Raw genomic sequence first — 121,896 nt, 5'->3', positions numbered from 1 at the left:
CACGTAGTTCGTTAACAGAATAACAGAATATAGTTTTTATTGGGAATTTAGGCCGCGTAAGAGGAGGAAACAAAATCAGTTCACGTCATTCTTCCTCAGCGTCATCTGACACCAAGTCGCCGGTTTTCAAAACGAATCAACTCCGCCCAACTTGACCACGTGTCATTTTCATCAGCTGTCTGATTGGCCACCCGGCCCTGCCCCTCAAGCAAACCCCGCCCCTCTCCGCACCGTGGTGGGAAGACCTGTCGGCTCGAGACCTGGATCTGCCGGACTGGACATGACTCCTCGGAACCGTAAGCACTTTTGCTTTCTCTTATTTGTCGCCCTTGTTAGTTGACGACATGCCCGCGATTAAGGGAGAGAACGCGAAGCGTTAGATTTTCCCAAGCGCTTCTGCCGAATGTTCGTGTTGTTGCTCCACGTTTACTGTGTTCTTTTACCCTGGGTGCAGTTGTTGACTCGTAAAAGACTCGTGGAACTTGTTGAAACTTTGGAATGTTGCGTTTGCTCACTGAATATTACTGACACTGCTGGTACAGAGTGGAAATGAAACGACGATGTGATTCTGTAGAAGAAGCTAGTCAACATGAATGTTGATCTGAGCTGTCATTATAGTGTATTGTTGCTACTGTAATGTTGTCCAAGCTCCACTGGCCACGTTTACATGAGTAATAAATATGGGCGGTTGCATCTTGGTTGACAGGAACCCTGCGGTGGATATTTAAATCTGTTGTAGACACAGTGTAGGTTTTTATTCATAAGGATGTTTTGGCATAATAATGCCCTGTTATGAGTCTAACCACTAATATAGTTCTGTCTGTCACAGTTTTCATCTCCACATTTAGTTATTTTACCAAGCACGGATGTGTCTGTCCTGTTCATAAACACGAGGAAATATTATCTGTCTAATGGTTGTAGTTTATAAGCAGACAGCTTAGCTGGAAAAGGTTTTAATCACCTTATTATATTCCTAACTTGTTGATGGCTTTTTCACGTGTGAAACTAGACATAGCTTTTGTGAAAGCTGGTAAAAAAAGAAAAAGAAATTGTCATAGCTATATTTGATTGACAGACATATAAATGTTCAAAAACATGTATTATACACTTAAATGGAAATATTGTTTCAAAATATGTGTAAATATTACAAGTCTTGGCCTCATTTTATTGTTTAAAATGATAAAATTTGTTTCAGGAATCTTCTTTGGACTGTAAGCCTAACTTATATACTTATACTTTTATATTACTCTTTACTCTATTTTATTGTTCCGATATAATTCAGCTGAATGCGGCTATACGATTAAAAACAACACAGTATTTTTACCAAAAAAATGCATCACCAGGAGTAGTATTTCAACCCATTTTATTTACAGACATTCAAAACCTTCCCTGAAAGCAAGAGGATAAATTAGAATAAATGGAATATTAGACAGAAATAGCCCTCACTTTATTCCTGCTATTGCAAGTAGGACTGAAAGATATATTGTTGTCGTATCAACATTGAGGTATGAACATTCAAGATATTGATGAAATCAACAATCTGGAAGCTGTGGCAGTGACAGACATCAGTTATGCGTTTGCCATTCAATAAGCAGCTAAGAACAACCAACCACTGTCGTTTCCTGCTTGCCACTGATTAATAGCTAAACACATCCAACTTTAGACATCCTGTTCTGTCACAATGCCTTCATTAAAAAAAAAACAAAACAGGGTTTTCGTTAAATGGCTGTCATATAGCATCATATGGAGATATCTTGCATGAATATTGAGATATGAGATTTTGTCCATATTGTTCAGGCCTTAGTGCCATTAATGGCAAGTGCAAATTAATGCAAAACCAAAAAATGGGACACGTGCAGCTGCACAATTAGAGAACATAACATGTGCAGGAATCAAACAATTCAGTCCTGTATTTAAAAGGATTGAGAATATGGCTAGTAAGGTTCATGATAGCCTGCTGAACACAAGCTCCAGCTTGAGCACCCTTTTGCTGGCTTCCTCTGGCGAGGATGCCCAGTGTTGTAAGGCAGAAATGCCTTGGGATTCAAACATACCGTACACGATTGATCATGTGTTTCCTCATTCCTCAGATTAAAAGCCTTTCAGTAAATTTCAAACTGATTGAAAGTTTGAAACTTACAGTAAGTTTTGTTCCCGTCAACAGCGTCAGACATCCCATCAATAACAGCGCTCTTCCATGTCGCATCGACCAATCAAATGCAAGCGTACCAACTCACGAGATGTAGGTAACCACGATATTTTGCCTGAAAACAAGCTAAAACAACCACTCATGTAGAGTATATAATAGAAAATGTGTGTCTATGGAAACAACCACAGACACAGAGTCATAACATTTTTTTCCAAGTTGACTTGAAACTTTTAGGGAAAAGGTGTCTCAGAGTTCACAGAAGTTGTGATTCACCACAACTTTTATGGAGGCCAATTTCCTCCATAACTCATTGGTGGAGCTATTATGCTAGCAGGCATGTTGTTGCTACTGAGGCCCTTTCTGTCAGAACTGGCTTTAAACTCATCTGACAGCGGTTCATTTGTTTGGCTCAAGCGCACCAGTTTGGCTGCCCCATGTAAATAATTCAGCTAAAGCTGCCCATTTCCCTATCCCCGGCTCAACGCTGTCCTTTCCTTGGATCACTTTCCACACGTGCCGAGCAAACAATTCAGTCTATAGAAGCTATCCTGCAACACTACAGTGTGTGTTCTTTCAGGAGTCTGTTCCCGCCAAACCAGAGACGTCCACTCACCCAGTTGCTTGACCAAATATTTATAAAGAGATGTCTGGGTGATGATATGCAGCAGACATGAGTCACTGAGCTGTATCTCTGCGTCACTCTCTCCCATGCATACAGCACCTACTTGAAAGCTGGTAAACACATATCACTTAGTGATAGCTGCTTCGCCAAGTCGCTGCTTTCAACATCTAATGTGTATACATATGGCCTACTTCCTCAAAATGACAAAAACTGAATGTGGCAATTTCTAACTGCTGCTGCGTGTATAAATACCTTGTATAATTTCCGTTATGGAGAGAGGAAATTGAGTATATTATGCTTATTCTCCATTGCTTGTATCCATAGCAACATGTCCCGGGGCAACAACACAAAGTGTCTCTTGTCTTGGAAGAAATAGGACAGACGCTGTCATCAGTGAAGAATTCCAAATTCTTCTCTTTGAATTGAGCTGTAGACTCTCTTGTAGCTCAAATTTGGATAGGTGTTGCTTCTGATTTTTGGAGCTCTAATGGGAAATAAGACAGCAACCATTTTTTTGTACATCCGTCCTTAGCCAACACCAGCAGAACAATGCAGACTTCTACTCTTCCACCAACTTCGCTGTGTTGACTTGTGATGTGTGTTCGTCTTCAAAAACAATACAAAACAGGCATTGATGTTTGGTTGCTGACCTACTCTGAATACACATGCACATGCATAAATATCTTTGTCATCCTTCAGTAGGGCTGTAAGAACATATCTATATTGTATCAATATTTTTGTTGAGTTATCACAATACTTCATTGTGTGATACTGTCATGATTTTTTTTAAGTTGGCTATATCAATATATAATGCATAAATAGTTGGATATATTGCTACATTTGTGACATGTTTAATACTAAGGGGGCGATGTTAAGTGAAAGTCTAACTGGAATGGCGTCGTAACAATAAACTTGTTTTCATGCGCATCATATTGTACTGCGTTATCTGATTCAACCCTTTAAACTGATGGCTGTAATTACAATATCTTGTTGAAACAGTATTGCGATCTATCGTATCACCACTCCTGTATCGGGATACGTATTGTATCGCAAGATACCTGCCAATACACGGTCATACTCTTCAGCTTACTTATTGCTGTCTTTCCATGTGTTACCATTAGAAAGAGATGATAATTTATCGTACATGATTTACCACTAAAAACAATCCCCACGATGAGATTTTAACATCTCGTAATAAATTTGTTCAACACTAGCTCAACATACTTACAACATTGGACTTTGTTGAAACTTGTTCCATTTCCATATTGGCTTACACAACTATATCTGGAGGACTTTGGTTCAGGATCGGTGTTTTAAATGTTTTTTTTCAGGACAAGAAACTCTCATTAATGACATTAGTAGATACCAAGTGTTGGTTTTGTTAGATTGAGCGGTTCGAACCAGTTTTTAGACACACTTGTCGTATCAGGAATATCAACACATGCTGGGTTTCCTGCAGCTGCGCTGCCCTGGCAAAAACCGTTACCTACCTCGACCACATTCTCCACCCCAAAAAAAAGTCAAAAACATTTACTATTATGTGTCAGACTCTTAAACCTTAAACACAGTCGAAGATGTGGGTCAATTTTTTGATGTCATTTTTCTGATGGCATCGTATTTAAGCCGTGGCTCTGTGCTGTGCTGGTTTACATGTCGCGTAAACCCTGACAAATAAACTATACAAATGAAGTGTGAGTAATGTGAAATAGATAATTGAACAGATCAAGCGTACAATGTAAACTCCACTCATCACTTGTTAAATATCTGACTGTTGCCCTATAACCTGACACACCGCTCCTCTTTTCCTCAAATGAACACGTGGTCTGCAGTTGTGCTATGAGCTGCTCTTTGACAGCAGAACTCGGTTGCTCATCCAAAACAATAAACTCCATTCGCAGCAGTTTTGTCTGTGGTTCGCTGTGGTTAGTGTTTGCTCCACCACCCTCTTGGTAGCTTTGAGGCCGATTGTCATGTCAAATTCATGATGTTTTAGCGCTGAGACTGACTTCATGGGTGCACATGTTGTGACTTCAAGCTCAGCCGCCGTTTTCCTTGACTGAGAAGTATTGCCAAATTCCCAAAATCATGGCTGGCAGGCTCACTGTCTGCTGCTGCAGCAGGTAGGCGTCTCTGAAGTATCACAAGTAGTGTGATTTACCAAGGAAATGCCCTTCACTGTTTTGTCATTGTTACATCGTAGAAGAATAAAAAGAATAAATATTGATCGGCCGATCTTGATAAATGCCCATATCGGCGCCAATTGATAGGTGCATCCTTACTTTAAACTGAGATAGTCTATGATCAATTGTCTGGATGCTTCCTGCTAAACTGTTTACATGAGTCATCTTCCTATTTGAAGGCAAGGCTCACATGCACTAAGATCAACCAGCATCAACTTCAAGAGTGAGTCTGAACACTGAAACCAGAGAGGTCACAACCCCCCCAAAAAACTACTAAGGTCAGCTTAAGTGCGGCAAGCAACTTTGAAGCGGATGTTTTCACTCAGATTTGTGTGTTAAAATATTTGCCACACACTGGTGTCGTTTTTTTTTTTATCCTAGAATTATGTCAGCTTATCAGTGGCGCAGAGAGATTACCCTCCAAAGACGTGAAGATCCTGGTGGTCCTTCTGTGAAGACCTTTTATACATCCGTTCATGATGAGTGCAGTTACACAACTCAGAGCACTGTTGCTGTGATGGAGCAGGAAAGCATTCAGGCAGGAGGATTGGCTCAAGAGTCAACATGAGTGTGTTTGTTATGCCATCACAGGGATTCCAGGGCAAAATACTCCGACTGCTTGAAATGTCTGTCTTGAAAGAGATGTTCAGGCATTTAATACTTCATGTCTGCATGCCACATGACAATAACAACGATCACCCCGCGAATTGACCTTTGTAGATCGTGCAATAAGTCATGAATGGGCCACAGTCAAATTCTTCTAGAAACAAAACTTATTTGCCATTTAAGAAACCACCACTCAGTAGAGTAAAAGGCATGTGTAGCTAGCACTCAAGCTAAAGCTAAAGCTAACTCTAGGGGAAGCAAAGAGCCAGTCAGCAGTAGTGACGTGTAAATGAGGTTTCATGACACAGTATTGAAGGGTTGGTGAGGTTTCATGAAACAGTGTCCTTATTTTCAGAGGCCACCAGATGGCACTGTCTGCTATAAAATGTTACATTGAGGACATTATTTTTTCTGGACAAATTGGGACATTGTTTTATCAACCTTGCAATGCTGTTTCATGATACCTCATCTTCACAGGCCTAGTCAGTGGCTTGCTATGCGTTCCAATGACCATTGAAAGTGAATGCTTGGCTTTGCATGGAATAGATGGGGAAAAAGATTTTTGAAAAAAAAAGAAGAAATTCAAACTTTGGCATGGTAAAATACTCTATTCACCAGACCTCTAGAGGCCCCCAGGTTGGTTAGCCTAACAGATTTTCTATGGGAAACCCAGTTGTCCCTTAAAGAAACTCCCATTTCACATTGTTGGTCGCAATATTTTCACGAATTACTTGAGAGTGCACCTTAGAAAAGTAGGGGGTCATCTTCGATGTTAAGGTACTTTCAAACCAAATGTGACTTGGGCACATGTTGCGCAACTGGCACCAGAATTGTTGTTGGTCTCCAAAGCGACTTTTCCTGCCTCATAAGTGGCATTTAGAAAGTAGCTCAATCTGATGGAGGATTTAAACTCCACCTTCTCTGGGTGCATCAGGTCCTTCAGAGGTGCTCTCAGCTCGCTCCCACTTTGAACCGTGACGTTTGTTACTTGTACTCAGCCACTTGCTTTTGCTGAATCGTGTTTGGACTGTGAACACACCTCTCAAGTGCATGAACTATTCAATAGGTTTATCATTATTAGCTACTGAAAGCCTTGGTTCTTAACCAGTTCACTTTATCATAACCTTGTTATAAAATGTGTTGTACAATGTTCTGACTGTTGAACACACAAACCCTGCCAACACTATATGACTTTTTATCCCATAACATTTTTCATTGAAATTTATGAGTTTCCCCCTTCAATGATTGACTCATGTTGCACAAGCTCAAGGTGAAACGCCACACTTGGTCTCATGACTGCGCGCAACTGTTGTAATCGCTGCGCGAGATAAGTGAAGTGCTGCCGTGTTTTGAGACTTTATCAGTCTCATTCACAGATTGGAAATCTCACGCAGCCTGTCCCGGAAAGCTGTCAGACTAATGCTCAGCTCTTAAGCCGGTGAAGTGACCAACAATTTAATCTCCACATATGTCAAATAGTGCTGCTATCGAGGGATTTTTTTTTCACCATTTCCTGCGTTTTGAACAGCTCAAGCTTTTGGGTGATGAGATTAAGGAGATGAACCAGGTTCACGATTTCCTGTGATGCTGACTTAATCATATCTAAATACTAAGATTATGAACTAAAAAAATCAACTCTGCAAGTCTTCCTTTCCGGAGCTCAAGCGGCTTATATTCATTTTCCACCCTCTAGTTATTGGCAAATCCATGATATTATTATAATCTATCCTTTGCCTTACATCTCAAATTGGTGATATGGATAACAACAATTCTGTAAGATTAAATTATTATTCAACAAGTGTTGTCCGTCCTTACCGTACTCCTATGTTTTGCAAATATTATATATATGGCAGTGTCTTAAATCATTCCATTATTTGTGATCCTGCAGTTTGTTTGTTCACGGTTGCCCACTTCTATACAGACTGGTGTAAATATGAATTCTTCATGTGTTAGGACTTGTTTACAACATAATCATAGTGAATATTTAGTAAGTTGATAATGCTGTCTGACTCTCAGGGATATAGCTGATAATACTACTACTACGACTACTTGTATAACTAAAAATGATCCAATTTCACCTCATATTTCCTGAGATAGAGGTGGGCGATATGATGACATTAAATCATGACAATTAGAAAGTGTTGAGGAGCAACCAAGGTGAGGAGATCACATGGATTCGCTGGCATTCTTTCTATATATTGTATAGCTCCAGTGTGTTTTGAAGATCGCGGCGATTCTCTTCCTCACAGCGAAGAAGCCGCTCACATGCAACTTTCAGCTGTTTTTAAACCGATGCGCCTCTAACTTGACCACACACTTTCACCACAGAACGATGGAGGGAGTGATCCTTGTCGGACCTGCGACACCAAAGACTGTCTACACCGCAGAGCTAACAGAGCTAACAGAGCTAACAGCTAACGCGACGTCTCACTTCAAAACTTTAGTTTTTAGTTTGCTCAGTGGCTTAAAAGTTGGCGAACTAAATGCACAGCAAAATAAATGTTCACCAAAATGTGAAGTGAGAAAGAATAATTATTTGAATGAAGCAAGTTCAGGATTTGTCTGTAAACTGAAAACTACAATAAAATCATGCAAAAGAGAAGTGATAAAATCGAAACATTATTTAAAGCAAGTAAATAAATAAATAAATCCTGATATATTTTGCCATATCGCCCACCCTCAAATCTTGACACATTTGAAACAAATACATTTTCTGCAATTTGTTTCTGCAAATAGCCTGGCAAAATAACAACCGAGTGTCAGTAGCTACAGTTTTTCATGAATGCATAGGGATTTTCTATAGGACTTTAAGCACAAGCGCGCTTTGGCTGAGGTTTCTTTGGTGGTGTGCCTCAGGATTTTTTCAATGAACCAAGGCTGCCGTGGCATGAAAAAGGTTAAAAAACACTGGTATAAATTATGTGCTTAAATGTCAGACGACTTCAGTAGTATTAAAATCCGAAACATTTCTCATTGAAAGTTCTCATCAAATGTTTGATGTGACTTCAGTGCAGTGAAAGGGAACTCTACTAAGTCAGTGGCTATGCCTGCTCTTGTGTTGACAGAAGCGAGCTGTGTGTTTTGGTGTGTCAGGGGTATCGAGGCAGTGAGCACATTCTTTCCTGTGGGTGACTCATGTGCTGGGCATGGTGCCGCCTGCAGGCACAGTCTTTAGGGACAGACACCACAATGAAAGAACACCACATTACAGGATCAAGCAAAATGCATTCCAGCGACAAACCCAGGAAATAAAAATTCTCGGTTTCAAGTTTTGTGTTTACAGTCGTTCAGAACGACACTGTTTTACATCCCTTAAGGGAGTGGCATTGGGTGAGAGCGTATGCCCAGCCAGGTTGCAGCATGTGTGTTGTGTTGGTAGGAATGTTGCGTAAGACTGTGCAAATCCCAGACAACCACAAAACATCATTCAACTCTCATTCAAAAGAGGCTCGGGAATAGTGGTTCTCACCGCACAAAGCCAAGTTTATGAGCATATCCATGGCTGACTCGTGGGGGGTCCATGTTTTTCTTCTGTAAATGTACCTCATATCGCCATACATAGTAGCTTAGCTTAATTCGAAATGTTTGTATTGTAGGAGTGTCGTATACAAACCAGACGTAAACAAACTAAAACCTTGTGAAATGACATGAAACCATGTGATCATTGCAAAGATATTTATTTGTCATCGAAAAGTCCAACCAGCAGCAGAACCTGGTGTCATATTCATAGTCATAGTCATATTCATCATATTTACTAAAGAAAAAAAATGAAACACTTGATGCAAACTGTTGAGACAATTGGAAAAAACAGAATACAATTCTGAATAAAATAAATACAATAAAACCATGTCTAAATATTATAAAATAATATGTTCTATTTAAACTCCAAATAAGAGTAAAAGTAAAAAGTAAAGTGTAAATGAAAATATTCCCCAAAAAGTTGTAATTAATTTTCAAAACTGCTTCAACAGGTGCTTTCATGAACAGTTTTTATCTTTTTTCTTTTGAAGAACTTCTCCATACTTGTTAACTATCAGAGATTTGCAGCGCTCAAGTCAATTCAGTAAGAGTGTCTTGTGGCCCAAAGGTGTAAAACAAAAAACTTCTGGTGGCCCTATGGGCCCTATGGTTAAGAATCACTGCTTTACCTCATCATTTTCAGCTGGATTTCCATGGAGGAATTCTTTGCATTTTTGGAGCGCTCAGCATTTTTGTGTGTCAGTGTGTCATTCATTGAGAAACCTCCTCCCAAGTGGAGTTAGTATTTTGTCACCTTCTCTTTGTTCCAGTCAGGATCTTAAACAATGATAACTGTGGACAGAAAGACAAATGAACTGTGTGACTCTCCATCCATCATTTATAGTTCGTGCTTCTCTCCTGCTCTGTGTTCAGGTCTTCACATGTGATGCTGGTGTTTGTGACAGCGGCGCTCTGATCTTCACTCATTCAAGGAAAGCTTCACAAAACAAACGAAAATGTCATCGTCACTTTCGCCCACATACAGCGACAGCAGCAGCTCTTCCAAACAGGAGAGCAACAGGGTTTGTTGTTGGGTGTTGTCATGATGCTGGTCATCGTAAAGTTGCCCTTTAAGATTTGAGAGTGGAAGATAAATGTTCAATGTCTTCCTATAGGACAGCTGGGAGATTGTGGAGGGCCTGAAGGGAATTCCTGCCAGCATACAGGAACCTGAGAGGCAGGAGGGGTTCCTGCTGAAGAAGAGGAAGTGGCCCATGAAGGGTTGGCACAAGGTGGGACCCGAGACATTTCTCTTCAACTTCTGTTGATGGCAGTGCTGCTGCACACGTTCTAATCACAACGGTGCTAATGTTTGGTGGCAGTTTATAATATTACAGAATTTTCTGTCATTATATGTACAATTTCAAGAATACCACACTCTTTCATTTTTTCAGTGTGTTTATCTTAGTTTTATCATTCCTGATTGATGTACAAGCACATATACTCAAACACAAAAGTGGTCAGCAAGTTAGTGAGGTTGTTGAACATTTACATGAATAAAATGAAGATTCTGGATTTGAAAGCTTCATTTGCCGAACAGAAAAGTAAACACAGGTAACCATTCACACTGACAAGCTTTTTTGTTGCTCCTTCAACTGAGTGAGAAGCTGTATTGAGATTGATAAAGAACATCAAATTGAAGGGTCGTGGGAAGATTATGAAGAACTTTTGTTCTTGATCATGGTTTTAAACGTATAACACACACAAGTGTCAATAACAGTGGTGGTTAGTCAGGTTCCGATCTCATGAGTAATCACATGATTCAAAGATAGTTAGTTCAGAGGTTCGTGCTGTTATTATCTAGACTGGAATTGTGCCGTGAAGTATTTTTTACTCAGAGTATCTCCACCCCATGACGTCGCCTCAACAGAGACAGTGCTTTTCTGTGACTGGCTACTCATAAACCTCAGCAGTCATTTGAAACTGAGAATACATGTAGATTAAAAGCTGACTCCAGAGTTGCAGTCCACTGACGTCACACACACACACCAATATCCTGTCATTTAACAATTAAAATATGAGATGTCTGGGCCTGAGCTTCTATATTTCCCCACCAACTTCAACTTTTCTAAATGTTATAAAGGATGTGGTTGAACTAATCACTGTTAATATCATTGATAATATAATGTGGGTCACTAAGAAGAATCCCTTTATTCATAGATGTAGATACAGTCGCTCTGAATGTGTGACTTATTATCTCACCTCAATCTAGCACTGAGAGGAACTCAGCCGTTCCTGCAGGTTTAATTCAAGCTGAACCTCTTAGCGTCTTAAAATATCCCATCCTGCTGAACATTTTCTTCGTCATTCTTTTTTTTTTTTTTTACTGTAGCCCGAGTCATCTTTCTCACCTCACTGCTCATATCAGGAGGCCCTTTTAGTTGATCGAAGTACAGCCAATAAACGCTCCTTCACTGAGGTCTGCTGTGCCGTCAAACCTTTAAAACATCCATCTTTCTTTTGGTCAGCACGACTGTTGTTTGTTAGCTTATATCATCAGTGCTTATGCAACGTGGAGAAAGTAGATTTACTAGTGGAAAACTGCAGAAAGTCAGTTTTTCAAAAGTGCTTGTTGGACTAAAGTGCAGCTTCAGTCCATTTATAAAAGGTGAAATCAACCAATAAAAGTGTTGAAATCTGTCAAAAATACTATTCTGATGCATAATTTTATCCTTTTTTCGCGACTGAGGAGAATCTGTTGGAGGGAGAGCATTGTGGTTTTTGTCCCAGTCTGGCGCAGGGGACTAGCTCTTCACCTTCTGCAGGATCTTCATGGGACTGAACTTGGAGATGGCATTCAACCATGTACCTTAGTTTTGGAAACGTCCCCAGAAATATTATTGTTGTTGTTGTAATAATTTAATCTATTAATATTAAAAATAATAAACTGGAGTTCAGTCAAATGTAGCGTTAGTGTTAGGTCTCACATTTCTTTACATTGATTAATTTCAAATCCATATTTCATTTGACATTATATATCATAATTTAACATCTTTCTAAGTAACAGTAATAACACTTTTTTTTAATCAACCTGTTCCAAAATTGTGTTATTCTTTTTACACAGAGATTCTTTGTGTTGGATAAGGGGATCCTGAAGTATGCAAAGTGTGGTGCTGATGTGAGTATCATCTTACTCACCAAACGTTGGTCACGGAAGTTCAAGTGGTTTCGTTTCTACTGCAGCTGAAGAAGGGAAAGCTTCACGGCTGCATCGATGTTGGTCTGTCTGTGATGTCAATAAAGAAGAAGGCCATGTGCATCGACCTGGACACGGAGGACAACATCTATCACCTAAAGGTAGCGCTGGACGGCAGACAACATCAAGATTTCGATATGTTTGATGTGTATCTGGTTTAACCTTGAAAGTTAGGAAAAAAAAAATGTGACTCAAAACAGATTCTATAGAGCAATTGTAACCGTGGTAACCATGGTTTGAACCCTGTGTCTTACACAACGTTGATGCTAATATGGATTATGGATTTTTTACGTGCATCAAACCGATGAAATCACCAGCGTTTTATTTGCCTTAAAGCGCTCAAAATACGCAGTTTTTGCCCACGTGTCTGCAGCTCTGCCAACAGAGTCGATCTCTTGCAGGACCAGAGACGAGAAGCAGCAGCTGAGACTGGCTATGGTGTCGGAACTTTGGACACTTGGGCGAAAACAGCGTATTTTGAGCAATTTAATGTAATGTTGTTTCATGAGTCAGTCTCAGTGCTGGTACCTGTACCTAACACCTAGTTAGGAGTGATCCCCAATCATTTTTAAAACAGGTGCACCACTGACCTTTCTACGGTGCAGACAGCACCAATGCACCTTTGGCTTGTAGATCAATGTGGATTAAATATGAACAAGATCCTTCTTTAGTGCATGTGGCTAATATTTTGGGTGCAGTCCAGAATTAACTACAATTTAAACCAGTATAATTTGATGATATACAAATGAAAATATTAAGAAGCACTTCCGCCTCAAAGAGTACTTGAAAACATCCTATAAAAAGCTTTGCTAAGCTTTGGTGCCCTGACGCTGCAGGCGTCGGAGATGATAGTGAGCAAACTGATAAAAATATTAATGCAGAAGACTGAGGTTAAAAATCCATGAGTGAGAGCAAATGAAAGTTGCACACACAGGTGACAGAGGACTGTAGATTTAAGGATTTCAATCTGACAGTGCACCTCCAGTTATTACAACTTATATCTCTATTAACATCAGTGGCACTGTCTGACTTTTCCACACACAATGTAGAGCAAAAATATGGGTGAGATAGTTGCATGTGACATCAGGAATCATGTTGAGTCATAGAGCCACCACTGTTTTGCCATTTTTGCTGTCATCCCTGCTGGAATGGAATTCAATACAGAGGTCGATTGATGAATAGAATTGTTCGTCTTGTATAGTCAGTTTCCCATGAAAACTCAAGGTCATTTTGGTAACAGATGACTGCACATATAAGAGAAGTTTGGCACGTCTGAAGCAGAAGTGCAGATGTGTCTTCCTGCTGCGAATGAATCTCACCACCTACGTACTTTCATCTCTTCACCTCCTCTTTCTGCTTCTTCAAGAAGTAATTAGACTTTTTGGCCCGCAGGTGAAGTCTCCCGAGCTGTTTGAGGAGTGGGTGTCGAAGCTGCGTCACCACCGTCTGTTCCGACAGAATGAGATTGCCATGTATCCCCACGAGAAGCACCTCTTCCCCCCACACGCCGCCTCCTCCCCGTTCCTCAACGAGTCCTTCAGTAGAGTGAGTTATTCAGTTTTGAAATGATGTTGTGCAGAAACTTGGAGGTGATATGGGGCCACAACCTCGCTGTTGTATTCCCACCTTTTCAGAGGGCGACCCTGACCAAGCAGGCGTCGATCCACCAAGCTAAAGTCAGCACCTGGCTGCACTCTTCAGAGGAAATGGACAAGTGCAACAAAGGTTGGACTTCATCATCAGATATTAGAATTATATTCCAGGTCAACTTGAGTTTTAAAAGCCATTGATTTTTAAAAGCTGTATAAGTTGAATGGAAAATAATATGAGATATAAAGTGAATGAACTGCCATGTAAGAGTTGAACTTTGTTCCTGTTGGATTCAGACTTGGTGGAGTGTGAATCTTATCTGCTGGAACTGAATCTTCTACTGAGGAGCATGGAGGATCTGCATCGCACATACTCAGCTCCAGCTATCGGTGCACTTCAAGTGAGTGAGTTTGAATGAGGGAATATACTGTAGTTAAAACAGAGTTCCAACATTTGCAGGGAAAAGAAACATGGCGTTGCTGAACTTGTTTTCTGCTGCACCACAGGGACCTGTATACGACATTCCGAAAAAGGGAAAGAGGCCGAGGAAGTGGCGTAACAGGAACAGCAAAGAGTCAAAAGAAAAACTGCAGGTAAGAACTGACTAGGTGGAAAAAAAGAGAGGCCCTGTATTATTACCTTTCCAATGTCTGAAGTGCAAGTGTAGTGCATGTGTAGTTATTAGGCTTAGGGCGCCCCCCACAGGCTGATTTGAAAATACATGCTGCTATCCAAATTTTAATCTTCTGTGGAATCATTGCAATGAATCACAAATTTATTTTGATGACTTAACCTTGACTTACAATAAGGAGTTTGTTGCTGGATAGACAAGCACTGTTGAATCACACTTAATTTATATATTCTGTGTCAGATTTGTGTTTCACTGTAATGACGCATGTTGACCAGTAGATGTCAGCGTCGAGCAGTTGCGAACGATTAAAGGCTGAAGAGCTGCTTTACTTTGTTTCTTTTTGAAAAAAGAAACATGAAATATCCAACTACTTTTCAGCATTCTGCTGTCCTCTCCTCTTGGATGCATTATTTGTTTGGTTTGCCTTGAGTTTACATGTATCTACACATGTTCTAAACCAGTGATTCTTAACTATAGGGCCGAGGCTTATGCTTGGGCTGCGAGCGCCTCCTTGAGGGCCGCTTAAAGTTTTTTGTTTTACACCTTTTGGCCATGAGGGCCGCGAGACGTTCATTTTATGGCGGTACGTTCATTCACACTTTACACTTTAGTTTATTTATGAAAAAATAAAACATTTGATATTTAGATTTTTATTCAATTTATTTTATTTGTAATTTTATTCATGATTTACAGCTTTTCCAGTTTTCATCCAGGATATTTTTTTTTCTTCTTTTTTTCTTTTGTAAATTTCATTCAACATGACCTGCACCTGATTCTGCTGGTTGGACTTTTCCATGACCAATATCTTTGCGCTGATCACATGGTTTCATGCCATTTCACAAGGTTTTAGTTTTTTTTACATGTGTGGTTATTGAACACAAATGAAATCAGAAATCAGTCATCACAGTACTGAATCAGTTCTAATCCTTGAATGGGCCCCGGACCCACTTTTTAAGTTTAAGACCCCTGTTCTAAACCACAAACTTTCTTAGCCCTGGCAGTTCTCACCCTCAAATGTCAAGACACTCCACTGTTGACTGAAATCTTGCTTCTTTCTTGTAGGTTCCCGTGTCATCCAACGTGATCCGCCATCATGTCTCCAACCCAAATCTCTCCACCACTGACCCCAACGCTCCTGAGGGCTGCTCCGACTCTCCAGACTCACCCACTGATGGGTCTCGTCTGCAGGAGGACTTCTTCAGACTCGCTACCAACAGTGAGCGGCCAGTAGGGAGAGTTAGCAAGTTAGCTTGGGCGCTAATGAGTTGTTTATCTCTTTGAAGTTCACGCCACCCTGAAGTCGGCCTACAGCGCCCTCTCTGCTGAGAAAGAGCGACTCAGACAGACAGTGGACATGCAGCCCCCACAGGCTGCTCAGGTCCTGGGCCTGAAGACTGCCTACGCCTCGGTGAGTCTGCTCTTCTCATTAAAAAGTGCCTGCTTTACTCATGGTTTTCTTCATTAATGGAAGCTAAAACAGATGGTGGTGTAAAATGATGATGGAAGATTTCAACAACCTCTTCTCCTCATCTCAACAGGAGTGTGGAGGCTCTCCAGTCCTCGTCCATCAGTCATCCAACGAGAGCAAACTGTCCATGCAGGATTCCATGTCGGAGTTCTTCGACGCTCAGGAGTATCTCCTGTCCTCGTCCTCTTCAGAGAATGAGGTAAGCCTTTGTTCCCTTCACCCTGAACTCGCTGTTAACAACGTACCTTTCAGATTTACAGAACTCAGGCCAAACTCTGCTTCAGGGTAAATCAAGCAACAGCTCTAACCTTTCAGTCTTTCACGCATATGTTCTTCCTGTCACAACAAACACTGGGTGTGTTTCTGAAACCAGTTTGGAGTTCGCTGGAGTTCCTGCTTATTTTCTTGCTGACCTGTGCCTCTTCTGATTCTGACTCCAGGTGTCTGATGACGACTCGTACATCAGCGATGACAGCGCGTCCGTGGATACGTACAGCAACGAGGAGGACCGGCCCTCCACAGGTAAATCAAGTTGTGAGTCAGTTTCAAGTCAAATAGACTCCAAGATCACTTCATGAGTGACAGATGTATCATGTGTGTGTATCATCACACACAGTACTGAAGGGTTGATGAGGTTTCATGAAACAGTGTCCTGATTTTCATAGGCGACCAAATGGCTCTGTCTTCTATAAAATGTTTGGACTTGAACTACTAACTCAATGAAACCTCAGATCATTGCTGAACCAAGAGCGCCACCTAGTGGCCTCTGAAAATCAGGACAACCTTGCAGTACTGCTCCATGATACCTCGTCTACGCATCACTAATTTTTAGCTGGCTTGAAAAGACATTTGTGCGTTTGTAGTTATTAGTTAGCAAAGCTATTTGTCTGCTCTGTAACTCTGCATACGATTATGATTCAAAATAAAAGTGACTTGAAAGAAGGAAAAGCTTGATGTGCTGAGGGCCACATTATTAACAGTGAATGTGACTGAGAGGGGCCATCATGTCAAAGGAAAGACGGTGAAAACTATGAAACGTGGCGTAAAGGAAATCAAAAATATATGCCTATGTAACAAGAATATATATTTCATTTAAGTGCTTTTTTATATATAAATCCAAATAAAACTCTGGACCAGACGTTACGGCAAAAATATCTTCTATTTTCTTTCGATGTATTTTGAGGATCAAGAAATACACACAAAATCGCAACTGAAAAGAAGAAAAAATAGAATTTTTTGTCTTAAAATAAGAACATGTTATATTTACGTTTCATTTTTAACCATTAACCATATATATATATATATATATATATATATATAGCACTTTCCCTGATTTTTTTTTTTTCCTGTTTCATTTTTAACCATTACCACTGAAACGTAAATATAACATTCACCATAACAAATTCACCATCAATATCTGTACTATACTAATAACTGTGCATTAAAACAAGCTTTGTGTGGAGGAGTGTTCTGAGGTTTATTCTGATGTCTACAGATGAGGTGGATGCCGCTCTGATGCGTCGGCGCTCCACGCTGCCCTCTCCCAGCCCCACCAGCAACGTCAGCCTCTGGAACATACTGAGGAACAACATCGGCAAAGACCTGTCCAAGGTGGCCATGCCTGTCCAGCTCAATGAGCCGCTCAACACCCTACAGAGGCTGTGCGAGGAGCTGGAGTACAGTGAGCTGCTGGACACGGCCAACCGGACTCAGGACCCTTATCAGCGCATGGTGAGTGAGGAGTGAGGAGATGCCTGCAGCTGGGTTGACCAATGAAAGCTGTGTGTTTAAACCCAACAGGCTTACGTTGCCACGTTTGCCATATCAGCGTACGCGTCCACCTTCTATCGAGCTGGAAGCAAACCCTTCAACCCGCTCCTGGGAGAGACGTACGAGTGTGACAGACCCGACAAGGGATTCAAGTTCATTGCTGAGCAGGTCAGCCAAGAAATCTTTGAAGAAAATATAACAAAAAGACATCCTCTGTTTCTAGCAGTATTTCCAGACAGAGTTGTGTAATGTTTGTCTGGTTGCCGTGGTAACGTGGAACAGGCCGATAATTGTTGCCAGAGAAATTCATTCTCTTTGATTTTCTTGGTTTGTTCTTCCTTCCTCTTTTTGGTTTTCTGTGATATTATCCCGAAAACTGACTTTCTTAGAAAGAGGAAATGTATTTTAGTGTTCGGGGCTACTTGATATCTTTTACTATGATCAAATGTTAAATTATCTACGGATGAGTCGACTAGTCGTGAAGTCATCACTCTTTCTACAGTAAGCTCAGGCTAATATGGGACCATTCCAGCACCTTGACTATAGTTCGACTCACCTCATCTACTGTGGTCTGGCTCTTTCTGTGTCTCTCAGGTGAGTCATCATCCCCCGGTGTCAGCGTGTCACTCTGACTCCAAGAACTTCACCTTTTGGCAAGGTGAGGACTCACCACTTCTCTATTCCAGTGAAGAAGCTGAGCTGAATACTTGTTACTCCGCTTTCATTAAGTCGCCGTTCTTGAGCTGCTTTGAACATGTCACGACACATTTGTCGACATCTGTGTTCCAGATGTGCGGTGGAAAAACAAATTCTGGGGGAAATCGATGGAGATCGTTCCCATGGGAACCACTCATGTGACACTTCCTGCGTAGGTTCTGCTTGCGATGTTTGTGCACAGCTTTTTTAAAGACTGGATTCTTTTCCTGTGCAAATAATTAGAGCATAACACAATACCTTTTGAAAAGATTGAGACAGAAGAGTGTGTAAAAAGTCAACAACAAAGAGACTGAATAATCCTAATGTTTCTTTTCATTTTTTGCTTGAAGTACGGACAAGTATAAGTGTGTAAGGTGCAGGTTTAAAAAAGTATTTAAGTTCAAATGCAAAATTATGTCTTGCCGATTAGGATGCTGTCTTTTTTTCAGATTTTTCATTCATGTAAAAATCGTCACTCATAAAAATAAGTCAGTTACGTGTCACAGAATAACCACATATTTCCCAACTGAAGTCTTAGAATGAACCAAAGCTGCTCTTTAAAGCAGCCTTTGCGTCCATGTTTTTGTGATGTTTTGTGACATAATAGAATTTTTAGCGTCACATCTGCCTCACCAACCAAGACTCATTTTGATTTTTAGATTTGGGGACCACTATGAGTGGAACAAAGTGACGTCCTGCATCCACAACATCCTCAGCGGTCAGCGCTGGATCGAGCACTATGGAGAGATGACAATCCGAAATAAGAACAGTGAAGCCTGTCAGTGCGTCATCACGTTTGTTAAGGTGAGACTTAAGTCTCAATGTATTCATTGGTAATGGGTAGATGAGGTATCATGAAACAGTGTCCTGATTTTCAGAGGCCACTAGATGGCACTGTCTACTGTAAACAGCTAATTCAATGAGACCTCACATCATTTGTATACCAAGAGCGCCATCTAGTGGCCTCTGAAAGTTAGAACACTGTTTCATCAACCCTGCCATAATGTTTCATGATACCTCAACTTCCCATCCTGGTTATTATACATGTGCTACCTGTGCTGCCTGACATATTTGTTTTTTGTGAAATTCATTTCTTCTATGATGTTGATACTCCACTGTTTTTCCTTTCCTTAATAACAAAACTAATAATTCCCGAATAGCAGTATTGATTCCTTGAAGTTAAATTTCTGCCATTTCAACCATTGTGAAGGAAGACAAAATAACTGGTCAGAGAGTAATGTGAAGCGTCTGTTGTTGTGAAAGTCTGACTTCTACAGGTCAAACATTCTCATGCACATGTAAAAGAATGGGTTTAACTATATCAACTGGTTTTCACATTCAGGTATATATATATATATATATATATATATATATATATATATATATATATATATAATTTAATTTAATTTTTTGTATTTAAAAAAACCTTTGTTCTGCACCATCTCCTGGATGATAAGGAAAACCTACATAATAAAATTTGGTGAAGGCCATACATGAATATGTCTGTTTTACCTCAGGCTAAATCCTGGAGTGCCACTGTGAACGAGATCGAGGGCGTAGTCACAGATGCCACAGGGAAAGTGGTGCACTCTCTCTTTGGAAAATGGCACGAGTCTGTGTTTCAGGGCGACCCTCCCTCAGCCACATGTATCTGGAGGGCAAGTGAGTGATTATTTACTGACTCAACACACATAGTTTAGTCGGGGAGAGAGGTGACGCTGTCTGTTTTCGGGGTGCAGACCCAATGCCGATCGACCACGAGCGTTACTACGGCTTCACCAAGTTTGCTGTGGAGTTAAATGAACTGGACTCACACTTGAGACCTCTGCTGCCTCCTACTGACACGCGATTCAGACCAGACCAGAGGTTTGTATCCATCCATTCTTAATAATTTTCCAAGATACTCATCCCTTTACGTCATCTTGACCCAGGCTGCTGGAGGAGGGGGACGCAGACGGCGCAGAGGAGCAGAAGCAGCGGATTGAGCAGCTTCAGAGGGACAGGAGAAAAGTTCTGCTGGACAAGAACAAGACGCACCAGCCCAGGTTTTTTAAGTAAGATGCCATCTTTTCTTTTCCTTTCATCTCCAGTCATTGTCCATCCTATGTCTCTGCTTTCGCTAGAATTTTTCACAGTGATGGGTCAATGAGGTGTCATGAAACAGTATTATAGGGTTGATGTTCTATTTTTCAGAGGCCACAAGCTGGCGCTCTTGGTTTGGAAATTATGTGAGGTTTCATTTAATTAGCTGTTCAAGTCCAAACACTTTACAGCAGACAGTGCCATCTGGTGGCCTCTGAAAATCAGGACACTGTTTCATGAAACCTCATCAACCCATCACTACTGTTTCGCATTTGCAATCCAGCAATAATGACAACAACAATAATAATAATTCTTAAAATATTATATATATATATATATATATATATATATATATATATATATATATATATATATATATATATATATATATATATATATATATATATAATATATAATGATGTATTATTGTCATATAATGTTTATAATGCTTTTGTTGATCCATTTTCTTCTGTAAAATATGCAGTGTTTTTGCTATTTAGGTGTCTGTATGAGAGAAAATGTAAAAACAGCTACTTAATCATGATGGTGTTTGTGTGACAGGAAGTCGAAGGACGACAGGTGGGTGAGCAACAACTCGTACTGGGAGCAGCGCAGGGAAGCTGCCTTCAGTCAAGCTGACTTCCCTGACCTCTGGTGACGTGAGCCCCGGCCAATCGAAGAGGGAAGTGGAACTCAAACTGGACCCTGATGTAGACATGAATGATGGTCGTGTTGGTGTCAAGATAACATTTGGACTTCTGCATTTTAAAGCACAGATTACCCTCCTCACTTCTTCTTTAGATTTGTATTTAACGCTACCATTTTATCTCTTTCCTTCACCTCTGAAGGAACTAAAGACTGTAAATATCATATCTGGCGTTCGCCAAAGTGCCTTTTAGGAAACTAACGTAATCCATTCCACTGCGACAAATATTTATGAAATTGTGGTTGGATCAGAGTTGTACAAACAGCTCACAAAAGCAACGGATCATCCCTCCAGATTGCCACTCCATTAAATTTGCCACAGAATGGACTGACAGCATGGCTGGAACCTGTGTGTGAAAGAAACGCAATAAATTGAGTTATGCGACTCCAAGTGTCGATTTCTATCCACTAGCTAGAATGTATTTTTCTCAAAAGGTTTGGATCGGTATTTAAGATTTACATGATAAAGAGTCTGCCAATGATGGGTTGATGAGGCTTCATGAAACAGTGTCTGATTGTCTTTCAGAGGCCACCAGATGGCACTGTCTGCTGTAAAATGTTTGGCCTTGAACAACTGATTCACTGAAACCTCACATCATTTCGAAACCAAGAGTGCCATCTAGTGATGTGACAGTGAGCCTAGACAGTGGTCCCTTCTCTCTCCCGGAGTGACCACTGCTCCATGTCTGCTGGAGATGATATGGTTTAGTAAAACACCCTGGGGAAGTTTGACGAGACAATGTGAAAACAAGACGAAATAGTTTGTCTTTTTTTAATCTATATTACTTGAAAAAGATAACATTTGATATAATATTATATATTATTATTTTATATTTCTTAAATTTTCTTTCTTTTCAAACCAAATTTCTGTTTTAGGGGAATTTATTTGTGTCTTTGACAATTAAATAATTTATCTTAATGTATTCTACTCATATCATGCGCATTATTAATATAATATTTGGGTTTTCATTCAGTATATGAAATGTTTTTCTACTCTTCAGTCATCTCTTTTGTCAACTCAGCAACGTACAATTTCGCATGTCATTAAACTTCAAACCTCCCCCACCTTTTTTTTTCTTATTACTTCCACTGTGACTTAGATTTTTGCTTTCACTCATGGGGTGGGTTTTTACCGCAAAGTTTGAAGATTCTCCAAAATGTTCCGTTCTGTGGAAAGCACATCTGCCTCATCCCTTGTGACAATATGAGAATAAAACAATGCATGATATGGGAAATGGCACTGAAGAAGAAGAGGCAAAATTAAGGAAATGAGTGATAGAATGAGGAAGTGAGACGCCACAGGATGAAGAGAATCAAACACACCATAGCAATAGCTGTATTGTCATCAGAGATTCCCAAATTTCATCTTTCACTGGTCATTTGACTGGCTATGGTTTCCAAAGACTTCAGCGAGTGAGAGTGGTTCTCCTGCGAAGAACTGACTTGAACCATGTGACGCAGATTTCATCAGAGTATGATGGAATTTGATGACATGGGTTCCGGACATAGGAATACCCATACAACTTTGTGAATGTTATACTGCATGAGACATTTAGAGGGGGCTTTTGCCCACATTGTTCACTGGAAATGCATTAGTAAAGATGGGTCTCCCCTATGTCCTCCAAAATGTGGCCTTTTTACTCACATAAACACCTTTACTGAATCAAAACATATGAGATTATGTTATTATTATAAAGTGTGACTGTTGTGAGGAGCCATCATGCCAAAAGAACTTTCCATGAAACATGAAAAAACTCCAAAATGTAGACTAATGTGTCAAGGACAAAATGGACCTCAAAAGAGGAAGTGGAAGTAAGGATATTATGAAGTGTAAATATGCCGTGAAACCTATGAAATTATAACTCAAACATAGACCAGATGTCTAAGAAAGATAAAAAAGCGATTTACTTCAAAATATCTCTTCAATTTTCTTTCAATGTATTTTAAGGAACAAGACGCACAAAAAAGGCAACTGAAAAGAAGAAAAAGGAGAAATAGTAGGATTAGAACAAGAACATGTTATATTAACTGTTGAACTAGTAATGGTTAGAAAAGAGTGAGGATATAATTTGTATAGTTTTAGTCAACCTGTGGGCCATGAAAATACAGGCAAGGGCCTTATATGGCCCCCAGGCCACACTTTTCCAGGTCTGATTTAAAAGTACTACTACGGCAAAAACACGTATGAAGTATGTAGTAAATGTGGTGAAAATGATATAAATAAAGGAAAATGTCACAAAACATTTGCCGAGGGAAATGAAAAAAAAAATGTTATGGAGTAAAAATGGGAAAATAATGTTTAAAACATGATGGTGAGAGCATAGTTCGTTCAAATAAATAAGTTTCAAATGAGTGTCCGACCGAGAGGCCGGTCTTAATCGGTCTTCCCGAACTCCATATGAGAAGAGAGGGAGGAGGCGGATCCGCCCACATTCACATATGACGTCGGTGGTTCTGGTAAAGGGGGAAAAAAGTTCCGTTTGACCCCACTAACTGCGCATGGTGTCATTTTAAATCCACTACTGGACACACGACTCCGGTGCTTTTAAGGTAAGCGTGCGTTTGACCCTTAACTCGCCGCTTACTTTCAGTTTTCCGCTATTTTCCGTCTGTTTTTTGCTCCTCTAATCCGAATCACGCGTCTGTGGTTGTGGCGCGCAGCCTGTGATACCTCACAGGCGCGCGCGAGCTTCCCGGCAATGTCTGTATTAAATATGAATACATGTTAATGAATATATGTTAAAAGCTTTTGGACAGCTTCAAATATTCAGTCTTTATATATATATATATATATATATATATATATATATATGGTGGCTAACGGTGATATTGCTGATAAGTCTTTTATTTACGGAAATTTGTGTTTAATACAGGAATGTGATTGATCAAAAATATAAATATTAAATCTCAGACTATAGTTCAATCAGCTATCGCTTCTCTTGTGAAATGAATGAAATGAAAATGCATTAATATATTAATACATGAAATATTGCCTAGTTAAACACCCCTTCGGCAGATCATTGACTCTTGTGCCATGACTCTGTTGACACTAACCATCTGTGGTTGCTGGTTTAACCTGCCTATCTGCCTATTCTAAACCAATCGGCAGCTGCCGCTTTCCTTTATCTTCTTGGTGTTGACAGTGGTTTCAGTGTCATCGTTCCAATTCCTCCCCTCTTGCCTCTAACTGAGTGAGTGACAAGAATGTTTTGGGGGACTTTGGTCAGGATCTGCCCCCTACGAAGGCAATGGAACTAACTGCTTCCATCCCTCCGTCTTCACAGGCAATGTTTTCCAGAGCGACTGCCAGCTTTGTCCGGCAGGTCGACCCCGATGGGAGCCTCATCCATGTGTGCGGGATTAATGACGCTGGCAAACTGACCCCGTGGGCTCTTGTGGCCAAAAGAAAGCCAATCTGGTCCTGGAAGAAGCCCAAATACCACCCCACCGGCTTCAGCCTGAGTAAAGTGCTGCTCGGGGGTGAGCTGCTGAGTCTGGGTACGTGCAGTTTTTAAAAAGTTTGGCTGCTCCTAATACATGACTCAGAAGAGGGTGAAAGCATTTTTAGAGAAGTGGGACTTATGTGCTTCCTGTCAGCTCAAATGAATGAATGACATGGAGTAAGTCTGTGGGCTGAGGTTTTCACTGGAAACTGCATACGCAGATGCACAACACAAGCTACTTTCAAATGGCTTCAACATCCCCCCCAAAAAAATGTTGCAATTCACTCGCAGTGTAAAATTATTGCGCAATAATCTCAATAAAACTGTTAAATGCTACAATGCTTACAGTATTAGAGATCGATGAGTTGAGTGTCATGTTGTTTAATATGCTGATAAAAATTTAAAAACGGAATCTCCATGTGACAAGTGATGAAATGAAGAGTTTCAGGGTCATGGCGCTAATGTAGCTAGCTCTTCAAGCTGTCTCATGGCGCTGTGTCTTGTCAGGGACGACTGAGGGTGACTTTGTCACCTACTCCGAGAGATGTGGTACCCTCCGCTCTGGGAAACTGGAAACTGCGGCCATAAAAGCCGTGGTGACATTGGAGGGCCACGGCACCTCCAAACTCCAGTCCAGTTTTGGCCAACTGCGGAAAAAGGAGCTGGATATCAATAACCTGATCGATTATTCTAATGAGAGGTGGACGACCTTTCAACCAATAATTCATGTTTTGTTTCATCGATAGTTCATTGTTTCTTTGATGCTCACAGGCTGGTGAACATGAACCACGATTTGGTGAAGCAGCTGGAGAAGAGCAATGTGGTTCTGGCTGTGGTCAAAGAGGTGATCCTCACCGCCAGCGTCTGCTCCATTGTGGAAAACAAGACCAACCAGTGCGACTTGCAGTTTGTGGTGGATCTCTTCGAAATGCTGTGGAGCGCAGGGAAGGTGAGTCTGGCGAATATACAGTATGTTAAAAACCTTCAGTCACAGTCTTTGCTCACAACACCATCTGATGTTATTGTCATCGCACTGCTGCTCTGAACCAACGTGTGTATTTTTCCTTTATGGCTCACCTCTATCCCAACTAACCTCCTTGTACTGATGTTTTCATGGTCCAAAATTTGAGGTGTTTTAAAGATGTACTGTATTAGTGCAATGTGACAAAGAGTAGTCATTAGCTTAGTCTATAAATTCCAGACTATAGAGTGCACCAAAATATTAGCAGCACCCACTACATTTAAGATGGAAAATAGATCTTGTTTATACATAAGTCGCACCGGTCTATAAGCCGCGGTGCAATGGTGCCGTCTGTGCTGTAGAAAGGTCAGTGGTGCACTCGGCTTAATAATGCATGAGGATCACTTCTAAACTAGTTTTGAAAACCGGGTCCAGCATCGAGACTGACTCATGAAACAAACTGGGCAATGTTCTGAACTTGAATCAGGAACTTGTCACATATTTTATTTAACTTAAAGCGGTCAAAATAATGTTTTCACCCGAGTGAATGCTAAAAAAATGTTTTCACCCGAGTGTCCGACACCACAGCAGGTCTCAGTTGATGCTTCTTGTCTCCGGTCCTCCTGGAGATCAGCTCTGATGGTGGAACTCGGGCAAAAACAGCGCCTTTTTCAGCACTTTAAGGTCGATAAAACGCTTGTGAATTCATCAGTTTGATGTGATGAAGCTCAATATTTTGGCAGCAAGACGTTCTTTGGCCTATAAATACCCATAGACAGAAATCTAGTAGGGACCTATATTCTAGAAGCTAGCTTTTATGAACGACTATTGCTGATTGTATAAAGAAGAAATATTTTTGGTAAAATTCCCGAATTTCAGGTGTCTGCCAAGGGAAGAGGCAATCTGGAGCGGGACACTGACGTTTCCATGGAGATCCCCTCTGGCACAGTGGTGGCATACAGCGTCCTGGAGCTGGAGATCAAAAAGGATGGTCACTATAGTGAGTGACGCACGAGTCTGCAGCACTGTAGCGCAGCTCAGTCGATCAGCTCATTTCGGTGTCTGTGCTTGCAGTGATTTGTTTGTCACATGGGAAAAATGGTGGTTTTGAGGCTGACATGCTGCAGGATAAGGTCTCGCAAGATTCGCTCTGTGTGGTGGACGGACTTCCTCAAGATGTTGCCGGAAGTGCACCTTTAAATGGTCTGCTGGTAGATTGTCCTCCAGATATTGAACTGTTCATTGTGTATAATGACTGTTTTGGTTATGTTCCATCTTCCAGGCTGGTTGGATGAAAGGCTTTCTTCGCTCGCACTGCTCCCACAAGCCACACGCCAAGTCTTATTTCAGAATATTTCTCAAATGATGAGGGTGAAAGAAGTCCTGTCTTGTCTTCAGGGTGCGGTGAGCACAATTTATTATTAAAATCACGTTGTATTCTCGAACTGAAGCAACATTTCTTATATATTTCCTAACTCTGTGAAATGTGAATTGTCTTCACTCAGCTGGAGGACATTTTCCTAGATGACACACAGTCGCACAGTCAACATCCGTTGCTGTCCAGGCTATTGGGTGTCGGTTATGAGCCTGAGAGCACCTCCTGTGACCCAGCTGCTCTCCTGGAGTCAGTTCTGGTGGTGCTGAGCGCCATGGAAGGTTAGAGGAGTTGAGCTTTCTTTGGTTTACATTCCCCTGTTTTGTTTACATGACACCCATTGTTGAGTTTTATTTTTGTCATGTATTTAGAGCTGCCTGATGAAACTCTGGGCCTCCTCAGTGAGAGTGAACCAGATTTCCTAGAGGCCTGTGATGATATGGTTAGTTGACTTTTTATCTATCTATCTATCTATCTATCTATCTATCTATCTATCTATCTATCTATCTATCTATCTATCTATCTATCTATCTATCTATCTATCTATCTATCTATCTATCTATCTATCTATCTATCTATCTATCTATCTATCTATCTGTATTTATCTGTGTCTATCTATCTATCTATCTGTATTTATCTGTATCTATCTATCTATCTATCTATCTATCTATCTGTCAATTGTCCGCCTGTCCGTCCGTCTGTCTGTATGTCTATCTATCTATCCAAGGAGCTCAGAAACAGTTTTCATATCGATCTATCTATTTATCTATCTGTCGATCGTCCACCCGTCCGCCCGTCTGTCTGTCTGTCGGTCTATCTATCTATCATCCATCCATCTGTCATCTATCTATCTATCCATCCAGGGAGCTCAGCAACAGTTTTCATATTCATTTCTGCTTGCATCTGTTTCAGGTTTGCTTGTTCAAAGGGACGGGCTCATTTGTCTCCTGCTCGTCCCTTCCTCCTCTGCTACAAGAGATCCAGGATTTCCAGAAGGCTAAAGAACTCTTCCAGTCTGCCAACCTGACCCTCAGTCGGGATGCTGACAGAGTGTGGGTGGATGGATGGAGCAACCATAGTGTGGAGATGTTGGTGCTCTGCATAACACTCCATGGACTGTCTTCATTACTCAGAAAATAGCGGTCAAAGTTGTTCAGCGTGCTACATTTGCATTTACCAATAATAATCCAATATAACTAATACTCGCAGATTTCTTGTATATTTCTCTACAATTTAACCATTTCCTTTGAATCATTGAAAGAGCGCTTGCTGAGTTTCAGCTTGCTGCTGAAACTCCAGTTATATGAGACTTGCTGTCATAATATAAACATAAGACCATGTGCATAAGCTGAACTGTTTTATAATGTTCCAAATATCTAGCCATGTATTTCGAGATCAATTTTATACAAAATGACTGACAAAAAACAAACATATTTTAAAATATAACATTTATATTTTTTGTTTATTGTTTATAAATTACTGTTAAAATAAAAACATACACTCTGAGTTATAAACAGTGCTATATTATTAATGTATGAAATACATTTGTGCATTCATGTAAGAAGGCTAGATCAGATTTTTTCTTTCATAGACACTGAATTGGCTTATTTTTCCAAAATAATAATTTGTGACATACACATTCTAATTATATATTTCTTTTTTTTTTACTCTGTTTGTCTACTAAATCAAAGAAAACATTGTTTTACATTTATGCGGATATTGAAAATTCATGCTACATAAGTGTACTTCTCATAATGGGTGCTGCTTTTACCGTAGCTATTACTACAACCTGTGTTCATAATTATTATGATGTCGATCTATAACAACTAAAATCCAGATTTTTCATGATTTTTTTGTGTTTGCATCAAAACAATTTTACACAGACATTTTTTAATCTGAGCTATTTTACAACTCTTGTGTATTATTGTTTTTTTTTATCTAAGCTCCTTTAGTTTGTGTAGTGTGATGTCATATTGCCCAGCTCCAGTCTTGTTACAGCATGATACTATTTACTATTTATACCTTATTTTTTTAAGGTAATGACAAGTTATATGACATTTGCATCAGTGTCTAGTGTTTGTTTTGACAATAATCCTCCGCATTTGTGGGGGGCAGCATTGTGTCATTTTGTCCACAACTTGTAAATGAAATAAGCAAGAGGAGAAGAAATAAAGTTGACTTTATAATCTATACCTGTGTTACATGCTGAATTTCGGTGTGAGCATTTTACTTTTGTATCTTAATCGGAAAATAACTTTAGCATTATAGCGCCGTCATTATGTGACGTCGTTCCTGGCGCCCGTCCTTTGCTTCCGGTGTGTGACGTAGATGCTGTGCGACACAAGCGGGCGCGCTGCAGTCGCGTAAACAAATTTGTTTCGATATGCCGGTCTGTAACTTCTTCCTCCAGGGCCGCTGTCGGTATGGAGATAAATGCTGGAACGAACATCCGAGAGATGGTCGTGGAGGTGGCGGCGGCGGTGGCGGCGGCGGAGGAGGAGGAAATCGCTCCTATGCTCCGCAGCAGTCCAGAGGAGGCGGAGGTGCTTCGCCTTTCCGTTAAGTTTACGTTACAAGTGGCGCCGTTGTACTCGTGCTATGAGGCAAATGCTTGTGTTTCTGGCGGTTGGATATTGAACACATACTTCGGCACAATTTTTCTGACAAAACAAGGGACTTTATCAGCACGTGGACTGACGTTACATGCCAGATCGTCTTCACCATATTACATAACCGAAGGTCGCTGACTTTGTTCAAGACAACGCCGGAGGGTCACTATAGGCATTTGCTTCAGATCATATCGCATTGAGAGAGCACACAGACAACGTGTCATAACACCAGATGAAATACCCGAGGAAGGAAGAGGTGGCTGCTCATCTTAGGAAATGAACAATGGCTTGCTTTTTCTAAAACTTCTGTGAACCAGGCAACTTTATTCCTGTTGTTGGTTCAATTCTATTTCTGAATAACTGATCAGTCGATGCTTCTTTCAGGATTCGGGAATCGAGTCTGGACCAATCCCAACCAACAAAAGCCAGCTTACATCCAGCCGTCATCCTTCTCCTCGCCCAACGACTGGAGTCGAGGAGGCGGAGGAGGAAGGCGAGACAACGTCAATGAGTTTAGCTTTTCTGCACAAAACAGGTTTTCAACACTTTCTAACCAAAGTGGCCACAACAGGGGAGGAAGAGGAGATGAAGATGACAAAAAGACGCTGTAAGTCTTGAATTATTGAACTCGGAGGGAGACACCTGGGATGCAGTTGAGTCGATATGTGAATAGTAAAATGTAGCTGCATGAGAATGTATTTCATCATGAGTCATGCTGCTATATTAGTCACGAGTAGTGATGGGATCATGACACAGTGTTGCAGGGTTGATAAAAGTTTCCTTGTTTTCAGAGGCCACTAGATGGTGCTCTTGGTTTAGAAATGATGTGAGGTTTCCAAACATTTTACAGCAGACAGTGCCATCTGGTGGCCTCTGATAATCATGACACTGTGTCATGAAGCTTCGTCGACCCATCGCAACAGCAGTTACTGACTTGTTTCTCTGCTTTGTGTTGGTCATGTGCGGATGCAGAGAGTTGATTCAGAACGACATGGAGATCTGGCTGACTTCTGGCCAGTGGGGATTCTCCTGTTACTCCAACCTCAAAGTGCCCATCTCAGGTTTGTGCCCAACGTCATTCCAGTGAAAGATGAGGTAATGAGTGGCTTTTAGAAAACAATGACCTTTCTTTCTCTGAAGGGTTCAGCGACTTGTCTCCAGAGGAGCTACGTCTGGAGTACTACACGACCAGAGCATCAGGAGATCTGCAGAACTATGTATGCCTTGGTTCTTCTTTTTTTATGGCAGAATTCACAGCTGTTGATTCATTTTAGTATAAAACCTTCTGCTTGTGTGGTTTCAGATCAATGGGATCAATCAGCTGCTCAATCGGTGGAGAAGCAGGGTGGAAGAACTGAAGCGGATGAATTCATCCACACGTGCTGCATTGGTGAGTCTGAAGTGTGTAGAAAAGCAGTCGCTCACTGACTGCTCTGACGTGTTTGTGTTTTCAGATTGAAGAGTTAAACAATCCGGCTCCAGCAGCAGCAGGGATTGCTTCAACTGGCTTTGGCTCCACATCTGCGCCAGGATTTGGATCCTCAGCTTCTGGGTTTGGGAACAAAGGTATGCTGCTTTACAGTCTCAGTCCAAGACTGGGTGATAGAGTTTTGTGCATGTTAAATTGTTCTGTTTTTGTATTTCAAATGCCCAGTTTTCTTGTTATATAACTTAAACCAGGCCTGACCAACCCGCGGCTCTGACCCCAGTTTCATGCAGCTCTTTTTGGTCAAGTTGCTATTGAGACGATCATTTATACAGGAAATAAGAAAAAGTAAGAGCTATTCCAGTGAAACATGAGACATTTGACTTGCATTTAACTTTGAAACATGAAACATACTTAGTTCCATGTTTCACTTTGCCATTCCATAAACGAAAGGTTTTGCATGTGTTTCACCTATTATTTTGATTATTATGTTGATGGTTCTGAAGTCCGTTCAATTCAGTGGAGTGAAGATGACACGCTTCAGTCTGCAGCGTCACTCACACACACAGACCAGGGACGATGTTATTGGTGGCATGAGCTATATAAAAAAATCTGTAAGTCAAATAAATGGCGCACACATTTCTATCTACGCCTCTTAATATTTCGAGGAGGATCACGGTAAAATTTATGAATTTTAAAAATACATACCACAAGGTCATCGTGTGGAACTGATGATGTTGACTTGTATTTCCATATACTTTTCTCGTATATTATTCGTTTCTTTACTTGCCCCTGTTCTTTATTCTCTTATACAAGGCGTGGCCAAGAACCTTCTCAAGTCCTGGATCTCTTGTTGTGAAACGGTGTCACTCATCTTCATCTCCAATTCCAGATCTCCCTCCTCCGACTGGCTTTGGAGGTGCAGCCAGCTACAGCTTTGCCCCTCCATCTGGTGGATTTGGATCTTCAACGTCAGGGTCTACGTCGGTATTTGGCAGCACAGTTTCAAGCTCATCTCAGCCTAACGCTCCTGGTTTTGGTTCGGCATCAACCGCAGCGCCGTCAGCTTCCAGTTTCTCTTTTGCGAGCAGCAGCAGCAGCAAACCAGCCTCAGCGCTAACAGGTTTCGGATCTGCCTCTGGTTTCAGCTTTTCCACGGCGAACACTTCTGCAGGGTTCGGGAGTGGACTGCAGTCCAAAGCTCCAGCAGGTGGCAGTAGTTTATTTGGACAGCACAGTTCTGGGTTTGGGGCAGCACCTCCTGCATCGGGGTCTGGATCTGAAGGGAATTTGTTTACACGTGGAAGTGAACTGACGGCTGATGAACTGAGCCAATTCAAAGCCCCTCAGTTCACTTTGGGCCAAATTCCCTTGAAGCCCCCTCCAGCAGACATGTTGGTACTGTGACAGCCTGTTACTAAAGAGCCTCTATTGAACTGCCGAAAACTAACATGTTGATCTTCATAATTTTATGAATAAAATATCTTCCTCACATTTTAAATATTCTGCTGTTATTTAGGCTGATAAATTGTAACCGGATGTGAAATGTTTGCCGCACTGAGTGATGGTGTGTGAAATGATACTTTTTGGAGGATAAACACATGACAAGAAGCAAGTATGAAGAGTTAAACAGAAGTGAACTGATGATGTTAGATGTGTTGACCTTTGACGTTTGACTTTTCCAGGATATCTACTTTCTCTCGCCACAAGACCTGAGAATATGGGGTCGTCCGTGCGATAATCTTTGGCTTTGAACTCTTCTCATGAAGCCTCATATTATTATTAGTCCACCGACTTAACTCTGAAAATGGCCTCAACCGTGTTGAGGGAAATGAAGTGGAAGAAAATATGTGAATGACTCACAAAACATAGGAAATCATTGCACTAATGTGCATGTAGTATATATAAATAACATGTATGGTTCAAAACCATTTTTTGTTTCATCACCTTTAATGTATAAAATTTGATGGAAAGTAATGATGAGTTATGAGGTATGGCACAGTATCGCGCAGTTGATAAAGCAGACCACTAGATGGCGTTCGTGAAAATAAATACACTGTCATCAAACTTCATCTAAGTCAGAATATTAAATTTTAATACTGTCAAATAAACTCTGACAGTATTAACAAGTAAATATATAAAGCCATAATTGTGCAAAAAATATGGCGGCATTAGCCTTACACACACACACACACTATATATATATATGTATATATACACACAGTGTATATACAAAAGTGTTTCTGTCTGCAGCTAGATGGATGCTTTTTATTTACCACGACTCATGAGCTGCTGAACAAAAGAAATATAACCAGAGAAGCAAGAATATTCATCGCTGCTATGGAGGCGGCAAATATCGCTGACTCCGAAATATTTTTAGCTGACAGGGAGTTTTTGACAGCCGCCACCAGTGAAAGCGATTCAAGCTCCCTTCTACTAGCGTGTGTGTTTGATAGTACTTGTGTGAAGATGAATTTGATATGAACCTTTAATAATTCATCACCTTGTAAACCCCCTGCGGGAAAATGTGAGGGTTGTGTCAGGCTCAAAGCTTGAGGGCCAACTCCGACCCTATGTGTAACTGTGTGTAAATAGTATACCAAACCACATGTAGGATTGTACTTGACAGAGAATGAAAAGAATGTGAGATGAGTGATAGACTTGTCTCACATTCTGTTCAGACTCATATTTCCTATTTGTTCGGTACGTGAGTTTATCCCCCAGATGAATAATATCAGTGAGAACACGGGTAAGGATAACCTGGTGATGTAGGCTGATGAGGCTTCTTGAAACAGTGTCCTCATTTTCTGCGCCCACTAGATGGCACACTCTGCTTCATAATGTCTGTCTTTAAGCAAGTGATGCCTCTGATTAATTGTTTTTAAACCAAGGCCGCCACCTACGGAGCTCATGAAACATTATTGCAGGGTTGATGACACACAGTCCTATTTTTCAGAGGCCACTAGATGGCGCTCTTGGTTTAGAAATGATGTGAGGTTTCATTGACTTAGTTGTTCAAACAAATCTGACGGGCAGTGCCATCTGGTGGCCTCTGAAAATCAGCACACTGTCAATACTGTGTCATGAAACCTCCTCGACTCCTCAGCTCATCTCTAATAAACTGAAAATACTTGTGCCCCTATGTTTCTGTTAAAATGTATCTGACAACAAGAATTAGAATTATACACATGGTGGGATTTAATGAGTTAATTACGAATAATTAATTACAACGTTATTACGATTAATTAATAACAACAACAAAAAATACAATATTATAAAATTGAAATTATTATACGAATACTTTCATGACATTAAAAGAGCTCTAGTTTAAATAAAGTTATACAGTATAAAAACTTGAATATATTATCGTGCCATTGTCAAACTGATGCAAATTTCAAATGTATGTGAGTGTGGGGCCATCATTTGATTCAGTAATACGCCAAATTCATTCAAATGTGGCTTCTTGTGGCAAATATTCTTATACCATTAAACTGCGATTAACTAGATTAATGTTTTTAATCGAATCCCACCCCTAATGTGTATATATATATATATATATACACACACACACACACACACACACATATATATATATATGATTATTTCTTTTTAATCGAATCCCACCCCTAATTTTTTTTTTTTCAATAAAATGTTATGTAGTTTTTGTAACTAAGCATTTATGTTTGCAAATGTTCATCATATTGTGACGCTTTCATCATCTTGGCTTGACCGCCTTTCACAACAGTCACAGTTCAATATTTATTTTACGATCTGTTTAGAGATACTTGCAAATATTTTTTAAAAATCTTAGCAACATTCACTGCCGCTGTCACATGAGAAATTGCAAAATTATATTTTTTAAAAAGCACAATAACTTGACTGAAGAAAAAATGTGATGAGTTTGAAGTGTGCCGTATATTCAGCATTTCGTTTTATAAATCTATTAAACCATTTTGAAAGGCTTTTAACAATTGAATTGTCGCTGGCTTAGCTTTACGGTTTGTTTCTGACGCTAACAATATCAAGGTGGTCTGGTCACGTGACCCTCCGTTGTGCTACTGTAATTCAGTTCCGACCGGACGTTTGCTCTTTACGTGGTTCTAATGGGTTTCGCACTTTTCCACCAGCCCATGGCGTCCATCTTCTCTGTATCCATGTTGTGTGACGTGGCACTCATGTACGTATGTTTCCAGCTCAGATGGATCGATCCATTCAGTCATGATTCGCTGCCCCGCAGCTATTAAAAGCTGTCGCCCCTCATTCCTGCGGCGTACAGTAACTAACTACACATTAAATTCACGGCAGTTACGCGCTCAGCTGATGGCACGAGAGCTTTTCTCGGATCCCTCCCCCCTTGGCTTAAGGAGCTGATTTAAATGCAGTATCAGTGTTTGATGGCGGCTTATTCTTTCGGGCCCGGCAGAGAACAAGGCTTGGTAATTGGAACGATGAATCCCCTGGGTTAAATTGATTGTGTTGTGCCGTCGCGGTTTGGTCGATGGGAAATAGAACATTGATCCAAGTCCTGTTGATTTATGTCCATACGAGCGCCGGGTCACATGGGTCACTGAGTGGCACATATTTCACCTGCACAGGTCCCAATGCTGGATGGAGGGTTTTTATGAGGCAGAGGTCATGACAGACGCCGGAGACTGCAACACTCTTTCAAAGTCTGAATGAGAAGTCACTTTCTGGCCTGAAGAAAGGCCGCTGAGGTGAGGAGGTTTGGAAAAAGTGGCTCATAATGGGGATACATTTTGAAGACAAAAATTAGGAGAGTATATTTGGACGCAGAGTTTTACTCAGTGCTTGAACTTGTTTGCCCTAAACAGGCCGACCAGTAGACATGAATCCCCCATTATGACCAAGCAAACATGAGTGGAGACCCTGACAGGTTAGAGACCAGAAAAACAAAGTCTATATCCTCCTCTATTAAATTGGGAGGACACGTAAAGTTATTAATGGAAAGAAAACTTTTGCAGAAGAAAACTTTTTTGAAAAAAAAAAAAAAAAAAAAAACTTTTCAGGCATTTTCATACCATTTATCCAAGTTACAAGTGGCTTTGGAATCACCTCCCAAATGGAGATATGTGCTTGTGATTTCCTTTCATTCTTCGGTTGCTGTGCTGTTGAGTTGCTCGCCATCAGCAACAGAACCTCAGTGGGCTTTTACTTTATCCCAGCACAGGCAGGTGCAGACAGCACCACGTCCTCCTTTACATCACCTTTATGAGTGAGTAATCTATTTGACTTTTTTGGTGTTAATAATTTCTGTGTTAGTGTTAGGGGTTTTTCAAAATTAATTTTCATGCTTTGTTTAATTTCTTTTTCTGATTTTCTGAGTATCTTTTCTCAGTTTTTTGTCTGTTCATTTCTGCCTTATTATATTACTTTTTTCTGAGTTCAGAGCATACAACAATACATGCATTCATTCCAATTAGCCCGCAAAACAAAGTGGAAAAACTGTAGGAAAAAAGAGAAAATACACTGAAAACATAACAAAGCACACACACTAAAAACCAACCAAACATAAATTAGTTTTTCTTTCGTCACGCCTATGCAAAACGTTTTCGTCATGAACCTTAAATAAATTCTTAAACATAAAACCCTGAACACTGAAAGAGAATCACAGTACCCAGTTATAAATACACTAATACTAACACTAATAATAATAATACAATTCCCTAACTGTGGGACAAATAAACATCTAATGAAAGTATAATCTAATGACAGTAATAAGCAAAGTATCATCTAATAATAATCGAATAACCAAATCTGTAGTGCAGTATTTGGCCGCTGGTAGTCGCTGTTGAACCGTGAGCTCGTGCGCCTTGCGGTAATCCCGCCGCTCTCCCCCTCCCGCTCTCCTTCCTCTCGTCTCCTCTTCCTCACCTCGCCTTGGATGCAGCAGAGACCACAGCACAACCTCCAGCTCTCCACCGTCCGCCGGCGTGTAGCAAAAATCAAACCCAAACGATGACATTACGGCACAGAGGACAGAAGCAAGCCGCCATTTGACAACTTCCGCCGCTCACCTTCGCCTCGCCGCTCCTTGTTGTAAGTGTCGTTTTGTGTCTCCCGACTGTCGCGTAGTACCTCAATGAAACGTACGGGCTTAATCCAGCGAAGGTGTTCGGAACGGTGACAGGTGCTCAGAAGTGAACACACCTGCTCTGAATCTACATTGGCTATGGAAACACCGGGACTCGATACCTGCAAAACCCCAGCCATGTTTTCATCATGACGACGTGATGCGAGCTGAAGTATTGAGGAGTTGTTGCTGCTGTGAGTTTGGGAGACAGAAGGGAACAAACGGAGGAGAAACATATTTGCAGCTACTTGTCACCTGCCAGGTCAGACCACGTGCACGCTGAGGTGTGAGATCACGTCAGATGGCGCAACATTTGCGCTCCAAAAGTCACGTTCTGGGCGTCAGTCCACTGGCCCTGCAGTTTCCGTCGCTCCTCACTTCTAAGTTGTGACGGAGATTTCACGTCTTTGGCGAGAGTTTAGGAAAAAAAAGCAAAACAATAATTATCTGTGTGCTGAACTCTGGAAAGTGTTCACAGTTGATCCTCGGAATAATCCCACAAGACCTTAAGAAAGATCTGGAAAAATACTTGGTGGTCATCATCATTTGAGCTCCACAGTTGCTCCACTTTTCTCTTGCTGCAGTGGTCAGTACCTATCCAACAGGTTGCCAAGTGTCGTCACAACACTATTTAAGGAGTAAGTTTTCTTGAAGTATAACCTTTGGCAAGAGTCACATTATGTTTTTTTTTTTTACTTTGTAGAATACCATTTGTGTTTTTGTGTCTTACCTAATCTCGAAAAGTGTTAACGTTGTTGTGAGTTCCATAATATAGTCCTTTATTTACCCCACAATGAGGGAAATTGAAAGACGTACACAAAGGTAATAGTACATAACCATACATTGAATAGCATATGCAGAATTGACAACATTAATTTGCACTGTAAAATAGAAAAATGACCTCAAATAGACAAGAAAAATAATAGAAATATAGCAACATTTCCCGTAGCTAAACTATATTGAGCTGCCAGCCAACTGAAAAAGACAACAGTTCACATTCATAGATTTAACTACACAATCGTGCCTTTATTTTTTCTCTCTTTCATCAGAAATGGATAAAAAAATAAAAAATAAAAATGTCTTCATAATGGGAAAAGGAATAGATAATTTGGTTGGTGTGGAGTTCCACAACTGCTAGCTGCTGCTGCTCACCCGCTAGCTGTGTTGCAAACTAGCAAAACAAACAAACAACAACAACAACAACGAAAACTCACACACGAAATGCCTTCATAAAACACAGCATAGAATCACATTTCTAAGTACGGGACTACGGTAACAAACTGTGTTCTTATTCATGTGGCTAGGTTACTAGGTAAAATCACGAGAGCTTCCTAAACGTGGGTAAGTTGCTACGCTAACGCCATTTGTGGTTTTTAGGAAATCAGTTTTTTGCCATGAGTCAGCACAATTCAAGAGTCATGAAAGTTATTCATTTGACTGAAACTTGTGTTTTTCTATGAAGAAATAAGCTCCTTGATGGAGGTGAAACTTCCTGTGCTGAGACCTTGATTTAAATTCTCAAGCTCAACAAAAATATCGGACCTATTGAGAACTCTGAGCCTATGAATGCGAGTAAACCCATATAGAACATTCCGGACCTTACTACTAAATACTGACTTGAGCTCTACTCTGTTGGGAAAGAGAAAAACAGTTGCTTGTTGTTTGCTAGCTAGGCAACATTTCTTCTTTTATTTTGGCTAGAAATGTACGGGTTTCCTGGGAACTGCATGTCATAATACACCTGAAAAAAGTCGTACTTCGGTATGAAAAAAATCCATTGCTTTGCTGATGCCTACTTTTTAACAATTCATGTGTTGCCACAGTTTGACTCCGCATTCAGCCTGGAAAAGAAATGCATTTAAAAATTTGGCACACGAGTTCAGAGGGCAGTCAGATCCTTGCACGTATGAAATATTTACCAGCGTGGAATTCATGTGTGCCCCTGCGCAGGCCGGCGTCTGAGTGCTTTGTAGATGCGTCAGATCGGATCAGACAAGCAGGCTAGTGGAAAGGCCAGCGTGGCTGTGGTACGCCACATCACCTTCCATCAAAGAGACCCTCTCTCATGTACACACATGAGCAAAGGAAAGGGCAAAGTCCAACGCAGACACTTGCATTTGACCACACTTCAGATCTCATGATGAAAAACAATGGGCAAAAAAGTGGATGAAGGGTAAAAAGCTGCATCACTGATGTTTTTAGCCTCAGTTTACAATAGTGAAGTATAAGCTACATAGTCAAGAGTCAAGATCAAAATCGTGATAAAAACAAAGCGGCATGAAACTTCAGCTTGTGACGAAGTTTTTAGCCGTTGTCGTGAACATTACTCAGGCCAGACTTCCAAATAATGTAGAGGTTAGCTTCTTGACTTCCAACCTCCAGAATCCTGGTGGGATGGAAGGACGGAGCAATGTGAGGTCTGTTGCTGACCAGAGTAAACACTGACAGTTGCTGGGTGATTCCAAGAGTCAGGCGAGAATCCTCATCTCATCCATCACGTCCCTCTTTAACCCACTTTTAATTTTTCTATTTTCCTGCATCACTCCATCCGTCTGCTGCTGACAGTGTCGCTATGCCATAATAGTTTTGATGAAAGAGTGAATGGATGGCTGCCAGGTCTGAGAGAAGCCAGTTTAGAGGGCTCGGGAAATAAATATGATTTGGTGTTGGGAGAATTTGATTATGTTGTGTCACGTTTTTTTTGGGTGAGCGCACATGGTGAGGGATGTAGCTGATCCAGGAGTATTACTGGAAGTATTGATTCCAAAACCAGGTATAGCTGACTTGGCTTTGTGGGGATTAGAGGAGAAAGCTGCAGATGAATGACTGAATGTCTCCCAATGGAAGTGGAAGTTTCTAGTTGATAGTGTTGTTAAAATGGAAGTCAGGCTTTTAGCTAGCTGGTGTCTTAGGAACTTCCTGTGCTGGAAATTAGACGCCCTAAACATGTTTCCCCCACCTCCAGCTCCATGGTAACTTTCACTGTGATCCAAATTCTACTGACACTGAAGCACCGCCTTGCACCCGTACACGACTTCCATCAGAAAATCCCGTGTGTGTGCGATGGGTTAAGGGGAGGCGTGTGCGATAATGATCTTGGCAAGAGGACTTTTACGGCCTATACTGATGCTGAAGGGTTGGAATGCACGCAGAGGAAGATGATCAGAAGCTCTGGACACTCTATAATATCAGATGTCTCTTGCTATATCCACCCTCTTTACATGGCTCTCCTGCTTGCTGATGGTGCCATGGAAGTCACAGTGACTGAAACACGCGGTTGTTTAAGGCGCTTTGAATAAGGAGTGACATAGTATTATATGTGGAGAGAAAGATGGGCCATCCAATGGCTAAACTGCTCTACGTGATGGGGTCAGGATGTGACTGGGAAGGTGGAACATGTATTTCATTTGAAAGCCTAATGTGTCAACATGCAACGCTATGGGCTGCCTTCGCCGCCAACATCGGACGCAAGAGTCCACTATACCATTCTTAACCATCGGGCCGGGGCCGCTAGAAGTCTTTTGTGAGGGCCAAGAGATGCTCAGTTTTAATCCACTTGCCACATATGGTGACAGTAGTGTGCCACTGAATTGACTTGACAGCTGCAAATTTGTGATAGTTACCAACTATTGAGAAGTTCTTGAAAAGAAAAAAGGTGCAGTTTTTAAAATTAATTTTTATTTTATATCTTCTTTAGTTTATATTTTGAAAAATATACTGTATATATTATTCTTATTTCACCATATATTTATTTTACTCAAAATTTTATTCATGACGTACAGTTTTTCCAATTTTCTCAGCAGTTTGGACCAACTGTATTTTTTTCTTTTTTCTTCAGTAGATTTCATGAGCACGACTTGCACTTGCTTCTGGCGCTGGTTGGACTTTTTCATGACAAATAAATATCCTTGCAATGATCACATGGTTTCACGTCATTTTATAAGGTTTTGGTTTGTTCACATGCAAGTAGATTAAATATGGTTATTGAACACAAATAAAATCAAGAGTACTGAATCAGTTCTGTTCCTTGGAAGGGCCCATTTGCTGTGGAAAAGTTGGGCCCACAACGTCAATATATTATGCAATGGCCATGAGAATGTGTTGTTTGCGGGGTTGAAATCTCGGTGTAGAGCGGTCAAAATCCCGACAGGGACCCCTATTCTGCTAAAATGCTGGGGGGAACCCTGGAGCACGTAGGTTGCGTCCAGGTGGACCTTTTTGGTCTTGACAAAAAATCCAGATCCATCCAACGTGGCCGAATGTGGGTCTGGTCTCGACTTCGAGACTGGTCTAGCTCAGATAGAGGATGCGCTGCAGAAGTGCCACAGTGACAGTTGTTGACTGTGATATGATTTGGTGACCACGTCTTCTAAAATTCAAATTCAGTCAAATGATACTAGAGTGCAGATAAACAGCGCTGTCCTTGGTCCTGACTGCCTTGATGGGTTGGGCGGTTCATTGAAATGGCTCAATGCAATAGTGTCTCTCCACACTCAGACAAACATAGAAACACTTGCTTACCCCTAAAACTGTACTTTGAAGTGTACTCCGATGCTTTCATCATGTAGCCACGTTATCTCCGGCACACCAGCAGTGTTACTGGCCTTCAGTTGATGCAGCAACAGAAATATTTAACCATAATTGTGTGGCTCATTCCTCATGCCTCACACAGTCCGTAACCGTCCTTTAATTGTATCATCGCCTGTCAAACTGGACTGGTTCCTGAAAATCCAATGAACATGGCAAGCCTTCGCCAAGTGCTTTTAATGAGCGACAAATCCAACCTTTTGTTTGTTAATTAATGCTGCGTTCACGCTCTCAGATGGGTTTCTGCGTACTTTAATTGGGCCTTTAAGATGAATGCCGCAGCGGCGAACGTGCGCCCGTGACGGCGGCTCTATTAGTAGAGCAAATGAAAACCCTGCCTCGCTGTGACGGATTCAGTTTATGTCTGCTGTCACCAAATGATGTAAAGGGAGCGACTGGATGACTCACCTTATTAAAGACTTTATTGGGGAAAATGCGTTTGATCGAGCCGGTGAGAAAGGCACGGCTGAGTCCTTCTGCTCGTTTCACGCCTCTTTGTGTTTGATTTCGATTTACAAGTCAGGCCACTGTGGTCTCAATATTGCTGTGTGAAGCGCGGAATGAAAACTAAATAGGCGTTAAATGGTGCAGTGACAGGTCAGTTTGTCCTTTTTATGGGACTTTTTTCTCCCGCAGGTGGGAAGACTGTGTCTACAAGTCAAGTGTCAGGCGATTCTGAATCATCACGGTGGCTGTCGTGCTTTTGCCTATTCCATGTGAGGATGTTTGCTCTGTAGGAGCAATATCCTGTCTGCTCCTCTGCGCTTCCTTTGAGAGTCAAAGTGACTGAGAATGTTCGTTTTTAATCTCTTCTGGAGACAACATAAAGGTCCTCAACTGCATATCTCTTATGTTAATTGTGTTAAACTGCAGTCCAAATGGGTTGCTAGCTTTGTAAAGCGACAGCACTGTGGGTCATTTAATTCGTAACTTGGAAGCTGGACTGAGTCAAGCCTTCTGTGCGGAGTGACCATGGTAGAATTGTCGAGTATGCTTGTTCATTGAGACATATTTTATTCAGCTGTATTGGTGCTTCAAAGGGCACTGTTTTATCAGTCGCTCATGCAACTCATGGTCCTCCTAAACAGTGGCCGTGAAGGGAAGCTGTCCTCCTCGACTGAGGATGAGGTAGCACTGTCATTATGACTCAAACTTCTCCGCATATCGCCAAAAACAACTGAAAACGCTCCCCATAGGAGCCTCTATGCTGCCAGAGCTGTGGGGAACAACATAGTTTGGATCGAGCCTTTAGCTAGAAGGGCATCTTCGGGATGCCATTGGGACCAGCCCCTTAGTTCCTCCAATGTTTTCACTTTACCTCCACTGAAATTTATTTTGAAAAAGTAGTGGTTGGTGCGGGATCCCTGTAAATTCTTTGTGTAAAGAACTTGTGATGGGCGGTCAGATGACTCTTGTTCACATGTCACATGTTGGGGTGATGCTTGACCATATGATCGTTGCCTCAGCATATATTGCGGTGTTCTACTCAGTTAACTAAAGAAATCACACAGTAATATCTTGAGTGTTTCAAGTTTATCCTTTAAAAACTCTGACATTAAACTAGTGTTTCCATTATTAACATACTTGTAGCGTTGTAAAGTGCAGCTCATGCATGGAAAGATGAGGCACAACGTGCTTTTAATTCCTAACAAACATAATATTTTAGTTCCAACTAAGCTAAAAAATGTACTTTTCCTAAATAAATAAATGAGGTGAAATCTAAATATTACTTTGGTATAGCAATATATCATTGGATCGAATCTTCGAAAGTAAATTGTAGCTGTGTGAAAGTCTAAATATTGCTCACAAAAGAGCAAATGTTTGATAACTACATGCATGTAAAAGCAATATTATGACATTGCGCGTTGGTTCAAATGCAACTGCTGTTTAAAGTTAATGTACTTACAATGAATGATTGAATTTATTGAGTTGTGAACTGCTAAACCTTGGTGAGACTGATAAATAGTGACTGCATATCTGCTTTTGTTTTTTGGAAGATTGACAGCTTCCATATTGCAGTAGTTGTGAACTTCAGACTTCTGTTTTTTTTAGTGTTCCTGCACTGGTCTTCTTCTGGTTACAACTGCAAGTTCTATATCAAATAACATTTTGGTCAACGTCCAATTGAAGAGAGGTGTGGGCCACAGGAGCCAGATAGGGGAGCCATTTTGCTGACAGGACTTGAAATAAATTGGCTCAGAGAGGAGACGCTGGAGAGCACGGCGACATAGAGTAGCGGGAACATCTTCGGTGTGATGAAGATGAATGGAGTTGTACCTAAATGTCTGGACTAAAAACAGTCCTGGGACAAGCGAGGGTGTCACTGGTGAGTGGAGCAGAAATGTTAAAGCATGATTTGTGTCTCCCTGCGGTGTTGTATCTCCCGCTGAGTTCCTGGTGGGTTTTAAGATTTACTTTAGAAAAAAAAGACTCTCATGGCACTGAAGACTGGGTGAAGAATATGGTCAGTTATATTGATGATCGACCGATGTTTCTGTGAACCTACTATTTACCATTACTGTTTGCTATTGCTTATTCCGATAAGCTTTTAAAGGTAACATGTACAGCACCTACAACATTGATAATATGTGTTTCCAATATTATTGTTTAGGAATGTTACATGATAAGTTTTGTGTGGGATCTGAATCTCTGTTGATTTACAGATAATTGTTTTTGTTTCATTTTTCATTCTTTACAGATTTCCACACTGTGATTCTTTCTACTTTGAATGGTATCTTAATGCTCAGCTTTGAAAGAACGGCTTGCTTGGGTATTGAATTCTTGAAATTGGATTTTGAAACAGAGTTTTCCTGTACTGGGATGATACCGAATCATGTAGGCTACGTGTTGAAGGAGAAGTTGTCATTGAATTTGTGAAGTAAACATTGAAGAAAACAGCACTCGCAGATACACGTAACACCTGACTTATGACTGTAAATTGGATTGTACGCAAGTCGAATGCCATTCAAAATACCCGACGAGAGGGTTACAGGTACTACTGTAGAGGTAGGTCGCTGTGTGAGAGTGAGATGCTGGGATACTGTGCTGCCGTCGTATGCATTGCCAGACACTGAAAAAAAAAACATCTGCTGGCTGTGGTCGTAAGTACGGGTGGACCTAAGTCGTGCTGGTCGTAAGTCGGATGTTACGTGTAGAGAAGATGTCAGGAAAGCGATGAGTACTGCAGTTGTAGTGTTATTGAAATTGGCTCTTTAGTAAATACAATGGACGTTGATGCAAGTTGTATCTGACAATGGCACGCATCTATAAGGGTGTCAAGATGTTGGGGAAAAATATCAGTTTTTAAAAAGTATTGAAAAATGTGGTATGTTTTTAGGATTTCAATGGTCCCCACAGTGGCTGTGATTTCCTCAGTGTAGTCAGAGTTCCTGTTTTTTTGTCTAAATGTAGTCGGTTGTAACTTGTAATGACAGCGCTACGGGGCGGACTGTGAGCCTTGTGCCTCGCTCTTTGCTGTGAGTTCCCGAACTGTTGGTGCGGAAATCATAGCAGTAGTGCAAACAAGCAACATTAGAGGCTGAGAGAAAGGTCAGTACATTGGACTAGAGAAGCAAGATGTTAGCCTTGGTGGACAGTTCAAAAATAGAAGTTTGTAACTTGGTTTTGTCTGAAGGCCCATTTATGCCTTTAGTTATGAAATTGTACCCATTTGTTTCAGACAATGCTACCGTCACTGATCACATCCCGTATTTCCATGCGTTCTTTACGTTGGTATTGCTGTTCACCAATATATCCACCAGGGGGAGCAGCCCACAGTCAAAAATTTATGACAATGACAAACTCCAAAACAAACATGGCGACTGTGAAAAAAGTATTGTAAAAAAAGTACCTCTTGCACAAGAGATGAAACGTAGGTAGAGTTGCAGGAGGTGGTGGTTGGTGAGGCCGTTAAATATATTGCGACTGTAGAGAATTTTCACCTCTGTTTTGTATTTTTTGTGTCTTACTAGAACTACTCAGGTTTTTTGCACAGATAATGTTACAGCATGTGCACTTTGATTTAATGCCATTAAAACAAGCCAGTGTGTCGTACCAAGGACGTAGTTGATACCCATTGAGTTTACAGAAAAACCAGAACAAAACAAAACACCAGGACACATTGCCTTGTTACGTAGCGAAAATAAAAATAAAATTTGTTGTACTACATTACATCAGACGAGAACAATGTGTCTAAGTTTAAACATTAGAAGCAGTGGTCACTTTTGTTCGAATTAATAAACATATTTTCTGAGAAAAATATTGTGTTTATTCTCCAGAACATATGATGTGCATAGGGATTGGTGGGAATGAGGATGAGCCGATTATTAAATACCCTGAGGCAGAAGTTACCCACATTTTTGGAATATAATGGTTTTTGTACTGTTCAAGGCCATCTACGCCTGGTAGCCCGGTAACCAGCAGAGGTTTTTGGTGATACCAGGAGTGAAGTACGTACCTCAAAATCTAAAGTAGGAAAGTGTCCCCATGTTCCTTAAGCTCACTATCGAACTCTCATCGGAGTCCATGGGTTTCATGTTCCTCTTCCACGCACTCTTAATTAAAATGCCCCGGGTACTAATATACTGACTTATGTGTTGCCACTATCGCTGCTCCATTTATCCTCTTTACTGTCTCTAATCCAGCCATGAATCTGTCCACTGTCTCTCCGTCATGACGCCTCCTCAGTCAGGAGCTTGTTACTCTTTTTGTCGCCCTTAAAATAGATGTAGTGTTTGTCTATTTTCTCCTTCAGCCGTCTTTATATCCCGTGTCTCTTTCTCTTGCTCTGCCTGCTGTGTGTTCACTCGTCAGGGCCCCCAGAGAGATGTTGGATAGTGGGGGCTGGTTTGTGCGTAACAGCAGAAAATAGACTCGAGCAGGGTGAGGAAATACGACAAAAATAAAAGCGATGTTTATCGAAATAAACAGGTTGAAGTTGGCTTCAGCCTTTTTCACGGTGGACCTTTTTGTCAGAATGAAAAATGTCACTGGAGTCGCTCTCTATAAAGCACGTCCCCCCTGTGCCTTCTCTTCAGTGAGTCAGTTTCATCACAAAATGCCAAAATGTGCCCTTTGCTACCACGCCTGCTCCTCTATTAAAACCAGCCAATATGTTCATTGCTGCTCTTCGAAACGTGGCCCTTCAAAAAAGTGCAGTATTTTGTTGGACTGCGTCCTTGTTATGGCCCCGGGTGTCTGTAATCTGCCAGTGAATAATCTACTTCCCTGAAACTCTCACTCTATCCACATATGTGGCTTGACTAGCTTTGCGTATTCTTTCTAGGTTGCGTTTTAGAAAGTGCAGAAAATCTGATCTGTTAGGAGAATAGAATTTCTTCCCTCTCAATAAATCAATATATTTCCTTGAATTCTATGGAGAACGAGGGGCTAATTCTGCATTCTTGAAGCTGCAGCTACGGTTAGCAGAAGGCTATTCATTAGCAACAGATTGGGCGCCGCTTGTTCACTGCTGTCTTTTATGTCCGCGCTACAAATTGAACAAATGTTGGAGTATTTTTTATTTGGTTGCTCACCTGTCTGGGAGGGAGCTACTAGCTCTGAATCCAGTTTCAGATTGATCCTGAAATTCTCTCATTTCAGAAAAGCACTGCCGCATTTTGGCTTGTTTCTGGTGCGATACTTTGTTGGCTTCACTCGACTGCTATGCTGTGTAAGCTGTTGTAGCCAATGCTTGAGTAGCTACTTTCTGTTCCATTACTGGTGAAAGGTCACCGTAGTCGGTATACCTAGACGTGTCTAATCCACGCCCCCCCAGCGAGCAGGGCAGCGATTGGTTACAAATTTCTTGACCTTGATTTTGAGGGCGGTTTCACACTACAGGTTCTGTCTCACCTGTGGGTGCAAAGTTGTTTTTGAACAATGTTGTCTGCACAGACAGTGATCGGACCCTTTACTGGCCGGCATTTATCATGTTTGTGTGGAGTCGCGCTGTACACGTAGTTTCTGGCATCTAGCACCAAAACTCACCCCCGTGGAGAGTTTTCCACGACTCGCAAAATCCGACACATCTCGGACTTTTGAGCCCAACGCACTTTGTCTCGAGATAGAGTGCGCAGTGTGAAACTGCCCTGAGACTTCAGGGTTTCCACAAGTTTTTTTTAAATGGTGGTTGAGCAATGGAATACGGAAAGGAGCGCTGCCAATCGAGATACAATAAGTGAATCAAGAAATGATAGTTTTCTCATTCACTGAATTGGTGTCAACAAAAACTTGAGTTTTTAACAATGAGAAGTGAATCTCTGTCCAATCTGCAGCCGACCTTCATAATGTGTGACTTGAGTTCTGCAAGCAATGGAATTCAGTCATATTGATTCTTCTTTCGGGATTTTTTCCGTTTAAACATGCAGAAAACCACCATTGTCATATGCACCTCCATCACGTGTTAATTGTTGTCCGCCTATTTCAATGTTTCCACTTTGTTTGGGTACGTTTGAGCACGTGAGGTTTCATCTTTGAATGGAGATCAAGTCGTGGCTCTCATTTAAGCCTTGGCTGTGCGCCACAAGCATTTACATGAAGTGGAAACCCTGGATTTTCAAAGCTTGAGAGCAGAGCCCAGGAGATGAGCGGAGCTCAGTGAGGCCAAAATATTTCTACTAGCTGCAAACTAATCTCTCCGTCCCTGTTAAAGGCAGATCATATGCTCCAACAACTGCATTGTAAATAGAACATTCTCTCCCAAACTGCTACTAATGACTGATCCATTCTCGTATGGACCATCGTGAAGAGGATTATTTACACATTGACATTTCTCCCCAGGCCAAGGGGTTTTAGAAGACAAATACCACACACAGTAACATCACGCTCCTAGCAGCTTGTTTGCTCAGTTGGTGACACTGACTGTCAGATAAATATTGCATTAATGTGGCACCAAATATTTTTGTCATAATGTTGCATAATCCTTTCGGTATTTTCATCATCATACTCTGCGATCACAAAACATAACAGTGAAGCCAAGTTGCTGTGGTGTTGTTTACTTTTGCATCAACTTCTTTTGTTTCGGTTTTTAGACTACTTAAGTCTGCCTGCAGTCTGTGTGCAGCTTTAGTCTGCTATCACAATTTACTCATCAGTTCTTCACAAGAAATACTTTTCTCTGCATTATTATGTTATTACTGCATTAGAAATTGACATGTTTACAAGTTACAATCACGAAATACATGGCACTTCACAAATCAAAATCATATCCAGATCAATTAGATTAGGTGGCCTTGCATTTTATTTCTCCTTTTTTATTAGACCTTTGGTGACAGTTTTGGGTACATTTTGAGGCTAAGCAGGAACAGATTTTTGTCACAACCCAATTCTGCAGAATTCCGATCTCTTAATGTCGCTGTAATCTTTCGGCAGACCTGCTTCAAACACCGGCCTCCCCCCACCAGCCGATCGGCCCTCCAGCCCAGCAGGACCATGATGCTCAGCAGCTCTGTGGAGGTGCCCAGCCCCGGTGGGATGAGTGGCCTCAGCGGACTGAGCGCGGCTGCGCGGAACGTGGTGCGCTCCTCCAGCATTTCCGGCGCCATGTACAACCTGGAGAAGAGTCCCGGGAGCAGCGGCCCGGACACCGGCTCCCTGGCCGGAAACAAGAAGCGGCGCTCCAGCCTGGGTGCGAAAATGGTGGCCATTGTGGGGTTGTCACAGTGGAGCAAGAGCACACAACAGCTGAACCAGCAAGGTCAGTGGAGAGATGTGTTTGAATCATTCTTCCTCATTTCAAGAAAAAAAAAAGCTGGTGATGCGAGTTTTCTGTTGAAACACTCAATAATCATCTTAAAGCTTTGTAGCCCTCAGTGATGTTGACCCCAGATCAATGTCTTGCATCTAGCAAGCTGGGTATTATGATAATTCTTGTTCACCACTGAACACTTAATACGTTACTGGGGGTTTCATGAGGCAGATCATGTGCACTTTATTCATAAAATAATAACGGCTGTTTTAAAGACTAATCAGCCAGAAGTGTCATAATATGCTTTGAAAAAGTACAAACATGGCCTCAGTGGCTGCGTCTCACAGCAGCAGTGATCAAGGCTTGAATCAGTGGTTCTTATGTGACAGCTTTAAGGCCCATTAACCAAGGGGGCTGTTATTACTGCAGGGCTGCTGACACATTAACTTGAATTTGATAAATAGAGGAGCTGATAAATGGTGATACCGGAGAGAGGTTTTTATTATTAAGTGTTTTGCTGTTGGGCCTGAAGCCTCTGGCATGGTGGGAAGAATCTGCTAGCAGCTGCAGCGATGCGTTCTCTGAGAGGGAGTGGAACAAAGCCAGTGTTGTGTTGTGGTGCGGGATGCAGAGAAGAGTTCTCCCGAGGATTTTTCCTCATTGATGGGGTCTGTCCATCAATGTTGTATGGCTTAGAAACATTGGCACTGAGGAAAAGACTGGAGGCAGAGCTGGAGGCAGCAGATGAAGGTGCTGAGCTTCTCTCTGGGAGTGAGCAGAATGGATAGGATCAGGAAGCAGTATATCAGAGGGACAGCACATGTCAGGTGTTTAGGAGACAGAGAGGCTAGATGGAGATGGTTTGGACATGTAGAGAGGAGAGATAGCTAGTACATTGGTAGGAAGATGTTGAGGTTGGACCTGCCAGGCAGAAGGTGGAGAGGAAGTCCAAAGAGGAGATTTATGGAGGTGGTGAAGGAGGACACGAGGTTTGTAGGTTTGAGAGAAGAGGGAGCAGAGAACAGGGTGAGATGGAGGAAGATGATCCACCGTGGCCACCCATGAAGGGAGAAGCCAAAAAGAAGAAGAGGAGTATGGGGTCTGTCCTCAGTGGACAAGGGTGCAGGGCCTGGGCGGAGTTATGGTTCGGAGAACGACTGCTGTACACTTCAGGGTTTCTGCTAGGATTTTTTGAACCCCACTAAAAAAAATCTAAACAAAAAATTGAATTATTCATTCATCCATTATTCATGAGAAGTACACCAAATCCTACCTCACCCTCTCAAAACACCTGGATATTGCTGATAGTGAAAAAAAAAATCAAAATTTCAGTGTATTAGGGTTAGTGTTTTAAAGTATAAATCACATATTTGTAGTTATTTTTAAAGTATTTAAACAAACATTTTACTCATATAAACAACACATAATACTAAACAAGAGTCTTGTACTAAACTTATGGTGAATTAGACAACCTTAACCATAACTTAACTAAATTGTTATGCCATTGTGAAATTGATTATTACCGATCATATGTGCTGATCTCTGACAATATGAATAAACCCACACAATCCGGTCCCACGTATTGGTTGAGAGTCATTTATTCCATAGTTTCAGTGCACTACATTAGTTAAGAACTACTGCACCATTTTGCCAAATTGGCAGCATAATAAGTTCTGAATGGGACGGAAGCATAGTCACATTTATTTGTTCTATCATCTGATCAAAGCACATTTCTTCCACTGTTAATATTTCATGCCGCTTTATTCCTCCTCCTCCTCTTTTCCCTAATTAATTTGGATCTCTGCAATAAAAGTCCATCGCCAGACACTGAAGAGACAACCCTCCGTTCTAGACCTGCATCTACAGACCAGATGAAATAAATCCCTCTAATCTCCCAACGGTGGTATCAGTGAAATGGAGCTTCACTGAGAGGCACTAGTCGAAGACGGTGCGGCATTGGAGGCCTCTGTCCGTGGGCTAGAATTACAGTGTAGCATTGTGGCAGGAGGAGCGCGCACAAGCCCACTCACTCTGTGTGAGATGAGGGAAGCAGCGAGGCCTGGTGCAGAGCCAGGAGAAGCAGGGTGGGCACTACATCGCAGCCGCGTCCTCCGATAACAAAGTAGTTGTTCATCTTCTCACATCCCTTCGACACATCGGCTTCCTCTTCCAGTACACTGAACTGTAACCTTTCGGAACAGTGTGTCTTTGATTGCTTGTTAGTTTCTGCTCTGCTGCCGGCGGTGTGCTCCGGCAGTGTGAGTCTAATTATAAAAATGGAAGGGTTTCTTGAGAGATCTCTTGTTCTTCGTCTCCACAGGACACGGAGCGTTATCAAGTGTAGCTCTCAGAGTTGTTAAGTCTCTGATTAAAGTGGCTCATTACTTTCCTCAGACTGTATCACTAATAAAACAGCGACAGCTCAAATTTCATTTAAAGTGGCAGTTTGTCGGTGCACAATTAAAAAGTGGTCGGATATGAAAGACATTTGTGTCAGCCGCGAGACAGTTATGAACTCGACTTGGGCCTAGTTCCAAGGAAAAAGCTTCCATTAAGCGACTTCATTTGAAAATTAAGCTTGCAGAGTGTAATTGACTAAGTACTGCATCCGAATGAAACATATTAATTAGAAGCAAAGATATGGATCAGGTTTTTGGCAACAAGCCCTAGTTTAACCCCAAACAAATTCCAATGTGTAAGAGAGCTGCTATAAATGAGCCTGCATTTAATGTTTCATATTGCTTGGTACATGTCCATGTTACGTACAGCACAGACTCCTGCATCTCAGTGTTACAGTGGCAACAGTTACTGACTTAATGTCTGTTAATGTTTGTTATTTGACTCAAATGCTTCTATATTCGTTGTTTGTCAAGTTATTTTTGAACAAACAGATGTTTACAGCTTTGTTTTTTTATAAAGCAAGTTGTTAGTTGTCAGTCGTTGACATGGTGTGTTGGGAGGTGGCGGGGTTAGAGGCAGGGTTATGGGTTATGTCCGAGTTGATGAAGTCACAATATTGCTGATTGTGTTGTAGAATATAGAATATGACAGTCGAATATAAGACTTCAGATTTCAATTTTAATTGCTTAAAATCTGTTGTGAAAGGTGTGTGTCCTTTGATGTGTCCTTTGATGTGTCCTTCGTGGAACACGCAGCCATTTCTCCTCTCCTCAATGGTTCCAATAGAACGATGACATCATGACTAGTCGACTAATAAAAGTAGATTATAGTCGATTCGTCGGTGGAACCCTAATTCACACCAAGTACTACTTGGCTGCACTTTAAGTTACTAGTATCCTGCTCAGTTCTCTACTACCCCGTCTCTCAAGTTGCATTGAGAATGTTGGTCAATCTGCAGGTGGTGGGTCTGAAGTCAGTGTGAAGTGAAAAGCAGAGAAGAGAAGCAGAACTGTAGCCTTTTGTCAACTATTTTAAAAGCAAAAAACTCACCACCATGTCTGGGTCCATTAAATGCTTCAGAGGTGCTGTCGGTGTGTTGTGAATACCACCAAATGCAAGGATCTGCTTCTCTTTTATTCCGTTTCTTGGCATCAGTTTTGGTCTCTGTTGAGGCTGTGATTGGTTCACTTGAGGTTTGATGACCATGTTGTAGCGCCACAGTTAGTCACATGTACTAGTGCCTCACACATCTTTCTTTGATACAAATGACCAGAAAGCCCTTACAGCACTGAGCAATCTCTTTATCTTTCAGGAGACTGAGATGTTCATGTTAGGTGCGAGTGAGCTAGATATGACTGTCCAAGCGCGTTTCCTGTGCCAGCTCTGACATAGTCACCATATGTCTCACCCATATTGAGGAGCTCACACCAGCACTCGTGCAGTCACCTGAATCCTGTCTCATCGTCAGCTTGTTTCCTCTGGTCCTCACGCCCGCAGCTCATCTGACGCAGAAAGTGACAGAGATATTGACACCACAGGGACGCTTTGTCTGTATGTAGTGATGCGAAGCCCATTGATGAGGAAAAGTGTGGCTCAGGCGAACAAAAAAAAAAAGAACATGAAGAATGGAGAAGGATGTTGTCGGGAGTGTCTAAATTTAGATGCTCTGCCATAGGAGCACACTGCGCCCAGAACAGTACCTCTGAATCCATTCAGCCTTGGAAAGCAGATGCATTTCCTCAGGTTGAATATTTGCTGTTCGTTTGGCAGGTGCCTCTTGAGTCACACAAATAAGTCCAATTTTTTTTTTGTTCTAAATTGTCCCATTTTTATTTGAATGTTTATAGTGTGCTATTGAGTGTTTTTGTGCATTTAAATCCTGTTAATATGACAAAAAGCAACGAGTTATCACCGATATGATCATAAAGTTACATGTTTATAGGAAGTGGTTGTTTACCACACTGTTGTTATGTTTACGCCTCTTGCTCGTGTTCTTTGGAAAAAGAGTATGTTCTTTTCTTCTTTTCAGACTTTTTAAAGTCCCTAAATGGTTTGGTTGCACTGAGCAGAACATGCTAACTGATGTTAAAATCAAAATGATGATTTTATCTGTTTAAAAAAAATGCTTATTTCATATATAATCATATATGAATCATATTTTTGGCTTATAACCCCAACTGTGAAGTCAAGAAAGGTGCAGCAGTTGTCAAGGGAGGCGCTAATGATATCAACAATATAAAACTTCATTAACGCTCGTAACAAAAATGTAAAAACAAATGCAGTATGCATCTTGAATGTGTCAAGTGAATGTATAGTTAACTCCTGCAGTGCAACAAAACTGAAATCAGCCATATATGGTCAATCTTGGTCAAATTTCCTTGACTTTGGAAAATAAAAAATCTTAAGCTCGAAATAAATCCCTGTATAGTTATTCACCTTTTTTGGAGCTCATTGGTTCTAAATATCAGCTGTGATATCTTTTTTTAAGAAGAGGATGCTACATATTTTTAATACAATATATATTAAAAATTTATATAATACTTTATTGAGTATTATGTACTTGTGAATATTGCCAACACGCGGTACGGTCTCTCGAAGTGATGCATGACACCATATATTTCAAGCCTTGGTTTCTTTATGTAAACTCTAACATCAGCGTTATGTCATCGCACTTGAAAACTGGAGACAAACAAGTGTGTTTACTGAATGACCCAGTGAAGGTCCCCCCTAATCGGTCGTGTTCCCGACCGGCTCGCTGGCATCAGCCCGAGGCTTGAAAACAGGTGGAGGAACATATAATTAGATGTGCAGGCGGTTCTCATCCGTTTGGCTCAAACAAGAGCAACATGCAGTCGGTCTCCATCAGCTGCGGTTTGTTGGCTTCTTAATCAGGTCTCTGTCCGTGTTCCGTGTTCCGAGTGACACGTGCATCGATTATTTGAAGGGTCGGGTCAGGAGAGGTCCCTTTCCTCTTTGGAATAGTGAATGAGGGATCATTATAACAAGACGGCTTGAACCATTTCAGTTGGAATTTTTGAATGAAATATATCATTTGTGAATTTATTTATTATTCTTATTTTTTTAGACAGAAGGACTTTAATAATTTACATATTATAGAAGGTATATGGTATGACAGATATATTTACATTGCGTTTTCTTGTAATCATATTTCCTAAATTTTCTGCTGTTATCTGCTGTGTTGAAAAAAATTTGACTCATATATTTTATTCTCATGTATTTATTTCCATGCCAATTGAATTTCCATTTCCACGCGTCCTCCGCTCTGGAGGGCCCTTGAGGTTGACCGATTGCTCTCCACTGCATTATTCCTCCTTCAGCCTTAACTAAACCCTCAATTGTTAGAACAAATGTGGTTGTGAACATAAAGTGTAGCGGCCCGTTCTTGTAATTCGTTTTATGTCTCCTCTTTATTGCGTAGTAAGGAGGCGATTTCATTAAAGAGCTGTTCAAGTGTCAGACGTCTGCAGGGTGGGTTGGAGTCCAGCTCACAAGGTTTGTGTGCCTCAGTGAGACACCTATCTGCCCAAATTATCGAATAATGAGAGCAAAATGGGTTTGCTATTCTTGAAATCTGTCTGTGAGGCTCTCTCACAGGAATTAGTCTGTAGGGTTGTTAAGCTAGCAGGTGAGTGGATAGACGCTGGAGGATCGCAATGACGTCCTCTCTTACCGTCACCCCAATTGTTTTCTTCTCTCACTTCCAAAAAAACGGTTCTGTGGTGTCATCCATCTATTATTTTCTAAGTTTTACTGATTAAAGGTTGTAAAGTAAGTCTATTCTGGTCATTTAGCTGCCGGAAAATACAACAATTTCCAAGCAAATTTTGGTTGTGTTTGGCTTTGAAAAAAACATGTGATGTTTCATTCCTTACTGACTATTCTAGCGGCTGCTTTAGGGGCTTTAAATACCAAATGACACGTTAAATGTAGAACGGAAGGACCACCATCCCAAGGCTTACCTTATTCCAACCTCTCTTTTTTTAATGTCAGGATATGCCGCAGAAGTTAGAACAAGTGCTTCCATTGAAAGCCTAATGCGTCAAGACGCAACGCTGAAAGCTTCCTTCTGCATCAGTAAATGACGCAAAAGTCCACTTTCCCATCGTCAATACATTACGCCATGTGAGGGAGGATGGGTTGTCTTTTTGCTGTGTCTTTAATCCCATTATAAGCAACAGACACTATTTCAAATAGTGTTTCCATAAGTACATTTGACAACTGGATCCAGTTTCAGTGATTTCAGTCCCACTTATGTAACACTAAGAGCATCACTATACTGCAGTTTGCCCTGCGGCGTGAACTGGAAGTGTATGTTGGGATCAAAAGCTCTGCTCAAAGTATTTCCAAGTTATAATCCAAACAACTACAGTATTGCCCTAAATATTGCAGTACTTTATTATCAATTGACAAGAGTCAGTCAAGGACATGAGCTCCTGAGTGGATCTTCACATTGTTTCTCATAAATGGTGTTTAATGGACGACATGTTACTGATATCTCGCGACCCGATGTTCATGATTGTTTCTTTTGTCCTGGAACTCGATTCACATGTGCGGGGAGTGTGTCTCTCTTTCATAAGACGTCTTAGTTTCCTTGGTTTTTTTGCATTTATTGCCTCATTATCCTGGGTTGTGTAACAGGCGTATGCTGGGGGATATGGCATTTTGCTTCTGTCAGTGTTCTATTTATTGCCCGCTATTATTAGTATCAGTGAGAAGAAAATGCAAACACAAAGATTTTCCTCAGGTTTTAATGGGTGAGTCACTCCTCCGCTGAGCGTTGGATTATCTCCTGAGCAGGTTTATCCATGACTGTGAAAGGCAGCCGAGCGTCTCCCTCTACGCTGGTCTGTGCTGTGGGACCGGGCTTTCTGTGCTGAAGCACTGAGCAGAGTCAGGACGACGCGATAGCGGAATTAAAGGCAACCAGGCGTGGTTTAACGCACAATTGTTTTCCACAAGGGGGATTGTGTTTTTGTGCATGATCCACTCATTGGACTTCTCCTCACCTATCTCCATCTTGCCTCCCCTCAAATATACACAAGACTTTCCTCCACATGTTTATTGCTATTAGATAAAGCTGAGAAGAAACAGACAGAGATGTGTATAAAGAGTGAACAAGAATGTTTCATGAGTTTATTTACAACACGAAATATCATAACTTTGGTTGTGAAGTAAAGACTCATGTCTCCCATCTTAATTTAGCTCATGCTAAAAATAAACCCTTTAAAATACCTTTGCAATCCTACGTCCATTTTACTGCTTGAATTGTGTAACCTCGGGACAAATGATAATATAATATGGTGCTTTCCTGGTTTAATCCAGTTCTGTGTTTGTTGCTTCTCTTGCTTAATATTCTGGAGTTATTTGGATGGTCCAAGTAATATTTATATGCTTTGATCGTTCAGTTGACTACAAACTCCATGAATGCATGCTACATGCACGCATTTCCGATCAGCTGGGCCACTCGCGTCCAGACTTGGTTTAGACCGTAGAAATGGTGCTCTTCACTTGCTCTGATGTTCACATAGGTTCAATTATTTTGACCTCTGTATTTCTGGATGACACTCCATACATGAAGCGTGAAATCCGTCATACTCTTTTGTCCTGGGATTTGACTATGTTTCTGTGTAAAATCCATTCATTGCGAACTGCGTGAAGAGCACCATTTCTGCTGTTTAAACCCATGACCTGTGGACGAAAATACACAAGAATGTTCACACAATTTTAAATTGAAATGAAATTTAGACATGAAAAATAAGCAGGAAATTCTTTTAAAAAACATAAATGTGGTCGTTTTTAACATACCAACGCTAATGTAGAATTACTAATCAATCGAAGCAATGTGATGGCGCAATTACAGATGTTCTCAGTAGCTATGTCCCAATCCGATTCTCAGGTTCAGGATTTGCCCTACATGTAAACGATCGTTGTGCACAGCCACGGCTTTAAGCAGAGCCGCCATGCCTTCGGAAAAATGATCTCTCACGTGATCAAAGGTATTGAAACGATGTGAAAGAGGGAGGTATGTTTCGGGAAAATTGCACAGCGGGAAGTTACTCTGGATGGTTTAGCAAGGCCGCCTCAAAGCCTTTGTCAGCGATGGAGCTTGACCATCTGTTTAAATGGAGACGCTAGTATTATCCACCATTTGTTGTTGTTGTGGTCCTCTGGTATCGTTTCCGCTCCAGAACCTCGCAGTTGCAGACGCTCCAATCATTATTTAACTCATCGAAAAATGACTCTTCACTGAAAAAAATCGGGTCGGAAGTAGAGCATTTTGAATTGGGACATTCCTAGTTCTTGGCGATGATAAGTAGGTTATTTCTCAAGGTTATTTCTCAGTAAACATCTTAATCCACTAGTCGTCAGTCACAGTCAGATACCTGTAACCCCCTAAATGTATTCTAAAGAAGTCAAGTTCGGGGGGGGGGGGCTTGGCAGCTGTGAAAGAAATGTGAAATAAAAGCATCATGTCAAACACATCACACACTCGTCAAGACCAGCCTGAGCCGTTCTCTGAAATCGCGCAGCAGCATCTTGTTATCAGTGAAGCCTCAGAGTTTCTGTGCGTGACAACACAATGTTATATTAAATCTCCTCTTTGATCAAGCACTGGCGGCTGCATTAGAAGACGCTCAGAAATGGTCTCCCCCACGCTCAGATATGGTACATGCTGATGCGATGCAGAGCAGAGATCGTTCCGGACACTGAACAAGCTGTTTCTGTGTCAGACCTCAGTGGAAACCCACCATTATGACTTTACTACTGTGTATTTCTGTAGGAAATAAAAGTGGTGTAATAGTCTGGCTGTTTTCATGGTGACTCACTCCTGCCCTACTTCTTGCTCCGCTTCTGAGTCACTCTTCGGAAAGACTTAAGTATTTTTGGCAGTAATACGTTGGAAGGCTTACAGTCATCTCATGCTTTACAGGGCCATTTTTCAAAAGGATCTTGTGAATAAATGAAGAGTGAATATTAAATCTGATCAGGGATGTCCGCCGGTCCTTCAAACGCCTCCCAACGTCTTCATTTAATTGGGTGTTTGAAATAAAGGGCAATGAGATGAGCTTCGTCCTTAGAGCTTTAATTTCCCCCGCAGTGAAAGCAGATATTCACACAATGTGTTACGTCTAATAAGAAACATTTTAATACGAAAGAATTTGCAGATCAGGAAGTGGATAATATCAGGAGGGGAAAGTATGTAAAAGATGAAAGGTGAAAGGAGCCAGGACTATTGAGGCAGTGGCTTCGTGACGCAGACGTAACTGACCAGTCCTGAGTCATCCAGCTGTTCCAGGTTCATCACATGTAAGGTTTTATATTCAAAACAGTTCACACACTCCGAACTGAAGCAGAGCCTGAGCTAAAACCATTGCCACTTCTCCTCTTCTCTGTGTGTAATTCCTCCTCGTTGTCTTTATCTTCCCACCAGCTCGCTGTGAAACGCTCCCTGCCTTATCATCATCTCTTTTGTGCTCATTGTCACTGAGAATGTCTATCAAGTTTCAGCAATGCTTTTGTGTCTGAACCGTTATAGTACATGAACAGATGTGTGTTTGGGAGGACTTGCATCTGTGTGGATGCCCTACTTTAGAGCCCAACAAAAGAAAGTGAAATGAAGGACCAAATACGTACAAAAAAACCCTATGCATTTACAGTGTACAACTGCCAAACATAGGAATTTGCTTGGTGGCACTTAATCTATTAAAGAAGAGCATACAAATATGAATGAATACAACATCTAGATTTAAATTTGGTGGCCAAACAGCATCATTCATTATTTTCATTCATCATTCATTTACTCATCTATTTTATTCACAGACTGGAATTTTAAATAATGAATCTTGTTATTATTTATTATGAATATAGTTGTGCTTTCCATAACTGTCTTTTGTAAAGTATAAAATAAACCATTTTGTTGAACTGAAAAAAAAAAAAATGGTAATAAAACGAGGGAAAAAAGCCTATCTTGGGTCTCGTCCTAACAGCTACTACTCCTCCCAGAAATAATACTGCTGTTATTACTCTATTTGGGTGCCACATTGCTCAGTATTATTGGCCCATATTTGAATGAGAGATTCCATGCTGTGCAGTGGTAGAGTCCTGATGACGTTTCATGAAACACTGTACTTACTTATTAGAGATGACTAGATGGCACTCTGTGTTCTACAATCTTTGGCTTTGAACAGTTGTTTGGATGAAACCTTGTATAATTTTGAAACCATGAGCCCTACCTTCTGACTTCTGAGGACACTTTCGTGATACCTCATGAGTCCATCGCCGGTTGGCAACATGGTGAGGTTGAAAAAACAACCACACATAAAGCCAGCTTTAGGATTTTGGGCAGCACTTTGGAAAAATGAACCCTGCAGAACAGTACTTTATGATCGTAATATTGTATTATATATAATATTATACATAATATAATGTTATTATATTATAATATTTTAATATGATATTATATTGTAAATTTAGTAACACAAAATATTACATTAAAAGACTTAGTAAAAGGACTTGAGGATGTCCTATAATTTATAAGATAATTTGAACATATTTCCTTGATAATTCTGATCATAATCGGATAAAAACTCAAAATGGTGCTAAATTTTGTAATCTAATTTCAATACATAGTGTCAGTCGTTTTTACACCACGAGTCATGTGGTGATAAAATGCTAGAAATATATTGATGAAATCCGTGTCGTACAATGACACTGTGATATTGAGTGTAAACTACTCTTCAAGATGTAAAGGAAGTGCAACAGAATATTCATCCGTCTGGCTGTACAGCCCTGTTAAAAAAAGAGGAAGACAGCTCACAGCTCTTCATCAGAAGTATTACGTTGTGCCAGTCACTGCAGTAAAATGTGTCAGAGGTGATTAATTACAGGGAGCGTATATTCCTCCGAGTTCAAGACCTAAGCTGTGACTTCAATAAACCACCACGTCCATCGCAGAGGGCTGTAAACACACACTTACTCACTGTAGCTGAGCTGCTGCCTGCTGGGAGCCAGAAAAAGTGAAGAGGAAGATATTTTTACTGCATTCAACCAACTCACACACATACGTTTTCCACTCAGCCTATGTGGGCTTTTTTTTTTTTTTCCTCTTAAGCTGATTTAGAAGTCTGTTTCATGACCGCTGCAGCACTGCAGGAAACACTCAACAAAAGATGTTGCTTAAGCTGCAAAGCGGACTTCTGTATTTTATTATATTCAGTTTGTAGCTTTCTTTCTTCAATAACTTTCAGTATTGAAGGTTTGATGTTCTAAACACGACAATTACAACAATTAAAAATACATATTTTTAAATATTTATTTATTTTTTTTCCTCGACACCATTCGGCCATCTTGCACCCTTCATCAACAGAGTGGCGCAGTCAAGAGGAAATTACTTCTAAATTAAATTACTCATTGCTATTCATTGTCATAAGACGCGACTGGTCGGGAGGATGAAGCCTGCGACAGACATCCTGCCATACATGAAGGATTTTCGAACAACAATTTCCGATGCTTAACAAGAGGCTAATCGCTCCTCCCTGACCGCTCCCTCCCTGCTGTCCCTTTATGAGTGGCTGCTGTGGGTCACACAGAGAGCGTCCACACCACCACAGCCCCGCAGAGTCCTTTCAACTTCTAATCGAATCATCATTTGAGGAGCCTCAAGACAAGCTTCTCATGAACTGTTCCTGGCAGCTGTTAGTTATGTTTGTTTAAAAAAATAAAAATGTTGCGCTTGTGACACTCACGTGTCTTATTTTTTTTTTATATTTTAAAAAGTGCATATTCCTTTCCTGTGCATCTTTATTAGGTTTAGGTTCATGATAGTGCAAGAATATGAGCATACTAGCTATTGTATTTTTCTTATGTATGTGTTTTTCTTTATGTTGACACTGGTCAGAATTAGGGGTCTGCATTGGCAGGAATGGAGCGATTTGATTGACATCCTGATACAGGGGTGATGTTATCATATATTGTGTGAAAAAGAAAGAGAAAAACTCTTATTCCAAAGTTGTATGTGTATCATCCACTTGTTCCATACTAGCTGTTAGCTTTAATGGTACATTGATGCGCTGGGTATTTGACTGTAGTGTGGGCAAAAGAATGCAACCGTCTTCAGGCCCATTTATGGTCCCTATAGAGATGAAAACGTACCTTCCTTTTCAAACCGTGTTTCCGTTACCATTCGCTCTTCACGTTGGTATCGCTGTTCTCAATTATATCCACCAGAGGGCGCAGCCCACAGTCAAAGGTTTACAGTATGACAACAAACTCCAAAACCAACATGGCAGCTATGGAAGAAGTATTGATAACGTACCTCTTGCGCAAAAGAGGAAAACAGGCAGCGTTGTCGGAGGTGGTGGTCTGTGAGGCCATTGAATACATCGCGACTGGAGGATGGAGAATTTCTTTGTGTCTCATTAGAGCTACTCATCAGGTAGTAACAGCAACACTGCCCCCATGGTTCTTGGTGGTACTGCTCCGTTTGGCCTGTAGCCGTAAGCTTTGTGAAAACGTGCAGAATGAAATGCATGCAGAGCACGAACTACAGGATCCGTTCGTATCTGGATCCCTATCTAACGCTGCGCATAAATGGACCTTTATACCATCATATTAGTTAGGTAATGCTGGTGGTACAACCTGGGCTACAATGCTTGTGAGATCTTGTCTTTTACAAGTTACTGATATTTTTAAATATTGTTGAATAGGCTCTTTATGTGCCATACAGAGCCAGTGACACTTTTATCTGGGGTTTAATCTGCAAACGTGAGTGAGAACTTGAGAGTGTGCTTCAATGCTGAGATATTTATTGCTTCTGCCGGCTAAGAAAAGAGGTGCCAAAGATTTTGTTAGTGAACATCAAAATCTGATGCAGTTGAAGGCATGTCGTGAAGGCTGAAAAATTAAAGTAATACAAACTGTAATTATAGAAAAGCACATTGTAATAACCAAACCTTTTTTGTTTGTCACAAAAGAATGAAGCCTTGTGTTTGATGAATTTGAATTTTTATTTTTATTTTTATTTTTATTTTTATTTTTATTTTTATTTTTATTTTTATTTTTATTTTTATTTTTATTTTTATTTTTATTTTTATTTTTATTTTCTGTCTCGGGTGTTTCCAGGCCGCTCACTCTTTTCTGTCATTGCATAACTGCAGGATTCACAAACAGGACGGTGAATCATACCAGTCACTATATATAATCCTGTTTCTTCACCTTGAAACTTGGTCTCTTTAGGAATCCTAAATTTAGCAGGAGCCCAACACTATACCCCGACAGATCTTTCATCTCCGACATCCGTGCTTGGTTACCGTTGCCATGTGTGTGAGATTGTTGGCGTCATCGATGCGTCCAATAGGCACGGGGAGTCTAAAAACAGCATTTTATATTACAGAATGTAATGAGTGGGCTTCATCAGTGCGCCCACCAAATGTCAGAGTGGCTTTAATGATCCACGCTCGCTCCCTCGCTGGCTGCGTGTGTGTGGTTCCTTTCTGCATGGCTGGCATTTTTGCTAATCCCTGCCTTTTTAATTCCCTCCTCACTTTTAATTCGCTCAACTGAAGTCATTAATATTCATCATCTCCTCCACTTCATTTTCCCGCCAGATGCCTGCAATGTGTATTGCATGAGTGGCGGCAGTGAAACTTGTGTTAAACAATGCAGTGCAGAAGTTCGGAGGTCCATGCACTGACGTCTCCTGGGGATGAGACGCTATAACTCACTCCTCCGCTCGTGTGTGTGTGTGTGTGACGTCACCTCAGTGTGTGACACCTAGTGAGTTTCATCTCATTTGAGAAGTTATTTCAGAACAAAAGCGGCGATGAAGAGCGCCAGAGTCTTTAAAGTGACATGATGGATGTGCGCGTAAACAGAAAGAGGGCTGAGGAGCAAACATGCCGGCCAGGGCTCTTGGTGCAATGCAGACGGCATCGCCATGGTAACGGATGGGTGGATAGCGCAGACGAGGAGGAGGGGATTAAATGGGAAGGAAGAGATCACTGTTTCGCACCGTGGGGAGAGGGTTTGTTTTGGTGAGAGGGGAGGGGCCTCCTGAGTGCGGCTGTGAAGTGAAATGAGCTGCGAGCTGTCTGTGGTGCGCTTCATTAAAATTTGCACAAGTTGATGCTTGAGTGATGAAGCAGCTTGTCTGAGAGGAGCGCTCGACAGCTCCCCCTACAGTCGCGGATGTGTTTACATGTATTTGAAAAAGCCCACTGACACCAATGGCTGTTCAGTTTTCTAATATTCTACTATATTTTATCACTCGTAGTTTTCTCACTGTGATACTATAGTCACATGTTCACATCCTTACTGTGCGTATAATGTGTCTTATCTCAAAATCGACAAGTTTGCATTTGTTGTTTAGCAGATTGGACTTTGTTAATTGTTGGCAAACACCCTTGTTATGGCAGGTAGCTGGTGAATACACTGTGATAAGCTGCTTAACTGCGTGTGAATCCAGCTGGTCCATACGTCACCTGCGCTTTGTCAACAGCATCGCTATAGCAACTAAAACAATTAAGAAAAAGCAAAGAGCGCATTTCTTTCATCTTCTGTCTTGAGGGCTCTTTGGCGCAGTCAAAATAATTGCTTTTACACATCTGGTTTATTAAACATCCTCCCTGTCTCATGCACACAGTTTACCAACGTGATTACGAAGTCACCGTTTTTGTGGGTCTTCAAATATGTTTTGCATTTTTAATGAATGTGCTCCTCTTTTTGCCATAATTGGCTTTTTTCTATGCAATAACTCATTATTGTTATTAGAATACTATTTTAAATTATTTAATTTTATGCCTTTGTTGTACAATGACATTTATTTTTATTTTTATTTTTAGAATCTGCCCCAGACTCATTCTATGGCTGGGGTGTCAAACTGCATCACTCCATCACCAAAATTCGGACAGTCACAGCTAGATGCCTGAAATAAACTGACGTTTACTGAAAAGTCTTCAACAACAAGAACAGTAGTGCTTTTTCATTTCTGCAGCACCGACTCAGTCATGGCATAAAAACGCTACTTCTCCGGAGCATGCTTTAAATTAGTCTTGAATATTGAGTTAGCTAGAGCTGTGTTTTTCAACCTTTTTAAGCCACGGTCCACTTGGTACATTGAAGAAAATCCTGAGGCACACCAACTCAGCCAAAGCGCACTTGTGCTTAATCGAAAGTAGTTGAAAGAAAAGAAAGAAAATCACTTTTAATCTGTGAAAAATTGTAGCTACCAACACACACTGAAAATGTATTTGCTCCGAATGTCTCCGGAAAGGGGTGGGCAATATGGCAAAATATATCAGGATTCTTTTTATTTATTTACTTGAAATAACACTTTCAATTTTATCACGTGTCTTTTGCATGTTTTTATTGCATTTTGGAGTTTCCAGACAAATTCTCAACATTCTTTGCCGATTCTTTATCTCTTCGCATTTTGGAGAACATTTATTTGTTTATGCATTTCATCGCCAACTTTTGAACAAACTTTGATGGTCTACAAATGTCAATAAAGTTTTGAAGTGAGACTCCATGTTAGCCGTTAGCTCAATTAGCATTGCACCGCAGACAGTCTTTGGCTTTGCGGGTCCGAAAGTATTACTCCATCGTTTTGTCGTGGTGGTGTGTGGTCAAGTTAGAGGCGGCACCACGGCATAGCTGCTTTGACTGACGGACGAATTAGTGCATGAGCATCTACACCTTCTAGTTGTTCACTTTAACGTCATCATATCACCCAACTCAATCGCCGGACAAATTAGGTAAAACTGGATCATTTCCCAAGGCACACCTGGCAGTCTCTAGTCAGTCACTTGTGTGTCGTGGCACAGTCGAAAAACGCTGAGTTATAGAAATTTAAATGACTTGGAGGGCCGGATTTGGCCCCCAGGCCTCGAGTTTGACACTCATTCAGGACTATTTCTGAGTCCTTTTGAAAAGCTTTTTTTGATTCCAGCACCATAATAGCAACACTCAAGCACCAAATAGCTTTTATTTTGTTGTAAAATGGCAGCCTGCTTGCACTTTCAGAAACAGGCCTTGTTGCGCGGCTGCTGGTAATTGCTTGTCTGCCCTCCAAATTGCAGGAGTTCAGGTGAGGCGTCGCGGCAATAAAAGAGTCATTAAAAAGTGAGTGAGAAAGATCCTGTCACCATGGCGCCACTTGTCTCAGGTGACATCGTCTGGGTCCCAATCCAAAGGCGAGGGTTGTCATAGCAGCAGGAGTTTGTGTCTGGGTGTGTTGCTAAAAACGCACACTCACTCTGTCTGTCTGCGGAAGGTGGTGTGACTGCGGGATTATTAATAGAATAGAGAAGAAGTTTCCTTCATGTCTGCTGGTCTGGTTCATGCTGTTTGGTTGTCATGGCGATGGAGTGGACACACAAAGAATGCTTTATGAGGATGCATTAGTTCGAGGCGGAGTCTTTCCTCCAGGTTTCTGCTGGACTGTTAATGAGCAAACGGCTTGCTGCCATTTCCTCTGGTTACTCAGGTATGACGTCCCTGCTGCTGATGAGGTGGCGCACATGTGCAGAACACGTGCTGAGCTTTGGGCCTGGGTGAGGTAATCAACACGCTGGCGTCTCATGGGAAAACTGTTGTTAATGAAGCGCTAAAATGTAAAGGAAAGGCGCCATGTCTATTCAAGTTTTTCAATCTGCCAGCAGAGGTGAAGAAGAAAGTGCAGGCCGGGTGGAATATTTATATAAGCAACATCGATGCGAACTGTACGTTCGCAAAAGCACCATTTAAGCAGCTGATGTGAACATGTGAATTCAAGGTGGAGCTGTGATCATGTGCTACATAATGGAAGAGAAAAGAAAGTGAAATACAAGAGAAACTGTGGTTGCAGGAATTTATGAGTCAGCAGGCTGATGGCGCCCACTGCAGAATGAACAACATTTTTAATGTGTCTTATGGGTGAGGGGAGACCGGCAACTACTGAGGTGCAAGTAGCACAGCACAGCTTGCCAAGTCACGTTTTGTGTAAACGTACCTGAAATGGTTGATCCAATAAAAATCCGATTTTCTTTATGAACATCAATCTGAGGTTGGTGAAACAGAGATGGTGTTGGCACGACTGCGAAGCGCATCTGTTTCAACTCTGAATGATTAGAACTGGCTTAAGAATTAAAGCTAAATTAACCCTTCAACTTCTGCTTTGAACATTCTAAATTTTTTAAAAGCATTTTCATTATATTTTTAGAAAGAAGAAATATTTAAGTATGAGTTTTTTTTTTTTTTTGCAACCAGCCTTTCATATTTATTCACTGTTTTTAAATATTTAAAAGAAAATATATAGTTATACATATATGTACATGTATATATATGTTATTTTTATGTTCTATATATGATATGCATTCGTTAGATATTTTTAATGTTTTTTTTTTGTTTTATAGATTTTTTTATCTTTAATTTACACACTTGTCGACCCAAAAATAGAGGTTGTTCTCACCCCTTTAAGGGTTCAGGGTCAGAAAACTTTCTCAACCATTTGAGGTGGCAAATGGTAAAAAAACAAACAAACAATAATGCAGCAACAAGAAAAACTTCATAACATCGTAGCCTGAAAGGTTTTCCTTTTTCGTTTTTTTTTTTCAAACCAAACGTCGAGGAAATGCCAGCCCAGTGGAGAGACACATCCAACAGAGCCACTGATGACAGAAAGTAATTCAATATTTAGGGAAGAAAAGGATGTGCACGGGTGTGAGTGCAGCTGAAGGGGCAGTGAGGAGGGTCAGATGTAAAGAGCAGGAACAGAGAAAAGCTATGAACATATTAATAACTGCGTGTCTGCAGTGAATGAAAAGTGTATAGACAGTTACACTCAGCTTGAACCTTCAACTCCTGCAGCAGTTTATGAAGCGATATTAGTCTGGAAGACAAAATGCATTTCGCTTAGTCTGGCGAAGTTATTAAGAAGTTGTCCACCTAATCTTGCTTGACAGGCGTCAGATGACTTGCAGGGGTTGCAAAAAAACACTCGAGAGAAGATGAAGCGAGTTCCTGACCGACACTGCGCGAGTGCTCAGCATTTCTTATCAGCCCAATCACTCACACCGGGCCGAGCCGCGGTGAGCTCCACATGTCAAGTCCGACAGATACGGAGTGTCATTACTGAGGATCATGAGCTGAAAGCTTCTTTGGAGGCCCTCAGCTCAACCCTCCCCCCCGCCTGCCCCCACTGTCAGCCGAGCTCTGGCGTCTCAGTGCTGTGCCCTTCTCCTCGCTCACCTTCACAGCAGGCTTCTGCAGAAATGAGAGCACTCTCAAAAGTGTTCCTTCATTTTCAGTGTCTTATGAAATAGGGATCCACCGATAGATACGGATACCAATATTGAGCACTCGTACTCATAGAATGGCCATGAAACCGATACCCCTTCACGGGAGGGGCAGTATTTGAATGCTATTTTGTAAGCTTATTTTGTAAAATTTTGCTTATACTACAGTGACTGAGGAATGTTGCTCATGGAAAAAAATAAAACAAAAACGTTATGTGCAATGATGTAGGTATTGGAATCGGTGAGTACTCAAGTGCAAGTGCTTGTACACTACTCGTTTTGGAAAAAACTGGCACCATGTAATACTAATAATAAATAACTAATAATGCGTCTTCTGCTCTGCCTTGACGCAGGAACAAAATAGGTTCTTTTAGCGCTGCCCCCTTTATTTATTCACACTTTCAGTTTGAAGAGGTCAGTTCATTTAGCACATTTTAAAAATCAAAATATGTTATCATTAATTGAAAAAAAAAATATTGTCCAAACTTGTGTTATATATTGCAATGATACACTTTCAAGCCAAGACAAAAAGCCACCACCCTGATTTAACTATGCAAGATAGGACCAGCCTCCAGTTGAGTCAGAATAGCTGACTGAGTTCAGTCAGTTAGTGGTTGTAATGGGTAGATGAGGCATCATGAGGAAACAGCGTTCTACTTTTCAGAGGCCTGTAGATGGCGCCCTTGATTTAGAAATGATGTGAGGTTTCATTAAATTAGTTGTTCAAGTCCAAACATTTTACAGCAGACAGCGCCTCCTGGTGGCCTCTGAAAATCAGGACACTGTTTCATGAAACCTCGTCCATCACTAGCTGTTGATCTGACTCACCCATCACCGTTACAAGATGCTGATGACATTGTTTATCAGTAAAAAGAAATCATGCAGAATGTTGTTTTATTGATCCAGTGCAGCTACTTTAAGATTCTGCTTCCATCCAGCCATTGTCACTGCTTACTTGAGGTGGGGTCGCGTGGGCAGCAGCCAGAGAAAACAAGCCCAGACTTTCCTCCATTGCTCTTTTGGGGAAATACTGAGCAGGTCACAGTAGGAGGCTGTACTTACAGTACTAGGTGTATACTCACTCGTGCAAAGTTAGAAGTCAGAAGGTGGAATAAAGTAAGTAAGCAGCAATCATAAAGATGTCCATCCACAAACAAAATATGTTTCACATTTAGATAAAATCCTGAATTCCATCCTTGAAATTAAACAGTTCTCCTCTGTAGGTATGTAAATGAATACATCAATAAATACATAATATAATGTAGATTTTAAATAATAATAATAATAAAAGTGATGTTATAAGCAAATCACATTTTTATATTTATATCTTAAAAGTTGAGTTATTTGCATTCTGTTGCTAATCTGATGCTAATTATAACCCATTCAAAGTGTCTACATGAAACAAATGAAGTGTGAATAACTTAGACCTCACATTTATTTATAAACCTATTGATATGTAACTGGAGCTGATTCCCTTTGTCTCAACTGGAGAAGCAAGACATCCAGTAGGAATTAGATAATGACGCAGTTTGATTATTTTTAAACCCTAAAATGAACCCAACCCATTTGGATAAAAGTTAGTTGTCCAAGTGGTGTTGAATTTGTTGTGGCACTGTTGAAATATTTCAGTCTCCTCTTACATCCTCTTTTTGATGTGCTGTGAATGGAGTTCATAAAAAATGCAGTTAAAAAGTTGAATACTTGGCGCCTGTGGTCGAATTCCATCAAGTGCTTTACAACAAACAAGTTGAATCGATTGCTGTGCTTCTCAGATGGCGCGACAAAGAAGCTCCGCAGCACCATCAGGAGGAGCACGGAGACCGGCGTTGCCGTGGAGATGAGGAACCGAGTCACACGGCAGGGTAGCAAAGATTCCACAGACGGTAGCACCAACTCCAACAGCTCGGATGGAACGTGAGTATCTGTCCATGTCTCCTCACGTGCGCATGTTTCCTGCCCCTCCATTAATCGCTCCTCCTCTCAGGTTTGTCTTCCCCACCACCCGACTCGGACCCGAGAGCCAGTTCAGCGACTTCCTGGAGGGACTGGGCCCTGCTCAGATTGTAGGCAGGCAAACGTTAGCCACGCCCCCTATGGGTATGCTATTTATTTTTCTCCTTATATGATGCTGATGACTTTTACACCTCTGAAAGTCCATACTTCAGTGGCACTGTGAATATCACTTTTCAAGTGAACATTTTAGGCAAAGATCTGTCTCTCATTTATTTGTGTATTTTGTGTTTATTACGTTTGACTGAAGAAAAATTGCATTGACAACTAAGAGAGAATCAGTTTTCCCTGCTCGTATCTTGTGCTCTCTGTCGCCATCTACTGGTGATTGTCGTGGCTGCGGCCAGGAAGCACATATTGCTGGTAACTTTTTTTTTTCTCCTTGACAGGGGATGTCCATGTGGGGATGGTGGACAGAGGAGGGCAGCTGGAGGTGGAGGTGAACCAGGCGAGAGGGTTGATTCCAAAACCAGGCTCCAAGAACATCCCAGGTGACTCTGGTTTCCTCCTGTCTCCCGATGCTATTTCAGTTCAGTAATTCATTCAGCTCTGACCTTTTGTTTTGCGCAGCAACCTACGTCAAAGTGTACGTCCTGGAGAATGGCATGTGCTTGTCCAAGAAGAAAACCAAAGTGGTGAAGAGGAATCTGGATCCGACCTACCAGCAGGCTCTGTTGTTCGACGAGAGTCCTCAGGGCAAAGTCCTCCAGGTAGCCTTTTCAGGTGTCCAACTCTCGCCCTGTTGAGAGGGTCGTGGATTGCTTCCCCCACGAGGCGCTTGACTCAAGCTGTGCCGCATCTTTACATGAGCGAAAAGACTGTTAAAAATGTATGAATCTTTAATGGTGTGTGCTGAGTTCTGCTGCTGGAGGCCTCCACGACCCACTTCTGCCTCCTGTGCTTCTGTATGCGTTGCTGAGTGGTTTCCTGCTCTGGCAGAGGGGTGCACGTGCTGGGTGGGTGGGTTTGGAAATACGCTTCTCACCTGCATCGAGACTTGGTGCGTGGTGCGTCTCCTGCTGGAGGATGTGGCCTCCACTGAAGCCTCCACTCTGTTCAAGTGATTTCATTGCAGTGTCCACGTGCTCATGGGAATCTATCATGTCAGACACCATTGAATAATGCACGAGAGGGGACTGGCTGCTGGGTGACAGCATAGGTGACTCACAGTGTAACTCAATGGGGTCATACAGTTGAGTACTTTCCCCCCTCGCTTTTCTAGTGAAGTATTTAGAAAAGCTAGGGGGAAATATATTAATATCAAATACATTTTTGTACACTGACATTTTGTTTGACCGTAACTCGTAAGAAATCGTGGATCATATTTAGCCCGAAAAAAAGTGACAGGATTCTCAGTGTCATATTTTCAGAACCATCTGTGCGATTTAAAAAAGTCAGTTTCCTTTGGCAGAGTTTCAACAGAGCTATGGTCAATATTACATTAGAACAACATGGAGACAGACAGACGAGGGCGACATTCACACGTTATTACAGCTCACACAAGTAGAAATCAACAAAAAGACCTCCTGAGTTTTAACCCGTCAAAAATTCAAACTGAGTCACAAACTCTTAATTATTTTTTGACAATGGATGAAGTTAAAAATATACTGTATTACACTTTTAAATTTCTAAATATTAAGCATCTTTTGTAATTATTGTTTTAACATGAATGTCTTTTATATAGCGCCTTTCACAATGTATTTTTAAGCATGAAATGTAATCCTTTTAATATCTGATTATAATGATCAAAATAGTGACAACAATAATATTCATTATCATCATCATTGTACTACTAATACTACTACTAATAATAATATAACCAGGACCTGTTCTGTCTTCTCTTTTGTCTCTTTAGCCCCTTTCACAATGTATTTTTATTATATATAATATTATTGTTTTTATTAGTAGTAGTATTACTAGTAGTAATAGAAGCAGTAGTTGTAGTTTCATGATGATGATGATGATGACGGTGATGATGATGATTATTATTATTGTTATTATTTCTAGTAGTAGAAGCAGTAGTAGTGGGAGGATGATGATGCTGATGATTATTATGATTATTGTTATAGGACGTTTTTAATCTCATCATGCAAGTGCATCCTAGTAGTCATATATGTTGTTTATGTTGTATTTTATTCATGGTTTAATGCTGTATATGTCACCGCAGGCGCCACCGAGCAATGACATTTCAATCCTCTGTATATAATGCATGTGGCAGAATTGACAGTAAAAGCTCCCTTCACCTGAACCTTAATATTCAGGGGCTGTTCTGTTGTCTCTGCAGGTGATAGTTTGGGGCGACTACGGGCGGATGGACCACAAGTGCTTCATGGGAATGGCCCAGATCTTGCTGGAGGACTTGGATCTGTCCGCCAGCGTCAGCGGCTGGTACAAGCTGTTTCCTACCTCCTCTCTAGCAGACCCCAGCATCGGACCCCTCACCAGACGCCTCTCCCAGTCCTCCCTGGAGAGCGCCACCAGCCCCTCGTGCACCTAAAGTAGCCAGCCGTGAGCCAGGTCGAGCAGATCCGGACACACGTACTGTATTTACACAAAGACTGTATTTAAACGCAAGACAGGTAGGCATCCACAACAGACACACCACCGAGTGCAGGAAGCCGCACAACTGACCCTCGCTCTTCACCCACGTGTCCGCCAAAACCCGACTCCCACCCAGAACATGTAGCATCACCGCAACATCTCACCGGGTGCCAAACTCTTCATCGCAGGTTCACCCTCCATGCCAGTTTCTAAACTCTCTCTATGCCAAACTTAAGAGGAAAAAAAAACTATTTTTTAAAACCAAAGCAATTGTTATTGTTGTTCTTCAGTCCTGGGTGACGTAGTATGGATATGTAGCAGAGTCGACGACTTCGATGTGACGCAAAAAAATACAAAAACATTCAGAGCCGAGACGGAAACAAATACACAGGCTGGATTATTCACATTTATATGTGAGGTAGCAACATTTTTCACAGGGCGGAGTATAAATACCGATCTATCCGGGCGACATACATATATATATATTTATATATATATATATATAATATACCGTCTGTGCTGTATATTATATATATTGGATCTTTGTGTTTATGTACGTATTCTGCATGTTTGCTTGTTGGTTTGCGACCTTGTACAGACATTTGGAAGTGCTTGGATCATTATTTGGCGCCTTGACACCTGTGTGACGGGAGAGTGGTGCCGCCTCAGCGCAGAGCAGAGGAGAGTCACGTGGTAGCGAGAGCGAAATCCCTCGTTCATCTCTTTTGAGGGCTCCTAGCACAAAGCATCATGGGAAAGGTGAAGCGAACAGACGACACAGGGCGTGTGGAGGTGCCGGACGTGCCTACGGCCCAACATCTACTCACAGCACATAGTTCTATTGAAGAAGACCTTTAACCCCACAACCTAGATCCTAAAAACCCCGTCTTTGATACCTCAGTGTTGGGTGTCAGTTCAGGTGCAATATGTTCTTTTCCCTCTCTGTCTGTCTCTGTCTGTCACTTCGAGTGAGGCGTTGTACAGTGTACAGATTCCAGACGGCACTTTAACTGTAAGATATTGTTGTGGAGTCGCAGCAGCTGTTGACCGGCAGTTTATTATACGGCTTTATTGGACGAGGTCCTGCTGCTGGAGCTGAACGCATGGAAATGCAACCGTGTAGTGTTTCATGGAGAAGCCACAGAAACAGCTGAAATGTCAGTTTACTTTGGTGGATCATATATTTATATCTATGAGCAAGGAGGATTTTTTTGGGTTGTTTTAGTGTCTAGTGAGTGGCTTCTGTCAACTTCCAAACACCTGCACAGGACCATGGTTCGTATGTGACACACTTAAACAGCTAGAGAAACTCACATTGTCCAACAATAATTTCAACACTTCAAGTTGAGCCGGGGCTCAGCCCTGGTTCATATCGGTTCAGGGTATTGTGGTGTGGGCGGAGCCTCCTGGACGCCTCAAATGTCTCTGAGAAACTGACGAAAATGTTTAGTCATTCTGCAACATCATTGTTTCAGTATTGATTCATGCGCTGTCAAGCTGCAGTATGCGTCACTTGAGATTTCTCCTGTTTGACACCGAAATGAAGTGTCCCTTTACCCTGTCAGGATGAAATTTGATCTGGACTTTGTGAGGAGTCCTGAACGCGTTACGCTGCTGTCGGCTCCATGTTGAAGACCCACCATCTTCAGTCTCTACCTGACTCAGTTACGAGCAGGAAATAAGTTGTACTGCAGTTAGAAACGGTTATATACAAGCAGTTCTTGAATATAAAATAATAGGATTATAACTGTATTTTTGTGGTCCTCCACGTTTTCTGCAATGAAACCACAAGCCTCTGACTTAGTCGTGCACAAACAGGGGCAGTAGTGATAGGTAGATGAGGCTTCATAAAACAGTACTGCAGTGTTGATGTGTCAGACCTCTAGATGGCCCTTTTGGTTTAGAACTGTTTTAGCAGACAGTGCCTCCTGGTGGAATCTGAAAATCAGGACACTGTTTCATGAAACCTCATCGAACCATCACTACCGAACAGTGTGTCTGTAACAAGGAGATTCTGTGTAGGACTATTTGGTGATGGGTAGTTGCAGCGTCCTAAATTTATAAAGTTAATCGAATTAGTCGCTTACAAGTCACTCTACTTGGTCCTGTTACGATAAGTCCTCGTGCTTGTAAAAGTCGCTGATAAACTCCCAACTATGCGTATTAAAACACATACTATGGTATTAAGGCAAGTACAACCAAATAAGTCCCTCAATCTTTGGCACCCAAATGCGTCACATCGCTGGCCGAAAATAAAACCTAGAATTTTAGATGCCTGTTATAGTGATTTATTCAATGGAACACGTGTTGTTTTAAAGCTAAAGCACAAAGTTTGGACACCATTCAAGTTTCTATAGTCCACAACATGAATCGGCACCACTTGACTGTGTTCTGTCCAGGTTCTGCTGCTGGTAGTTTATTGGCCATAAAGCCAAATTGTTCTAAACCCCATTTTCTTAAAAGTGTGTATTCATTTTCATGTGTGATCACATGAATCTTGAACATTAATGCAGGTGTTTGGAAGTTCACACTTTCACTTTGAAAGATTTTACAATAGAAAGTGCCGTTCCAGACCTAACGTTCCAGTTTTCTTCCTGCGCTGACGTCTCCTCCTGTAACTTTATATCTTAATATATTTTTGTGGATCCCGCTGGCATGATGTTAAACTAAGGACTCATATACTCCAATGTAATTTGCACACATTGATATGTATTCCGTATTTTGGGGAATTTAAAAAAAGGACTGGTTTTCAGTGAGTCAAAAATGACACAATGAAACCCGACAGTTCTTTTCCTAGCTGCTCATAGTGTGTATTTCCTGGTTTGTCGTCCAGTGTTGGCGGTAGACAGGAATGTTTGATTTTAAAAAACAAGATTTGGGAAGTATTTACCAAATTATTAGAGTTTATCGAGGCAGTTTGCAAGTGTATAGTCAGTGTATACTATAAGGATTTATATTCAGCGGGATTTATATGGGCAGATTGTCGGTGTCTGGGCCTGATTTACTCCAAGTTTGTGCATTTTGTTGGTGAAGCGCTCATGACACGACATGCAGGGACTTGACTCTCCACTAGAGGGCGAAACATGACTTTTATTATTCCAGCATTATCGTCGATTTTAAGTCAAAGAAGCGGTTTTCATTGATCTTTCATCTCCTGACTTGAATCACCACACTCGTTCCTATGATGAAAACAAAAACAAAACAATTGTTCGGATTTATTGAAGCTATATTACGTTAAAAACGACATGGAAATCGACCTTAACTTGGTTGCACATGTTCTAGTATCATTCACTGTAGAACATGGTGTTGAGCTCTTTGTGTTGTGAGAATTATGAAGAACTTTCAAACGCCAGTGTCACATGACTAGGCAAATTTATTCATTTTCTCCCTTTAATATATTTTTGAACTATTTACATTTGATTTTTGTGTTTTTTTATTGTCAAAAACACAGCTAAACTGATAGAAAACTGATGTTTTCTAATATTAATATTTAAATCATAGGTAGGACTTGATTTGTGGTTTTACATTAATTGATCATACTTAAATATATGATACCAGAATGATCAAATTGAAGTTGAACATTAGGTTTATTTGTATTCATTTATGTTTATTGAATTATTATTTTTCGTAGAAGCTTTTTCTCTCCATCATCATGGCTGTTTTAGCTGTGGCATCACATGATATGATGCACCTGGAACTGGGGGCACTGATTTTTTTTCCCCTGTAATAAGTGAATCTAAATTCACATGTTTAAGTTTCAGCCCTCATCTAAAACATGTATTTAAAATTGCAGCTTGTTTTATAAATCATTTTTGCCAGCGCATGTCATGTAGCTCGACTCATGACTTGGACAAGTGAGTTGGGACTCGAACCACCAATGGAAAGTCAATGTCACCCTTTTATTTATTTATTTATTTCTATGAAAGCCGTCCATATATGAACAATAGCTGTAGAAATTGATTGCCCTTTAGCTCAGCTCTTTAATTTTGAAGCAGCAACAAAACTGCTTGGGTTTTTCGATGATCAAGCTCGAATCTCATAGTCCGGTCACTTGCGAACAAAAGGCAGTCGTTGAGCACAACACAAAAACAAGCTGCACGTTGAGAAGTTATTTTTTATTGTAATTCAGGCCTCAGTTGTGTAAATATGGAGGAAGAGGAGGAGCTTCAAGATCAGGGTTTGGGATATGAAGGTATTTATTTATTTGCTGCGCACTCGAGTGAGCAGACTGGGAAGAGTGACGCCTCTGAATGTGCATGTAAAGGCTTACGACGCAGGAAGGTCAGTGGAGGGCTGGTTTATTTACAAGGAATGTACTCGCTCACCTGTTACACAACCAAAACTCTGAGTTTATCGTGTGCAAAAATCTTCAATCAACTTCCCGACGCTTTGTCGGAGACGTTTTATTTTTGTAAGGAGAGAAGGGACGAGCGGCGCGTGCGCCAACATGAGGGCTCCTTCAGTTTCTATGGCCTTATTCTCGTGACCAAGCTTCACTCTTGTAGCACACAGAAGTATTTTGCTCGATTCTGAAATGGTGTATAGTTTTATGAATGTATTTCTAAAGCTTTCTGTCTCTTCCCGGGACGTCGCCGCCTGCGCCCCGATCTGACTGTACTGTAAATGTTTGTCGTTGCCAAACTTTCCGAGCTGAAGTCAATTTGTTTCTTTGTTTGTTTTGAGATGGAAACTGTTTGCTCTGTATCATCCACCGCACTGACCTTTTCTCTGCGTGGGTTTGACGATTTTGATGCCGATTTATGACGTAGGGAAGTTAGCGCCCTCTGCAGGGTGAAAATAAGCCTGCGTGCCAACGATTCATTCAATATTTAATATTCAGAAAATTATTTTTAGGGTAGAGTTCTTGTTGGTTAACGCTATGTCTAACTCCGGGATGGTGGGTACAAAAAAGTTTTTCAAAATTAAATTTGAATTTAAAAAAAAAAAATTGAAATCGGAAGTTTTCCTGCATGTTACAACACGAAGTCTAAAAAATGGTTTAATAATCTGAGTTTATTTTTCTATAACAGCATGAGTCTGGATTTTAATGCATCCTGAGGCCTTTAGCCTTCTATCATCCAAGAGATTCCTGGCAATAAACAAAATTTCACTGACAAGAAATCGTCCCCTTTTCAGAGCAACATATTTCCAGTTTGTCTTCAAGTCCATTTGAACTGTCAGCACAAGTTTACCATTGTCTCTTAAGGCCACAGTAGCGCCCCCTTTGTGTGCCCCCCCTAAGGAAAGACAACCATCCCTCTGTCGACTGCGGAAACATTTGAAACGAAATCCAAAGTCAGATTTTACCGACCACACACTTTCTTTTCGCCAAAACCGTTGTGAGGCGTCGACAGACGAGCGGTTTTCTTTCCAAAAACACGGCCTTAACATTCCACAGTATTCACAAAAGGGCAACGTTTGGCTGAGTGCTGGATAAACGGATGCAGTGGTGGAGGGAGAAGGGAGCCGTAATTTTCTACCCGTGCTTTGTAAATGTTTTCTATGTGCAGTATTTGATAATGTAAAACTGGTATTTTTGTGGTTTGTATGCTGATAAATTGATAACTTAAGGTGCACGTAGTTTTTTTTTCTTTTTCTTTTTCTAAGAAAACTGAAAGTAAAACACACAAAAACAGATCATTTTGGAGTCAGAAGCCTGTTACTGCATGGACGCAATGTCAATAAAGTTTATTTGAACCACAGGTGGTTGTTTTTATTTGTCACGCTCTGAAACATGGGCACTCAGGTTTCCTCTCACAGTCCAAGGAAGGAAAATTGATGTCACTAGATCTGTGTTTTATCTTCTTAACGTTGTTGCTTGACTGCATCACGTTCTCATTCAAGGTTCAAATATAAACTTATGTATTTATTACTTTTACAAAAGCACATTTTATTAACTTCACGGATGTGACGACTTCAAGAGGGGAGTGACTCGGCTGGTTCAGGAGGAGGCTGCACGCGCTGTGGCCGGGACCGTGTATCGCACCAGCAGGTTGCACAGTTTGACCACCAGAGGACGCTGTTGTTTCGTCTTATCTTCTAATACGTCAACTTGTATTTTTCTCGTCGTCTTTCAGTGTTTCCTATGAGGTGGAATTCAGTAAATTAAATCAGAAATGGAAGGTGTTTTGTGTGGTTGCACTGGTTAACAGCGAATTAAATAAACACGTTTATGAAAGATATGTGCAGCAAAGCTTGGAAAATATTCACGATAAATAAAAACTATTTAAATCCATATTCCCTGAAGCTGTTAAAATAGATTGCTATAGCTTAGTGCTGCCGATAAATCTGGGCCACATTATGTACAGTCATGGGGCCAAGGGACAGGACAGAAGAAAGAGATCCTGAAGGTGAAGGAAACCTTAAAAAATGAGCTACATTTAAACATGAGTTACTTGAATTTTATATTGAATTACTGAAAACTGGAGAGAAATACTTTAACATTATGAGAAGACAATTTGATTGTATATTATTATTATTGTTATTGTTATTATTATTATGACTATTATATACACAGATCCTGAATTTAAATCCTAAATATGGGAAGAGTTTTTTGATTTGTGGGTATCTAGGTCAAGGAACTGTGAGCACAATATGATATTTATTTATTTATGCTGAAAAATACTGTGGAAATCACCATGAAATTTAAATACATTTTGAACACATGAAAATAACTTAATAAGGAAGATGGAAAACTAGTGTAGTGACTGATGACAGAAGTAGACTGTCATTGCTTCAGGATTATTATTTTTTTGTTTGGCTTTGACTTCATGAGAACAACATTAATTCCCCACGCCTGCTCCCATGTCATCTCACCTGCCTAAGTAAATGTGTCATAAAAGTAGCAACACAAAGACACAAATCTGAATGAAGTCAAAGCATTATTTTACATGTGAAAACGAATTATTCTTTTTCCTTTAATAAGTAGAAATGGATGTCAAGCAAATAAACGTGATCGACAGAAAATAAAAAATGGCTCCCATGTGTGTCATATTTGAATCTATAAGTCATCGTGAGTCATCCTCCCCCACCTTCACCTCCCTTTCCTGTCCTCTTTTATCTCGTGAACCTCAATAGTTCCTCTTTTTCTTTTACCAGGTAAATTCATTTCCATCATTCTTTATCCAATGTCTTTCCTCCTCTCGTGTCCAGACCATCTGGCCTTCCTAACTTCACCATGAAGCTTCTCCTCATACATTTCTATCTCTCCTTCCAAGTCACCATCTTCATCCCTGTCCTGCAGAGCTTCCCTTCACTCTTGCTGCTGCTCCTCTGTCACCCCTGACAGTCGTCCCCACCTGTTCCACCGCGCCTGCTCTCTCCTCTTCACCTCAGTGTTCCAAACATATACCACCTGGAGCCAACCAATATTAAATGAAAACCATCTTTATTTCATATATTTCCAACATTCACGTGTGCGTTTACGTATTCAAATAAAAACAGCAAAAGAAGCAGAACCACATCTTGTTTATGAAACACATCTATATTCTGACAGAATAGAATCTGGAGTACACAGAACGATACATTCCTTTTGCCATTAGTTCATGGAGGAACCCAAAACCAATGAATCAAAATTAAGATTAAAAAAAAAAACTTCATTCAAGTCACAAAACATTTCATTAATATTGCTCTCTGATGTTTTTAAAGTCAAACAGAACCTTAAGGTGAACACAACGAGTCTCCAGGTCAGTAATCAAAAAATGGCTTCATGCTTGATCGGAACAGATACTGAGGACAGGATGTTGACTCGGCGTCTGGTCCTACACCTGCTCACAGTTAGACACGGATAACACATTCAACAGACACGACTGCTGCTGGACGACACATTCGAGAGCGAGACACATTCCCATTCAAACACCAACAGTCTCTTCATGCAGTTTGGTGGAAGCATCGGCGACACCACGTCCTGTGTGTTTGTTCCTCTGGTATGTACAGACATTCGTCGTTTATCGGAGGCCACGAGGGTCAGAGGTGTGAGCGCATCAGCAGTGACAGCATGCAGATGAGTATAGCGCACCCTTCCTCTTACACAGTGCAGCCATCAGTCAGGACGGCGACGATCGCAGAAAAGACGCAGCGGCGTGGAAAACTGTACAATCGTGGTCTTTGGTTTGACAAATCAGTGTGGGACTAACTTGTGGTTTGAAGCTCGAGGGCGTTTACGTCAACTCCGTATTTCACTTTTTAAAAAAGTCAAGGCGACTGCATGCATATTGCGTTCTATCTAAACTGTAGGCCTAAATCAGGAACAAATATTATAGGGTTAAAAAAAACAGAAGGTGTGGACGACGATCCTGGTGTTGTAGCTCTGTAGCTTCTGAACCTTGACGTTTTTGTCTGGGTAAATCAGGAGGGCATCTCCAAAGTAGCTCGCAGGACAGGGAAGTGTGTGCACCCCGGCCATTTGAGTCCAAATCCAGGTGATAAAATGTCAGTTTAGTGCTTGTAAAGCAGAAAGTTTTCAGAAAAAACAGCCCCTGAAGAGTGACTTCTTCACTTCCCCAGGCTGACTTGTCACCTGTCTCGTACCTTGACTCGTTCCTCATCGACTGGTAAATGGGGAATTATTCTGGCCCTTCTACTGCCTAAATTCTCATCCTGAATAAGAAATTGAGGGATGTTAAAAACGGTTCTGTTTCTAAGGAGCAAAATACTGACCTGTTGCGTGACCGAACAGATCACATGACTTTCTGATTCCATTCATCCTTGTTAGCAGCTATTGAGAAGAACACATGTTGCTGACTCATCAGTTAGTCACCGGTTGTTGTGGGTCATAATGTAAAGTGATTCAACATCCTCCCAGACGTTGTTCGACAGCAGAGATGAAGGGACAAGTGAAACCATCTCAGAAGTCTGTGACGCTCGATCAAGCGCGTTCCAAAAGGCAAACGTCGTGGCCGTGTGTGGAGCGGAGTGAGAAAGGGTGGGGGGCAGGGGGAGAAAGGGCGAAGGGAGGTAGTTGCGTTTTCCATCAAAGCATCCGCCGATTCCTCGAGGCGCTGCCCCTCACAGTTTGTTTTGAAGTGATTGGACCTTCCGCACGCTCACTTCCAAACGTGTGCCGTCATGTGTGCTGAGCTCGGCGCCGCCGCGCCGCCCGTCTGTTGCCCGCTGTACGCCACCATGCTGTTGGTGTTGTAGAGGTTCAGTCCTGCCATGTGCTGAGTCAGCAGGAAAGAAAGACACTTCTATCACTCAAAGGAGCTTCTACTGCTGCAGTTCATTATGGGATATCGGACTACTTTCCATCCATTTATCCATCAATCCATGCGTCCGTCCATCCGTTCATCCATCCATCCATTCATGCATCCTTCCATTTAATCCATCCATCCACCCACCCACCCATCCATCTATCCATCCGATCATCCATCCATCCATCCCACTTCACAGCCCTCCCAGAACAATCTGGGACACTCCCTCACCTGGCTCATGTTCCACTGTAGCTGCTGAGTTTGGTTGACCCCGTACACCTGCTGATGGCCCATAACAGCGCTCTGCTGTTGCACCACCATGTGACCCGGCTGCTGCTGCTGCATCATTGCACTCTGCTGCTGTCCCATCATGCCCTGGGGCATCCCGGCCATGTACGGTGCGGCTCCCATGCCGCCGGGGGCCACCATGGCGCCCTGTGCGCCCATCATGGCGTGCTGCGGTCCCATCATGCTCATCTGTTGGACTCCCATCATGCCGCTCTGCTGCTGGCCCATCACCTGTGACGTCATCATGGCGCCGCCCATTCCTCCCGCCTGTGCTAGTGAGTGGTACTGGCCGTACGGGTGAGTCGGGTATCCCACCTGGTTCATGTATAATCCTTTAATAAAATGCATAAGGAAAAAGGAAATGAGGAAAGAAATCACTACATCGTTTCATCTACCGTAAATCCTGGAGTATAGAGCGCAGCGGAATATTAACCACACCCACTAAATTTAAGAAGGAAAACAAATCTTGTTCATACAGTCATAAGTCACAGTGGTCTATTAGCTGCGGGTCAGTGGAGCACCTGGCTTAAAAATGCATGAGGATCGTTTCTAAACTAGTTCTGAAAACTGGATCCAGCATCGAAATATGCTGTTTTCGCTCGTGTCTCCGAAGTTCCGACACCAGAACCGCGCTCAGCTGCTGCTTCTCGTCTCCAGTCCTCCAGGAGATGCCAACAAGGGGGCAAAAACAGCGCATTTTGAGCGCTTTAAGATCAATAAAACGTCTGTGATTTCATCGATTTGATGTGACAGGGCTCAATACTTTGCATGACACTCTTCAGACTGTAAAATCTATATATTAGCTCCGTCTTTGTATAAGCCGCAGGGTTCAGACTGTAAGAAAAAACTGTCCCAAATAGCCAGCAACTTCATTAAACTTAAATTTTTGACAAAAAAGTTCAAATTAGCTGCAGAAAGGTGTTTAACACAGTGATTCTCATTTAGTTCATTCATGTGGCATTCATTTAAATGGTGACATGCCACTTAAGTAAAAAAGCACAAGGATAGTGCATGCCTCCGCCAACGCAAGTTTACACACCATATATTTTAAAAAAATAAGTCAAGACTTAGGATGTCTCCGATCAAAGGATAGTTCTGTTAGTGGCAGTTTTCCAGGCTCTAACGTACCTGACGCCATGTGGTCAAACCCTGGTTGCATGAAAGTTGAATGATTTGATAGTATAGTCATATATTCTGGACAAGCGAGTACAACTTTCCTAAATCAACACAGAACTTCCTATCATGTTCACACTTTTGTGTGTCCTGACATCAAGGTGACAAAAAAAAAAAAAAAATTTTTCCTTTCATACAGTGTTGCGTATTTTTCAAGCGGTTTTTGGACTGAGTTTCAGGAAATGTGTTTCCATTCCATTGTACGAGTTGTTTCACAAGTTCTCACTGACAAATGGCCTCTAGAGTGGGAACACTTGAGAATATCAGGGGCCACAAACTTCCTTATTCCGATCACAGATGCAAGCAGATTTTCAGTGCTGAACTTATTGTCTGGTGAGATTACCAACGTGGAAGAAGGAAGGCTGTGGGGCTATTCCAGTAACAAGTGAATCCACGTGATCACAGCGGACACTATTTCGGTCTCACCGTGCGTGGCCATGCTGCTGGCGTGCACCGATGGCGTGGAGGCGTACAGCGAGAGAATAGAATCCTTGGACAGCTTCTTCACAGGAACTTCCTCCGTCTTCGCTCGATCGAGGAATAGACTGAGGTTTTCAGGCACCGAGGCGGTCACTCTGCTCTGAGGCATGGAGCCGGCCGCCGCCTGCAGACACAGAAGCATCGCGTGAAGCCGACATGTAGACAGCGGCCTCTTCCGCACAGCATCTCCTACCGTGGGTTTGCAGGACGATGCAGATGAAGGCAGAGCACCGAAAATATCCAAGTGTGCAGGAGGTGGATTAGTCACCGGTGGACTCTCATTACTGTCTGGAACACATCCTCCATTTGACACTCCATTACTGGGAGCCGGCCCGTCTGGACGGTAATAGATGGAAACGTGGTTACACTGTTGCTCCGCTTCCATACATCCAACAATATCAAATCTCAGATGCATTTACTGTCCACATGTGCTGTTTTACTCTTCTGAGGAGACTGTGTAGATGACATTACAGAGCTGAAAAGGGATGTGTGCGCTCGCCTGTGTTGTCAGTACCTAGTCCCAGCAGGTCAGTGACAGTTTGGGAGTCAGTCTTTGGGCTGACCTCTTTTTTCTGTTGAGAAAAAATGAATGAAACCCTTATTTATTCAGATCATAACTGATGAACAAAGCACTTATTTTGGACCCGCTCACCAGCTTCATCTTCTCAAAAACCACCGGCTCCTTAGGGATGTTGTCGCAGCTCTTTTCTTTCTGTGCACAGAACATAGACGTTACTAAATTTAGGGGGCGAACATGGACTCAGGACGACCAAGAGGTGAGCGACCGACCCTGAGCATCTGGATGTCGATGACCTTGTCTATGTACTTCTTCTTTTCGTACTTGTCCCGGATAAAGATTTCAGCCGACTGGTCTGTCTCCGGTCTCTGGAAGCACTCGGGGAGAAACGCTTCGTAAAGTCGCCTGGCTTTGGCATTACCCATCTCCTGCACACACTGGGAAGAGGAAAACACCACGACTAGAGCAGCTAAAACATAACAGATTAAAAAAATTCCATTCAGTCCAAGACTCAGTGAAAGTCCCCAAATTTTGAAGGCATCTATAATGAGCTAGCTCCCTTTCTCTCTGGCACCTGTGGTGACTTGTTACTAGAACGAGTCTATCGGCCCCTTTGAACTCGATGCTATCCAAGGGTGGCAAATTATTCAGCTCATTTAGATGTGGGGCAATATAAGTGGCTTAAAAAAATGGGGGAAACATGCAACGTGGCGGAGGTCTGCGCTCTCTAAGTGCTTTTCGAGTTTATGTTTTACATGTGCTTTTCATGATGTTTATAATTTGAATTTAGGAATACTTAGCAATACTTTCTTACTATCAATATATTGACATATTTAATTCAACTTTTGGTGAATTTGGTTTCATATGTCAATAAAAATTTAAATATTTTTGTTATTGAACTAGTTCACATGGGCACCAATAGGTGCGTCTTCTAAAATAGGATCGCGAGTGGTGACCAGTGGCCAGTAGAACTGGACGTGTGATAAAGAGACAATTTATCATCGCTTTTAGTTTGCAAACCACATTTCGTTTTTATTGTCATCAATATTGCTTTTTAGATTTAGTTATAGCTGTTGTCACATGACCAGCTTTTATGCTGCGTCGACAGACCAGACGTGGGCCATTAAATTCCCTGAAGGGCCAAATTAAATACCGTGACAGTTGTGAGTGGCTGTGGATCTGAAAGGACAGAAGAAATCCTAAATTTAACTTTGACTATAGTATGATAAAACAAACAGAAAAATAGGAGAAAAAAAAATCAATATTTCATAGAACATTTCAGTTTAGCTATTGCTAAAGAAGAAAAACAGATGATATGGGAGCCTAAATAATAATGATAATCATATAAAAAGCACAATATCTTCAGTAGTTTTTGATCTGGCCTCATGAGGGCCAGACAAATGCAGAATGGGCCGCGTGTGGCCCTCGGGCGGCACTTAACCCATGCTACAAAATTGTACTTTTCTGCATATTCTAAACATACGTCAGAGGCAAAACCATAGACCTCCGTGGCCAGTTTGGACCTGAATTTGCTGATGGTCCCTAACTGATGCCAGGTCATAGCATTAGCGCTGCCTGTGAGAGTGTGTCCGCGATCAATAATAATAATGAGGAACGCGAAAGAGGACGCCAATACCAGAGTGGAGCTCCGTCCAATATCCAACTATTTTCAACCACGTTTTTTCGCCGAGGCGCCAGCACAGCGGGAGACCTGCATGTGTTGATGTGAACCAAGGCAGATGACTGCGTCAGAGAACCTATGAGGACCGCTTCATCTAATAAAATAAACAGGGATCCAGAACCTCAGAGTCGACCAGTGTCATTATCAGATTTTCCCTCTATTAAAATTACCTTTGAAACTACGATCGTGAACCAAAGTCCACCACAACTGTCACACGCTGGCAAGGACAACGTTTGGCTGATGGTCATAATGTTCGTGATGTGCTGGTTCTAACCTGGACTTGCTCTTGCGTCCACTGGTCCAGATTAACAGACTTGACCTTGGAGATGTGCACCCCAAGGTTTCTGTGGATTCCAGCGCACCTTATACAGATGAAGATCCCCAAATTCCATGATGCCCATCGCGGCCCTGCAAAGAAACAAACACTATCAGTTGTGATGAAAAGCAACAAACACAACAATGAAAGCTGAGTGTCTCTTAATGAATCTCAGGGGCGAGAGGACGTTTGCGACCTCAATTGTGAGTCTTATTTTAGCAGCGAGGACATTCAATCTCTCTCCTGACACATTAAGACGTGAGTTAGCCCACATCGCAAACACCCAGAGGAGCCTGGTGTCAGAAGCATGGACGAAAAGTAGCGACACACACAATGTGAACAGATACATCAGTTTCGAAACCAAGACTCTAAACCAATACTTGAGCGTAGATTCCCTAATGTGCGACACTGGAGGTGTCGGTCTCACATCGAACTGTTCTGGGAAGGAAAAACAACACAGTCAGGCTATTTTCTCCTTCTTAAATTATGCAACCGTTCTCTTTGGAGAATAGAGCCGGCTTCAAAGAGAATGCAGCGCTCTCCTCCTCATCCTTCTTGCTCCTCTTCTCGTCTTCTCTCCACCTCCCCAACACTTTGCACTCATCTATTTGCTCTCCAACTGGTTGCAGTGACACATTTTCACCACCACAGACTGAGGACTGTTGTCACTGCAGCGAACACTAATTGTGAATCAGGTGGCTGGTCTGTTGTGACATAACTCTGAAAATAATACTCCACTTAATGGCTTCTGTCAGCAAGCTGGAGCTGCAGCTGTTCCTGACATTGATGGGCTGTTCTGCCTCTGAAAGGTGCCCCCGATACTGTAACCAAATCTCAGACGCTCATCGACTTGCGTAGCATCAAAACATAATTTTAAATGTTGCGTTTTATCAAGATGTAGTTACTTTAAATTTACATAATAGACGTCTGGCAAGAAATAATAAATAACACAGGGAGTGTGATTCATCACACTGTATATCTTCTTCCATGAACTAGTTTGCTGTCCAGTGATGTCACCAACGGTATTTTGAGCAGATGTGGCAAGCAAAGTGTATTATAGCAACTTAGCGCTGAATTTAAATGAGTTATCCTCATGAATAAAGAGGCACCAAAGCGCTGCAAATATGACGTATTAGATCAATATCTGTTGCTCTGGTTTTGATGCAACATTTTTTTTTTTCGGTGGGTCAGGCGCAACCATAAAGTGCTGAGGGAAACACGCCATTTATTGTCCCACAGGTAAAATGGTGCCTCATTCCTACATGTTTTTGGTTGAGGGACAAATACATGTTTAGCTCACAGTTTTGCTATTTTAAAGCTGTTTAACATCCGTAACAATAATTGTAGAATCCACTCAAAAAAGATCCACTGGCCGGGCGCTGAGTCTTCCTTGTGTGGGGTTAAACCTCTCAGTTAACAGCGGAACATTGGAGTTGGACTCTGAACTAGTTGAGGTCCAATCTTTGACCTGGTTATGTGTCCTAATTTTCAGATGCCACTAGCTGACGCTCTTGGTTTAGAAATGAAGTGAGGTTTCAACGAATTAGCCCAAACAATTTACAGCAGACAGTACCATCCAGAGGCCTATGAAAATCAGGACACTGTTTCATGAAACCTCATAAATCCTTCAATACTGAATCATGAAACCTCATCCAGCCATCACGACCACCAACCTTTCAATTAAAATGTGAATGTCACAATGGCAACTGTTTCCAAAGACAAGTGCGGATACACCATAATAGCTTTGTAAACAATGTCTGCAAAGTGTAGTTTACAAGTGGAAGATTCAGCGAGAGCCTTCTCTGAATGTGAAACTAGAAACAGCCTTGTCTGACAGAATGATAAAAACTGATTTTTCCATTAGCACAAAATAGCACCAAGCCAAAATCAAAAAGGAATAGTGGCGACTGTCAGAAGCATTAGTGGTCGATGATGGCTAATAATAGAATAAACACCGCTGCAAACATTAATGCTGACTCAGATAATCAGCTGGATGTAACAGGAAAACAGCACGATTCAAAACTTCTTCCATGGAAGACTGTACTTAACAAGAGAAACAAAGTCCCTGGTGTCTCTCACCTGCACTACTGCGGCGTGTTTGGTTAGCGCTGTGACATTTACTGTGTGTTTGCCCAGAAACAATACCACCTCCAGATCAGATATAGAAAGAAGAGAGTGGGAGACACAGGGTGAATTAAAGGAAGATGCTGATATTAGACGTGAGATATTGTGGAGATAAACCACTGCAGTGTCAGGTAAATACATGAAACGCCAGTAAATACAAATGAAGGAGACACTAATAAGGAACAGTCACGGATTATTTATCCCTTTGCCCAGAGGTGAGGGACTATGCTATCATCACACACAAATAAAAAATAGTCAGCAAACCTGCCCTGAAATGAATCAATTATAGACAATAAAAGAGCAGAAAACAGAGCACACACAATCCATTGTGTGCCGACTCAGCAGTTCTTCTTAAGCGTGTCATTAGGCAACACTGGAGCGGTTCAAGGGTTTAACACCACTTCAGTAAGCACATCAACGACTGAATAGTCCACGAGCCTGGTTCATATTCCTGTATACACTATTGTCTGTGTTCCTGTAGTATAACAATGTTTTATTTAGCTTATGATCTGCATCCATCTTTGAGGGTTGAATGTCTTCATCCGGTCGAGCTGGGTTCAAAGAGCATCAGAGCAAACAGCGAACATGGTGACACCAAAGTTGTTCCCATGCTGGGGGGCCACATACTCGCTCTCTTGTTCAAACTCAGGTGCATATGGATTCTTAGCCTACATTCCACTGGGATCAACAGTGCTGCTGGTTAATCCCACAAAGTCCCAGTCATGGTTGGATCCCGTGACCTCCCCACTCAGCCACCTTGAGAAAACCGGCCCAGAAACCTCAGAGCCGCCTAATGACCCACTCTTCGTCTGAGTCGAGCAGATGGACTCTGATGGATAATTTACTAAGACACTTCTACCATCTGTGACACAAAAGGAGGAGCGGGATCGCACTTCTGTCGTCAAAGTAGTGAGCAGGAAAGTAAATCAGACAGTTGTACGAGATTTAAAATCAAAGCAGCCTCATAATAATTTTAATTATCACTTATAAGCCGTGAAAGAACCTTCAGTAAGACGAGGAAATTCTCTGTAGATAGGAACTTTCATATGTCAGTGCTACAAACACACACAACCCCACAGCCACTCGCAAATATACATCGCAAGCTATGTAACAAACTCAAATTGGAAGTTCACCAAAAGCCTTAACTGTCTCTAACTTGAGTATTTGGTGCTCAGAGTGCCGCACAGTTAGAAGTAGCAGAGTTGAAGACGCTCAGTTTTTTGTTAAATCCAACTCGGAAAGGCAAGGTTAAAAACAATTATATCAGAGGGACAGCTCAAGTGGAGAAGTTTAGAGACGAAGTTAGGGAGGTCAGAAGGTTTGGACAGAGGAGGAGAGATGGGGATGCTTTGAATTAACAATGTTAGACACAGAAGCATTGGATGTGATACAGGACAATACGAAGAGGAGCTCAAGATAGGTTAGGGTGGAGGCAGCTCACTTCATGTGGCAGTGATTTGGTACTCTGTGTAGTTGCATGAATCCTCCCAAGGTTAATATCAACATGAAAACATGTTGGGCTATACGTCTATACGACACAACTATGAATTATTATTACTATTCTTAATGTTATTTCACACTAATCCACATGAGCAAGAAGTAAACTTTTGATGATGCAAGCCCAATATATCAGATATCTCGAATGCTCACGTGATAAGGTCTCACAACAACACAACAAGTATCATTAAAGTGAACATGATTATGGCGGATTTTGGTGTTTTTAAATGGAAAACAGTCCTGAGAGACACATCATAATAACAAAAGGGCAGGAACACACTCATGGTACTAATACACTTGAAGGTATGGACTAGATGAGTCATATTTACTTAGTTTTCATTATCAAAAGCTAGTATTCTTAACATCATCAGGACAATAAACGTCAAATATTTTGCTTCCTTGTTTCTCAGTTTGCTTGTTTCTTGGTTACGGCTCGTTCCAGAGCACAGTTCAATCGGAGGGCAATGAATACAAATGACTTTGCAGGAGGAACTTTGCAGTGTGATCGCTTCATGCAACAGCGTTTGTAAAATGAATTAAAATAGATCTCATAGTTTAGAGTCACTCATAGGTTTCTTTTCTTTTTCATGATGCATACTTTGACTGGTGCGACCTAAACCTCCAGAGCAACTACATGTGACCACCTTAAAACAAGGTAACTTCACTCTGCATAGTCCTTTTAGAGTCACACAATTTCACACCAGTCTCTATGTTACAAGGCAAATGCCCACTGGATTTTGCACCAATGTTTCTTCAAGTCAATCCTTTAACTATTGAAACAGGAAATATAGTTATTGATATTCAGTTTTTATTTCACACATAACACGAATGATTCAATTGGGAGAGATAACCGAAGCAGTTTGGGTCTAACCTGCTCACTGTGAGCTCACCGGTCTGAATTGTTGCTCTACCATTTGGTTGATCTGGCAGTTAAAGGCTTAAGCCAATCACATCAGGCTTCATTAAAAACAACATCTTCTCCCCTGATTGGACAAGCCGCTAAAACTCTCTCAGGAAGAGGAGGCATGACACTACCAGGTGATATCGTCATGGCAACACAAGCTGGGTGTGTACACAAACACCACAGGGTCAATAAGCTTGTTATGATGGAGTAAACACACAGAATGATCATTTATCCATATATAGTTCATGCAAATAAGTTGATCCCGTCTTCATGACCCGTAAAGACACTTCAACCTGAGGTAGACTACATGATGTGTTCGCCTCTCAAGCCCAATGTAAGCGGAAGAGACAACACAGGGGCGTAGTCTTGGATGGAGATGTTGAGAGAAGCAAGTAAATAAGGAGGATCATGACTGGAAATGAAGGAATACAAACAGCATCAACAGGATTAGCTGCTCTGATCGCCGTATTATGTCTTCTTATGACCTCATGCAAACTGCGTCTCTGGTGCTCGCCTCTGTATTCTTCCAAGACCAACTGCAGCCTACTGAAGTCAGGCAGATCAGAAACACAACTCATGTTCTTAAGAAGCCAAGGACTATCATTACTTTTATTCTTTCATTGAATAAATTAAACTTTGATTCAACACTATGGATCTAACCGAAATAACAATTACTGCAAGTGTGCATTTTTTTTTTAAATTTGACCTTAAATTAAAGGGACATGGTTCCACACTTTAATAGTGGCATGGCTCCTCCTGTCATTCATGAGGTTGTTTGCTTTTAAAATCCCTTATACAATTGATCTCAATGATTTATAGATGGCAAAGAAGAAATAACATAATAAGAATCAGAAGAAAGCAGATGACCTAACTAACCAAGGACCCTGTGTGTGTGCCTCTTCCCGGATTTGAGGTGGATGCTCGAATTTACTGTTAGCATCTACCACAAGTGACTTTGTGATACTAAGAAGTCATCTCTCGATATTGCAAAGTTACAAAGCTGGACTGGAGATGTAATACATCCAACAGGTCTCCCTCCTGCCCAAGAATTGCCTTGGAAAACGCCACAGACCAGTAGCTTAAACATCAACTATCCATGCTCAAATCCAAGTCTATTGTTGGTGAGCGATGACAGCCACGTGTCGGGACACGATGTCAGGAGCATCTGGGATGAAAGAAAAGATGTTGAACTCTCTAGCTGTGACTAAACACTTCATCAGGTCTTCTCAACAAAACGTCAGGGTGTCGTCTTTCATCCACGTCTCCCACTTCCTGTCGACTTTGGAAAGCTCTCCGCTCATCCCAATGAAGTTTTCATTAGAAATCCACAGGGCGCCGCCTTGATGGCAGCAGGCACTGATTTGTTTGCCCTCTAATATTTATGAGCAGAGTGGGGCAGGAAAGATGCAAACATGCTGCCAGTCGGTCTCATTTCTCAGACCAAGTTAATGTGATTGATCCAAAAAACATTTAGATACATGGCAGGGAAATGCGAGGACCATCATGAGCAGATTGTAACAGAGATTTATGAAGAATACACAACACAAATATACATTTAAGTGTCAGAAATGTGGAAAAAAGACGCACCAAGCAAGCATAAAACATTTGTTTTTTTCTCTCCTATCGAGTTTAAACCTATCCCAGCATGTAGAGCATTTGACCCATTGACAGCTGTTCGTATTTTATAGTGTATTTTCAGTTTATCACACTGGAGAATTACTTTTTGTATTAAAAAAAAATGCATTCAGGGGTTTTGAAAAATGTATCTGCACTGTACATATTTGCTTTTTTAAATATAATAATAACAAAAACAAAATGTGTCTTTACTGGTTTTACATTTTTAATGTTGCAGTTAGTGTATTAAGAATCAAAATATTAATACTCTTGACAGACAAAACACTTAATTTTAAAAAACAAAGAAATATAGAATACTACAAGAGAAAAAACAAACAAATAACCTATATATTAATATAAATAAGGTAGTGCCTTCAATTGTCTTTACAATGAGCTACAGCTAGTGTTTATCGATGTGTTTTAAAATCATTGAATTAATTAAATAAAAATACAGTATGGCAAATGTAATTAATTTCCCTGATTCATAACAGACAAAATATCAAGTACTTTCTCGAGTAATTTCTCACTACTCTGTCTTCCATACCACGTGACTGCCTCAGTGTATCAGCCACCTGCCCACTGTGTCAACAGGAAGTGGACTGTTGAGTACATTGAGTGACCTGTTAAAGAGGAACCAACCAAAAGGCAAAAGGACGGCGAGGATTTGCTTTGATACTGTATTAGTGGCGAAGACAGAGGAATATAAATTCCAGTGTGGTGTCTGTTTTCATCGGCTTTTTATGTACAGAGGCTGCTTTACATTAAAACATATGTCCCAAAGTTAGAGATGCCTTCATTTAACATTTCACTGTGTGTAAGAGACAGGTTTTGTGAAATCAAGCCTTGTCCTCATTCCTCTGTTTCCACATTGGCAGTGAAAAAAAAAAGAAACTGCCTCTATCTCTTTGTGTTTACGTCTAAAACTACCAACATGGTGAAACCGGTTTAACTACAGTTGATGACGAACTCATGCTCTTTCAAGAAACAGAATATAAGGAAGGAAGAGAAGGTGGAAAGTCGATGTGCCACTTTCACACGATACCTTTGATCTCCACCGCTTCCTCGTATAATCATTTTATACGGATGAGCAAGCCATTTTCTGTTAAGAATTAGGTTTCCCTGTGCCCTCCCTTGACCTTGGTCAGCAGGAACATCCTGTCCAGTGCAGTTCTTGGATTTGTTGACACTGCACCACTTACAATTGTGTGATGGCCAGTGATGGCCCTGACACCTGAAGCACTACGGGAACCCACAGAGGTTAGCGTCTTGTGATTTATACAACATGGAAATGTTGTATAAATCACAACATTACCATGTTGGGCGCCTTTTCCCTCTATTTTCACAACATATTAAGTGTTTATTACTAGCTACGCATGGGAAAGAGGCTAAGAAGCTAGGTACAAAACATGCCGACAACTGTGTGGGTTATTGCTTCAATTTAGCTATACAAAAGAAAGGATGCACTTCTCAATAGACAAGTATGTACCAAGGAAGATATATAATTTTCCCAGCGTAGAGGATGAAATCCCAGAGTAGGGGGCGCAATGCTGAGGAAAACTTTGTTTACATCTTTTTTTTTTTTTTTTTTTTAAGCTCTCTCCCATACCTTTGGTCCCACTCCAGGAACAACCATCTAAAATGTGAACGAAGTTCTCTCATCCATCAGGGACTCGGAGTAGATCCATTACTCCTAGTTAATCTAACCTCTTTTAATAGATAATAAGTTGTATAAATAGAACATAGAGTATTTTTCAGTGAAGAAGACCACTATTTTTTGGGAACATAGTCATGCCCCTCAGTCACAGGTGGCTCAATAAGTTGGTTTAAAATGAATCATGTGCTTCTACCCCATTAACAAACATTTTTAACAATAAAATAATGCAAACATAAGAGTTCAGGCATTTAAATATTGTCCATTTCTAGAGGTAAATAATGATAAATACGCTAGGAAACTGTTGGTTATATCAGTGTACCGAAGCTAAGCACCTTGTCAACCACATTCACGGTTTGTACACGGACATAACCAACGTGTTACTACACTAAGACGAATACTGATCGGTCCGCTGGTGCTTCAAAGGCTGCGGTGGTCCTGCTTGTTGAATGACCCGCCACAGTATTGTCTTGTAGTAACGGCGATGTGTCGAGCGCTAGCATGACACCTCCGCGGGATTATCGCTCACCTTTTGATTCGCAGTCGGCGCAGTATTTGTTCTCCTCCAGCGCCAGTAAAGAGTAGAGGACAGCCTGATACCTGTCCACGTCTTTCACAGTTTTGCCAGTCATCATTCCTCCGGCTCGCCGCCTCCAAGGCCCCCTCGGTGCCGCCGGTTGTTGTCGAGCAGCTCGGGCGTTTGGACTGGAATGAAAGGAGAAGACGCTGCCCTTCTGCCTCTTCCTCCTCCCGTAAAGCGTTCACCTCGACAGGATGATCGCGCCGGAGCCAGACGGCATGCGGATTATTCTAGGTGCAAAAAAGCGCCGAGAAGCGACTCACGAGGAGGGCAAACATTCCGTAGTTTTTAAGAACTGACTGTGACGTGAAGGACCGAGTTTAAAGGCGCATCTGTAACCCATCAAAGCTCCGACTCTCCCTCCAGTGCTCGCCCTCTCTCTCCCCGCGCTCATTCACACAAGCGTGCGGTGGCATCGCTAAACAAACATTTACTCGCATTAAAAATAGTATGACTAGTAAAATCACGTTTGGTCCATCAACATGGAGTATTTTCGAGCTAATTTAATAAACTATTTTACCTTAAGGTTTTTAATGACTGCGCTTATTTGGCGCCCTCTGCTGGCCATCTGCGAGAAAGAGAAATATAATCTGACATAAGCAATCCGGAAGCACCCTTTCAACTTAAATGCATATACATCACATTTAGTTCTCTAAATCTATTCTAACAACTGCATAACTAATTTAATTTTTTTAATCATCGCAAGAATTGCTCTTTCTACCATTTACGTTTCAATATTTAAACTGTTCGAGTCAAAGCGGAAGTACGTTTCATTGGTCTTGCTGACTTGCCGTATCTGGAAGTTAGCACTCGTAGCACAAGCTTTTACGCCAATTGAGACTCTTACACAGAGAGTCTTATCCATTAGCATTTATAGGTGTGGAACCTTCGTCCTTCGCGAATAGGAATACACAATGTCAAGGCAGTCGAATCGAACAACCGACAGTAAGAAAGTGGTAAGTGGGTTGACAGGACCGCTTAGCTACATGCTAACGCTTGCTACAAACAGGAAGACACACAGTGCGTCTATTATCATTCACCTTTGTCGAATAGCTTCGCTGTATGAAGTGTAATGTAAGGTAATCGATTTAAGTTCGAATATTGTTTGTTAGTGTGCATGTGATGTCCGAGGAATTCCCTATTTGATGCGGCAGTTAGTTTAGCATACAGATGAATGACTTGTTTTGTTAGAGCTTCATAAACATATTGCAAAATCATGACCATTTTCTGAGCGATTTTGCTTGATAGGAGGGATACTACACCAATAGGTGCCTCACATCAGTAGTCGTTTTATATTTTGATGGAGCACTTCATTTGATCTGTTGCTCTTGATCATTGTCCGTCTCAAAATGGCACAATGTTGTACCACGATCTGCACTGAACCAGGTTTCATTATGATGAGATACAGCATGTTTCATGCCTGGTCTGTCCAGTCAGCTTTGTGTTTTTGGGAATTTATTGATGTGCACTAAGTTCTGTGACAAGAAAAATAATGTTAATAATGATTTCATTATGCTTTATATATTTTTTTTTCCAGAATTCGGAACTGTTCACGCTGACATATGGAGCCCTGGTCACCCAGCTGTGTAAAGACTATGAGAATGATGAAGAAGTAAATAAACAGCTAGATAAAATGTAAGTCCATTTTGGTGAAATATAAATCATACCTGTCTTTATAATTGACTAACTGAAGTTATGTCCATGTTTTTTGTATGTATTGTCATTTCTGTTTGCATAATTATATGCAAAAGCATAATAAAAAACATTTGACCATGGAACGTCCAACAACTGGAGCAGAGGAATGAGGGGGGCCTGAGTGTAAATGTCATACACAAATAAATAACAAAAATGTCGCTGCAAATGTTGCTGCATTTTTAGATCAGCTATTGATTTGTGTTGCATCCTGTATGACTTAGATTTGAAAGTAAATATCACCCCATAAAACCGCAAACAATGAGACAAACAATGCTGCACAAAGTGAAAAGATAACAAGCAGAAATAATATGTGTTCTTCACTCTGCTCCTTTCTGGTCTCTAAAAAGTAGAGTTATGTTTGAGAATAAACAACTATTGGATGCGGCTAAAATTGACTTTTAAATTGTGTGCCAACATACATTCCAATGATCAAATGGTTTTCTGACAGACAAGTTTGAATGGCCTGCCTTATTAACTGGACTTTAAAGTTTCCTTGGCTCTGTTATGTCAACCAAAGCGCTCATGTTATGCCCTGTGGATTAAAAAGGTGCCCTAGAAGGCTGTAAGCTTGTCCTGTTCAATCTGCCAGGCACCACAGCCAAGTGGTCACAATCAGCCCATGTTGGGACTTGTTTAAAGCCTAGTTGTCAAGATGAGTTAACTGGCTAGAAAGGAATTTCTGAAGAATCTGATATCCCCTTTTCATTTATTCATTTTTATTGATCTTTGTCTCCAGGGGTTACAACATAGGAGTGCGGCTGATTGAAGACTTCCTGGCTCGCTCCAACATTGGCAGGTGTCAGGATTTCCGAGAAACAGCTGATGTAATTGCAAAGGTAATCGGAAACTTCCCGACCAAATAGAGCGTGACCAAGAACAGAACGGACGGATTAGAGGACAGTATCTTGACTGGAAAAGTAATCACTGAGAGTGAAGATTTGGGAAAATGGGCTTCCAATGTGTGTTTTCAGGGCTGTTTCGTCAGTATGATTAAAGAACACGTACCACAGGGGGAATTAAAATGCTGTCCTCAGTCTATGATCCTAGTTGCTTGTGATGGGTTGGTTTGGTATAGAGCTGCAACTAACGCTTCTTTTTGTTGTCGACTAACCTATTTATTATTTTTTCCGAATTGTCGACTAATCGCGATTACTAGTGATGGTGAGATGAAGCTTCTTGAAGCACCGAGGCATTTAGAAGAATTGTTGCGACTCCTTAGTCGACTCTTCAAGAAGGTTCATATGCGCTCCGGCACCACCAAGTGGACATTAAATATAAGATTCTGCAAGCATGAACGTTTGTTGTCCAGAGCTTTCAGTGGGATTATCATCAACAATGTAAGGCATAGATGGGCGTAAATGCTGTAATGGTGTTTGAGAAGACATGGATAAGATGCACACACAGCAAAATTTAATTTCAATTATTTTTATTCAAAAATAGATTTTTTTCAACTGTTTTTAGACCTTTTGGACCTCCTTTCTTTGACAGAATTTCCCCCACTATATCTGTTATACATACTTACCTTGTTGGCAGAGATAAGATTGAAGTGTTCCCAAACCTGGGAAAACGCTTCTCTTTCTCAATGGTTCCATGACAACAGTAATCGATAATCAATACACAGCTGCTCACAAAATGGGGAACCGCTGTTGCGTTTCGCGCCGCTGAAATCTGGAATTGAACTGCTCGATCCACTTCCTGAATTGGTCACGTGGTACGACCAGTTCGAGGCTTCGATGCACAGATTTTGACGTTTACATATTTTTTTTCTTGATGTGGTCAACTAATCGTTGCAGCCCTACTTGGGTATCTTGAAAGAGTTGCAGGGTTGATGAATCCGTGCCCTAATTTTCAGAGGTTACTAGATGGTGCTCTTAAATTTGAACCGATCTGAGGATTTGTTGAATTACTTGAAGTCCAAACATTATACAGCAGACAGTGGCCTCTGAATATGAGGACACTGTTACATGAAACCATCGAGCCATCACTACTAGATGCTAAATATGTTTTTATAACCAGCCTTAAAAGTTAAAATGTGGATGTTCTTTGATGTCTTACAATTACAATACTTCATAGTTTATTACTAATAATTACCTAATATGATCACTACCGGTGATGCTCTTAAAACTTCACTTGGGGTTTGAGGTTGTTTTCATGTAACCCTTTTAAAAGCATGAATCCCTTTAGTTCAGCCAGATAGATTTAAGTGTGATTGTGATACTGTAAACCCTGATTATAACCCAATCTTATCTGCATGTTTGACAGAATGCATTTAAAATGTACCTGGGAGTCACTCCCAGTGTGACCAACTGGAGTCCAGCCGGAGACGAGTTCTCCCTCATCCTGGAGAACAATCCACTGGTCGACTTTGTGGAGCTCCCTGACAACCATAACACGCTCATCTACTCCAATTTACTGTGTGGTGTCCTCAGAGGAGCTCTGGAAATGGTAAATCCATAAAGGCAACAATGCGCTTTAGAAGACTCCAAGTTCTATATTTGCCCCAGATTAATATGAATTTTAGGGAAAAATAATGGCAGTCTAAGTATTTGAGCAGCATCGCATATCTTCATAGAATAATGACCAGTGAGTCCTCTGTTAAAGAAGAGTTACAATGAAACATACTTGGTTACCTGGATGTAACTGGAGTTCTATGAGTACATTCGAACTTGTGGTGTCCTGCCATTATATACAACATGTAAATACTAGAGCTTGGACTTTAATCAATTGTTTTTGATTCATTAATGGCAAATAAGTAAATATTAATCCAAATAAAACCGTGTGATACACAGTGTGAAGTCATCACCAAAACATCCATGATGAAAGAATAAATGGGATTGTGCTGATGAGAAATTTGCTCAGCACTGGAGCACTTCCACTCTGATGTTAAACCTTGTTTCTTCAACTTACCTTTGATCATTCTACTGTCAAATATGAAAATATGATTCATAGCAATTCATTTATTATAAATTTGATAACTGTAACAAGTTGAACTTTTTTTTTATTTTTCAGTGCAGAAAAAAAAACTTAGTGGTTGTAAAAGGTTTGCTTCACTAGTCAAATATTCAGGTTTGAACATGAACTAAACATAGTTAGTACAACAGAATGTCTTTTTTTTTTGTCATATAGTTACTGTCGAAATCGCTGTATCGCTCAGCAGAAGCGAACTCAAAACTCATGTCTTTCATTCAGGTCCAGATGGCGGTGGACGTGAGGTTCGTCCAGGACACTCTTCGCGGCGACAATGTGACAGAGATTCGAATGAAGTTCATCAAGCGGATTGAAGAAAACCTTCCGGCTGGGGACGAGTGATGTCAAAGAGCCTCTTCTTCTCATTCCATGTACATCAGAACACTGAACTCAAACATTAAGCACATGTGCTTATTGTGAATCATAGTTTCCATTTTTTCCCAGACCTGAAAGACTGTTGAATAGGTTTCATTTCTATGGCCCGAACTACGTACCAATACAGCTCTGTGTGTTCCACTCATAACTGCATATGTGGACTGAAGGAAACTAAACCAAACTTCATCAACACAAGTTTTTGCAATGAAAAACAACCTTTAAATCAAGTATCTACAAGCCACGTACACAGGATTCAAATCATGAAGTTTGAAAGCTTGCAGTCCTTCTGCATCTGTTTTTTATGTTCCTTATTATGTGCTAGTTAAATTAACACACAGTCAAATAAATGTTTATGATTTGATGACTTCCTTCGTGTATTTGAGTGGCACTTTTATTGCAAGCTTGTGTGTGGGGACTGGTGAGTTTTTAACTAGCCACACACTTCCCCAAAACTGTACCTCCCTGTCCGCTCTTCCTCGCTGATGTTTGTTCAGGGTAAATGGAATTAATATCTGTGTCGGCGTGTGCGTGCGGTTAAGGAGAGACCTGGTTGATTTTTGCTGCTCACACCTGTGAATGGCCTTTGACGTTACAGAGCAGGAACCATCGTACCCGACACATTTACAGCGGTTGCACTCAGAACACAGGGCCATTTACACCGCGACCTAGTTCTTGTTACTGAACTTAATGCTGTTCTCTTTATTCATTCACACAAAAATGGTATTAAATCGGTGTTTCGATTACAAGATTAGATTTTGTCTTACTTTCTCTTCATCCTATAATGACCACAAGATGTCGCAATTACACCTGCGTTTCCCACAAAATGCAATAGCGAGCACTACATTTACTGAAAGGTATTAAACAACCCCTTCACATTATGAATAAAAACAGGCTCATCGCCAATGTTCAGTAAACATTCATTAATACGTCACTGCATGTTATTTTTAACAACGTTTTTGTTCATCACCTTCACCTTCTTCTGCCGCTTATCCGCGGTGGGGTCGCGGAGGCAGCATTCGGAGCAAGGATTTAATCCAATCCAAAAGGATTTAACGTGTTTAGGAAGAGACAAACTAGTCATGGTAAGCGGTAAGTTTGGATATCAGTTGTAAAATGGTGATGAAAAATATGCTCTTAACTGGCCTTTTTGGTGGTGTAATTGCTGTTGAAAGATTGAAATGGCTTGGAACAGTTCACAGCCGTCCCGCCTGCTACGTGAAGAGCTGGTGCAGCAGGTTGGATAACTGAACTGGTGCAGTCTTCAGCTACTCAATTACAGGTAGGTTGTCTTTTTTTGCTTTGGATTTGACAATACCACATTTTTTTAGTACACATAACATTTGTGTTATCAGTAGTAGCTTGGGCTGCAAAGTAGATTGCTGTGTTTATTTTGTGTTAAAGTGTCCAGTATGTCCAGTGCTTTTGCAATATAATGATGCATGATGATTTTAAAAGTGTATCTGTGAAGTTACAAGTCAGGCGGACTTGGTTTCACTGCAAAATATGACTTTTAAAAAGTGCTCTGTTGGGTTGGCTGCAAAACAACGGCCTGTTGTGACGTCAGTGGCAGAATGCTCTGCATCTCAATATTAATAAAAGATAAACCGGCAGGAGATTTGGAATAAGTATGTACACAACATGAAGGAATAAATGTAAAATAAAAGAGGAGAAACGTGAAAAAGCTCATGACAAATCTGCTGTATTCTTCTTGTCAAAACCGAAGGATCTATCATTTATGTAATTTTTGCGGTGTGTGGCATCCAGACATGGCATTTTTTGTCTATCAATAACTTTGTTATTCAGGCATGCTTGTAAATATTACATATCTATGTATCACGATACAAGATGACCTGAAAAGCCTAAAGCTTTCTCAGTTCCTACTTAAAATGGGGAAAGAAACCACCAAAGTAAGGAAACAAAATGTTATTTTCATAGACTGCAGTGACGTTCTGCACTTCAGGCACTTCTTGTGTAATACCGGATAATCGTGTATTTTATTTGAAAATATATATAAAATATGTATTCATTTTATTTAGTTTGTTTCATTGTCTATTGTTGTTCCCGGGGCTTTATTTAAATGACTGACCTTGATTAACTCTTGTTTTTTCTTTGCTTTTGAGCTAGAAAATGTGTAAAAACAGAAACTTTCTGTTCAGTAGACAACTATCCGTGATTGTCCTTGCTTACTCCTGGCTGTAAATAAGTACCTGCCCTTCTAGAGCCATTTTAAACATCCAAATCCCAAATATTATTAGGAAACCAATTGTCGCAACAATAGCATTCCACATTCCAGCTACTATAACCTTTCAGTAGTGTCCCTAGATTTTCATGAATTAAACCCAGGTTCTTAGTTTGAACCTGTTTAAGACATTGAACTGCGTACTTGAGGGATGGACAGCTGGATTTGTGCAACATTAAATCCTTCATCACATGCAATGTACTTGCTGTATTCCCACTCCACACACACACATGTATGGCTTGGCATAACCAAGACTTGGGTGACGATGAATTTATTGCAATAACAAGCTTCACACCCACGCTCAGATATTAATTCACATACAGGACCTCCATTTATGTAATGTCTCAAGAGTTTTTCCACAGTTGTGAAACCTCAAACTCAAGTTACCAAGCTGTTTTCACTGCTTGTAATTTTTGTATTTGACAACTTTTCTGTATTTTTACAGCATAGAATAAGAAACCATGCGCTACCTTCAGTTAACATACCACAGGTGTTTAAACCACTCCCTTAAGTTTTGTCCGTTTCTGACTTCTATTTTAAGACTCTTCACACAGGTTCCTTTTTTTGGGTCTATTTTTCCATCCTTCTATTTTCAGTCAACAGAACAGGGACCTGGGAAATAAGTAGCAAATGTTGCCGTGACACTGTGCAGATATGTTCTTAAAGCCATCTAAGTATTTCCATGCTGTCCGTATGGGAAGCAAATGGTGAAACCCACGCTGTGACTCTACAGTCCACTGCACAATCTGGTTTACACTATTTAGTGAAGTGTATTTAATATTCCACCTGTTTGTCTTGTTCTGACACCTCCTTATGTATTGAGAAGAAGTAGACATGGTCATTTGGGAGCTGACATGTGGGTCAGGCGACTTTCTTTTTCTACTTATTTAAATGTATGAAGTCGTTCTGTAGTTACACTAGTAATATACAACGACCCTCCCTGCTGATATTGTAGTGCAATGAAACATTTTAAACCAGTAGGAGGCAGTGTTGCATCTGGTATTGTTCATCCGTGTTTCATTTTATGTATTAGTTGAGGGTCAGCAACTCTTAATTCAGTGCTGTAGTTCTTTGCTGAATCACTTACCTCATGTCAGGAATGAATACTTCTCTTGAACCATGATATTTTTCAGTCTTTTTTTTAAAGGTGTCTTTAACAGGTTGTGAAATGTGTAAGGGATACAAAGAAAACTTTGCCCGCTGGCTTCCTCCCCCCCTTTTTACTGAATAACATGCTCTATATGAAATAAATAATCAGAATTTTCAATTCCTTTTTACGCCGAGCTTTTCCCGTGGTTGTAAACTCTGCTTCATAATCTAAGCAAGGATACAAGGATTTCACTGTGTGGGTGGTTGGCAGACGGCTACTTTAAAAAGACAGTAACAGCAATCACTCTCCACAGTAACAATCGGCAGAGTTAAAGTGTAGATTTCTTGATCCTGAAATGGTTCTAGCATCTTTTTGCTGAGGCCACCTGACCGGTACATAGCAAATGCTACTTCATTCAGTCTGTTACCTTCACCGGATGCACTCAGAGGTAATGAGAAGATTTGTTTCTAACTGTATTACTAACATTAATAACATATTTGTAACTTGTCTGAGAACTGTGACATCCGTTGCACCACTTATAGTATTCTTTATGCTTTTTGACAGCTACATTTACGCGCAGTTTCGACAAAGATCGAGAGCCAAATGACCCGTTGTGTTTTTGTTCCGGCCTCAAAAAGCTTAAGCTAAAAGGGGGATTTAAAATTTTAAAACCCACTAAAACTACAGAATAATATGTTGTTTCTCTCTGAGTTACTGACCGTAAGAAATACGCAGGTGGATAGTTAGATCTTTACGGTACTGATCGTACTCTGACTAAGACAAAAATCAAATTTGGAAAAAACAAAAGCGAGAAATGACTGGTACGTCAGTAACAGTCATCATTCTGGCAACGTCTCTCAAGTGCTGGGAAAGTGTGCACTGTCTGACTGAAGGACAATAGTTCCTGAAACTTGGATGAGGGTCGCGGTGATTCACCGAGCAAATGTTCCAGAACATAAACATGACGGTCTAAACAGTATTTCGGGGAAACACTTTTGTGGCGTGCATGTCACCGAAGCACCTGAGGTTCGCCCTTCATATGTGAGGCGGCTGAATTCCGGGGGCCGCACACTTTTCTGCCTCAATTCCAAATATTTTTGAACATGAGGTTGGAGTGGTCTCTGGGATTTTTGTGTGTAAATGTTTCAGTAAATTTAATTGGATGTGGTTTCAAGAAGTAATTATGAGTTGATTTGGCATTTGATGTGGTGTGTACCCGCAAAAATCTGCTGAAGCATCTGCAAGCCATTTGAAATATGAATCATCAGCCACTTAAGGAAAATAAACTCCTCAGCACTTCCTATGAATTTAGTAACTCAGGCAGCATTTAGCATGGACTTTACAGCCGATCAAGTGTGACTGCAAGTTTTCAGGCCTCCCAAACTTATGTTTGGGCCATCATGAGTGCTGGCAGACTTGGCTGAATTCGGACAAAAACCTTGTTAAAAGAAACTCGTGGAGCTCCTAAATGCAGCATGGCTCCTATCCAGCAGACTTGTACAATTCTTGTTAACAAAGAAAACATGTTTTCAGTTGGAGGACAAGTTAGATTAAAGTCCAAAAGTGGTATTTTTTTCTGCATCAGCAGTGACCTGGCTGGTTGCTTGAAGGTTTCAGTCTGAGCCCTGGACGCCGCTGAGCCATTTAATGCCCTGTTTTCAGTTTTTTCCACTTCCCTTTCTTCCCAGCATTTTGAATGGGAGCTGCTAAGCTGCTTTCACTCTGCTTCCAATTTCCTCCTGCTCTCATTCTTTTCCTCTTTTTCTCCAAGATCTGATGAAAAGGAGTTTTTGAGTCGTTCCTGATGATGCAGGTTTTACCCATTCCAGATTCTTTTTATCTGCATTGCTCCTTTTCCCACAATGCTCCTTCAAACTTTCTATTGTTTCCCCCCTCGTCCTTATCCTTTTCCTGGCCCTGCAACTGGCGTTACAGTTTGTTCCTGCTTCATATAAGGATGAGGAAGGTGCTGAGCCTGAAGCGCAAATGTGGACCCGCCATATTTTCTTGGGGTGCGTTCCTTGAAATGGCCAGCTTATATTTATAGAACTCTCCCAGGCTGTAGCAAATGTCCAATTGAAACACAGGAACGCTCAAGTCTTGGTTTGCACTGGACTAAAATCAAGCTAGACTTCCACAGAAGCACTGCCTCAGGGGTGGAACAGCAGCTGTTCTGGACAGGATAACATCATTCATCATCGTCTGCCAACCGTGGACTGACCGTGTCTGTATACGTGCCGTGATCGGCGTACGCCATTTAACACTTGCAACTAAGTGTTTCTGCCGATGGTCGCCCCGCAAGCAGGCCGTCAATCTAACTTAATGAAATGGAGCTCATACCTCAGTGTAAATCCAGAGACCAGATCTACGTCTTAGGCAAGTCATTCATCTTCCACCCACGTAGCTTTTCACGCGAATTTAGGCGGGAGAAAGTGGTCTGGGAGTCTTATAATACAGTCAATACATTTGAAGACCATCGTCTGTCCGACACCTCGCGCTGTCAAAATGAGAAGGAACCAATTGGAATATGAACTGTGAAGTGCTATTCATGGTAAATTCCTAAACAACTAGAATATATATTGTGTTGTCAAATGTGTTTTACATGATATTATGGATACATAAAGGTGCATTTGCAAGCCTCCGCATCTCGTTCATTCTGTCTTCAATTGTCCGGTTTGGACAGCTTCGCTCATTTACCCATTCCAAATTCACTCCATGTTTTCTATTTTCAACAGGATTGCAGTGTCAGATATTGTTTCCTCTTTCATTGATAGTATTACGTTCTCCAAGCGATTTGTCATTTCTGCTCCCAGTTCTGTTTTATATTGTATCTATCAAATGATCCACCCAAACTCCTTTTGTCTGTTTCAAACTCCCCTCAGACAACTTGTTAATTTTCATGTTAGACCATGGCAACAAGACAACAAAGACTTTAGCACATTTTTTTTTCAAGTGAGGACATGTTATGACTTATTTTGTTTTGCAACAAATTAACCTCTTTGTTGACTTCCTGCCTTGCTTCAATTTCTTCCACAGCTTGGCAGTGGTGCGCCTTTCTGTTCTTCGCTTTTCTCCGTGTGATGTTGGAAGCCAACTACTAGCAAGAAGCAGCTGTCTGACATGCCCTTTTTGTCGGACAGAAAAGGTACAAACTGAGGTTATATTATGCCTGAAAAGGGTACCGTCAGTGGCAGAGCCAAGAAAAGTGGGGTGGGGTTGTCCAGCACAAAAATCATTACCTTTTCCACTGGCTTACACTGGCTCAGTTGATAGGATGGAATTAATGGTCTTAGTTCCAAAGTGCGTTTTAGTCAGGGCAGATTCTGTTTCTCCCCAGCTTGACAGTCTGTTCTGTTTGATGTGATCATATGGAGTCCCATAAGAAAAAAATCATTTCAGGTCATCGGTTAAAAAAACAATGGACATACCAGGTAAAAGGAGGAGAAGAAGACAGCTATTGAGGTCCATGGATGTGGTGTATGAGGACATGAAGAGGGGTGGAGTGACAAGTGAGCATGGTGAGGTAAAAGGTTAGGTTAGAGGAATGTGCTGTGGCAACCACTGTACTGTACTCTGATACATTGTATGTGTTCATTGTTGGGTTGAGAGCCTCACTTTCAAATGTTTTATTGTTTAATGATGAAGCAAAACAACAACAACAACAACAATAATAATAAAATGATATAAATAAAATGGCTTTGTTGATCTGTTTTACCGTATCAGCACAAACTAGAAGTACTCAAAGAATGTTAACCTCGGCAAGCCACAGGATAAACCCCCAAGTATCACCATGATCACGATGGGGTCATAATATTTTTACATTTTGCAAAACAGTTCTGTGACAAGTAGTCGAAAAGTCAATTAAAATGTTCTGGTACTTCTTCATTGTAAGTGAACTAACCGCAAGGCTGAACTGATATTGAAATAAATTCAGTGATTCAAGTGGATGTGCTTTCTGTACATCGGTGCTAACATCTACAGTAGATGGTGTTCGATATAGTGGCCGGCGAGGCAGCAAGGCCATGCATGAGCTCTCTATTGAGGTAAACATCAAAAATGAATTCTGACTGAATTCAGCTTTCACTGTTTTTGCCCTCCTACATCATTGATGCATGGGCTGCAAGATGTAAAGTTTTTCAAATTTTAACCAGCATTTATAAACACTTCCAATTTAACTGATAAACTATTAGGCTGAACTGAGTAACAATAACAATGAATGGACTATGAAGTAATGAATTATTATTCTGTGAATCAATGGCTATTATTTTAAGATTGCATTGGTGTTATAATACAATAAAAAGATACCATTCAAACTGGTGATTCTTAGCCATATGGATGATCAATTTAAGAGTGAGTGCAGGTCAGACAAGTGTCACAGCTGTTCCTCTTTCCTTTTACTTTCCCTCACTTTTGTCATCCGTAAAGGCAGCGCCAACTATTAAGCTACTCAATTTGTAGTGCCTCAAAAATGTGGCCCTCTCGTCTGCATGTGTCTGCACTTGAACATGTGTTCCCCTGCTTCACCTAAGAGGCTGTCTCTGTTATGTTTCTGCCCATTCAACGGCGAGGTGCTGAAAGCGTCTCCGAGGGCCTCATAAAGACTGAGCCTTTTTCCAATTATCTGGCCAGGTGGAGCTCACCGATGCTTACATCTACTGTAAATCTGACCCAGACAAAACACCCACTTGGTCTCAGTTCCAGGGGGACCGAGAGAGGAAGAGGAACATGTCAAAAGTTGCGTATCTCTCTGTAGATGGTTTCCGGGCCTCTCGTGCTGCAGGTCAGTGTCTGGCCCTTTGACTGTGAGCATGCACATCAGCCAGAAATGTGTTAGTTTCCTGTAGCGATTAAAGGCCATATGGACATGTTAAGGCCACGTGCTGCAGCACATACTGTACATCTCCAGAATGAAGAGATGTTGCTTTTTTATTCCTCAACTAATATTCAATTTTCTAAAAATGATTGATTTAATACAAAATGTGTCACTGTCATAAGATGGGGAAACATGGAAAGTCAGGATTGAAGAAGTGGTGTCCAAGTGTCTCGCAGTGACTATTGATCCATCTATTTTAAAGAGCAAAGCTTTTCAGTTCTCAAAATTCCGTGAAGGCAGTCCAACTTCAGTTTTGTGTTTTGTGAAGGTTTCTGTATTGTTTTCAATTGAACTATATGGTCAGCAACAGTGTCAGTGTGATGTTTTTTTGGAATTTGGAACTTATGTGGAACTGATACAGTAGGTTGTAGCTACAATAAATATTGGATGACTTGATGTTCACCTGTAGGCCAAGCCCTCCAACTGTCCCAATGGCGACACCTCTTCCATGACTGCGTGATCCATTAGTGCCGACCTGCATGTGGACGATCAATAAGCAGCCTGTTCCCACACACAACCTTCCATTCACCTACCTCCGGGCCTGCACGGTCTGGTTCGACTTTACAACATATAGGGAGTCTTAAACAACATGACCTGTCACTACTCAACCTGTAAAAAATGTCACACTCGCACCTGCCCATGACTCACCCGGTGGGGACACGTGCCGGCGCCCTGGGAGGGGCGCCACTGGAATCATGTAATAACATCGCCCAGGCTGGTGACGGTGTGTTGGGTCGTACCATGTTTAGCTTTCCAGCCAGAAGAAACACCCAGTGGAAAAACATGTCAGCAGCAGGTAACTGACAGGTTTGCAGTCTGGCGTGAAGAAGGAAAAGACATAGTTAACAACCGAGGGCAAGAGGAAATCTGGCGCTTAACATGAGTCTTATAATTATTGCACACTTCTGTCAACCACCGTCTCTGCTGTATCCCTCCTCCCTGTTCACTTTCACTGCGACCTCTTGACCCCCACACATTCTTGCAGCACACAGTTCCTCTCATGACACATTTGGCACCTCTAACCTCAAGTTTGTGAATTGACCTGTTTCAGTTACAGAATTTGACATGTCTATCAATCATTTGGATTTAGTTTATACTTCCTGATATCAGATTAAGTTAAATACTTGCTTAGTCATCATATTTATGGTATATTTGTGGTATTTAGTCTATAGTCACTGCATGCCTTTTTGAACATCACAATCATCAAATAAAGCATCAAAGAAGATTTGATGTATCTTGAGGCAACTCTTAGTTCATGTGGTTTGTGTGTTCTCTTGGGGCACTCTGGTTTCCTCCCAGTGTCCTGCTGATACAGATAATCTACCAGTGCAAAAGGAATGCCGCATACTGCTTTATATAATGAACTATTTAACTTGGAACAAATCAGAGTTCGAACAAAAATGTTGAGATCTTTTTGCTTGGGATTTCGAACAAAAATCCAGAACTCGAACGCCCCCCAAAAAGGCTGGAAAAAACATAATGTGCGTGGACCGATCAGCCGGCCCACGACGCGCTTTGTTATTGTGTATAATGCAGCCTCTGTATGCAGACGTGTCCCGTTAGCTACATTTACTGACTGTTTCTTCTTCATATTGAGGTGTAAAACCTTTCCTGTCTCCACACTGGACCGTGGTAGAGTGTCACAGGGGAGGTACTCGCTCTCCACACCTCCGAGGCTGGAGCGCGCACTCCAGGGTTTGATGTCCTGTTGTGGGCTGGAGCTGGGACAGGGATGAGGAGAGTCTCAGACGGAGCGTTACTTGGTTTATGACTTTGTCACAGCCAAACTGCACAGAAGCCCATATTCAGAGCTGGACACGCACCGGGCACCTCTTCACTTCTGGAGAGACGTCACTCACTCGGCAACCCCTCCCACATGCAGCAGCCACACACATAGAGGAACAGCGCACCTGCAGCAGACACTCTACATTCACTCCTACAAAAGACTATTTTAAGGCTTGGAACGCATCATTTCTTTTTCCATTAATTGTAATGGGAAATATTGATTCAGATTTCGAACAAATTGCTTCTCGAACGGCCGTCTGGAACGGATTGTGGTCGAGAGGTACCACTGTACTAGATTGACGTAAGACTAGATAGAGGAGGGCTGTTGAATGCATGAATGAATGTACAGTCGTCCTTGAGTAACCTCGTCTCTTCACAGTCCAAGTATGTTAGATCCAGTAGAGTGACCATAATCCGAGCATTTGAATAAATGGCTCAATTGCAGTGCAGGAGGTGAACTGGCTCTTAATTTCCATCCAAAGAACAGTGTGTGAAAACCGACTCATTCAGTAGCACTTATGAATTAAAAAGAGAACAGTGTTCCTAAAAATAAGGGTTGGCTGTAAAGTATTTCCATTTGCGCACAGTCCAGAGGTGTGGAAGCTTTGAGACACAGAGGCAAATGTGTGCTTGTTGTTTAAAAGCACAACACATCACTGGATCAATATTTGTGGAGCAGGGTGTAGAAGAAGTATGTGGACGTCATTATTTGCGTTGAGTCAGACATGACGTTAAATATAGCTGAAGGTGGAATCTGGGAAATGATGTGTACAATTTGCATTTGAGAGCCATCGGTGCTGTGAACTGCCAATGAATGGGCTCAGATTTCTACGTGAAATTTTGTACCAAAAAACTATTCTCCCATGTACATTGCAATGATTGTCTGCCTCCTCTTTTACTTTCTCATGCTCATCTTTCTTCAGACCACTGTTTATATTGACTGTGTACCACTGCATTCTTGCTTTCTGAAATTATACTTTATTTTCACCTTTGCCATGTTGGGACAGTTAAAGTATCAGACTAGTCTCACATGCTTTGAAAAATGCGCTTCTTCATGATGTTTTGTTCAGCAGACCACTGGAAGTGGTCTGACCCGACTCTTACAATGGGATGATCTGGGTGTTTCCTGTAGGAGACTAAGGTGGGAAGAGAATTGGTTCCCTCTTCAGTGGGTGGACAGATGACACTAATGTAGGAAGAGGAAGCAGGATGTGCTTGTTTGACCAGTAAACTGGGCGTATATGCATTCCTGGTCAACGAAGGTCAGTCCACCTCTGTCGCTTTCACCATAAAACAGACGTGATTTTTAACCAAATATAGGAGCACTTCAACAATGTGACCTACATAGATCCAGAGCATCATTCTGAGCCCAAAAAATGAATAAATGAAAATGTAACGATTGTGACATTCATTTAAAATTATTAACCACTCTTTCATTTGTGTAGAATAAATATACCAAAGTACAGGTAAGCGTTTGATGACATTTTTTTTTTATCAAGTTCTATTTTATGCAGTTATTTCTGTATAATAATCTATAACATCACTGCCATTCAAGTGAATACTAAACTAACTTGTTATTTTTATGAATGTTTAATATGAGTCTTCCCAATATATTGTGCTATTCTATTTATTAAAATTTTTGTAAATGCTTAAACAAGTAAACATATGACATAAGAAAATAAAGGTTTCTGACAGTAGCTGAACGAGTTGAAAATGTGTGTACCGTACATATATTGTACATACATACATAACGGAGTTACTTGTCTCCTCTTAGCCACTATTGAGGGGCGTGTGAGCTGCTAAACTTAAGTTTGGTGTCGCGACTTCTCTGACAAGTCAATTCACCATATCAGCCTTCTTTGTTGTATTCACCAAACCAAGTTATTGTAGCTTCCCAGATAAACAAAAATGACTTAATAATCCATATCCATAGTCCAGTATCACGTGTACTGCAAATGAAACTTATAAAGTCATAAAATGGCTCGTACCGTTACATACATATGCACATTTTTTTGTGTGCTGTGTTTTTGGCACAAAGCTATAAATGAAATAGTAATCTCATTTTGAGCATATTTCATAAAATGTTGTACAGAAATGTACTGAATGTGTGGTCAAATGAAGAAAAACAAAATGTACACTCCTAGAATCTATTCTGTAGTGCATTGATATTTTATCATAGGTTGGATCTGACTTACTCGGAACACATGCTACTAAAACCCTCTGACCTTGAGGTATTATTATTATTATTTTTTATCTCAGAAGCAGGGAAAAAAAACGACAATGTTGGTGGTCAATCCTGACAAATCGAAACATAGCTTTTGTTGTTAAGTTCTATATTATAATATGGCCGCAATTCAAACGTGCCCTTTGACACTCCTGGCGGATTCTCAATCTTGGCAGCCCAAAAGATAAAGATAAACCTTTCAATCCTATTTCCCAGACTGTTACGCTTGAATATTTCAGTCGGCATGGAGACTAAGTTTGGAATGGGGAGAAAGAAGCGCACGAACGATCGAGGGAGGGAGGAATGAGAAACACAAGGAGGTCAGCAAGAGAGACAGTTCTATCTTAAACACCATGTGTTACTGTAAGAGATTCATTTCCTCTTTGAGTCCTCTGCTTCGCAGCAGCCTTTTGTTTTTCTTCTCACTGACTGAGCACACTGGCCCTGCTAGTTCAGGATGCTTGAAGGCCAGTGGATTTCTATCATGGTTCCATCCCTCAAATCGGTTTACCAAATTGTGAACCGTGCAAAGTGCAGCTGTGGTAACCTGAGAGCGACTGCTGTAGTTCCATGCTGCCAAAAGTCATTTAAGCTGAGCATGTTTGACTTTTCTGTTTTTGCGATTGAACTAAATGGACAATCCTATTTATCGAATAAAATCTCAATAAAAGCCGTTTTGCAACCCCCAAAAGGATTTGGAATTGCAAGCGAGCTGCATGTTTTTAATTTATTTCGTATTCTCCTTTTTTGTTTTTTACATGCAGCAAAGACGAAATTTTGCATTCCTTTACTTTTTCCTCAAGGTTCCTTGTTTTCTCTTATCGTTCCACTGAGTCTGGAGTCATCACTGTACAGGTCCAATATGTCTGTAAGTTAATCTTCTCTCATTAGTTGTAGCGAAAGGAAAGGGGAGAACTTGCCAAACAATATGCTGATCGGCACATGATTTTCAAATCATACGGGAGCAAAGCAGAAGTTGACAAATAGCAGTGTTTAAAATCCCACGAAAGCACTTTCATCCCTTAACTATGCATTCCACGCTCCACATCTGGGATCAATAGAAAGCTAGCTTCAAAAAAGTTCATTTCGGGGGATGTAAATAAGAGGGGATTTAAGTTTTAGGAATAGAAAAACTTTTGGCACAGGTTTGTTTTCACAAACCGGCTGTTCATTGTAAAAAGACTGCCTTGAATTTACAACATTTTGAGTCCTTTTTAGTCCAAAGTTGTGTGTTTGAATCCGAGTTTCAGCCATAGAATGTCATGAAAGCCTTGTGGACTAAAGACGAGTCCTTCTGTTGCTTTTACTGTAGACTCTCAGCATGTAGACAGTGCGCACACAACAGCCTGGAACATCAGATTATTGCCTTAGTCCCACTAACTTGGGCCTTTTAGAATGCATATGAACACCTTAGTCTGACGATGAGAGACATTCAAATTTGTCTTAGTCTGGCTATAGTACTATAGTAGTATAGTAAATGGGTCGATGGATGTGCAGTCCTAGAGTTAGTTAGACTTCGAGTTAGAACGTTCATTGAATGTGTGAAAAAGTAATAGCACACTTACTATTTGAAGTCAATAGCTTGGCTTGATACTTGTTCTTTGTCTGACCCTCCATTATGGATGAAGCATGTTTGTAAGTCACTATGGATTAAGTTAAAAAGCAATAAATAGTCAGCGGCAGAAAATATGCCTTGTCATATTGATTAAATACATTTCTATGACTGAATTTTCAAAAGAACTCTCAGGTAAAGAAACACTTTGTTCAGTCACAAGTATTCCATGGATACATTTCTCCAAGTGTCATGAAAGCATTGCTGAGATAATATTTAGCCAGGTGCTGAATGCAGACATTAATAAAGTTCATGACTTCATGGATCGCACATCTCAATCTCTGTACCCTTTTCTTTGATTCGTACCATCGCAATTCCTCATAGAAAACAGAAGAAGAGTCAGTGAAAGATGGATTGGTGAAGAAAGAATGTGAGCCTCAGATATCGACAAAGACAAATGGACGTCAGCGTTGTTGGAAACATGACCTCGAACTGTTTCTTTTTTTTATCTGGTTTGATTGTCACATTCAGCGCCCAAAATGCCAGAGAGAAGCAGAAGAAAAAGATATTCCTGTTTGAAGACATATGCTTCATATAGTAGTCTGGAAACGGCCAATGCACTCATTTATTTTGTTAAGCAGACACCAACTGGCGTGTCGGACTGCTGCAGCTTCAAGCAGAGCAATTGGAATCCACCCAACAACGGCCCGCACTTAACATGTTCTGTATGTGCATCAAGGTTGAGAGGTTCAGTTCTAACTCTTAGGATTTGGGTCCAGTGAAAAAGGCCACCTCAGAGGTTTGTGTTACCTTGGCTGCTGCGTTCCTATTTTTTCCATGTGAACAGGAAAAGCCTGTCTCAGCCTCCCTGTGAGCTCTGGTTTGCAACTGTAGGTCTCAATGAGTGAGGAAAGGGGGAATGCTGATCAACTTGACCTTGGACAAACCACATATTAGAACACCTCTCCAGACATGCACGTTGCTCTTGGACCTGCCCGAAAAAAAACATTTTTCATCTTTCACACGTCCCCTCTTGGCATCATTTCCCTCCGTTTTCAAACCTGAAAACATGTCTTTGATAATTAACGGCGAGAACAAACCCCTGTACAAATATTTCTACAGTAAGTTAAACCGCAAAAACGAGGTAAATCCTTTTCACCGAGGTGTTTGCTGAGGCTGCATTTGTGTCCTGCTTTCTTTGGCTTGGAAGGAAATCGCTTAAATATACACCTGTGCACTGTTTGGATGGAGATTTTCAGTTCAATCCTTAGCTTGTCAGTCATTGCAAGTGATAAAAGCAGATGGAGATCATTTTCATGTCTCACCGTTTTCACTGGCTTTACTTTCTCAATAAACAACTTGACATGAAAACCTTTGACTGGTTGACTGGACTTGGTTAGAAATTATATATATATATATATATATATATATATATATATATATATATTCTGAAAAAGAAATATATATATATATAAATAAATAAATATGTATATATATATATATATATATATATATATATATATATATATATATATATATATATATATATATATATATATATATATATATATATATATATATATATATATATTCTGAAAAACTTTATTAATCCCAAGGGAAATTGTGTTCGTAACATGCTCTGTACACAACATATCACAATAAATTAAAAAAGACATAATATTACAAAGTGGAAAAAAGCTATACTAAAGACCTTAGAAACAATGTGAACAATGTGGCAAGAAAATGCAGTTCAAGAAGAATTCTTCATTGTAATTTTTTCAGAGATTAATTGTATGTTTTTAGAGCCACAGGAAGAAAGGACCTCCTGTGGCGCACAGTCTTCGAGAAGGATAGTGTCAGTCTGTTGGTCCATGTGCTTCTGTATTGGACCAGGAGCTCATGGAGTGGGTGGGTGATGTTGTCCAGGATGCTCCTTAGTTTAAGCAACATCCTTCTCTCCATAACTGTCACACACACACACACACACACATTTACTAGCAAATGCACTAGGGAAGCTTGACTTACAAATGTCTCACTAAAATGAACTTTGATGTGACCATAGTGACATAATGTGTTGACATTGTTGCTTTGACATTTTTTCGATTATTGTTAAGACTTGGTAGAGGTGGACTTGCAGTAAAGAAGTCGGAGGGTAGTGCTAACAGCACTAAAGCGGGAAGCAAATTTCTAAAACGTAGGATGGTTGAGATGGTTCTGCCTTCTTTGCTTTCGATTTGGCTGTGTGTTGACTTCAGTGGGATAGAGGACCAGCCTTTCTCAGTGGTGGAAGACTGTGCCTAGCCCTGAGAGCTCTCTCTCTCACTTTGCTACCAGGCATTTCACTGACGGAGCCCTGCCAGAGCTCCAACAGACTGTATTCTCTCACACTGTATTTCGGTTGCCCTGTTGACTGAGTAGTTGCTGAATGTGCTTAAAGTTTTTGTACTTAATTTTTACACAGAAGCACAGAAGCACTTGGATTGATCGGCATAAAACCGGTTGCCGCATCCCTAGTTTCCACATGCATACAGCTTTGATCACGCTAAAGAAACCCATACTAACGTTATTAGACTGTCACACCTGAAAACTATTTGGTGTTATAAGGCACAGAATATTACTTTTAACCTTTCTGTAATCCATCACATCACCTTTTCACTCGACTGCACTCTTCACCCTTGGCACAGATCATTAACACCAATAATGCAAAGAACTCTGTCTATTCTCATCTGCAAGCTTTCCCAGCGTACAGATGGTCCTTCTAAGGGGGATCGCCAGGATTAGAAAACAGTTTTGAAGCGCCGCGCCAAAGACGCTTTTCAAAGCCCTGGAGATTTTTTGTGGCAGCCTGAAAGAGCTCTACCTGCTGAATTCCACAGCCGCTGCTGAGCTGGTATTGATCATGGTTTGCTAACTAGTAAGACACTGCAAGCAGAAAGTCCAAATTCATTGTTGAAACTATTTCCACAAACGGTTGCTTCTTATATAATTGAGAAGCTCTGCATTATTATAAAGTGCCTTGTGTTAAATTCAACAATCTTCCTTGTGAGCGCAGCAAATAATCAACTGCTACTCTTCACTGCAAGACAAAATATTGTTCTGTATTTTCTTCATAGACTTTGTTGTGGTTGGAAACATTCAACCACAAAGTCTTCATGGCATAATAAGATTTTTTACTTTCCTGACCTCACGTCTACACATTTGAATTGTTATCCTTTGATCGACGCCACTTCAAAAGATCTGAGTGATATGAAAAAAACCCCCATAAAATTAGTCCAGAATCTCATAAAAATGTCATTTAAATGAGATTCTGATGGAAAATCTGATGGTTCATCTTTTATGCCAGCAGATTCACATGACTTGTTTTAAGCATACAAAGGATTTTCATGACAGAACAGGTCATTATAAATGATCTCTTAAGCCCTTCCGAAGTCCTTCACCCACCTGCATATCATCAGATTTTCAATTTTGTGTCTTTGGTTAAATAAATCATGTGCAGCACATGCTTGGCAGGAGAGTTCGTTGAGGGACGTTTTATGTTATTAATAATAATACAAATAATCTGTTCAAGGCAGGCAATATCGGTAATGTTTTCCAAGCGACAAATGGGAAGTCGTAGTTTGACATGTCACTCTTCACAGCACCAAAGTTAGAATCACAAAACGTTGCCTCTGATATAGATGCCTGAAAATGGTCTCTAACGTCTATATCTATATACATCTATAGCAGTATGTTCAACTACCAATTTTTTATTGAATAAATCAGAGTATGCAATATGACATTGCACCAATACCAGCATCTATCTGCAGATTCTAACACCCATTGGCTGGGTTTACAACATGGTGTCAAGGAAAGATATGACAGCAAGCCTGTGGTCCGGGTTCTTGGCATGAAACACTCATGACAGAGTGATAGGTGGCACAAATGGTCTTGCTTCACATGAGTCGCAAATATAGCTCATAGAGACCAGGTGACACCTGTGCCATCATCGGAAAACTCTCACTTCTCTGTGGTAATACTGGGTCGAATAGTTTCTTAAAAATGTCCTCACCCAGTTTGTTCCTTCTGTTGTGTACTGTTTTCCACTTGTTGTAATGTTTCCACTATGTTTTGTTGCTAGATATTGGTGCTGATACACAGACGGTTAGGATGTGGGTGACAGATGGAATCACCAGTTTGTACCGGCGCTTCAAAATGGTTTTCTATACTTATTATGCAGAGTGAATCCTGCAATGGCCTAAACCTGGATGTGTAAATATTTACGTCGATAAAAGCGTACCAGGGATGCTGCCATCAGATTTTGTGCTGCAGATCACTGATACCAGTGACTTGGGTTGACTATCTATTTGTGATCAAAATGCTGTTGTGATGCAAATGAACACATGATGTATACATGAAAACAGGAACCTTAAAATCACTCTAATCTCGGCGAACTCATGTTTATATATTCTAGAGAAAAATAAGTACGAAAACCTTGCAAACACAATGCAGTAACTGCTGTGTAAAACATAAAAAACATTTCATTTGATGCCAAAGAATGTCGCACTGATGACTCTCTGGCAGGGCTACTTCGATACCTCGGTAGAAGCCACGGTATTCCCCCTCCCATGAGAAAGGCAAGTCATTTCGCCCGGTGGAATCTATTATTTTCAAGGTTTTTGCTGAGCCGTCTGACTGCCACGCTTGTTCAGGCGAGGATTACTAAGTAAGTGCTCGGCACACGCTGATGGATAGCGGCCAATTGTCACTAAATCCTACAGTGCCATGTACAAGACTAACAATTGTTATAAGTAATATGATTTCTAATTTTATTTTTAATTTAGAAAAATGGAAAAATAGAACACTGGAGGGCAAATGTTTATTCTGTAGAACAAGGTTTTATAGTCTCCTTTTAGAACAAGTAAATGTTCAACTGAAATATATTGACTGCAAGTGGAAAGACTTGAGTGACTTCAGTGAGTCACTGAGGCAGCTGTAGAAGTCCAAGTGGCAGGACATGTTCAATTAGACTTGTAAAAGTTGATACACACAGCTTCAAATGTGGCTCAAAGACAGATTTACATTATTTTACATGTGAAGTAATTCTGAATTCTGAAGAATTTCTCTTCGATTTGGGAATTTCTCTTCGGAGATTAATATAGTATCTATCTATCTATCTTAGATGAAATTACTGACCATTACTGACCTTCTTTGTGCCAGCAGCCCCATATGGTTGAGCTGGATCTTCAATATATCAGTTTTGATTCATTCATTACAGACAAATATTATTTACTGAGGCAGATTTGTTAAAAAGTTCCTGTCATTGGGAACATTTTTTGGCGCACCATTTCCGGCATTATACAGCACAAGGTGAGGTCACAACCAAATGTTCTAGAGACTGAATGAAATAGCACTGATGCACGTGAAATAAAAAATTTTGTTCTGTGCACTTTATGCAGCAAAGAACTGACTGATCACCGGATCACTTCCACCCTCATCTTTAAGCTTATGTGTGCAGTTTCAACTGAAATTTGATCATTCGGGTCTCAAATATTAAAATGTAATAAACCAGGTTTAACTAACTATAAAAATTATAATTATTATTTTGCATTTATATGGAGTCCCATCTGTAATATCTGGGCTTTTATTTTTTCCCTACCTCAGTCAAGACCACATACCGAACCAAATGTGCTGACTAATCAATTGCGGTATCGCTGAACTCGCTAGACTGATGCAGCTGTATCTAACCTCTTTGGACCTTAGCTTTTGCTGAGTTCTTTTTTTCCTCCCTGTCATTTCACTCAGTGCGTCATGAGCTACATATTAATCCATGGGTCTCTTTCTTCTTCAGTCTGCCGACGTGGTGAATCTCAGATGGGGACAAGTATGTCTGAGGAATCAGTGCTGACACAAGTACTTTGACTAGACACTGGACTGCTGACTTGGGGAAAATGCTTTTTTATCGATTCACTGTTCGCCACCACCATATTGACTGAAGAAACTAATATGACACTTACTTCAGAGTATTTTGTTTTTGGATGGGATCCGTTGTGTCTTTTATTCAGTGGTAGGTGTGGGGTGAATATTGTGAGCTCATATACACATCGAAGCCTCAAACCTCCTCTGTGCGTCTGACTGCAGGACTCACAAACACACCTGAAATATGGCTCATAGACTGCAATATAATGGCTCTGCATGTTTCCACGTGCACCTGAGGCGGCCTGTCTGTGGTTATAGCCAACCGAGGGCATCTTGTGACCCGCAGACTTTAGGGTTTCACAGTAAACTTACGTAACTTTTTTCTGATTCAGCAGTGCCTGCTGCCGACCAAGAATGTACACAACTGCAAGGAAGCTGGAACCCGTGTGCGCTTTCAATATGTTTTCATTTTGATCTTCAGAACTCATTGGAAACATACAGTTCTTGCCAAGACCACTTCAGAAACAACCAGTGAATGTTACAACCTGCACTTCTTTCAAATAGGCAGACAGAGAGCAGAGGCTGAAAGCACTTGCTTCTAATGATCACCTTTAAACAGAAAAACTCCCAGCAGGGATAGATTTCAAGCACTCTCATTTTCCTCCGCTCCTTTGGCCCAATGATGGAGAATAGTTGTGGAGGATTGGAATCAGGCTGGTCTGGGTGTATGTGAATTTGCTTATTTACGTCATAGTTTTGTGTACGTCTGTATGGTACATGAAGTACTGGAGAGGAATTGTGGAAACATGAGTCACATCAAACACTATTGAAGTGCAAATCCTGCATCTTCTTCTGTTTTCACTGTATATGTGTGTGGATTTTTCACACGTTTTTCCTGATGCAAAACATATATCAGCATAAACAAAATGGTCTGAGTTTTTGTGCTGTGCTGCAACTAACAATTATTAATTATTAGTCTGCAAACTCTTAAACTCTTTAATCATTTTTTACATTTAGCTTTCAACTAACTATGATTTTAACAATTTGAGGGATGAAGGCGGCAGAAATTATGAGAACTGTTCTTCACTCCTTTTCAATCTATGCATCATCAAAGTAGAACTATTCACTGAGTTTGTTACACAAATGTTGTATAACTTGTAAAATGTTGTAAAATGAAGATTGAAATAAACATTAATTCAACAATTAATAAACACATTACTTGCTTATTTACTGTTATAATGATGAGTGTCATCAATATATATATTCACAAAGTTGTATAGTTGGCTTTCTTTTTTCAAGCAGTTGTTATGACAGCAGCATTTTTACATGCCCCCAAGTTAACCTGTGTTCCAGTATTGATATGAGCCGACAAATCTTTTTTTAAAGGATGTGTCTGCGCCAGTGCTGAACACACAAAGCAAAATGTTTTCGTCTGAGGCTGCATAATTGTGACCGCTTGAAAAATACATTTTCTTGTTGATTAGAAACAAATGGTGTAGTCGCATGTATCCTTTATTATACAAATACTTCTGCTTCGCTTTTATTACTTCACGATTCAGTGTTAAAATGGCCTCAATTACCTGTTCATAAGCAGCATGTTCAGGCAATAAGGAACAAAACACCTTTTTTAGCTTCTTTTCTACATTTAACAACCATGAAAGCAACCATTCTGATGTTTAACTGACTTGACCTGACCGTACGAATGGGACTTTAAACAATGAATAAATTCATATTGTTTTGCGTACACTGTTTGTAATCGACTTTTCCACAGTTTATTTTAAGACCGAAAAATTTCAGCATTAAATGGAATTCCCATCAAAGGAAAGAAACAGACCTTGTTATAACGTGTCAATGTTGCGTGGTTTGCACAGGAAATAAAGTGCCTTCTTGCAATACTCTCGTGTCCCCGAAAATACCGCGAGCTTCTCTTTGGATCATCTTTTCCTTTGAGGACGAGTCATAATCTGAACTGCATGTTGGTTCATCCATTTGCTGTAGTTTGATCTGTGTCTTCCCATGTCACCTGTTTGAAGAGTGTGTCTGATGTTCGGATCTCTCCTCTCCACACCTTTACCCCGCTGAAACCTTTATCTTCTTGCTCAAGAGTAAGCAGTGGTGTGTGAATTTGTTGGCGTGTGTATGTTGTGTTCTCCAACGATCCAGTCCATTCAGCACATCTGCACCACAGATGAACGCTCCTCCAGGCAACGTCTGCACTGTTTCGCTTTCAACATCTTGTATGTGTATGTGTGTAATGATGTGTGTGTCTGTGTACACTACGGACGATAAGGTGACCCTGAACAGGAAAAGCGGTTTAAAGGAGGATGAATGCAACTCTTTTATGTCACCGCTTGTCCATTTATATCCATCTGAAACATAGCGAGATCAGATCCAACTTGAAAGTGGTGAACACCAAGTGGAATACAGGTGGATGTCACTCACTGTTGAACTTGTTACCCCTCTTTCTTCACTGTGTTCCAAACTGTCTCAGGGCCATGCAAAGCCAATATTTTATTCCTAAAGAAAACACACCATACTGCACTCGGCTG

At 41.0% G+C, this 121,896-nt stretch overlaps 6 protein-coding genes across 10 annotated transcripts; 5 read left to right on the top strand and 1 right to left on the bottom strand.

Annotated features, from left to right (window-relative positions):
* Positions 1 to 232: 232 nt before the first annotated feature.
* On the top strand, positions 233 to 21,939 carry LOC128758006 (oxysterol-binding protein-related protein 3-like). 2 transcript variants are annotated; one of them, XM_053863732.1, is made up of 22 exons: positions 233 to 296; positions 9,950 to 10,098; positions 10,192 to 10,308; positions 12,141 to 12,194; positions 12,266 to 12,373; positions 13,665 to 13,817; positions 13,907 to 13,997; positions 14,159 to 14,262; positions 14,369 to 14,455; positions 15,556 to 15,709; positions 15,777 to 15,901; positions 16,032 to 16,160; positions 16,402 to 16,483; positions 17,457 to 17,692; positions 17,762 to 17,899; positions 18,326 to 18,389; positions 18,521 to 18,599; positions 19,087 to 19,231; positions 19,945 to 20,089; positions 20,167 to 20,293; positions 20,359 to 20,481; positions 21,071 to 21,939. In XM_053863732.1, the coding sequence occupies exons 2-22, from the start codon at positions 10,033 to 10,035 to the stop codon at positions 21,165 to 21,167; spliced, it is 2,424 nt and encodes an 807-aa protein (XP_053719707.1). In that variant the 5' UTR covers positions 233 to 296; positions 9,950 to 10,032; the 3' UTR covers positions 21,168 to 21,939. The 2 variants fall into 2 exon arrangements, with proteins under 2 accessions (XP_053719707.1, XP_053719706.1); XM_053863731.1 differs by having other exon boundaries at positions 12,260 to 12,373.
* Positions 21,940 to 23,634: 1,695 nt separating this feature from the next.
* On the top strand, positions 23,635 to 29,164 carry LOC128757565 (gasdermin-E-like). Of its 2 annotated transcripts, XM_053862955.1 has the most exons (11): positions 23,699 to 23,764; positions 24,358 to 24,405; positions 24,499 to 24,712; positions 25,165 to 25,357; positions 25,429 to 25,606; positions 26,498 to 26,618; positions 26,693 to 26,821; positions 26,901 to 27,022; positions 27,124 to 27,274; positions 27,365 to 27,435; positions 27,906 to 29,164. In XM_053862955.1, exons 3-11 carry the CDS (start codon positions 24,502 to 24,504, stop codon positions 28,131 to 28,133), a joined length of 1,404 nt encoding a protein of 467 aa, XP_053718930.1. In that variant the 5' UTR covers positions 23,699 to 23,764; positions 24,358 to 24,405; positions 24,499 to 24,501; the 3' UTR covers positions 28,134 to 29,164. The 2 variants fall into 2 exon arrangements, with proteins under 2 accessions (XP_053718929.1, XP_053718930.1); XM_053862954.1 differs by lacking the exon at positions 24,358 to 24,405 and having other exon boundaries at positions 23,635 to 23,764.
* A 188-nt stretch (positions 29,165 to 29,352) lies between these two features.
* Positions 29,353 to 32,529, top strand: nup42 (nucleoporin 42). 2 transcript variants are annotated; one of them, XM_053862929.1, is made up of 7 exons: positions 29,353 to 29,536; positions 29,987 to 30,209; positions 30,575 to 30,663; positions 30,743 to 30,819; positions 30,906 to 30,992; positions 31,057 to 31,168; positions 31,921 to 32,529. In XM_053862929.1, the coding sequence occupies exons 1-7, from the start codon at positions 29,377 to 29,379 to the stop codon at positions 32,433 to 32,435; spliced, it is 1,263 nt and encodes a 420-aa protein (XP_053718904.1). In that variant the 5' UTR covers positions 29,353 to 29,376; the 3' UTR covers positions 32,436 to 32,529. The 2 variants fall into 2 exon arrangements, with proteins under 2 accessions (XP_053718904.1, XP_053718905.1); XM_053862930.1 differs by lacking the exon at positions 29,353 to 29,536 and adding an exon at positions 29,752 to 29,858.
* A 4,397-nt stretch (positions 32,530 to 36,926) lies between these two features.
* rims3 (regulating synaptic membrane exocytosis 3) lies at positions 36,927 to 78,328 on the top strand. Its single transcript, XM_053863675.1, has 7 exons — positions 36,927 to 37,085; positions 49,078 to 49,402; positions 69,858 to 69,999; positions 70,070 to 70,182; positions 70,485 to 70,586; positions 70,666 to 70,805; positions 72,380 to 78,328. The coding sequence occupies exons 2-7, from the start codon at positions 49,138 to 49,140 to the stop codon at positions 72,590 to 72,592; spliced, it is 975 nt and encodes a 324-aa protein (XP_053719650.1). The 5' UTR covers positions 36,927 to 37,085; positions 49,078 to 49,137; the 3' UTR covers positions 72,593 to 78,328.
* Positions 78,329 to 80,023: 1,695 nt separating this feature from the next.
* Positions 80,024 to 95,177, bottom strand: smap2 (small ArfGAP2). 2 transcript variants are annotated; one of them, XR_008414378.1, is made up of 10 exons: positions 94,602 to 95,177; positions 86,241 to 86,374; positions 84,558 to 84,722; positions 84,421 to 84,480; positions 84,283 to 84,340; positions 83,962 to 84,104; positions 83,715 to 83,892; positions 82,059 to 82,447; positions 81,295 to 81,797; positions 80,024 to 81,234 (listed from the first exon to the last, which is right to left on the bottom strand). XR_008414378.1 is itself a non-coding variant. In XM_053862812.1 (9 exons), the coding sequence occupies exons 1-9, from the start codon at positions 94,705 to 94,707 to the stop codon at positions 81,681 to 81,683; spliced, it is 1,350 nt and encodes a 449-aa protein (XP_053718787.1). In that variant the 5' UTR covers positions 94,708 to 95,177; the 3' UTR covers positions 80,024 to 81,680. The 2 variants fall into 2 exon arrangements, 1 of the variants encoding a protein (XP_053718787.1); XM_053862812.1 differs by having other exon boundaries at positions 80,024 to 81,797.
* Positions 95,178 to 95,271: 94 nt separating this feature from the next.
* On the top strand, positions 95,272 to 100,050 carry trappc3 (trafficking protein particle complex subunit 3). Its single transcript, XM_053862813.1, has 5 exons — positions 95,272 to 95,608; positions 96,190 to 96,287; positions 97,084 to 97,183; positions 98,610 to 98,792; positions 99,537 to 100,050. The coding sequence occupies exons 1-5, from the start codon at positions 95,567 to 95,569 to the stop codon at positions 99,654 to 99,656; spliced, it is 543 nt and encodes a 180-aa protein (XP_053718788.1). The 5' UTR covers positions 95,272 to 95,566; the 3' UTR covers positions 99,657 to 100,050.
* Positions 100,051 to 121,896: the final 21,846 nt, after the last annotated feature.

The sequence above is a fragment of the Synchiropus splendidus genome, chromosome 4, assembly GCF_027744825.2.
Source record: "Synchiropus splendidus isolate RoL2022-P1 chromosome 4, RoL_Sspl_1.0, whole genome shotgun sequence".
Taxonomy (NCBI): Eukaryota; Metazoa; Chordata; class Actinopteri; order Syngnathiformes; family Callionymidae; genus Synchiropus; species Synchiropus splendidus.
Note: the sequence above shows the minus strand (reverse complement) of the source record. Positions and strands in the feature narration are given on the sequence as shown.

Coding starts and splice junctions, on each gene's coding strand:
- rims3 (XM_053863675.1), top strand. CDS start 49,138: ATGATGCTCAGCAGCTCTGTGGAGGTGCCCAGCCCCGGTGGGATGAGT. Junction 70,183..70,484: donor GTTAGCCACGCCCCCTATGG/GTATGCTATTTA, acceptor TCTCCTTGACAG/GGGATGTCCATGTGGGGATG. Junction 70,587..70,665: donor AGGCTCCAAGAACATCCCAG/GTGACTCTGGTT, acceptor TGTTTTGCGCAG/CAACCTACGTCAAAGTGTAC.
- nup42 (XM_053862929.1), top strand. CDS start 29,377: ATGCCGGTCTGTAACTTCTTCCTCCAGGGCCGCTGTCGGTATGGAGAT. Junction 30,664..30,742: donor CCTCAAAGTGCCCATCTCAG/GTTTGTGCCCAA, acceptor CTTTCTCTGAAG/GGTTCAGCGACTTGTCTCCA. Junction 30,820..30,905: donor CAGGAGATCTGCAGAACTAT/GTATGCCTTGGT, acceptor GTGTGGTTTCAG/ATCAATGGGATCAATCAGCT.
- LOC128757565 (XM_053862954.1), top strand. CDS start 24,502: ATGTTTTCCAGAGCGACTGCCAGCTTTGTCCGGCAGGTCGACCCCGAT. Junction 25,607..26,497: donor TGCTGTGGAGCGCAGGGAAG/GTGAGTCTGGCG, acceptor CCCGAATTTCAG/GTGTCTGCCAAGGGAAGAGG. Junction 27,436..27,905: donor TAGAGGCCTGTGATGATATG/GTTAGTTGACTT, acceptor CATCTGTTTCAG/GTTTGCTTGTTCAAAGGGAC.
- LOC128758006 (XM_053863731.1), top strand. CDS start 10,033: ATGTCATCGTCACTTTCGCCCACATACAGCGACAGCAGCAGCTCTTCC. Junction 12,374..13,664: donor ACAACATCTATCACCTAAAG/GTAGCGCTGGAC, acceptor TTTGGCCCGCAG/GTGAAGTCTCCCGAGCTGTT. Junction 18,390..18,520: donor GAACTTCACCTTTTGGCAAG/GTGAGGACTCAC, acceptor TCTGTGTTCCAG/ATGTGCGGTGGAAAAACAAA.
- trappc3 (XM_053862813.1), top strand. CDS start 95,567: ATGTCAAGGCAGTCGAATCGAACAACCGACAGTAAGAAAGTG. Junction 97,184..98,609: donor CAGCTGATGTAATTGCAAAG/GTAATCGGAAAC, acceptor CATGTTTGACAG/AATGCATTTAAAATGTACCT. Junction 98,793..99,536: donor TCAGAGGAGCTCTGGAAATG/GTAAATCCATAA, acceptor TCTTTCATTCAG/GTCCAGATGGCGGTGGACGT.
- smap2 (XM_053862812.1), bottom strand. CDS start 94,707: ATGATGACTGGCAAAACTGTGAAAGACGTGGACAGGTATCAGGCTGTC. Junction 86,375..94,601: donor CGCCGACTGCGAATCAAAAG/GTGAGCGATAAT, acceptor GTTTCTTTGCAG/GGCCGCGATGGGCATCATGG. Junction 84,105..84,282: donor CACTGACCTGCTGGGACTAG/GTACTGACAACA, acceptor ATTACCGTCCAG/ACGGGCCGGCTCCCAGTAAT.